The sequence below is a fragment of the Anomaloglossus baeobatrachus genome, chromosome 8 (assembly GCF_048569485.1).
Source record: "Anomaloglossus baeobatrachus isolate aAnoBae1 chromosome 8, aAnoBae1.hap1, whole genome shotgun sequence".
In the NCBI taxonomy this organism is placed as follows: domain Eukaryota; kingdom Metazoa; phylum Chordata; class Amphibia; order Anura; family Aromobatidae; genus Anomaloglossus; species Anomaloglossus baeobatrachus.
In genome coordinates this window covers 81,997,568-82,141,746 of record NC_134360.1, presented here as the reverse complement: position 1 = coordinate 82,141,746, position 144,179 = coordinate 81,997,568, and the positions used below count along the sequence as shown (strand labels likewise).

The window sequence follows — 144,179 nt, the reverse complement described above, 5'->3', positions numbered from 1 at the left end:
AGGTACTCAAAACCACATCCAAGAAGTTTATTAACCCTTCAGGTGCTTCACAGGAACTAAAGTACTGTGGAATGAAAAAAAATAAAAATTAACATTTTACCTAAAAATGTTGCTTTAGCACTAATTTTCTTACTTTTTCAAGAGGTAACACCAAAAATTGGACCTCACACTTTGTTACCCACTTTCTTATCAGCGCGCCGATACCCCACATGTGGTCAGAAACCTTTGTTTGGGCAAATGGGAGGGCTTGGAACGAAAGGAGCAATATTTGAATTTTGGAAAGCAAAGTTGGCTAAAACAGATTGCGGGCACCATGTTGCATTTACAGATCCCCTAAGGTACCTAAACAGCAGGAACCCCCCTCAAGTGACCCGATTTTTAGGGGGATGTATCTATATTGATGGATATGAATATCATTAAAATGAATTTGTTATGCACTTGCTCTAGGGATTCTTGTGGTGAATATGGAATGTATATAGTGGGTATTTATGTTGCGCCTTCTGTCCGAATACTGTACGATATCTAATCTAATCAAAAATTGCATTATCTATATTGTATCATGCGATATAAGTTATGTAATTGTCTTAATATTGTATGATGTCTAACTTAATCAAAGACTGTACTATCTATATATCATGTATTTTTGGTGAAGTAGGATGGTGTCTTTCGGTGGTGCCTAAATCAGCTATATCTGCACCACTGTTTTAGCGATAGTATCAGTGGTTGCAAGATCCATCTAAGGTTAAAATTAAAACTAAAGGCACCACGCATGCGCACCCACATTCTTCTGTATCAGGTCATGTGATTTTCATCTCCGATGACGCCTGGCGCTGCTTCTATGGAGACCGCGCGCATGCGCGGTGGCTTCTTCTTGTATGCCAGTGGGTCTGACGTGCAGGCTCCTGTGTGGCGCGTGCGAGGCGCGCGCGCGATACTGGGCATGCGCAGTCAGGAACCCAAAGTGTGCCAATGGAGATGGCCGGTGGGTGATTTGACCCTCATAAGCCTCCGTCGGGAGCGCGCGACAGGCGCGCGCCGTATCAGGCATGCGCACTGGGTGCTCTGATAGCACCCGCCCGATTTACCTCCAGGTGTATTGAATGATATATGGTATATATATACCACATGTGGTGCAGATCCATGGCGATCACTTGGACTGTGGTGGTCATCTGCACAGTATCAACTGCACCACGCTGATCCTGCTCCTGACGCCATGGACCTGCACACCTGATTTTCATATCATTCTGGGCAAGTACATTTTGCATATCTGTTCCTTATTCTATTTTTCTTTCATGCCATTGTGATAATGTTCTCAAACTATGCACTTTATATGTATCTCCATGTTGATATGGTGTATTTGCCTCATAGCCTCCTGATGAACCACACTTACTGTGTGGGGAAACGCGTCGAGGTGGAGTTACTGAGGTGGAATTTTATGAAGGCTGATGGTTTACTCCTATGATTTTTTTTTTTTTTTTTTTTTTTTTTTTTTTTTTTTTTTTTTTTTTACTGCACTATTCTAAGTCCTGTTGTGTATAAATACGTGACTCTTCAGATTTTGTGTTATACCATGCCTGATGAAGAGACCTGAGTAGTCTCGAAAGCTTGCAATTATTACCATCTTTTCAGTTAGCCATTAAAAGGTATCAACCACTGAGGACTCTGTTCTTTTAAACAATTTTTTTATCCTATGATAAGGACACCTGAAGAGCAATAGCATATCATTATCTGGACTGTATGGACTGTCATGAATCAAATCTTTGGCGAATAATTAATTACAGCCCACAAGTTAAGTCCTATGCTCAAAAGTGATAACTGTGAACCACTGCCACTTTTCTATTTGTATTTGTCACTGACATTTTATATGTATTTGACCCCAAGGTCATGGTCTTGATTTACACTGTGGTGTGGATTTTATTGTAATAAAATTGTTTAATATTGGGAATATTTTGTTTATCTTGTCAAACTACAATATTCCCGGGACTGTTTTGATCCAAATTCTGGATACCTCACATGTGATCTGAAACCTTCGTTTGGACAAATGGGAGGGCTTGGAACGAAAGGAGCAATATTTGAATTTTGGAAAGGAAATTTGGCTGAAAAACATTGCGGGCACCGTGTCGCATTTGGAGGACCCCTAAGGTACGTAAACAGCAAAAAAAACACCACAAGTGACCCCATATTGTAAACTAGACCTCTCAAGGAATTTATCTAGATGTTTGGTGAGTACCCTGAACCCCCAGGTGCTTCACAGAAGTTTATAACGTTGAGCCATGAAAATAAAAAAATACAATTTTACCACAAAATTGTTACTTCAACCAGGTAGCTTTTTTTTCACAAGGGTAACAGGAAAAAAATCCCCATGAAATTTATTGTGCAATTTCTCCTGAGTTTGGTGATATCTTATATGTGGTGGAAATCAACTGTTTGGGCACACGGCAGGGCTCGGAAGGGAAGGAGTGCCATTTGACTGCACAATTGGCTGGAATCAATAGCGGACGCCATGTTGCATTAGGAGAGCCCCTGAGGTGCCTAAACAGTGGAGGTCCCCCACAAGTGACCCCATTCTGGAAAATAGACCCCTCAAGGAATTTATCTAGATGTTTGGTGAGTACCCTGAACCCCCAGGTGCTTCACAGAAGTGTATAATGTTGAGCTGTGAAAATAAAAAAAATACATTTTTACCACAAAATTGTTACTTCAACCAGATAGCTTTTTTTTTTTAACAAGAGTAAAAGGAAAAAAATCAGCATAAAATTTATTGTGCAATTTCTCCTGAGTATGCTGATACCTTATGTGTGGTGGAAATCAACTGTTTGGGTGCACAGCAGGGCTCGGAAGGGAAAAAGTGCCATTTGACTGAACATTTGGCTGGAATAATTAGTGGACGCTATGTCGCATTTGGAAAGCCCCTAAGGTGCCTAAACAGTTGAGGTCACCCACAAGTGACCCCATTCTGGAAACAAGACACCTCAAGGCTTTTATCTAGGTGTATATTGAGCATTTTGAATCCACAAATACTTCACAGAATTTGATAAGCTTAGGTTGCCATATTGAAAATTTTCATTTTTTTCACAAAAATGTTTCTTTAGCATCACATTTCTCACTTTTTCAAGAGGCAACAACAAAATGTGGACCAAACAGGTTGTTATCCAATTTCTTGTGAGCGCAGGGATACCCCATATGTGGCCAAAAACCTCTGTTTGGATAAATGGGAGGGCTTGGAATGGAAGGAGCACCATTTGAATTTTGGAAAAGTTGAAATAAATTGCGCGCACCATGTCACATTAGCAGGGCCTCTTGGGTACCTATACATCAGAAACCCCCCACAAGTGACCCCATTTTGGAAACTGGACTCATCAAGGATTTTATTCAGGAGTATAGTAAGCATTTTGAATCCACAGGTACTTCACAAAAATGTTGCTGTAGCAACAATATTCTCACTGTTAGGCTATGTGGCCATGTTCCAGCGACACGGCGTCTAGTACACAGTGTCACCTTCCTGGAGAGATGTGAGTGTTGTCCACGGGAGAACGCAGCTGCCCATGCCCAGGATTTGGATTCAGGCTGCTGTGGACTTTAGTTCTATTCTACCTGCAGAGAACACTCATCTCCGCAGCATAAATTGACATGCTGAGGCTCGGGAAGCTGCACCACAGGTCGGTTTATGCTGCGGAGAAAAGAATCACAGTGGGCATGAGATTTCTAAAAATCCTTCCACTGTGCTTCTACTGCACAATGCAGCGCTATGGATGCAGGGAAAACACTGCGCCCAAAACGCTGCAAACCCTGATTGTGGGCACATAGCCTAAAATGCTACAATGGATGAATGGATAGATGCCAAACATATATAACGTCCCACCCCCTGCATATTCTAAGCTGGCGCCCTTTAGTGCCTTTCATGTGGCACTAAAGGATGCCTAGCCTTGTATTTAGCCCAAAAAAAAAATAATAATTAAAATAAATGACGTGTGGTCCCCCCTATTTTTGATAGCCAGCTAGGGTAAAGCAGACAGCTGTAGCCTGCAAACCACAGCTGACAGCTTCATCTTGTCTGGTGATCAATTTGGAGGGCTCCCCAAGCTGTTTTTTTTTTTAATTATTTATAAATAAATAATTTTTAAAAAAAAACAAACGTGGGGTCCCCCCAAATTAGATCACCAGCCAAGGTGAATCTGACAGCTGGGGTCTGGTATTCTCAGGGTGGGAAGAGCCATGGTTATTGGACTCTTCCCAGCCTAAAAATAGCAGGCCGCAGCCGCCCCAGAAGTGGCGCATCCATTAGATGTGCCAATCCTGGCGCTTTGCCCCAACTCATCCCGTTGCCCTGGTGCGGTGGCAAACAGGGTAATAAATGGGGTTGATACCAGATGTGTAATGTCACCTGACATCAAGCCCAGCAATTAGTGATGTCACGGCGTCTATCTGATACCAGACATAACTAATTGACAGTAATAAAAAAAAATTGACAATAAAAAAAAAATTATTTGAAAAAACACTCCCCAAAATATTCCCTCTTTCACCAATTTATTGAAAAGAAAAAAAAAATCGTGTCCCTGTAATCCATTTTGGATGTCCCACGATGATTCTGGACCTTCTAGATTATGGGGGGCACGTTCAGGGAGCGTATCCCCCATTTTCTAGGAGTGAAGACCCTCCATTTGAGGAGAGTGGGTGCAAAGAATTTGCACCCACCCTCCCCGGGTTACAGCTGCAGTGTGCCGAGCAGCAGCGGCCAGCGTCTCTGAACACAGGAAGCTGAGCTGTCAGCTGCTCTGCACGTGTGACCAGCGTCTGCTGTGAAGGAGGGGGGATCGCGGTGGATGAAGGCTGGAAAAGGTACGGGGGACACCGGGGGGATATAGGGGGGTGACCTGGCAGGACCTGGGGAGCAGTTTTCTGTCGTATGTGTCATAGCACATGCGACAGAAACCAGAGGAAAAGGGTAAATGCAGCCGGCGAGCTGCTGTGCGCACGGCCATCTTGGATTTTCGGGAGGGGGGGGTTGGGGGGGACACTTTGGCGACACCGGGGGACCGGAGGGGACCGGGGAGGAGATTTATCTCCCTTCTGACATGTTTGTTTATGCCAGATGGGAGATAAATCATTTTTTACCGGAGCTGTCATTTACTGTAAGGTGATCATCGGTATACGGTGTATACCGGTCATCACGTGAGCGGGGACCGGAAAAAACGGCCTGAATCATGATCTCCAGGGTCTCAGCTACCCCCGGCAGCTGAGACCCCGGAAATTTTCCGACTCTGGGGGGCGCTAGACCCTTTTTTCCGACCGCCGTTAAAAAGCGGTGGATCGGAAGAAGTACCCTAATTTGTCGCCGTTAAAAGGCGTATCGGCGGTCGTTAAGGGGTTAAAGAACTTTCACATGACCCAATATCTCTGATAAACTCTTCCCTTGAGGAAACACACACTGTATTCATCAGTTCCTGCTTGCCCTTTTCAACCAGCAAATGGTGATATTCACTTGCAGATATTTCAATCAAAATGTTAACAGAGTGTGTCTTTCATTCACCACCCACAGACCATTTGATAACACATCCGCCAAACTGAGAACAACGCCTTTCTCCCTGAGCTTTAGCTACAAGATACTATGGTCAGAAATTGGTAGTGGTGGGCAGGTCAGAATCCTCCCATGGACCTGGTAAGTGGCGGATACAACTCCGTTCACTACAAATACAAGATATCCTAGAGACTACTCTCAAAATTACCATCCTGTTATCTTACAATAACTGAAAAGTATGACCCTCAGGATATATGTGTCACCACAGCAACTGCTAAAGATGTCACCATCTGGAAATGATTTATGCTCCAAATGTGTTATCCAAGTGTTGTGCGATATACGTACAGGCTTACAATGGAGGAGAGAGGGAGATTTATCCCTCCCTCTCCTCCGCAGCGTCCACCCTCAGATTCGCAGCTGTGACCCGATCACCAGATCGGGTCACAGTCGCATGACACTCGGCTAATGCTCGCAGCAGAGCCTGAGCCAAGGGTTATTAGCATATTGCATCTGTTGCTCTCGCATCGGTTGTCATATGCTAATGTGACTCCAGCCTTAGGGTACCGTCACTAAACGACGTACCAGGGATTCGGACCACGATACGACCTGGTCAGGATCACTGGTACGTCGCTACAGGGTCGCTAGTGAGCTGTCAAACAGTCAGATCTTCCCAACGACGCAGCACCGATACGGCGGTCGCTGGGACCCTGTCACATAGCACGATTCAAATCTTGATCAGTAATATGGGCGTGCATCTACATTGCCTTTTCCGCGCCCCCTCTGCTCCGATTGGTGGTCATAACTGTGTTGTGACTGGGCGGCCTTGCCTTTAGAGAAGGCAACATAATAGCGCTTCCATCTTTCTCCATCCTTGTGTATCCTATAGTCCCGATGCAGAATGGACTGTATTACGATCTGCTGCTACACGCGGTCCAGGACAAGTGAATTCAGCCCTCTGAAATGTACTGCGATCTACAAGCCAGAACAGAGGATGGAAGCGGCCAATCCAAACGCAGTAGCGATCACCAATCGGAACAGAGAGGGCGCGGAAAACAGCGAAGATGCACGCCTACGTGAGTCGTGAACGAGGTCATTTTGGTAAGGTGTCAAACACACCGATGCGTGCTGCCCTGCGGGAGCCCGACAACCGAAAAATGAACCAGAACAGTGTGCAACAATCAGCGATTTCACAGCAGGGGCCAGGTCGCTGCTTAGTGTCACACACAGCGAGATCGCTGATGAGGTCACTAGTACGTCACAAAACCTGTGGCTCAGCAGCGATCTCACTAGTGATCTCGCTATGTGAGAAATACCCCTTAGGCAGAAGCTTCTCTGCGGAGGAGTGTGCCAAAATATATCAAGTTACCCATAAGTGTCACAAGAGAGGAATTACAAGGTTCTGTCTAGATGGTACAGGTGCCCCTTGGCCATTGGCGTCATGTTTCTGTGCCGCCCCATGCCAGCAGCCAGGCTGCTGCTCAGATCCGGATCCGTGGTGGCTTGAGGGGTCTCCGGGCACGGGGGTCGTGTGGCCACTCGATGAAGGGGGGACTATGTACAAGGGAGATTTGAAGTTCATGACGCCACCCACGGTGCGTGGTAAGAGGGTATCACCGCTGCTGTTGGGGACGCCCAGTGGCGGTGGTATGGCAGCCCTATACCAACCCCCCATGTGGGCGGCCCTATTCCCTTCAGGACCCCCAATGGTGTGTCTGCTGGGTACAGTGGAAAGTGTTCCTAGGGTTTAGATTGGCTTAGCTGTTGGCAACACCAAAGGACCAGGACCCGTAACCAAGGAGGGTGGATACTGTGCTGAAGGGCAGATTGCACAATACCCTGTAACGATCTGATAGGCCAGGGCGTCACATTCCCCCTTGATTAAACGTAGCTCATCCCCGAGCTATAGGACACCAGAGGTTTATTTTTGTTTTGCTCTTAACTGTAGAAAAGGGGAAAAGTAACATGTTAACACACTTTTATTAAACAGGTTCCATCCCTCACAGGGGAGGCAATGCACTTAATCGATACTAAAGTTTATTAAGAGTTCGTCGCCCAATGGTGGGACGCTACCGGTTTCTGTGGTAACGGAGGCTCAACCTACTCCGTTGCAGCCCCTTCCTGCAACATTCTAGTCTCAACGTCCCGGATTCCAATAACCCGCCACCCAAACAAACTGTTCTCCCTGGAAACCTAAGGTGGGTCCGTGACCGAGTTAAGGTCCCGGGTGTTTTATTTTAGATGACTCTGGTTGGCACAGGAGGTGCAACTATATACAAGACACAAGTTTGTGTTGGTCCTGTCCACCCGCCAGTGTCCGCCAGTCCTGTGACCGTGGTCCATTTTTTTACATTGTCAGCAATTTACTTGTAAATCAGGTAACTTTCACTCGTTTCATTAAAAACTGGTTGATTAAGCACTTATTCACTAACATTTTCTATATGAAAAATAATAAACTATGGAAAATAACAAACGAAAACACTGATACCTAACAATGCTATGGCATCGCAACTACTGGTACTGTAACATTTTTCTTAACACTAGTAATAGATTGTCGGGTCCCGTAGCCATGCTTCCTTGCGACTACCACTGACTACTACTGACGCCGACACATACCCTTCCTCAAACATTACATGCCTGGTTACCTCCAGGGCATATCAGCCCCGCTTTCCGCAATGCCGGGTACAGGTAACCATCTCCTTAGGCTGAATATTACGCTCCGGGTGGCCCCTCGGAAGGTGCGGCACCACATCTCGTCGAGACACATGCACACCCGCTGTGAGGCCTACTTCGCGGATGAACCCCCATCCTTGCTCGGGGTCAAACCGCTAGACAAGGCCACGGCTTTGTGGCCCTCTTACATGGGAAGCAGCGCTCCTTATCTGCTCCTTTTCTTCTCGATTATGGGCGTCAAGTTCCCTTCGGGTTTCAATTTCTGACTAATTGGTACTGTTGTTGCTCCCAGTAGGGGGCATCATCGTCCGGCTTCAGCTCCCTATCTGGAGCTTGCTTTACGTGGACTCTGGCGGCCCCAACAGCCGTCGGGATGCCGCGCGGTAACGGAACAGGTAGACATCTTGGTTCCCCTGCCATTGTTGCAGGGCCCGGGTGCTCCGCCTCTGAGGACGGACCCATTGATGCGGCCGGGTCTGGTCTGGCCGGTGTCTGGGTGACCGCTGCCGTGGCTGGAATGAGGGCCTTGTTGTGGATCTCTGCAGTCGGAGACTCTGATAAACAAACTGAAAGTTCCGCTGCCGGGGTTGGTGGGGGCAGCTCGGCCTCCACCGAGGACGGGGTAGTCGGTAGTGGAGCGCTCACCACGAGTGGGGACGGTCCGGATCCCTCAGCCTTTTTGGCCAGATTTGTGCAATCAATAGGGACTGGGTAACTGCTTACCCTCTCTTCACGTGGGATTTCAATCTCACGGGCTCGCACCGCCACCGCCAGGCTCCTCATCTCTTCCCTCCAGTGGTTCAGAATGAAGAGGAACTGCGTTCGCATCCTCCCAGCACAGCTGCTCTGTTTCTTACTCTATCCACGCCACGGTTCCAGGGACAGCATGCTCGGGAGACCAGTCTCGCTCCGCCATCTTGCCACTGCGTCTTCCAGTAATGTTGTCGCAGAGTCGTGGCGTCCCTGCTCCACTTCCGCTAGTAACACATTCTGGCCCGCCCCCTCGGCCTTTTCGCAGCACTCGCTCGCTGACCGTGGCCCTCTGGGAACTTCCGGTTCCGGCCTCACTAGGAAGACGAGGGGCGGGGCTTAGGCTTCGCGCGCTTTCTTGGAGAAGACGGTATTTTGGCGCGAAAAAATGGCGGAAAATGGCGGACTTGGCGGGAAACAATTTTGACTCACGGTCTTCGGTTTTCAAGGCGCACGTCACCCAGGTAAGTGGGTCCTGCTCGTATCCTGTTCGTGACGCCAGAAATCGAGGTGTGCTGCCCCGTACCAGCAGCCGGGCTGCTGCTCGGATCCGGATCCGCGGTGGCTTGAGGGGTCTCCAGACCCGGGGGTCGCACGGCCACTCGATGAAGGGGGTACTATGTACAAAGGGGATTTGAAGTTCATGACGCCACCCATGGTGCATCGTAAGTTAGGGTACCACCGCTGCTGTTGGGGACGCCAGGTGGTGGTATGGCAGCAAGGATGTTTAACCCCTCCATGGGTAGGGTTTTTTGCCCCTGGAGCCCGCTTGTGGTGAGGTAGGGGTGCCGTTGGGGTAGGAGAAGGGTTTTCTCAGTGTACTCACTCAGTCCAGAAATAATCACACCGATAGCTTGTAAACCAGAGTTCTGAGCACCGCTGCAGCTGGGAGGGAGCACGCTTGGGTCCGTGTCCTTGGTGTTGCAGTTAGTCTGTGATCCTTCTCCTTAGCACCAGTGTTTACCTCTTTGGACTCAGGGTTCACGCGTAGGATTTCTTTGGACTGTATTGGGAAAGTCCTATCCCATCGGTGCGCTAGTACCCCGATTTTGGAGTGGGTTGGGGATGACACTTGAAGTCTTCACCCCCATCGGGTAAATTACCAGGATGCATAAAGCTACTTCCTGGCCTAGGGTCCACGTACCCCGTCGTGCCCTGGCCCCTGCCCGGTGATAGCTCAAGGCCGCCGGCCGCCCTCCTCGGCAGTCCGTGCCCCCTGACACTATCCCCTGCGACCGGGGTTCCAGCTCCTACCAGGCCCAAACCAACATCTGCCACCAAGTACTCAGGAGCCCTGCTCTGTGACCTCTCCTCCCGAGAGTCACTTCCTTCCCCTTCCACTGCCACTTCAATTCTCCTTTTACTTTTTCACTCTCTCCTACCAACCCCCCATGTGGGCGGCCCTATTCCCTTCAGGCCCCCTAATGGTGTGTCTGGTGGGTACAGTGCAAAGTGTTCCTAGGGTTTTGATTGGCTTAGCTGTTGGCAACACCAAAGGACCAGGACCCGTAACCAAGGAGGGTGGATACTGTGCTGAAGGGCAGATTGCACAATACCCTATGATGACCTGATAGGCCAGGGCGTCACATTTCCTCTAGCCTCTGACGTATGCTGGAGATGCCTAAAGGAGAAGAGTACCTATCTGCACATGTGGTGATCATGTCCGCCAATAAAACTTTTTTGGGATGGAGCCATTAATCTTTTTTTCCTATAGCGTCGACAACGGAGCTGGCAATGCTATCCCTAGGGGAGTCCTCTGTCTTCAGGTACAAGAAGGTCTTACTTAGATATATACTGTCCGCAGCTAGGAGGCTGATCGTGAAGTACTGGAGACAGGAGAAGTCTCTGTCATGTGCTGAACTGGTGTTTGACTACAAGGGAAGGAAAAGTCCTGCACCGCCAGCCTTTAGGTTACCTTATGATTTTCACACACGTGCAGGGGAATGAGTTGCAGCGCTTGGTTGGCTCCGGAGGCAGCGTGCACGTCAGGAAAGAGAGTCAGTCTCAGTAGTTCATAAGAAGCAAGAAGGAAACCTGACTGCTACGGGTGGACCCGTAGAAGCCTGATTGGCAGGCGAAACGGCCGTCGTCCTCCTGGAGGGGCTCGCATCCAGGTCATCTCCCGCTGATTTTACCTGCACTGATGAAAAAATTCTTTGAATAAACTTTTCCGGCACAGCAGCTGTATGCAGTCAGGTTTCCTTCTTGCTTCTTATGAACTGGTGTTTGAAATTAACATATTTAGGATGGAAGATTTGATAGACCAGACTTCTGGTAGGTCTGACAAGGTATTTGATAAGTGGTCGTCGCACTGGATTATGGATTATGACTCATGAGTCGCTGAATTCATAGAGGTTGGATAACTTAACTCTCCTCTTGTCAGTAGAACTCTTTTTTTAGACGGTCTTGTGTTGTCTTAGATTGGGGTGGTCATCTAGATGAGACTCTACTTCTTTCCCTTTTTATTTCTCCCTGTACCTCTCTATTTACACTTTCCCTTCCGTTTTCCTTTTCTTCCCCTTCTCTTTTCTTTGCTTTTTCTATTTGTCTAATGTGTTTTTTTGTATAAAGCTCTGCAAATTTAGCACGGAACTGTTAATGTGGAAGTCGTCTAATATTTGGATATGGATATTCAGTGCGAATAATAGAGACATTTGTTAAAATTCTTATATAATAAAAGGGGAATATTGTTTCTCTCCTTGTTAATTGTTCATAGATGTCCATAAATGTTTCATGATTTGGAGATGGCTTTTTCAAATGAATAAAATTTGATTTACAAAAAAAAACCCCTCACCAAATACTCAATGCATACCTGCCAACTCTTGAAGAACAGAAAGAAGGACAAAGTATAAGCGCTGCGGCACATTTTGACCACGTCCCTACCCATACCCCAACCCACACTCATTTTGCAGTTACGGATGTTCAGCAGATGCCCCAGACTGTATATTCATACATACTGTAGTTGTATCAGCCAGAACGTTCTGATATTTACATAGGCTTCACTATATGACATGTTGTTTTTTGTGCCTAAAGCGGGCTTTACACGTTACGATATATCTAACGAGATGTCGGCGGGGTCACGTCGTAAGTGATTCACATCTGGCATCGTTAGTGATATCGTAGCGTGGACAGCTACGTGCGACGGTGAACGAGCTGAAATACTCAACTTCTTGTTCATCGTTGACACGTCGCTCATTTTCTAAAAATCGAACGTCCAGTTGTTCATTGTTCCCGAGGCAGCACACATCGCTCCGTGTGACACCCCGGGAACGATGAACTGCAGCTTACCTGCGTCCCGCCGGCAATGCGGAAGGAAGGAGGTGGGCGGGATGTGTACGTCCTGCTCATCTCTGCCCCTCCGCTTCTATTGGGCGGCCGCTGTGTGACATCACTGTGACGCCGAACGTCCCTCCCCCTTCAGGAAGTGGATGTTTGCCGCCCACAGCGAGGTCGTTTGGAAGGTAAGTACGTGTGATGGGGGGTTACTGCATTGTGTGACACAGGCAACAAATTGCCCGTGCCGCACAAACGATGGGGGCGGGTGCGATCGTCCGATTAATTGCAGCGTGTAAACCAGGCTTTAGGCCGTGTTCACACGTTGCATAAATCCTGTGTTTTTTGTTTTCTGCACCAAACAAACCAACAGCAATTTTTCTGATTATTGCATTTTTTGCTTCATTTTTTATGCCTTTTCCCCATTATTTCATGCATTTTTATGCAGATATGAATCTGCGTTTTTAAGAGCTTTTACACTGTGTGCAGAATTATTAGGCAAGTTGTATTTTAGAGGATTTTTTTTATTATTGATCAACAACTATGTTCTCAATCAACCCAAAAGACTCATAAATATCAAAGCTTAATATTTTTGGAAGTTGGAGTGGGTTTTTTTTAGATCTCGCTATCTTAGGAGGATATCTGTTTGTGCAGGAAACTATTACTGTGCAGAATTATTAGGCAACTTAATAAAAAACAAATATATTTCCATCTCACTTGTTTATTTTCACCAGGTAAACTAATATAACTGCACACAATTTAGAAATAAACATTTCTGATATGCAACAACAAAACCCTAAAAAATTATTGAGCAATATAGCCACCTTTCTTTATGATGACACTCAACAGCCTACCATCCATAGATTCTGTCAGTTACTTGATCTGTTTACGATCAACATTGCGTGCAGCAGCCACCACAGCCTCCAGACACTGTTCCGAGAGGTGTACTGTTTTCCCTCCCTGTAGATCTTGCTTTTTATGAGGGACCACATGTTCTCTATGGGGTTCAGATCAGGTGAACAAGGGGGCCATGTAATTATTTTTTAATCTTTTAGACCTTTACTGGCCAGCCACGCTGTGGAGTAGTTGGATGCATGTGATGGAGCATTTTCCTGCATGAAAATCATGTTTTTCTTGAACGATACCGACTTCTTCCTGCACAACTGCTTGAAGAAGTGGTTTTCCAGAAACTGGCAGTAGGTCTGGGAGTTGAGCTTCACTCTATCCTCAACCCCCAAAGGTCCCACAAGTTCATCTTTGATGATACCAGCCCATACCAGTACCTCACCTCTACCTTGCTGGCGTCTGAGTCTGAGTGGAGCTCTCTGCCCTTTACTCATCAGCCTCTGGCCCATCCATCTGGACCATCAAGAGTCACTCTCATTTCATCAATCCATAGAACCTTTGAAAAATCAATCTTAAGATATTTCTTGGCCCAATCTTGACGTTTTATCTTATGTTTCTTGTTCAAAGGTGGTGGTTTTTCAGCCTTCCTTACATTGGCCATGTCCCTGAGTATGGCACACCTTGTGCTTTTTGATACTCCAGTAACGTTGCAGCTCTGAAATAGGGCCAAACTGGTGGTAAATGTCATCTTGGCAGCTTCACACTTCATTTTCCTCAATTCATGGGCGGTTAGTTTGCGCCTTTTTTGCACAATACGCTTCTTGCCACCCTGTTGGCTATTTGCCATGAAACGCTTGATTGTTCGGTGATCACGCTTCAAAAGTTAGGCAATTTCAAGACATCTCACAATTTTGGACTTTTCAGAGCCCATCAAATCTCTCTTCTGACCCATTTTGCCAAAGGAAAGGAAGTTGCCTAATAATTAAGAACACCTTATATAGGGTGTTGATGTCATTACACCACACCCCTCTTCATTACAGAGATGCACATCACCTGATAAACTTAATTGGTAGTTGGCTCTCAAGCCTATACAGCTTGGAGTAGGACATCATGTATAAAAATTATCATGTGATCAAAATACTCATTTGCCTAATAATTCTGCACACAGTGTATAGTACTGAGAAGCTTTGATTCTGCACTTAAGAAAGTAACTGCTGTTTTTTCCATGCATTTTTTAAGCTCTACATAGAAACCTGTAGAGAAAAAAACACCTGCAGAGGTCAGCGACATCTTTTCATAAATCACACCCACTTTCCTTGTACAATTAAACACAGCAGAATTTATGTGGAAAAAAAGCAGCAGACAAACCCGGCATTTGCGCTACATGTGAACATGGATTAAATGTCCAAGCAGAGTGGATAAGACGTCATACCATCTACACCCTCGATGCGTCTAAAGACACCGCTGAACTGTGAGGTTTTGGTGTTCTTTTTTTGTGGAGCCTAAAGAAAAAAATTGCAATTGAAAAAAAAAAGTGCGAGCGCATTGGCACCGTCCTGTTTAAATTCACCGGCGTGCAGTTCCTGTTACACGTCACTGTCATATGACCTACGGGAGGCTTTACGTGGAACGCAAATACATTCCACATACAAGAACAGCCCATGTGCGATACAGTTAACATTGCGGCAACTTAAGAAAAGAGGCCGTGCAGTATTACAAGCCCTGCTCCCACAGGTCATATGACGTTAGTCACATGACGTGTAACAGGAACTGCTTGCCAGTGGATTTAAGGGAACCTGTCAGCAGATTTGGGGCCTATAAACTGCGGCCACCACCAGTGGGCTCTTATATACAGCATTCTAACATGCTGTATATAAGAGCCCAGGCCGCTGTGTAGAACGTAAAAATCATTTTATAATACTCACCTGAGGGGCGGTGCGGTGGAGTTGGGTCATATAGGCGTCGCTGGTGCCTCTTCCTCTTTGTCCTCCTTATGAAGCCTGTCTGTGTGACGCCCCTGCGGCATCAGACGCCACAGGGTACTGCATCTGACCCAAGATGCAGTATTTGTGGGGTACTCTGTCCCGGGCGTGCGGTGCGCAGGGAGGAACAGTCGTGGTCGCGGCTGATGCCCGGTTCCGTGACCCTGGGGGTCGGTCTGATTAAAAAAAGGGGTGAAAAATAAAAAGGAAATACAAATAAAATAAAAGAGTTCTCGACTACGCCACTTGCGGTGTGCGGCCAGGTTATGGGAGCTGCCGCTGCAGGGTCCTGCTGGGGCTGGTGGAGTAGTGCAGCTTAGGTGTTTTGGGCCCTCCGCAAGCAGGGCTAGGCCCCAGCAGTGGAAGATGAAGGGGGCAATGGTAGGGGACAGTCAGTGTACAGGTACAGAGGCGAAAAGGAAACAGTCCACACCAGTATTGCAGTTTCAACTTGCCTTTACTTGTGGCTGGTACCTGGACCCGCATGTGTCAGTTACAGGTGTTCCCGCTCCCCTTGTTCTCCGTGCCAGCTGTGACCTGGGTTGGCTGTACTCCTTGCATACATGTTGTGGATGGGCTCCCGTGGCCTAGAGCTGCTTGGGAGTTCCTTGTCTTCAGTCTTGGTCCTATTGCAGGCAGCCTGGACTATTTAAGGGGTTCAGTCCCCGGTTTGCTGCTGATGCTTCAGACTCTTTGGTTGGTGATAGACCCTGGAGATCTTCTCGCCTGACAGATTTAACAGTTGGCTATAAAGTGTCCCGCTGTCCTAGGGTCTGCACCCCGCCTTGTGCTGAGTCCTGTGAGCCTGTTCCAGACTTCCACAAGCGTCCCGTGATCCCTGGAGTCTTACACTTCCACAGGTAACCCACGGTTCATGGAGTCTTGGTTCCGTACTCTTTCTCCGTCTTCTCCTCTCCTCTTCTTTTCATACTTACTTATTCGTATGGTCGGACTACCATTAACTCAACCACCATCACGTTATCGCCGATATCTAGGTTACTAGACACGATGTAATCTGACAGATTTGATTTACATATAAATCTTCCCTATTGTATGTGCAACCAGTATATAACCAGTGCGTTTCCATTATTGTAAATCATGTTGTAACAATGTGACAATCATGTCTCTATCCTCTGTATTATGTCCTTGTCATATAACAATGTTGGATATTATGTTGCATTATATCATGTCTATTTGTATTTGATATTGATTATTATTTTTTGTTTTGTCATTGTGTTCAGATAAAGTCCAGTCTGACAAAGGCCTACAGCCGAAACGTCGACTTATTGGACGAACTACACATATTATATTTACAGAAAAAATATTTGATCAATAAAGATAAATTTGCATATCAACAGTCATTTTCTCTTTTTTTGGGAGTGGGTAGTGTGCCGGGGTTACCCTCTATTTTACTTGTGGCTGGTACCTGGACCCGCGTGTGTCGGTTACAGGTGCTCCCGCTCCCATTGTTCTCCGTGCCAGCTGTAACCTGGGTTGGCTGTCCTCCGTGCACATATGTTGTGGATGGGCTCCCGTGGCCTACAGCTGCTTGGGAGTTCCTTCTCTTCAGTCTTGGTCCTATTGCAGGCAGCCTGGCCTATTTAAGGAGTTCAGTCCCCGGTTTGCTGCTGATGCTTCAGACTCTTTGGTTGGTGATAGACCCTGGAGATCTTCTCGCCTGGCAGATTTAACAGTTGGCTATAAAGTGTCCCACTGTCCTAGGGTCTGCACCCCGCCTTGTGCGGAGTCCTGTGAGCCTTGGTTCCAGACTTCCACAAGCGTCCCGCGGTCCCTGGAGTCTTACACTTCCACAGGTAACCCACGGTTCATGGAGTCTTGGTTCCGTACTCCACAGTCCATGACTCCTATTACAGCACTCCTTTGTTACTTCAGGTCTTTCTGTACTTTCACTCTCAACTCCTTGTCTCTTCACAACTCCTCTACTCTTTCCTTCACTCTCCTTCACTTGACTACTCTACTCACTTCTCTTAACTGACTACTTCCTCTCACCAACTCTCCAACCAACCACTGGACCCTTCCCCTCACTGGGTCTCTCAGTACAGATTGGGTGGTGACTATATGTGACGCCCTGTCCTAGCCAGGTGGTCACAGACACAACACCATACACCCCCTTCCCTGGACAAGTACACCAGTCACACATTAAACCCTTGTTGCCACCCTCCAGGGTTGATGTTCACAACAGGTGGGGCGGAGCCAGGCGGTTGACCCCGCCCACCGAGGAGTTCACAGGCTTGGAGGCGGGAAAAACACGACCGTTGCAAAGCTGGCCGCTACCCAAACCCAGGCCTCAGCTGAGGCGGCGCAGGGTTGTTGCTGCAGGGCAGCGGCTCAGGCCACGACACAGCAGGGTTCCCAAAAGAAGGTGCCGATCGTGGTTGGCACGGGGGAACTCCAGCTGGGCCCAACCCGCGCGCCCGAGGGGCAGGTAGACGTCCCTTATTGGGAGCGGCAGCGGAGCCAGCTGGGTCGGGAAATCGAGGCCCGGGAGAAGAGGAGGGCCGAGATCCTGGCCCGCATGATTAAGGAGAAGGACAATCTGAGGTGTGCCACCTTTCTTTTGCGGGGCCCGAGGTATGAGGGCCAGGTCCAGCGCTTTGACCTCGACAAGGGGTATGGATTCCTGTATGAGCCCGGCTTAGAGAAGGAGGTGTTTGTGGCCCGCCGGGAAGTGTACCCCCATCTACCTTTGGGCCACCTGGACCATGACCTGATCCCCGGTAACTTGGTCACCTACACCTGCCACTGTGGAGAGAGGGGCTGGTTTGCCCTGAATGTACAAAAGAGGGCATGGCAAGTAGGCCCGCAGCGCTCCCGGACCCCTCCCCCATCGTACAGCCCAGATATGGAGCTGGAGGAGGAATACGAAGAGGGCGTTTTGAAATAGGCAGCGGATTCCCGTTGCTAAAGTACTGTCCCCGTTGGGACCCTACAGCAAGTCCCCATTGGGACCTACATTTGTTGATGGCAGCTAAAGGCTGTTGAAGCGCCCATCCCCGTTGGGACTGATGTTGTCCCTGTTGTCCCCACTCCCAATGAACAAGGCCGAGAACTTGCAGGCCACCCAAAAACTATTGGGCTTGTAAATATTCTGCCCCAATTGCCCTTCCCGCCACTGCCAGTCTCTGGAGAGGCTGGTTGGAGGAAGGACCCGCAGCAGAGCAGGCTGGGGTCCGGTCACTACCAGGACCGGTGACCATCCTCTGGGTCAGGGGTCCCCTTGGACATGGGGCCCCTGAGTGACTGCCGGGTGCGAGACACCGTACCCATTCCCGCTTGGGTAGCCTGGGCCAGGTTCCTGTTTCTGGACTGGGGAAAAGGGGTGCTGCCCATTTCTTAGAAGCAGCATCAAGGACTAGGTTGCTTTGGTGGGCAAGCGGAAGGACATGGACCCGTTCCCTGTTATTAATAAAAATGTTCCGTTTGTAACGGTTTAAGAATGTGCCTCCCGTAAGGGAAGAAATTAAAGAAATGCTTAATGTTTACATGTTTGTTCCCGTTGTTTTATATCTTTACAGAAAAATAAAACCGGTGATGGACGAGCAGCCCGCGGACGGTCTGCATTAAACCAAGGGGGAATGTGATGCCCTGGCCTAGCCAGGTGGTCACAGACACAACACCATACACCCCCTTCCCTGGACAGATCACACCAGTCACACATTAAACCCTTGTTGCCACCCTCCAGGGTTGATGTTCACACCAGGTGGGGCGGAGCCAGGCTGACCCCACCCACCGAGGAGTTCACAGGCTTGGAGGGGGGAAAAACATGACAGTTGAGTTCAGTTAGTCCAGTTGTGGGCAGTAGAGCGAGAGGAGTGGAACTGTTGATGTCTGGGTTGGAGCCCAGGCACTTCCAGCAAGGTAGGCAGACGGTGGTGGCCGTCTGCAGGAGTTGGTGAAGGTCAGCGGAACCGTAGGACAGGGGTCGGGCGGTGGCCCGCCGGTACTGAACCGGGGAGCCGATTGGAGCCAAGCACCAGGTAGGGTACTCAAACCCCGACTAGGCTCGAAGCCAACCTTTAGTCAAATTTACTGATTGCGGTCTGGACCTCAGGGGTTCATTCCCACCCAAGTCCCGATTGAAGGCAAAAGCCCAACCGTTCCAGATAAGCACCACCGCCAAGGGCCAGAGATCCACAGGGCCAGCGTCTGTGGGCAAACGGGCTCCTCCGGCACGTATACGTCGGGGAGCGGACTACCGCTGCTCAGGCATTGGAGTCAAGACACAAAACACAGGTGCAGGGAAACGACAGCCACCATCAACCCATCCAGGGAGAACACCGCAGCCGGTTGCGGGCCCCATCCATCCAGCCATTTGGTTTACTAGAGACTCTGTCCATCTGTGTCTGAGTGAGTACACCCGTGCCATCCGGCACCGCGCTGCACCGCAACCCTGCACCCTGCCGGGACCCATCCGGCGGAACCCTCACTCCTACCGGACCCCGGGACCAACAGCCCCTACCCACGGAGGGGTCAACACCTAGCTGCCCCCTGCCATCGCTCCCGGGAACCCCGTCACCAGCAGCGGTGGTGCCCACCATCACCACAACCCGTGGGTGGCGTCACGAACTCTATCTATCCCAAAACTCCAATTCCTCCCCTTTTCACTCGTGGGCGAGGAGCGCTGCTCGAGCCCCGGGTCCGGCCCGCTCGAGCCACCGAGGAAAAGGCACCGGATCCGAGCCCAATCTCCCCGAGCAGCCCCCGCGACGGGGAAGCTGGCCCCCGCCCCCGATATATCCAATCAGTGCCAATCCCTTTTACCTGTTACTAGGCAAGCTCCCAGTCTGGTGTTGGGAATGTGTATGTGGCCTGAAGGTGTTGGTGTACTGACTGGAACGGATATTCCAGAGTTTTGGTTTCCACATTCACATTTTGTGGCTCCTGGTACCTCAGGGGTGCTACATATTCATCTCGGATACGGTGGAAGTTGCCACCGGTAATCACCACCAAATTAACTCATCCAATACATAACACAGGAGCTCTTCCACTGGGACTGGGCTAGGGTAGGTGCTGGGGTGACCATCACGAGGTATGGGACCTCTTGTTCACTAGTTCAGGAACCCGGGAGGTGGGGCACCAACAGGGGTAGTTAGGAGCCATCTCACACAGCATGCAGTCAGTTCCGGGCGCAGCAAGTGCCAGGTCGCACTCAGGAGGAGATAAGAAAAGACACGGACGGTTCGGGACCCGTGGTCCGGAGCTGGAAGCTCGACCCGGGATCTTAGGAAAGAAGGGGCATCCTAGGGTTCGCGGGGAGTGCAGAAGGCACCCGTGACCCGTTCCATGGCCCAGGAGCTGGGGTTGAGTTTAACCATAGAAATGTGAAGCACAGAAGGAAACACCGGCCTCGACTTCCAAATTATACGGGATAGGCTGAAGCCCATCACAGCGTAGCCTGGTACTTCAATGGCGGTGTGCTTCCAGTGAGTAAAGAACTTGAACTGCACCCCCTCTCTGTCGTCCCGTTACTGACGGCGCTCTCAACATTGCGCCCCTTTGCCATAGGTAACTACCACCACCATCATCCTTCCTGGGGCCTAGCTCTACCTGTGGAGAGCTGCAACACCCGAACTGCATCACCACCCGTCCCGCAGCGGTGGTGAATAATTGGCCGCACACCACAGATGGCGTCACGAACAACTACTTCCATCATCCCTATCCCCATCTTTATTGACACCGCCGGGGTCACAGAACCGGGCAACGCCACAGCGGCGACCCAGGAAAAGAACGCCTCAGACACCGTGGGCGCATCAGAAACACTTAAAGCTAAGGTAGCGGATTTGGAGGACAGATCCCGTCACAACAATATTTGTCTTAGAGGAATCCTAGAGATGGTTAAACAAGAAACACTGGCGGAATTCCTGATGGACTATTTTGCCATACTTCTACCCGATGCGGCAACCTCTGACCTGGCACTGGACCGTGCGAACAGGCTACCAAAACCCAGAAATTATCCTGACTCCACACCCAGGAACGCCATAGTAAGGGTCCATTTCTTCCATATCAAGGAGAAAATTATGATGATGGCATGTAGCCCTCCTCCGTTATCGGAACATTTGAAAAATATCTCCTTGTTTTCGCATTTATCAGCCATCACTCTTGCCAAGCGCAGATTGTTTGCAGGAAGGACAAACATTTTTAGGGAAAATTTCATTCCCTACAAATGGGGATTTCCTGACAAACTATTGATAACCAAAAATGGCTCTAAGCATATGGACCAACATCCCTGAAGAAGCCCTTCTTCTCTGTCCCGACTGGAGTCTGGTCCCTGTTCCAAGCATCAGACCACAGAAAAGAGCGTCGCTGACCTATCTACAACATGAATGGCAAACACCTTCTGGAAGGAAACGCCACCATACCTGATGTGATGCAATGCTATACATTTCTCACTGCAATTTGCTTGCAAGGAAGAAGGGGTCTTAATTTACCGTACTTGATATGGATTACACCCACGTCTTATTAAAGAGACAACTCTGGCACGTGGGAAGTCTACCTGTTTTTTTTTTTTCTTTTTGTAGTCTTCCGGGTTCTCTTTGGTGCCTGACCCCTGATATGCCCGGGACATCTTGACTCCCTGGTCAACATTCAATTTTTTCTCTTCCTTTTTCATTTGTTTTGTCATTCTCTTTTCAGGAATTCTTTTTCCATTTTTTTATCTTATGTTTACACTGTGTAATGTAATACGTGCATGCATTCTGTCTCTGCTGTGAGACCCCTGGAAGGGGATTGTAAATCGATATAATGCATAAGCCATAAGAGTATTTAACTAGGGCTTGCAGCTCCCTTTCTATAGGTGTCAGATTAGCATCCCTCTTAGTATGTATAATGGTTTATAAAATCCTGTATTTTCCGGCGTATAAGACAACCCCAACTTTTCCAGTTAAAATGTAGAGTTTGGGATATACTCGCCGTATAAGACTACCCCTCTGTATGTGGTACCCAGTATACAACTGTGGCGCCCCTGAGGCTTCAGTCGCCACAGGGTACTGCATCTTTTTTAATATGTAGTACTCATCCCGGGTAAGGAGAGGTTAATCGCTGGGGACTCTCACATTCACAACCACACACAGTTAGGTGTGTTCCCACTGGGGGGAAGGCCTAGGGTAGGCAGGGGGGTTGGCCATCACGAAACATGGGACTTTCCCGATCACTGGAGCCGTCCACCTGGGGGACGGGAACCACTTGGGGAAAAGGGATGGAGCATCTTCACGCATAGTCAGTAAGCTTGGGGTGAGACGCACTTGGGGACCTCAGTCCATTCTCTTCTACCTCAATCTTCTCGGAGCGCCATAGGGCCCGTGGCTTGGAGCATCCAAGGTTCTCTACAGCTACACGGGACTCCAGGGTCTGCAGCGAGTGCAGGAAACAACAGCGACCCATTCCTTATTCCACCTAGGAGGGATCCCGACCAGAAAGGACTCACAATGGGACCACCGGCGGTGACCTTGAATTGCTCGTGATCGGCTGGGGCCCATCACAGCAGTAGCCAGTACTTCTGAAGTGGCATCCGGGTTACTTAGATAACTGTGAGTAAAACACCTGGAACCTGCAGAGACTGTGTACGCCTGTCAGTCCCGGTGCCGCCGCCCCGCGCTTCGGCGCCCGCTATTACTACTCCCCTCTTCATCCTCCCTGGGGAAACACCTTAGCTGCTACGCCTACTACTATGCGCCCCGGAGGACAGCAACAGCAGTGGCGGCTAATTCCCTGTCCGCATACCGCAGGTGGAGTCACGAAATCAACCTCCATCACCTTTATCCACCCATCTCCCTTAGTGTTCACCTCGGGGTCACAAAATTGGGCAGGGCCACCAGTGACATCCTCCTGATCCTCACCGGCCCGGTGACAAGTATTTTCCCTCAATCCCCTGGGGTGCTACATTTGGCGTCACAAACAGGATAACGTGCCCGCAATAACAATGGGTACTGTGTGCCTTGCAGAACTGTGTTAAACTGTGTCCCTGAAAAAGGACAGTCGCCATTACTCGCGCATGGCAGGAAACAAAGGGGCGTGCCATCGTGGGCGGGACCCAAAAAGAGCGTGAAAGCGTGGGTGGAGCCCAGAAAGAGTGCGAAAGAGAGCCCCACTACCGCAAACCAGCAGGACACCCTGTGCCTGCAAGAACATGTCCACTGAGGAGAATCGCATACCTCAGTGACTTCAAAGATAGACTGTAAAGCTTGTTTCTACTGCGGCTCCAGGTCCTAGAGCTGATTCAAGGCATGGCCACTTTGATCAAAGTGGTGTAATCCAAGCATGGGACTCAGCAACCTGCAATCATTGAGCTGGCTTCTAGTGCTGATGACCTCACCTGGCGGCGACGCGGCAGGAACCCACTCCCCCAGGTTCCTGATTGTTACAATGCTGATGGGCAGCCGATCTGACGGCACTACGACAAGGTTGTACACTTTGCCCGTGGATATCCTTTGAGTGCCCAGAGCCAGGGGGCTGGGACCAGCCCTTTGGCACCACCACCAGCAGCCAAGCAAGAATAATTGTTTTCATATGCAAATGTTGATATTTATTGCATTGATGACACTGCTGACTGGTAACTGTTTGATTGTTTGCAAGTTTTGAAATGTTCGATGCTGCCTTCCATAAAGGGAAAATTGTTAACCTGCCATTGCATACAAAAATTGCGGTGTACTAACTTTGTTTGTTTGCAGCCCGTGAGTGCTGCCACTTGCTGTGGGGGAATGTGGCACCCCTGAGGCTTCAGTCACCACAGGTTACTGCATCTATTTTAAGATATAGTACTCATCCTGGGTAAGGAGATGTTAATCGCCGGTGACTCTCACATTCACAACTACACACAGGTGTCTTCCCAATGGGGGAAGGCCTAGGGTAGGCCGGGGGGGTTGGCCACCATTACTACTCCCCTCATCATCCTCCTCAGGGCCCGCTCCACCTTGGGGAGCAGAAACACCTTAGCTGCTACTACCATACACCCCGGAGAACAGAGACAGCAGCGGCGGTTAATTCCCTGGCCACATACCGCAAGTGGCATCACTAAATCAACCTCCACCATCCTCCATTACCCTTATCCACACTCCCTCCGTGTACACATTGGGGTCACGAAACCGGGCAGGGCCACCCGTGACATCCCCCTGATCCTCACCAGCCCAGTGACGAGTATTTTCCCCCGACCCCCTGGGGTGCTACACAACAACCAGTCAATCACGGCAGGCAATCTACAGTACCTTACCGGCAATTGGCTGGTTGTTGTATACAAATTACCAGAGAGGAGGGCCATCAGTGGAGCAAGGGTCACATAAGGGGGGTACTATAGTATGACAATGCTGCAAGTGGTACAGAGGGGGGCCTAAATACTCACTGCGAGCACTGCTCTGTGCCAGGGCTGTGGACACGGCTCAGCTCTGTGCGGCGCAGCTCTGCTCTGTGCGGCGCGGCTCTGCTCTATGCGGCAGGCGGTGAGTCATGGCCATTCTGAAGATGTCTGCTGTGAGTACTTCTTCAAATAATGGCGGCCGCAGTCGGTGCATGCCCAGATGAGAGCTTCAGCCAAGAACTCCATTTGCACACACGCCGACTCTAAGCGCCATTATTTGCAGAAGCACTCATCGCCGACATCTTTAGAATGGCCGTGACTCATCGCCCACTGCACATGTGTTGCCCAGGGTTATGGTGTACTCGGTCCTGGGCAGTGTATATCTGGGGAATGTCACTTTGGTGGTCATTGCCTGGTTCCGCGCCCTGGATCCTTTTAGAAAAGGGGAATATTTACAGGGGATTAGAATAGTGTTCACACGTGACGCCACTTGCGGTGTTGTGGCTATATGGATGGAGCCACCGCTGCTCAATGTCCACTACTGGGGCTGGTGTTAATGGCAGCCTGGATGTTAGACCCTCCGCAAGCAGGGCCAGGCCCCAGAGGGTAGGTGAAGTGACGGGTGTCGGAAGAAGGTAGTCCACACATGGGGTTCAGTGTAACTGGTTCTTTACTCACTTCCTGGTGGTAACTGGTCACCAGAGGTCGGCTGGTTTCACATTCAGGTCCCCTTTGTCCCAGTGCCAGTGTAGTAATCTGATGCCTTCTTCCCCTGCACCTGTCTCTGGTTGGTGGGTCCCCGTGATGTAGAGCAACTGGGGGGCCCGTCTGGTGGTCTTCCACTGCAGTCCGTATGACGGTAGTGTGAACCCTGTGGGGTTGGAATCTCTGGTCCTGTCCCCGGTTCTCCCTTTGCTACTGAGTCTCAGATTTTTAAAGTCAGCGAGGTCCTTGATGGTCCCCTCGCTGTGCAGGTGTTATCAGGCCTGCCTGGAGCTTCTGCCTGACCTAGGGTCCTGTATCCCGTTGGTGCGTAGTTCCGGCAGTACGCCACCGTACTCCACCGGCAAATACCCTCCTGGGCACCAGGTTACTGTTAACTCCAAGTCAGTGCATCTCCTCACATCCACCTTCACGGTCTCTCTCCGACTCCCTACTCTGACTGACTGACTGTCCACTGTCTGCCCCTCCCACCTGGTCAACTAGTGGACTGGATTGGCTCCACCTCTCTAGGCGGCCATCCATTGGTCCGACCCTAGGTGTGTACCATTCTATGGGTGATTGTTGGGGGAAAAAACTGGGATTTTGTGAAGTGTTTGTGTGTGACCGGCACTAGTCTTCCAGGGCCCTAGGTGGTAGGCCCTGCATCCTGGTGAGGATGCAGAACCTTGTAGCTCCCTGATGGCTTCAGGGGCGCTACACCCAGAGTAGCCCCGCGCCGAGCAGAGCAGCCCCGCACAGAGCCACGGCGTACAGAGCAGAGCCACGGCGCACAGAGCAGCCCCGCACATAGTGAAACCCCGATGCACAGAGCAGAGTCCCGCTGCACCGCACAGATCAGAGTGAACTGCACAGAGCAGTGCACCGCATAGCATTGACCCTACCTTCTTTGACCCCTCTTCACCACCCCCCGGTAAGCTACATTAGGATTTTAAGATGCACCCCTCATATTCCTCCCAACATTTTTGGGAGGAAAAGTGCATCTTATAATCTGAAAAATACGATACCTAATTATACGCCCTATAAGACGACACCCGCCATATAAGACGAGCCCCAACTTTATGAGATTTTCAGGGGTTAAAAAGTTGTCTTGTACGCTCGAAAATATGGTATTACCTCTCAATGTAAAGGGAATGAATTCTCCCTTCAAGAGATCGCTACTGTGGAAGGAGGCTACCCAGGGAGGGTAAAACATAAAAAATTCCCACATGTAATTTTTGCTCCAGCAGTTAGAAAAAAAGGAGGTGTATCTATTGCAGTGCGTGACTCTGCAGCTTTGACGATCACGAAGCAATTGCTTTATGACAATGGTCATTCTGTCATTCTGCAATGCATGATCAGTAATGCACATTATGCCTTGGCTTCTGTATATGCACCTAACATACGCCAATATCAATTTTTAAAGAAATGTATCCGTGTTGCCAAACAGTACACAGCAGGAGCTCTGATCTGGAATTTTAACTTAGCACTTTGGCCTATCATGGATATCACCTCAAAAAAAGCTAAGCTAAACCCTAGTCCACTGGTCCGCACTCTCCACAGTGACAAAGTATATGACATGTAGACTGAGAAACATTTCTGATGGATTTTACGTTCTTCTCGCACCCTCACAAACTATATTCTAGGATTGACTATTTCTTAATAGGCAAATCCCTAATTCCCTGGGTAGATAACTCCCAGATTGCAAACATTACTTGGTCAGATCATGCACCCATCACATTATCCATTAAAGAAGGATTCTGCTCGTTTCCCGGCTTAATTCTTATATTCTGAACCACCCACGCTATAGTTCACACATTGCCACGTCTTTCGAGGAGTATTTTCTAGGGATATGACAAAGGGGAGATTTCTGATATGACTTTGTGGTGCACTCACAAGGCTACCATTAGAGGGCAATTTATTAAGCAAGCAGCTTATAATAAAAAAACAGAAATCTAGTCTATACCGAAATTCAAAACAAACTTTCAGTCCTGCATAGACTTAACAAATTACAATTCCTACCCGAGCGAGCACTGGAAATATCTCAACTCCAACAACAATTATGTGGCGCCCCTAAGGCTTCAGTCACCACAGGGTACTGCATCTCACCAGAGATGCAGTATTCATCCCAGGTACGGAGGAGGTCATTGCCGGTAAACCACCACAATTCCCTAAAACACACAGTAAGTTGCCCTCTTACCGGGACAGGGTTAGGGTAGGTGAGCCGCCCCCATGGAAGCAGCTGAGCAGCTCGGATCCGGGTTCGCTGTGGCTCGAGGGTCTCCGGACCCAGGGTCATGTGGCAATTCAAATGAAAGGGGGTATTTACAGGGGAGTTAATGTATAGTTCGTGATGCCACCCGTGGTGTACGGTAATTTGGGAGTACCGCCGCTGCCGTTGGGAGTACCCGGGGTGATGAAGTGGGTCAGCAAGGTGTCACAGCCCTCCACGGGTAGGGGGAATGCCCGGGACTCGGTGTGGGGTGCCGTGGGATGCAGGGGTCACTCTCGTACTCAGTTCATAAGCAGACATGGGAAACCAGGTAAACCAATTCTCTGGGTACTACTGACGATGAGGGGAGCTCGTCTGGGTCCCGTCGTCTATAGTGTTGCCTGGTGATCCGTGACCTGCCTCCTGGCACTAAGTTTAACTTCAACATGGTGGCCCAGTAGTATGGAACTTGCCAGGCCCTGCTCCCCACTATGACTAAGTGGCTAAGTGTGGGAGCTTGCTCTCAGGGCTCACGTTTGGGATTTTCTGGACCCATTTGGATAGGAAAGTCCCTCCTCGTTGCGCTAATGCCTTGATTCTGGAGTGGGTGGGAACAGATCATAAAGGCTCCGTTCTCCTCAGGTGAATTGTCGGGTTGCCTGAAGTTACTCCCCAACCTAGGGTCCGTGTACCCTGTCGTGCCTTCGGTCCCAGACCGGTGATAGTGCTAGGCTGCCGGCTATCCTCCTTGACAGGTCCAGGCACCTTGCCAAAATCCCCTGAGACCGGGGGTGCGACTCCTCTAGGCCCAGACCACCGGCTGCAACCTAGATAGCTTCTCCAGGAGCCACCGCTCCTGACGTCCTCTCTCACTCTCTCGCTCTCTCACTACACTCCTCACCTTCCCTCCTTGACCCCCAGGTGGGCAACTCTATTCCACTCAAGCCGTCCACTGGTGTGTCTGGTGGGTGTGGTGCAGGGTGTATCTAGGATTTGATTTGCTGTTGGAGGCAACACTATTAAGATAGGGACCCAGAACCAAGAGGGAGGTGGAATACCGCACGGAAGAGCAGTTTGTGCAGTACCCTGTGACAGACCTGATAGTCCAGGGGCGTTACATAGGGTCTATTGGATGGTCACCACAAGGTATGGGACCTCCCACCCACTAGTTCAGTATCCTGGGGGTCGGAGCTACACAACGGGGAGTAAGGCAACATACACACACAGATAGTCAGTCAGTTGCGGTTTAGCACAGACCAAGGAACAAGTGAGACGTGGGAGAACACGGTCGCTGAGGAGAGAGCTGTGCCATAGCTCCCTCAAGACAAAGCGCACAGAACAGGTTGGTGGGCACTGCACGTCCCGCCAGCAGAATCCGCTGGGCAGAGGATTTCAAGTTTTCTGGCCCACACAAAGCGCCCGGAGCACAGCAGCATATAGACCCAGGGGTCGTGGCAAAAGTACAGCACCAGTAACGGACTCGCGCTGCCTGCTATACGGGACAGGAACGGAGCCAATACAAGGACTCGGGTCCCAGTGTAGCTCCAATTCGCAGGGACCCACACAACACAGCGCAAGTAGGAAGGACTCACATCAAGAAACACTGGTTCTTACCTCCGAACTATCCGGGTTCGGCTGGAGCCCATGACAGCGGAGACCGGCAGTCCAAAGGTGGCGGCATTTCAGTGAGTAAAAAACTTAAACTGCAACCCCTATGTCTTCCAATCCTTCTCGCGCCCTGCGCTCCTTTAATAGAGTGGAGCACTACTGCTCCCAACATCCCTAGGGCCTGAGTTCTGCCTGTGGAGAGCTGTACCAACCCAGCGGCACTACCATCTGCCCCAGAGGACAGCTCCCGCAGCGGCGGCTCCTATGTTACCCGCAAACCACAGGTGGTGTCATGAATACAAACTTTGCTCCCTGTAAATAACCCTTCCAAAATGTATACAAATATGATCAGGCTCTCAAGAAACTTAAAATGACCCAATATTGGCAGGGTAATAAAGCAGGCGCTCTCTTAGGCAAATAAATGAAATCACAAATTTCGAGATCTCGTATTAATAATAATAATAATAATAATAATAAGTTTTATTTCTATAGCGCGAACATATTCCGCAGCGCATTACAATTAAGAGTGGACATGTACAGACAATGAGACAATACAAAATAACAACGTTAAGATACCAGGAGGAGTGAGGGTCCTGCTCGTAAGCTTACAGTCTATGAGGAAATAGGGGAGGCACATAAAGGTGAATGGGGGGGGGAAAGCTTGTTATATATGGTCCAGCCATCGATTTAATAGGGTATTCAAAAGCAGCTGCATGAACCTGTCGGTGAGAATTTATACAGGTACAGGGGACAAGAATTGGAAGTAAATTTTATGAAGGGCAGAAAGGGACTAGATTAGATCAGGGCGGTGAGGTGATAGGCTAGTCTAAAGAAATGCGTTTTTAGGGCCCGCTTAAAGGTGTGGATGTTGGGAATTAATCGGATTGTTCTTGGTAGTGTGTTCCAGAGCATAGGCGCAGCTCGTGAGAAATCTTGAAGACGGGAGTGGGAGGTTCGAATTGTTGAGGATGTCATGTCGTATTCCATATTTACTTTTACCGAATAACGTACGAGTTATTGATTAGCGACATATTGCTAATTAATTCACCCGTTATTACTCTGAACTGTATAATTTGGGAAATGATAACCAGATAATACAACCTAGTGGTGACAAAATTAACGCTTTTCTATCCACCCTCCCTCTGCCCCGGATTAGCTTGGAACAAGCCGAACTGCTATCTCAACCCATTACAGTGCAAGAAACAAGTCATGCTATTGACCAACTTAAATTGCATAAAGCCCCTGGCCCAGACGGTCTTACAATTGAGTATTACAAAAAATACACATTGAAGGTTCCTTCCCTGAAGAGATGCTCAAGGCTCTAATACTAACTCACCCTAAACCCGGGAAATCTCCGGACACACCGTCCAATTTTAGACCAATCTCCCTGTTGAATAATGAACTGAAACTGTACGCTAACGTCTTAGCAATTAGGCTTGTTAACATTCTCCCATCCATCATTAATAGAGACCAAGTAGGTTTCATTAAAACCCACCAAACATGCGACGGGACGCGCAGATTCATTAACATTATAGCAGAAGTAGAGCGCAGGTCGATGCCTTCTCTGCTCCCAGCTGTGGATGCAGAGAAGGCATTTGACCGCATCCATTGGGGGTATCCTGGGGAGGTCCTTCATAAATTCATAATAGAGGGGAGGGCGCTTACCTTTTATTATGGCACTTTACTCCTTTCCTTCAGCACATGTACAGTGCCTTGCGAAAGTATTCGGCCCCCTTGAATTTTTCAACCTTTTCCCCTTCAAACATAAAGATAAAAATGTAAAATTTTATGGTGAAGAATCAACAAGTGGGACACAATTGTGAAGGTGAACGATGTTTATTGCTTATTTTAAATTTTTGTAAAAAATAATACATTGAAAATTGGGGCATGCAATATTATTTGTCCCCTTTAAGTTAATACTTTGTAGCGCCACCTTTTGCTGCGATTACAGCTGCAGTCTCTTGGAGTATGTGTCTATCAGTTTTGCACATCAAGAGACTGAAATTCTTGCCAATTCTTCCTTTGCAAATAGCTGAAGCTCAGTGAGGTTGGATGGAGAGTGTTTGTGAACAGCAGTTTTCAGCTCTTTCCACAGATTCTCGATTGGATTCAGGTCTGGACTTTGACTTGGCCATTCTAACACCTAGATACGTTTATTTGTGAATCATTCCATTATAGATTTTGCTTTATGTTTGGGATCATTGTCTTGTTGGAAAACAAATCTCTGTCCCAGTATCAGGTCTTTTGCAGACTCCAACAGGTTTTCGTCAAGAACGGTCCTGTATTTGGCTCCTTCCATCATCCCATCAATTTTAAGCATCTTCCCTGTCCCTGCTGAAGAAAAGCAGGCCCAACCATGATGCTGCCACCACCATGTTTCACAGTGGGGATGGTGTGTTCAGGGTGATGAGCTGTGTTGCTTTTACGCCAAACATATTGTTTGGCATTGTGCCCAAAAGGTTCAATTTTTGCTTCATCTGACCAGAGCACCTTAATCCACATGTTTGGTGTGTCTCCCAGGTGACTTGTGGCAAACTTTAAACTACACATTTTATGGATATCTTTGAGAAATGGCTTTCTTCTTGCCACTAGTCCATAAAGGCCAGATTTGTGCAGTGTATGACTGATTGTTGTCCTATGGACAGATTCTCCCACCTCAGCAGTAGATCTCTGCAGTTCATCCAGAGTGATCATGGGCCTCTTGGCTGCATCTCTGATCAGTCTTCTCCTTGTTTGAGATAATTTTTTTAAGGGATAACCAGGTCTTGGTAGATTTTCAATGGTATGATACCCCTTCCATTTCAATATGATCGCTTACACAGTGCTCTTTGGGATGTTTAAAGTTTTGGAAATGTTTGTGTATCCAAATCCGGCTGTAAACTTCTTCACAACAGTATCACAGACCTGCCTGTTGTGTTCCTTGGTCTTCATGATGCTCTCTGTGCTTTAAACAGAACACTGAGACTATCACAGAGCAGGTGCATTTATAAGGAGACTTCATTACACACAGATGGATAATATTTATCATCATCAGTCATTTAGGACAACATTGGATCATTCAGAGATCCTCAATGAACTTCTGGAGTGAGTTTGCTGCACTGAAAGTAGAGGGGACGAATAATATTGCACGCCCCAATTTTCAGTTTTTGTTTTTTTTACAAAAATGTAAAATAAGCAATAAATATTGTTCACCTTCACAATTGTGTCCCACTTGTTGATTCTTCACCATAAAATTTAATTTTGTTATCTTTATATTTCAAGCCTGAAATGTGGGAAAAGGTTGAAAAATTCAAGGGGGCCGAATACTTTCGCAAGGCACTGTATATTTGGCAATTGTTTTATCAGAGCTTTTCCCATCACTAATGGTACAAGGCAGGGCTGCCCACTCTCCCCATTGATTTTTACTGTTGTTATAGAGCCCTTTGCCCAGGCAATTTGTATGTCAGCTGGGATCTCTGGGATTTGGGTGGGTAATATGGAACACTGTATTGGCCTTTTTGCTGACCATGTGATATCATGTGTCTCCAACCCAATGGAATCATTGAAAAAAAATTTAAACTTATGAATGACTTTGGTGAAGTTAGTTATTATAAGGTCAATACTTCCAAATCAATAATTTTGAATATTGGAGTCTCGGCCGAGTCCTGGGGGTTCCTGCAAAAACAATTTCCATTTATGTGGGCTGATGGGGCTATCCCATATTTGGGTATATCGCTGATATATCCTATTAATGATCTGGAAAGGACCAATTTCCAAAGCTTAACCAAATCCATTCCTCAGGATATTAAAAATGTTGCTGCATTTCCCATATCATGGTTTGGCCATATTTCTATAACCAAAATGATTCTCCTACGTAAGATATTGTATTACTTTTGAAATCTACCCATATTATTATTTCCACATACACTAAAAGTCCTTCAATCCCTACTGATGAAATTTATTTGGAAAGCACAGAGGGCAAGGGTATCATCTAAAATATTGTCTCTTCCAATTAACCAGGGAGGCTTGTGACCCGCCCCGCCAGGGCCTGGGGGCACTCGGAACCGGGCCGGCTCTGTTTCTGCTTGGAGGATGTCACAGCGACAGGGCCCGGCTCTGTGACCCCGATGGTGTCGTTAATTAACATGGGGAAATATTATTTACAAGGGGAGATGAGTTTGTGACGCCATCCGTGGTATACGGCAAGATATGTGCCACCGCTGCTATTCAGTTTTCCCTGTGGTCGGTGGTGACGCAGCTTAGTTGGTTTAGCTCGCCACGGGTAGACCTGGGCCCCAGGGCTGTCAATGGGCGATAGGATGTAATGGCGGGGTGCAGGGCCAGAGGCGCAGGCAATAACTGGGCAACACAGGAATGCAGTCACAAGGTCTTTACTCACAGTTAAGAGTTCCAGGTTATCACGGCCAGTCAAGTACTGCCCTTGGAGTGCTGAGTCCTGCTGTGATGGGCTCCAGCCGATCCCGGATAGTTTGGATGCACAAGCCGGTATACCCTTCTGTATTCCTTCCCTGGTCATCTTCCTGCCCTAGCTTGTCCCGCCTTCCCCGTGCCTCCCACACAGAACCCCAAGCCAGTATCTGCGGATCCCAAGCATTCACATTTACTACCACGCGTCATTACTGGACCAGTTGAGAGGTTTGTGGATGAATGATAAGTCTAAATTATGGGTTGAAATGGAATCCCAAATGATGGAGTATCCCAGCATGTCTCATTTATTATGGTATCTGAGACTGTCAAATAAAACACAAGTTCATAAATTCTAGTCCCTTCCTGGGAAATCAGAGCAGATGAGAATTTAATGTATGCGCTGCTCGTTTTGAGTTCATTTATTCACTGCACTGAGGGGAGGAGCCGGGACAAGAGCAGTGAATAGCGGGACTGTGGGAGGGAGCCCTCAAATCGGGACGGTCCCGCTGAATCCTGAATCCGGGACGTTTTTGGGGAGGTATATAATGTGTGCACATGGCCTAAAAGAAATGTGGTAATCTACTGAAGGCAAGACTGGGTGTGATATTCATTTACTGGCTGCACAGGGCAGTATATACACTGCTGTTCCCCAGAACCACGGGGGTTGATGCCCACCCTTTATTACATGGACAGGGCAAGCTCCAAAGCTTTATTATAAAGATGGATTATAGACTTTTTTTTTTTTGTTGCACTTGAAAAATAACATTGGAATCCATGCCCCTGTCATTCTCCATATTATCCGCCAGAGGGCGCGCGAGTACCACTAATGGCTTGGTCACATGATGCTATCAGCTGGCTCGTCACTTCTGGTCCAAGATGGCCGCGCTAAGAAGGAACCTGATGCAAAATGTAAGAGGGTTTGTGAAGGGTCGTACAGGAAGGCAGAGGAAGAAAGTGGAGGGCAGCGCTGAGGTGTGAGCACGGGCCGAGGGCAGCTGCAGTGCTCGGGCGGTATGCACGCTGCCTGTCTGGGGAGCACACCGCTTGTGCTGGGGTCTCTGCAGGCTGGAGGGATGCTGCCACTGCACTGTGTGTGGAGCGGACATTGCGGAGTGGCTGGAACCGCAGCAACAGGAAAGAGCGGGAACATGTGTATTCCAGGCCGGAAGTGTCGCCAGTGTCAGTGTGGCTGTGGCCGGGTGACACTGGGAATGTTATTCTGAGAGTTGTGGGTTTTTTTTTTTTTTATGAGTGCAAAACAAACTCCTGTCCAGTGTGCTATAGTGATGGATTTTACCATCTCGTCATTCCAGTTGTTGGCTTCCCTTAAGGCCCCGTCACACTAAGCAACATCGCTGGTAACGAACAACTTTTGTGACGTTGCTAGCGATGTTGCTGTGTGTGACATCCAGCAACAACCTGGCCCCTGCTGTGAGGTCGTTGGTTGTTGCTGAATGTCCTGGGCCATTTTTTAGTTGTTGCTGTCCTGCTGTGAAGCACAGATCGCTGTGTGTGACAGCGAGACAGCAACAACTAAATGTGCAGGCAGCAGGAGCCGGCTTGTGCGGAGGCTGGTAACCACTGTAAACATCGGGTAACCAAGAAGCCCTGTCCTTGGTTACCCGATATTTACCTTTGTTACCAGCCTCCGCCGCTCTCACTGCCTGTGCTGCCGGCTCCTGCTCTGTGCACATGTAGCTGCAGGACACATCGGGTTAATTAACCCGATGTGTGCTGTAGCCAGGAGAGCAGGGAGCCAGCGCTAAGCATTGTGCGCTGCTCCCTGCTCTGTGCACATGTAGCTGCAGCACACATCGGGTAATTAACCCGATGTGTGCTGTACTAGGAGAGCAGGGAGCCAGCGCTCAGTGTGCGCTGCTCCCTGCTCTCTGCACGTGTGGCTGGTCACTGGTTGCTGGTGAGCTCACCAGCAACTCGTGTAGCCACGCTCCAGCGATCCCTGCCAGGTCAGGTTGCTGGTGGGATCGCTGGAGCGTCGCAGTGTGACATCTCACCAGCAACCTCCTAGCAACTTACCAGCGATCCCTATCGTTGTTGGGATCGCTGGTAAGTTGCTTAGTGTGACTGGACCTTTACTGTGGCTGTCTGGTCTCCATTGGTTCAGAGCTCCATTATCAGTGATGTTCAGCATCAGAATAATGGAAGTTCTGAAGGGAACCGGTCCGTCCCATGACGAGCACCGCAGCCCTGGACGGACCCCCCTGACTTCTATGGGGTCTGGCTGCTTTCCCTTAGGATGGCCTGATAGTACCAGAAAAACTATAGCTGCATGGTGGGTTTTCTTCTGGTGGAAATAATGGAGGGTCCGATGCCAGTGTGACACTGCCTCACTCAGGTCCACGTCAGTGCCCTCCCTGCTCGGCCTCGCTCAGGTCCACGTCAGTGCCCTCCCTGCTCGGCCTCGCTCAGGTCCACGTCAGTGCCCTCCCTGCTCGGCCTCGCTCAGGTCCACGTCAGTGCCCTCCCTGCTCGGCCTCGCTCGGGTCCACGTCAGTGCCCTCCCTGCTTGGCCTCGCTCAGGTCCACGTCAGTGCCCTCCCTGCTTGGCCTCGCACGGGTCCACGTCAGTGCCCTCCCTGCTTGGCCTCGCACGGGTCCACGTCAGTGCCCTCCCTGCTCGGCCTCGCTCGGGTCCACATCAGTGCCCTCCCTGCTTGGCCTCGCTCGGGTCCACATCAGTGCCCTCCCTGCTTGGCCTCGCTCGGGTCCACATCAGTGCCCTCCCTGCTCGGCCTCGCTCGGGTCCACGTCAGTGCCCTCCCTGCTCGGCCTCGCTCGGGTCCACGTCAGTGCCCTCCCTGCTCGGCCTCGCACGGGTCCACGTCAGTGCCCTCCCTGCTTGGCCTCGCACGGGTCCACGTCAGTGCCCTCCCTGCTCGGCCTCGCTCGGGTACACATTATTGCTCGGCCTCGCTCGGGTACACATTATTGCTCGGCCTCGCTCGGGTACACATTATTGCTCGGCCTCGCTCGGGTACACGTTATTGCTCGGCCTCGCTCGGGTACACGTTATTGCTCGGCCTCGCTCGGGTACACGTTATTGCTCGGCCTCGCTCGGGTACACATTATTGCTCGGCCTCACTCGGGTACACGTTATTGCTCGGCCTCGCTTGGGTACACGTTATTGCTCGGCCTCGCTTGGGTACACGTTATTGCTCGGCCTCGCTTGGGTACACGTTATTGCTCGGCCTCGCTTGGGTACACGTTATTGCTCGGCCTCACTCGAGTACACAAAACAAGAATGCCACGGAGACACAATCACATGTTTCTCAACGCTGGCAGGAAACTAGCCAAGTCTTTCACCGGGAAGGAACAACCACGGGAAGGGCAGTCTCCAGTCAAGGAAATTGCCTATACCAAAACATGGTATCCATCCACAGACAGCTGTTTCGGGGTATTTGCCCCTCATCAGTGTGAAGTAGGAAACTGGCTAGTGGGAGCAATGCCTAATAGAAGACTACATACATAGGTAAGGATGGTTGACCTCGGGGAGATCAACATCCAACACCACGGAGACACCATCACGTGTTTCTCAACGCAGTGACACTAGAACAAGGCCCCCTGGGAAAATATGCAAAACAAGAATGCCGCGGAGACACCATCACGTTTCTCAACGCTGGCAGGAAACTAGCCAGGTCTTCCCGGTGAAATGCCTGGCTAGTTTCCTGCCAGCGTTGAGAAACATGTGATGGTGTCTCCGCGGCATTCTTGTTTTCATATTTTCCCAGGGGGCCTTGTTCTAGTGTCACTGCGTTGAGAAACACGTGATGGTGTCTCCGCGGTGTTGGATGTTGATCTCCCCGAGGTCAACCATCCTTACCTATGTTGTCACTCGAGTACACGTCAGTGCCCTCCCTGCTCGGCCTCACTCAGGTACACGTCATTGCTCTTCTTGCTCATCCTTCTGCCTGAGACCCCCAAAGTATCCATCCACTCCAGTGAAGCAAAGCAAGTTTAGAATGAAATTTTTTTCGCTTCCCTTCTGAGTATTATAAAAAGCCCCCGATAAATTGCTGAACAGAGAGGTGCTATCGAGCCAGCTTTAAAGGGGTTGTCCAGGCATAAACTATTGATATCTTGTTGTTAGAATAATCAGTGGGGGTCTGACACCTGTCCCCTCACCTGACCAACCATTATTATCTCCGGGGTGTCCAGGGGTAAGCATGACACTGAGCTGGATCGCTCTGATCTTACAAGAATGTTTTGCGTTTTTTTTGCAGGAGCAGTTGAGTTGGACGGACGACCTTCCCCTCTGCCATTTATCTGGTGTAGGATCCGCCACCAACAAGGCCTATAACTCAGAAGGCGTCCCAAAGGAGGAGCACCCCTGCGAGGACAACTGGGTGAAGTTCAGGTGGGTTTTGTCAGTAACCCCAGACTGCAGGCTCTAAATATAGTTGTATTGGCAAGATAAGGAATTTTCCAACCAGGACAAGCCCACTGGATTCATCTGTGGTTGCTGGTGGCACAGCTGTGACCTCACGGGTGCCGATTAATAAATGGTCATATTGAGCCATCTTGGAAGTAGCTCTCTGTTCTGAATAAGGGCTCATTTATTCGATGATGTAACGGCCATATTTTCTTGTCTATACTTCAGATCCAGGTACTGTTACAAGCGTCAGTTTTGTTATATTTGGGTCCCCAAACTCTGGGTCATGATAGCACTTGTGGCTGTTACATTGATTGGAAAATGTGGGTCTTATACATTAATGAGAAATACCCCTAAGGATATGCGAGCACAACGTCTTTTTCAGGCAGAATACTCCTTAAAAACCTGTCAGAAAATGCTCAAAAGAATGAACATAAGTATTTCTATGTAAAAACCACTAGTTGGGCATATGTTTGGCTTTTGAACGCCTTTTAACCTTTTCGGGTTCCTAAAAGGAGGGACCTGTCCTTGCTTCTGACATTTTAAAGGGAACCTGTCACCAGATTTTTCACTATGAAACCAAAAGTGCAGCTCCTGGCTGCATTCTATGAAGGTGTGCCTTGTGCCCGGACTCCCCTTGCGGACCTCGAATATAATGTTATAAAACCTGACTGTTAGGTATGCTAATGACCTGTGGGGCTCAGATGGGCATACTCATTTTCTTCTCCTGTCCCTTTTTGTGGCCTTCTTCACCATCCTCCTTTCATGATTGACGTGATGACGCCACCATCATCATGTACACTACTCTGCCAAATCTCACATTTGTGCAGTCATTCCCCCAGCTTGCGCAGTTCGCCCTCGCAAGAGCCGGTGAGGTGTCTGCGCGAGATTATGGTCGCGTACGAGGATGACGCAGGGGACGTCATGCACATTGCCGACCATAGTCTCGCGCCTGCACCGCACCGGCTCACGCGAGGGCGAACTGCGCAAGCTGGGGTAATGACTGCACAGACGCAAGATTTGGCCGAGTAGTGTCCATGATGATGGTGGCGTCATCACGTCAATCATGAAAGGAGGATGGTGAAGAAGGCCACAAGGAGGGAAAAGAGACGAAAATGAGCACGCCCATCTGAGCCCCACAGGTCATTAGCATACCTAACAGTCAGGTTTTATAAAGTTATATTCGGTGTCTGCAAGGGGAGTGCGGGCACAAGGTGCAGCTTCATAGAATGCAGCCCAGGAGCTGCAGAAGGGGACACTTTTGGTTTCATAGTGAAAAATCTGGTGACAAGTTCCCTTTAAGCTCAGAAGATGCTCTGCAATTTACAAGTCAAAGGGAAAGCTTTAAAAGATGCCTGGATGTCTTTGATCATTATGCAGTTAGTTGTGCATGGATGTGCAGTCTGCCTGGGAGCAATTTACAAACTTGTCCTAGAATCTCAAAAGTTCACATATCTTCAAGGCAGCAAAAGCATCTAGACTACAACTGGCAAAATAATGGTATTGCCACACACAGAGGATACGGTCACACAGCTTGTTTATTCTGTAGGAGATACACAAATTACTGATGGTGAGCACAAAAGTTTTTTTCTGTAATGGAACAGCATGTCTTTGGGAGCTGTACTTCAAAAAACAAAAAAAATGGGTGGAGGGTGGGTCACATGACCATATTTGATTTCCGTACTTGTCATATGCAACAAGAGTCTGATCTGCTTGTTTCGGTGTTTTATGACAGCCCACTCAGGCTGGACATAGAGGGGAATCTGAATCCTGACAGTGTGCATGTTGTGCACTGTTAGGTTTCAGCAGTCTGCAGTCACATAGAGTGGCTTGGAGAAATTTGGCAGTAAAACCCCTTTAGTGAATTAATTTTATCCCCATCAACTAGAGTAAAGAATTATGAAATCACTGAATAATCACAAGTAAGTTAAGCTGGTTCTGACTTAGATCAGTATTGCAAGATGGAGAAAAATAGTGTGGAAAAAATCCAGCATCCACTTGTAGAAATGAAAACATAGCTGTAATGAAGCCAATTAACAATAGAGGTACAAAATCATGTTTCCAGCATATCTGGACCAGATGGCCGTCTACACGTTTCGAGCAATAAACATGCTCCTTATCATGATGATTGAAGGAGACATTTCTCTTTAGTTTCTTGTTCCCCTTGATTTTCGGCCCTGTGGACGGTCTCAGTCAGCGACGGCCTGAGTGCACATATCACATATTGAGCCATTGTCCTCTGCTCTCATAATCACCATTTAATCCCCCGTCTATTACACGCTACCTCCAAGCTGACATGTCCAACATGGCGGGTTCCCTTTACAGGGATACATTTACATGCTCACCGGGCAGATTGATCGTGCTGTGGCTTTCTTTTATGTCTACATTTGCTGTCTCATTTTACAGAGGAGAGAATAATATATATCTCTACGGAGTGTTCGATGGCTATGACGGCACCAGAGCCACTAATTTTGTGGGCCAGAGGTTGGCAGCTGAGCTTCTCTTGGGGCAGTTGCACGCCGATGTCACGGACGGAGAGGTGCAGAGAGTGTTGTTGCAGGTTAGTGGCTCAGTCTATTGATCCGGACAGAGGATGTATTTAGGGGCTCACTCGCACAACCCCATAGCGGCTATACGTTCTCACCTGTGTTAGCCCCACCGTAGGTCTCATCACCTGAACTAAAGGCATCAGGGATATAAATCATGATGATAGTTTGGGTCCCAAAACCTGCAATGGGGCCAGCACTTGTGGCTTTATTTCTGAGGAGAAGATACAGCAGCTTTACAGAATGTTTTTTTTAAATCAGGTTCATTTTTATTTAACAGCAAAATTATACAACACATAAAATAATTCCCTCCATAGAAATATCACAGGGAAAAAACCTTTAGTCAATAAGAAAAACCACACAAATAACATAATAAACAATGCACCCGTAGTCCACGTCTCATTTCAATATGGGTCTCAAAGTGCATATTATTTCCCAATATATTCTCCATAGTATAGCTTACCCAGCATCATTAGGACATTATATATATATATATATATATATATATATATATATATATATATATATATATATATATATATATATATATATATATATATATATATATATACACATACACATATACATACACGCACGCACACACCTATACATGCACACACCTATACATGCACACACATTCCAGCAGTACGCCTATCACCCTATTTGAGGAAATTTGTTAACCGGTCAGAAGGAGAAGGACCTGGTCGCTCGCACTGTCCTGCAGTAACGCCGAGGAGGGAAGGCCTGGGGTATCCAACCATGCCCCCCAGATCTTATAGAACTTTTTCAATGCATTTCTTTTAAGGTATACTCCTCTCTCCAGTCGAAGTATAGCGTTTACTCTTTCCCTAAAATCCCCGATGACCGGAGGCGCTGGGTCCAACCAGTGGTGGTAGGCCAACAGTTTCCTAGCCTGGTACAAGAGACGTGTAATACCGACCATTACCGGCGAACTCAAGTCCACCGCCCCCTTCCAGTAGACCCAGGATACATATAATAGGTCTTGGCTGTAGATGGATATTGAAAACTTGTCTAACCAATTCTAGTACTGCCCTCCAGTAATCTTCAATGTTCCCACAGGACCACATCATATGCATCAGATTAGCACCCTCCTGTCCGCACCTAGGACACAGATCATCCATCCTAACTCCCATCTTATGCAATAGACTAGGTGTCCTATATACTCTATGAAACAGGAATAGCTGTGACAGTCGATGGCCTTCAGATACAGCAAGGCTTGGAGTCTGAGACAGGACCTCACCCCACTGTTCCTCTGTCATAGGGCCTAGGTCCCTCTCCCACTTTTCTCTAGCCTGCAAAGGGAATAGCTTTACAGAATGTGAACAAAGCAATCAGGGTGTAACATGTGTCTGATGGGGCATTTACACTAGCCAATAACTGATCACAAGTCTTCCTAGGAATGCTTATTTTCAATAACTGTTCTGTCTAAAATGGGCTGCCAATCAACCAACAAATGGCCAATAACGGTCTTTTGCGGGGTGAACTGATTTTTAAACTCTGCTACGTACATATAAGCAGAGACAGACGCACATACATTGCCACACCTTGCACTCTCACACACACAAACATACACTATAGAATTACCGCACTTTACGCACACACATACAATACACACACACATTACCACAGCTTGCACGCACACACACACACACACACACACACACATTACCACACCTTGCGCGCACACACACAATACACACACACACAATACATACACATGCATACACACATTACCACACCTTGCGCGCGCGCACACACACAAAAACACACACACAATACACACACATGCACACACACATTACCACACCTTGCGCGCGCACACACACAAAAACACACACACACATACACATGCATACACACATTACCACACCTTGCGCGCGCACACACACAAAAACACACACACAATACATACACATGCATACACACATTACCACACCTTGCACTCTCACACACACAAACATACACTATAGAATTACCGCACTTTACGCGCACACATACAATACACACACACATTACCACACCTTGCGCGCACACACACAATACACACACAATACATACACATGCACACACACATTACCACACCTTGCGTGCGCACACACACAAAAACACACACACACACACATACACATGCATACACACATTACCACACCTTGCGTGCAAACACACATGCACACACACACTATATGTTGCCACATCTTGCAGTTCCTGATTAAGGTCTGAATGGAGGCTAAACCAAATGAGCAGCTGACGAACCTTCAACCTAGTTAACTCTAGGACCTTTCAGGTTATGTGATCAGTCACATGACCTGAAAGGTCCTTGAGTTAAATGGTTAGAAGGTCCTTCAGCTGCCCAGCTCCTGCGGCTTTTTCTTCTGCTTTGCGCTGATCACATAGATTTGTGCAGAGCAAAAGGAGAGGGCAGCTACTTGTGATTCGGGAGAACACGGTGTCTGCCTTCTCCCCCATCACTGGCAGCTGCCTCCAGACTATAAGAGTTTTTCTTGTTAAAATGTGCTTCTTATAGTCTTAAAAATACGGTAACTCCCTTGTCCTGTACTCTTTCCGGTGTCTTAATTTGTTTTCATTTACGCACTGGTTGGTCTCTCAGCACTTTGTAACCTGCTGTCTACTCCAGTGTTTCATAGAGTGCGCTGTGGGTCACAATTCAATACAAGTTTATGAGAGCCTCTTTCTGGTTCTCATAGACTTTCATTGGGCACTTGAGATTTAGCTTCTCACTTTCGGACAATTGGAAGCTATAGGCACAAGATGGCGCCACGCGACCAGAGCAGCACTGAAAAAGAATGAAGAAGCTGAAGAGAAAGTATAAGGACAGCGGCAGGGGACTCTGTCACTAAAAAAGATCTCTGGAGTCGCGCTTTAAGCTTGCTTAAAAATCCTTGTTCTCCACAGCACATTGTCCTATGTAACCAGAACTTGTGCTACCAAGACCCATGATAATCTGTACACATCTCAGATGAATGTCACCTGTTCTTAGAAGGGCTATTGCCCTGTCTAAGCAGACTTTTAAGTGACTGCCAATTATCTTTTCTGTAGCCACTTTGCGGTCAATTGAGACGCTGGTCGATCAGTGTAAACACACCGTAAGGTATGAAGCTTTAAACCCATGATGGTGGAATAATATATGTAATCAATAATGATGCGGTAAATAAGCTAGATGGAAACGTTTTGGTATTTACACCTCCCTTTTAAAGGGGTTCTCCCATCTCCAAGATCCTATCCCAATATGTAGTAGGTGTAATAATAATATTAGCAAATACCTCTAATTATAAATATATTATAGTTATCCTGATTAGCTATGCTCTTGCCTCATGTGCAGGGCATTTCAGGACCTTAGGTATCCATGGTTATGACCACGTGCAACTAACTATGACTATATGTGTGCTTGTAACCATGGATACCTAAGGTCCTGCAATGCCCTGCACATGAGGTAAGCGAGATAGCTAATCAAGAGAACTATACTACATTTCTAATTGTAGGTACTTGCTAATGTTATTATTATTACACCCAATACATATTGGGATAGGATCTTGGAGATGGGAGTACCCCTTTAAGGATAGATACATGCAGTACAATGTAGTGATTGGGGTCTTTCGAGGTCATACTCTAAAATTCTTCATTGGTTAGAGAGATCCTAGTTTAATAAGTGGCAGGCTCGGATCAGCTTGATTGACAGATCTCTCACTATGCAGAAATTAAGAAGAGACCTGTCATCCAACTGGGGAGGGGGAGGCCTAGGAAGGCGGCCAAGCAGGCATTTTTCCAGACCCAGCACTTAATAGGACTATGATTTTAATGTAATGGTTCCTTTCACTTAATCATGCCCATCATTACACTGACAAGTTCCCTTTGAGGAAAAATAAAATGTAAGGTTCCCATTAACTTACAGTTCTAGCTGTCTGAGGGAATGTAATCTGTCTTCTTAAGAAGCGTTATTACAGAAGCTATATAAACTGAATAATCCAACATGAACCTTCACATCCTCTGCCATACCCTTCACTGTATTAGCAGTATGCCGGGATTATTACCATCCTACCTTAAGAGTGATGATTAATTGGCTCTTTACCGATCTTGACTTTCATCTTCCCTAATTTTGTGTCATTTAGGCATTTGATGTGGTTGAAAGAAGTTTTCTTGAGTCTATAGATGATTCCTTAGCAGAAAAAGCCAGCCTCCTGTCTCAGCTGCCAGAGGTAAGTCTCAGTGTGACCAGTGCATGAAGCTGGGACGTTTAGCATTTTGATTTAGGCCCCATTCACACGCCAGTTTTTTGCCATCAGTCACAATCCGTCGAATTTAAAAAAAAAAAAAAAAAAAAAACGGATCCGGCGACTGATGCAGGAGCCGTTTTTTTTTTCTCATTGACTGTATTAGCAACAGATGACCTCACGTTTTAGCCGTCCGACAAATCCGTCAAATTGTTTCTCCATCGAACGGAGACAACAGACAAAGTAACGTTTTTTGTCTGTCGAAAAAACGGGACAGCGACGGATCCGTCACCGTTTGTCGTTTTTTGGAATGGAAGCCTATGGGCGCAGGATCCGTTACCGTCCGTTATTCGGTAGAATGGAAGCCTATGGGCGCAGGATCCATCACTGTCCTTTGTTCGGTAGAATGGAAGTCTATGGACGCAGGATTCGTCGTAATCTGTCAAATGACGGAATCCGGCAACAGATTCCGTTTTTTTTAACTGAGCATGCTCAGATGGGGTGTTGGCCTGAAAAACTGATGCGATAAATCCGTTGCATCAGTTTTTCCACAATTTGCTACCAATCCTTCGAGCCAACGGATTGTGACTGATGGCAAAAAAACGATGTGTGAAAGGGGCCTTACCTGTTGCCATAGCTGAAAACTGTTTATCGTTGGTGATGCCGGGTGTTGGACCCCCACCAATCTGATAACAATGACTTATGTTTAAAGATGACTTTTCAGTATCGGAAGCCTAGAAAATACCTTAACATAGGTAATCAATATCAAATCAGTGGGGGGTCACCTACAACTGGCAACAGCCGAATATATACGGCGAGTGGAGGCGACCAGCACCGATGACTACACTGTGTAGTAGTGGATAGTGTTCTCAGGATAAGTCATCAACATCCCAAGCCTGTAAAAAAAAGTTTATTATTATTATTTATTAATACTAATAATAATAATTAATATTCATTTATATAGCGCTATTAATTCAACAGCGCTTTACATACAATAGCAACACTGTCCTCATTGGAGCGCACAATCTAGGTTCCCGATCAGTATGTTTTTGGAGTGTGGGAGGAAACCGGAGAACCCAGAGGAAACCCACGCAAACACAGGGAGAACATACAAACTCCTTGTAAATGTTGTCCTTGGTGGGATTTGAACCCAGGACCCCAGTGCTACAAGACTGCAGTGCTAACCACTGAGCCATCGTGCTGGGGTCATCTTGTCTGATCACATTGGGCATTTTATGCAAAGTACTAAATCAAGCATTGTTCTAAAATTAAAGTCTAATGAACCAGAAAAGATTATCAATTGTCTGTAAGAACACATGTAAGGGACTGTACCGTCTACACAGACAGATCGGTGACACTAAACGACAATTATCCCCTTTTTGACATGTCCAATTTCCATTTTTTCGTTTTGTTTTTTCCTTCCCTTCTTCCCAGATTTATTACTTTTTTCATATATCTTACCTTCTTTTTCTTTTTCGCTCTATTGGGAGACCCAGACAATTGGGTCTATAGGCTATGCCTCCGGAGGCCGCACAAAGTACTACACTTAAAAGTGTTAGGCCCCTCCCCTTCTGCCTATACACCCCCCGTGCTCCCACGGGCTCCTCAGTTTTTTTGCTTTGTGCGAAGGAGGTCAGACACACACAGCACAGCTCCACAGATTAGTCAGCAGCAGCTGCTGACTATGTCGGATGGAAGAAAAGTGGGCCCATATAGGGCCCCCAGCATGCTCCCTTCTCACCCCACTCTTGTCGGCGGTGTTGTTAAGGTTGAGGTATCCATTGCGGGTACGGAGGCTGGAGCCCACATGCTGCTTTCCTTCCCCATCCCCCTCTGGGCTCTGGGTGAAGTGGGATCTTACCGGTCTCCAGGCACTGAGACCGTGCTCCATCCACAACTCCTGTGGAGCCTGATGGATAGGAGCCGAGTATCGTTCAGGGACATGGCCCTGCATCTTGGAGGTACTCTGTATCCCTGTGGGGACCGCGCACGGCATCACCTCAGCTTTGCTGGGTGTGCTAGTGCACCGGGGACCGCGGCGCTGATCGGGTCTATATGTGCCATTACACACTCAGCGTCGCTGAGTGTGTTTATATGTAAGGGCTACCGCACTAACCGCCGCTGCCATGGGACACTGCGGCGCGGCTGGGACTTGTAGTTCGCCGGGGACTTTCACGCCGGCCGCGCTTTTACGGCGGCCGCGTTTATTACTAGAGTCCCCGGCTTCCTTGCGGCCTAGTTTACTTTTCTCCCGCCCTCAGCCCTGACAGGCAGGGGGAAGGGCGGGACGCTGCACGGAGCGAGCAGCTCTGAGGGCTGGAGTATGATTTACATACTCCACCCCCCTCACTGTGCACGGTGTGAGCACCAGTTCGCGCTCTTTCTCGGCCACGCCCACAGCTCCCTCATCTCGTCAGGACGCCGCAGCCATTCCTGTCAGCTCCACCGACGCTGCAGAAGAGGGACAAGTCCTGGGAGACCCAGACACGGTCTCTGGTGGCCTCACAACCGCTTTAGGCGGCTGGTAAGCAGCACCTGTTGGTGCTAGCCCCATGGTGCTGTAGTGTATTGGTACATTATTTGTGTATCATATATACTTTACACTGTATGAGCACAGTGCATTCTGGCTATATACCCTTTTGTGTAACTCAAGGAAAACTATAGCATGGCGCCCACAAAAGGCAGGGGTGCCAAAACACAGGCTTATTATGCTGCCTGCGCCGCTTGTAAGACCCCACTACCGGCAGGTTCCACTGACCCTCATTGTGTGCAGTGTTCGACCCCTGTGCCACTTCTTCAGCCGGAGCCTATGCTAAGAGGGGCCCAGGGGGAGACACCTGCTAACACTGTTCAGGTGACGGGGACTGAGTTTGCTAAACTCTCTGAGACTATGGCTAAGATACTAGAAGCCTTGCAGTCCAGGCCGGTATCTCAGCAACGGGACCCTGTTGAATCGTTGTTCCCGGGCCCCCCTCAGTTGGACCAACAATGTCCTCCCGGGGTATCTCCTACATCCCAGTCTGAGGGTTCTGACTTAGACCCCAGCCCCAGATTGACTAAGCGGGCTCGCTTAGAATTTCCCTCGACATCATATTGTTTAGGGTCTCAGCGGGGGGAATCTTTGGTTGATGATGCGGAGACAGCTGATCAGGATTCTGATCCTGAGAGCGCTCTCAATCTTAATACTCCAGACGGGGACGCCATAGTGAACGATCTTATTGCGTCCATCCATCAGTTGCTGGATATTTCTCCCTCAGCCCCTCCGGCGGAGGAGTCAGCTTCTCAGCAGGAGAAATTTCGTTTCAGGTTTCCCAAGCGGACAGAGAGTATGTTTCTAGACCACTCTGATTTCAGAGAGGCAATCCAGAATCACCATGCTTGTCCAGATAAGCGTTTTCTAAGCGCCTTAAGGATACACGTTATCCTTTCCCCCCGGACGTGGTTAAAGGTTGGACTCAATGTCCCAAAGTGGATCCTCCAATCTCCAGACTGGCGGCTAGATCCATACTTGCAGTGGAAGATGGGGCCTCGCTCAAAGATGCCACTGACAGGCAGATGGAGCTCTGGTTGAAATCCATCTATGAAGCTATCGGAGCTTCTTTTGCCCCAGCATTCGCAGCCGTATGGGCGCTGCAAGCTATCTCAGCAGGTCAAGCGCAAATTGAAGCAGCCACTTGCACGGCCGCGCCACAAGTGGCATCCATTACCACCCAGACCTCGGCAATTGCGTCTTACGCTGTTAATGCTGTCCTGGACTCTGTGAGCCGTACGGCGGTGGCGACCGCCAATTCGGTGGTACTCCGCAGGGCCTTGTGGCTACGGAAATGGAAGGCAGATTCTGCTTCCAAAAAGCGCTTAACCAGTTTGCCAATTTTTGGCGACAGGCTGTTTGGCGAGCGTCTGGATGAAATCATCAAACAATCCAAGGGAAAGGATACATCCTTACCCCAGCCCAAACCGAACATACCCCAACAGAGGAGAGGGCAGGCGAGGTTTCGGTCCTTTCGGGGCGCGGGCAGGTCCCAATTCTCCTCGTCCAAAAGGTCTCAGAAAGAACAAAGGAACTCTGATGCATGGCGGTCTAAGTCACGTCCTAAAAAGAACATTGGAGGCACCGCTAACAAGGCGGCTTCCTCATGACTTTCGACCTCCTCTAGTAGCATCCTCGGTCGGTGGCAGGCTCTCCCGCTTTTGCGACGCCTGGCTGCCACAAATAAAAGACCGCTGGGTGAGAGACATTCTGTCTCACGGTTACAAGATAGAGTTCATCTCTCGTCCCCCGACTCGATTCTTCAGGTCTTCTCCGCCTCCCGAGAGAGCCGAGGCTCTTCTGCAGGCGCTGGGCACTCTGAAGGCAGAAGGAGTGGTGGTCCCTGTTCCTCTTCATCAACAGGGCCACGTTTTTTACTCCAACTTGTTTGTGGTCCCAAAGAAGGACGGGTCTTTCCGTCCTGTCCTAGACCTGAAACTTCTCAACAAACACGTAAAGACCAGGCGGTTCCGGATGGAATCCCTTCGCTCCGTCATCGCCTCAATGTCCCAAGGAGATTTCCTTGCATCGATCGATATCAAAGATGCTTATCTCCACGTTCCGATTGCCCCAGAGCACCAGCGCTTCTTGCGCTTCGCCATAGGAAACGAACACCTGCAGTTCGTGGCACTGCCATTCGGCCTGGCAACAGCCCCACGGGTTTTCACCAAGGTTATGGCTACTGTAGTAGCGGTCCTCCATTCTCAGGGTCACTCGGTGATCCCGTACTTGGACGATCTGTTGATCAAGGCACCCTCTCAAGAGGCATGCCAACACAGCCTCGACGCTACCCTGGAGACTCTCCAGAGTTTCGGGTGGATCATCAATTTTCCAAAGTCAAATCTGACACCGGCCCAATCGCTCACATACCTTGGCATGGAGTTTCATACCCTCTCAGCGATAGTGAAGCTTCCGCTGATCAAGCAGCGGTCACTACAGACAGGGGTACAATCTCTCCTTCAAGGCCAGTCACACCCCTTGAGGCGCCTCATGCACTTCCTGGGGAAGATGGTGGCAGCAATGGAAGCAGTCCCTTTCGCGCAGTTTCACCTGCGTCCTCTTCAATGGGACATCCTACGCAAATGGGACAGGAAGCCGACGTCCCTCGACAGGACCGTCTCCCTCTCTCAGGCGACCAAAGCTTCCCTTCGGTGGTGGCTTCTTCCCACTTCATTATCGAAGGGGAAATCCTTCCTACCCCCATCCTGGGAGGTGGTCACGACGGACGCGAGTCTGTCAGGGTGGGGAGCGGTTTTTCTCCACCACAGGGCTCAGGGTACGTGGACCCAGCAAGAGTCCTCGCTTCAGATCAATGTTCTGGAAATTCGGGCAGTGTATCTTGCCCTGAAAGCGTTCCAGCAGTGGCTGGAAGGCAAGCAGATCCGAATTCAGTCGGACAATTCCACAGCGGTGGCATACATCAACCACCAAGGCGGCACACGCAGTCGACAAGCCTTCCAGGAAGTCCGGCGGATTTTGATGTGGGTGGAAGCCACGGCCTCCACCATATCCGCAGTTCACATCCCAGGCGTGGAAAACTGGGAAGCAGATTATCTCAGTTGCCAGGGCATGGACGCAGGGGAATGGTCCCTTCACCCGGACGTGTTTCAGGAGATCTGTTGCCGCTGGGGGGTGCCGGACGTCGACCTCATGGCGTCCCGGCACAACAACAAGGTACCAACGTTCATGGCACGGTCTCAAGATCCCAGAGCTCTGGCGGCAGACGCCTTAGTTCAGGATTGGTCGCAGTTTCAGCTCCCTTATGTGTTTCCTCCGCTGGCACTGTTGCCCAGAGTGTTACGCAAGATCAGGGCCGACTGCCGCCGCGCCATCCTCGTCGCTCCAGACTGGCCGAGGAGGTCGTGGTACCCGGATCTGTGGCATCTCACGGTCGGCCAACCGTGGGCACTACCAGACCGACCAGACTTGCTGTCTCAAGGGCCGTTTTTCCATCTGAATTCTGCGGCCCTCAACCTGACTGTGTGGCCATTGAGTCCTGGATCCTAGCGTCTTCAGGGTTATCTCAAAAAGTCATTGCCACTATGAGACAGGCTAGGAAACCAACGTCCGCCAAGATTTATCACAGGACGTGGAAAATTTTCCTGTCGTGGTGCTCTGCTCAGGGTTTTTCTCCCTGGCCATTTGCATTACCTACTTTTCTGTCCTTCCTTCAATCTGGACTGGAAAAGGGTTTGTCGCTTGGCTCCCTTAAGGGACAAGTTTCTGCGCTCTCTGTGTTTTTCCAGAAGCGCCTAGCTAGACTTCCACAGGTACGCACGTTCCTGCAGGGAGTTTGTCACATCGTTCCACCTTACAAGCGGCCGTTAGAACCCTGGGATCTAAACAGGGTGCTGATGGTTCTTCAGAAACCACCATTCGAGCCAATGAGAGATATCTCTCTCTCACGACTTTCGCAGAAAGTGGTTTTTCTAGTAGCAGTCACTTCTCTTCGGAGAGTGTCTGAGCTAGCAGCGTTGTCGTGCAAAGCCCCTTTTCTGGTTTTTCACCAGGACAAGGTGGTTCTACGTCCGGTTCCGGAATTTCTCCCTAAGGTGGTATCCCCCTTTCATCTCAATCAGGATATTTCCTTACCCTCTTTTTATCCTCATCCAGTTCACCAATGTGAAAAGGATTTGCACTTGTTAGATCTGGTGAGAGCACTCAGACTCTACATTTCTCGTACGGTGCCCCTGCGCCGCTCGGATGCACTCTTTGTCCTTGTCGCTGGCCAGCGTAAAGGGTCACAGGCTTCCAAATCAACCCTGGCTCGGTGGATCAAGGAGCCAATTATCAAAGCTTACCGTTCGGCTGGGCTTCCGGTTCCCTCAGGGCTGAAGGCCCATTCTACCAGAGCCGTGGGAGCGTCCTGGGCTTTGAGGCACCAGGCTACGGCTCAACAGGTGTGTCAGGCGGCTACCTGGTCGAGCCTGCACACTTTCACGAAGCACTATCAGGTGCATACCTATGCTGCGGCGGATGCCAGCCTAGGTAGACGAGTCCTTCAGGCGGCGGTTGCCCACCTGTAGGAAAGGGCCGTTTTACGGCTCTCTTACGAGGTATTATTTTACCCACCCAGGGACTGCTTTTGGACGTCCCAATTGTCTGGGTCTCCCAATAGAGCGAAAAAGAAGAAGGGAATTTTGTTTACTTACCGTAAATTCCTTTTCTTCTAGCTCTAATTGGGAGACCCAGCACCCGCCCCTGTTTTTTTTGTGTACACATGTTGTTCATGTTGAATGGTTTCAGTTCTCCGAGTTTTCCTTCGGATTGAAGTTACTTTAAACCAGTTTATAATTATTTTTCCTCCTTCTTGCTTTTGCACCAAAACTGAGGAGCCCGTGGGAGCACGGGGGGTGTATAGGCAGAAGGGGAGGGGCCTAACACTTTTAAGTGTAGTACTTTGTGCGGCCTCCGGAGGCATAGCCTATACACCCAATTGTCTGGGTCTCCCAATTAGAGCTAGAAGAAAAGGAATTTACGGTAAGTAAACAAAATTCCCTTCTTTTGTGGGACAAGTTGTACTTTTGAATGACACTAAGTTATTTCATTGGTGAAAAAAATCAAAGTTTGTAAAAAATAAATGCTTTTGAAAAAAAAAAAAAAATTAGCGTTGTGTTTCCATTTTCTGAGACCCATGACGTTTTCACTTTTTGGTCAATGAACCTTTATTTTTTGCAGGGTGAGGTGACACTATTTTTGCATAGATATGACATTTTGATCTCTTGTTACAGCCTTTTTTTGTGGTATTGCAGGTGTCCCAAAAAAACCCGTAATGTTTGTGTCTTGAATTTTTTTCGTTTACGTTGTTTACTAACCTGGTTAATTATTTTATATCTTGACAGATTGGATTTTTCTAAACACTGTGATACTACATACGTGTGGTGTTTTTTTATTATCTTTATTTTTAATGGAGAAAAAGATGGGTGATTATTTTTTCATGTTAAAAAACTGTTTCAAAACCTTTTTCGCTGTATTTTTTTTTTAGACCCCCGTGAGGAAATTCAGTCTGCGATTTGTCTGATCACTTGTACTATATCTACTATATACATATGCATACACATGCATGCACTATACATATATATGTATCTACTATATACTAACAGTGCTATAGCATTGCTGTATATAGTAAGAATCAGTGTCTCCTTTGCAGCCCGGCCACAGGCTGTGTTTCAAGGGAGCTCCATAATGACAAGCACGGAGGTCTTCAGCAGACCCTCCTCTATCATACCAACCATTGGGGGACTCACAATCACATTACTGGTGTGCTAATGGGTGCATAGAATAATGCACCCCAAGATTATCATGAAATGAGCTTTTCAAAGAATGCTCACTCACGATTATCTTTCACTGTAAATGCAGCTTAATGGGAACCTGTCAGGTTGAATATGCATCCAGAACCATGAGCAGTTCTGGGTGTATATTTCTAATCCCTGCCTAACCTTCCCTGTATACACTAGCATAGATAAAGAGATCTTTAGAAAAAGTATTTCTAAAGATCCTTTATCATATACTAATGAGTGCAGGGACTAGTCGCAGGGGCGTTGCTTCCCCCGACTAGTCAGCTCTCTTAGCATGTTAGCACGCCCACAGGGGCATGCTATTCAATGCCCATTGCCCGTTGGCATCAGTGGTGATGCGCATTCCTGTGTCCGTTGTCGCCACTTCAGACGCCGAGTTTAGGGTCAGCGTGCATTATCAGAATTCCTGTCACTTCCGGTCATGCGCACTAGACCTTTCTGAAGTCTGGATGTGTACACCCGGCTTCATAATGGGCATGACTGGAAGTGCAGGGACTTCTGATCATGCGCACTGACCCTAAACCCGGCGTCTGTAGTGGTGACAACAGACACAGGTATGCGCGTCACCACTGTTGACACTGAGCATTGAATGACTTTTTAGCACGCCCCTGTGGGTGTGCAAACATGCTAAGAGGGCGGACTAGTCGGGGGAAAATCACGCTCTTGCTGCTAGTCCCTGACCTCATTAGCATATCATAAAGGATCTTTAGAAATACTTTTTCTAAAGATCTCTCTTTATCTCTGTTACTAGATACAGGGACAGTTAGGCAGGGATTAGCAATATGCACCCACAACTGCTCGTGGGTCTGGGTGCATATTACACCTGACAGGTTCCCTTTAAAGAGTAACCGTCATTTTAATTTTTATTTAATAAAATCGATAATAAACGTGAACAGCTTGTAATAAATCTTATCAAAGAAATCTGCTTCTTTCTCTGCCAGGACGGATGTATCATTCTCAGTTTCTGGGTAAAATCTGTATTCAGTGTAGACAGATTGTTACATTACTGACATAGGAAAATATAGTTGGTGCTAAACAACGGTTGAAGTATTTTCCAACTGGCTTGAAGGACATCTGCATGTTACTTATATCTCCGCATAGAAGTTATTCATTTTGGTGTAAAGGAAAATGCCTTCTAAGAAAATGCTTGCAGCTTATTCATTTTGTCCACTCTTCCTTATTTGCCCCCCGTTTTCTCATAGGGTGCAGTACTGCAGCAGCTTCCTAGCCAGTACCAGAAAATTGTAGACCGACTTAGCAGCCTAGAAAAGGAGATTTATGGAGGCGCAATGGTTATCGTGGTGTTAATCGTGAACAACAAGCTTTACGTGGCGAATGTTGGTATGTAACACAAACTCTAGTATCAAAGTATAATGATGACGAGGCGGGCACATGTAAGTGCAGAGCCTGCGCCCAATGTAAATGAAGGTGTAAGTGATAGGACTCCATGGCAGGGATTCTCTATGGCAGAGGTCGCCTGGGGCACAATCCGGGTCTTCTCTGCAGATACATGTAAACCGGGCTGTGATCTAAGGCTATGTGCGCACGTGTGCGTAATTCATGCAGTTACGCTGCGCTTTGTACCCAGGACTACTCGTGTTTCTGAGTGCATTTTGCACCTGACAGGTTCCCTTTAAGGGCATAAAAATTCAAAGTGAAAATTTTCTCCAAATTTCCAATATATTTACTAATAAACGCAAAAAATATCGTCCTAAATTTATCACTAACATTCTGTACAATATGTCACGAAATAAAGAATCTCCGAAACACCGGGATCCGTTGAAGCATTGCAGAGTTATCCCACTATCATAAAGTGACACTGGTCAGAATAGAAAAATTAGCCTCGTCAGGAAGGTGAAAAAAGGCTGGGCGGGGATGAAGGGGTTAAGAATGGGTGGACAACCCTTTGCAGAGTTATCTCCCCCCTCCAAAAAACGTTATCCCTTCTCCATTGGATAGGGAATAACTTGCTGATCGTTGGGTTTTGACAATTGGGACGCTTGTTATCCCAAGATCGTTGCCTTGGAGCCCTGAGAACAGAGCTTGGCAGCTTGGCTCTTTTTCGAATGTAGAAGGACATGCTCGGCCTCTGCTTATAGTCTGTGGTGCTGCCTGAAGTACAGCACTCTGCTTTTACCTGCCATCCCATAAACAATGAATGGAGGGGTGACCAATCACGCACAACTTTTCTCCATTCAAAATAGAGCTACAGAGCCCCGTTGTTTGGATCATTGTGGCCCCAGCAGTTGAAATTCAAGCTGATCAGTAAGGGGTGCTTCACACACAGCGAGATCGCTGCTGAGTCACGGTTTTTGTGATGCAGCGTTGACCTCATTAGCGATCTCGCTGTGTGTGACACTGAGCAGCGATCTGGCCCCTGCTGTGAGATCGCTGCTCGTTACACACAGCCCTGGTTGGTTTTTTTATTGTTGCTCTCCCGCTGTGACGCACAGATCGCTGTGTGTGACAGCGAGAGAGCGACGAAATGAAGCGAGCAGAGAGCAGGTGCCGGCATCTGGCAGCTGCGGTAAGCTGTAACCAGGGTAAACCGGGTAACCAAGGTGGTTACCCGATATTTACCTTCGTTACCAGCCTCCGCCGGCTCCCTGCTCTCTGCACATGTAGCTGCAGAACACATCGGGTTAATTAACCCTATGTGTACTGTAGCTAGGAGAGCAAGGAGCCAGTGCTAAGCAGTGTGTGCGGCTCCCTGCTCTCTGCACATGTAGCGATGTTATGATCGCTGCTGCGTCGCTGTGTTTGACAGCTAAGCAGCGATCATAACAGCGACCTACAAGGTCGCTGTTACGTCACAGAAAATGGTGACGTAACAGCGACGTCGCTGTCGCTATCTGTGAACCCAGCTTAAGTTATTCCTTATCCTGTAAAGATGGGTGGTCTTTGTTTTTGGGGGGAATAATCTTTTAGGTAAATGTACCCCAAATTTTGGTATAATACACTTTGTTAAAGCCGTGGTAAGACTCAGCGAGGGTTGAAGGGTTGAGTTCTTGTGACTTTTTTTATTTTTTGCCCTCCACTTTGTAAAAGAAGTTACATGTAGCAAAGCTAAGGCAAAAAAAAAATGTATCGTTCCATGAAAACCAACCAATTGTTTGCTTACATCTCTCATCGGAGCGTACACCGGAATCATAGGGTCACATAGCAACTTTTAAAATGGGCCTGCTCCACAGGTAACATGTTAGTATAGCACGGTTTAACCTGGTGGTGTTGTATCACAGGGGCTTTAAAAATACAATTATTCAAGCCAAAAAAAAAACATATGTTCATTAAAATCGTGCTGAAAACTGACATTAATAGATTTAGCACTGAGAACCAAATCTGCACATAGAACAGGATAAAGCTGCGATCAGTCACCACTAGGGAGAGCTAAGTGCATGTGGATGTATATAGCGGGGATGGAAATTTAGTAGTAAGAATCTCTGTAGCGACCTTGCGGCGGTAGCAGAGAATCATGACTGTTGTGCGTGCGACTCTCTTCCGTATGCTTAGTCACCAACTTGTATTTAAGAAGTAAAGTAATTTCTAGTTCTTCAGTTAAGTGATTTTATAGCTAAAAATGCAACCTTTTCTGTATCTCTGACAAACCCAATGAAAGAGATTCAGTCATCCTGTATCAGTATGGACACATGACCGCTGCAGCCAATCAGTGGTTGTGCTTTTACTGGTCTGCCGCCCTAGGAAAAAAAAGGATGAGTTTGATGGATAACATCATGTCAATCCGTAAATCAAGAGGAGCTGCGGATGCCGTCCAGTAGAGGCGGCTCTCAAAGGACCCATTCAGTGGCCACAGATTACTGACGTGGCGGCTGGACCTGGGCTAGCAAATGAATTTGCGCCAACCCTAACTAGTGAATTCCTAACCTCCCCCCTCAAAAAAATAAAAAAATGCTACAATTTGTCTTTGTTTTGATTGCCACATTTCCCAACATTTCTGAACACGATCAAACTACATATTTGTATTATTTTTTTATTTTACATTATCTATTTTTAATGGGGGGGAAGATGATTTGAACTTTTGCTTTCTTTTTTTTATTTTTTGGGGGGGGGGGTGTTTAAACTTTTTGTTCTCCATTGTCAGCGTTTGTTAGTCCCATGAGGGGATTATAACCTGCAATCTTCTGATCGCTTATGTTATATACAGCAATGCCATAGCACTGCTGTATATAGTAGAAATCACAGTCTCCTTTAAAGCCACAGGCAGGTTTTAAGGGAGCTTCATAATCACAGGCATAGGAGTCTTCAGTTATCAAAGCAACCCATTAGCACCCTGCAATCACTTCATGGGCTTACTGATCGCCGCATATATAATTGCGCACCCCCATGCTGGCACAAGTTAAATGCCGCTGTCAGAATTTGACAGTGGCATTTAACAGGTTAATTGTTAGAGAGGTCCTGGCTGTAATACACAGCCATTCCTTGCAAAGTATGGAGCGAGCTCACCCATTTAGCCCCCTCCATACAACTGCTTCCTACTTGCACTGTACATGTTGTGAAGGGGTTAATGTTGGAAAATGAAAGTGATTCAAATTTTTATATTTTTTTTTCATATTTTAAAAACTTTACTTTTTAGTCCTTTTTTAAAGGGAATCTGTTATCAGAGAGTAGCATAATGTAGAGACAGACCCTGATTCCAGCGATGTGACTGCTTTCTCTGCTACAGATCTAGCAGTTCTCTAAATTGATCGCTTTAAAACCCCGCCCAGACTCCTGATTGGTAGTTATCTTCCCCTGTACATTGTACACAGAAAGCTGTCAGGGGTGGGGTTATGCAGAGCTCTGTAATATGGAGGACCACATGGCAGCAGGTTTACTAGTCCTCTAGTGATAACCTCCTGCTCAAAAAATTAGATTTTATAACAGTTGTAGCAAGCAGCCCAGTGAGTTATATACCACAGGAATCAGGATATCTAGCCCTACATTATGCTGCTTAAAGATTAAATAGCAATACCTTTTTAAAGGAATCCTATCATGTAAAAAAAAATTGCTATTAACCTAAGAAAATGAAGTTAATAGAGAACTGAAACTATGGGGGCCCTGCTGTCAGGACGAAATTAACTTTATTCCTCCCGGCAGCTCCTGGCTTTCAGTCGTAGACGTGGGGCTTCATTCATCACACAGGAAGCTGCCACTGTAACCACACCTTGACACAGACTGACAGCCAGCTCTGTATTGATGCAATGCTGAGCCGGCTGTCAGTCAGTGTTGGGGCGCGCTAACAACCTCCAGTCGCTGTATACTGAGTAGTGACAGAAACCGTGTCTCTGACTGAAAGCCAGAGGAATAAAATTAATTTCCTCCAGACAGCCAGGCTCTTAGTTCGGCGGTCGGACAACTTCAGAACAGTATTAACCTGCAGATTAACCCCATATCTACATGTTAAAAGCATTTTATTTACCTAACATGTTCCTTTTATAGGACTTGTACCTGCTAGATACTGCACTGCAGTTATATTGTGGTAAAAAAAAGCAAATGTTGTTCTCCTATGAAACATTCCAATACGACTGGGCTTTACAGGAGGACAAAAATGGCAGCTGTGTGGGCAATGGTTTCATGGAGGAATGATACCTGCACCACTAATTATGCTATTTAAATGCCATTGTCAATGACAGTCACTTTTAGGTTTCACGCACATCTTCATATATTCTTAGCCAGAAACGTTGGTGAGTGTCATGCGAGTGTGCACATTTATTTATTATATATATATATATATTAGATGTATAGATTGCCTAGTATTCGTATGACACACGTATGCAATTCGTATGTAATGCATACTGTATGTAAACTTAAAAGCTGTTTGATAAAAAATAAAGCATCATGTATAAAGATATGATAGTGAGAGATGTGCAATCTAATAAATAAGTTAAATAAACAACATGGTTTAACTCCCATTTTTAGTAACCAGCAAAGGTAATGCAGAAAGCTGGGGGCTGGTATTATCAGGCTGGGAAGGTCCACGGTTATTTGGCACATCCCAGCCTAAAAATTCCAGCTTGCAGCCACCCCAGAAGTGGTACATCCATCAGATGCTCCAATTCTGTCTCTTCCCGGTTTACCTTTGTGCATTGGCAGTTGGGGTTGTGAAATCTTATATCTGCAGCATATCTATCTGTCTATATCTTTATATTAGTTTATTATTTTTTTTTTCGTGTTTGGGGTTATTAAATTGGAGGAGGAAGAGAGGATTTTTTTGGGGGGGATTTTATTTCAAATAAAGTGTTTTTTCAATGTTTGAGTTTTTCTTTTGACTTACAGTATTAGTAATTGGTGTGTCTCATAGACCCCTCCCATTACTAATCTAGTCTTCCTGGCTGCTGTGAGTTGTCATTAATCGCTTATATTACCCCATTTGCCACCGCACCAGGCAATTAGGTTGAGCAGATTGGGATTGCCCCATCTAATGGATGCAACAATTCTGAGCGACTGCAGGCTGCTATTTTTAGGCTGGGGTGGGCCCTGATAACCATGGGTCTCCTCAGTCTGGGAATACCAGCCCCCAGCTCTAGCTTTATCATGGCTGGGTATCAAAATTGGAGAGGATCTGTATGCTGGTTTGTGTTTTTTTTTTTTTTTTTTTTTAATTTTTTTTTATTTGTGGTTCCTCTTATTTGGATATACAGCCAAGTTAAACGCACGGCTAGGGGCTGCAGCCTGTAGGTGTATGCTTTATCTGTAATAATACTCTAAATGACAAGATGCAAATAGTATCAAACCAATTTCAGAATATGAATAGGACCAAATTATCACACAACTCTGGTATTTCTCTGACGCCTCATTGGGGGACACAGGACCATAGGTGTTATGCTGCCTATCCATAGGAGGACACTAAGTAGATGCAAAAGCATAGCTCCTCCTCTGCAGTATACACCCCCTGGCCGGGCCAGGCAGCCTCAGTTTTAGCTTAGTTTCTGTAGGAGGCACTTCCTTTCAAGGTTTATTTTTTGAGGGCGACTGTTTCCTTTTGGGACCGATCTCCCACTACCATCAACGGGCGGGAACGTGGAGTGTCGCCTCCACGTACCCCCTCCTGCGACGCTGGACCCTGGGCTGGACGACGGGTTCCACACACACCGATTTTCCAAAGCCCAGGGTAGAGGCCTGTGCCCCTATAGCCCAATTCCTCAGCCCCTCTTTGCAGGCTCTGAGTTGAATATGGCACCGGTGTGACCGGACACAGCAAGCTGACTCTGCTATTTTCATTGCCTGGACTGAAGCGCTGTTTAAGGTGAGATCCCCCCTGACTGGTTTCCCAGACAAAGGGAGAAAAGACGGTGCAGGGAAGGCTCCCAGGACTGCAAACTGTCAGAAGCTTGAATTTACAGTATTTATGAGAAAGTCCCTTGCTGATTGCAAGGAGGAGAGCCCCAAGGATCCTTAACACACAGTGTTAACTTTTCTCTAGCTTGCTGGCTGGAGGAGGGGGGGGAAGTCCCTCGCTGTTTGTAGAAAGTCCTGCACAGATAATTTCCCGGTGGCAGGGGGAGGGCACAGAGCTCAGGAACTCACGCTGTTTATTTGCTCTGTTTATTTGCTCTAGCAGAAAAGCCGGCAGAGATAACCATTAGCGACAAACTGTGTGCTGACTGGAGGGAGAGGGAGGAAAACTGTCAGAGGCTCCCTTCCCGCCGTTTTTAACTACCCACAGCAGGGGGGGGGCACACTGACTTTTTCTTCGCGCTCTTTTAGCGCTAAGCCCCGCCCCCCCCAGGAAAGCGTGGGAAGATCTCCACAGAGCTTACTCCTTCCTGAGGACAAGGCCATCGGCTGATTCTGGTGAGGTGCTTGCTTCACTTGTAGCCCTGCTGAGCATTGCTCCCCCTCCTGGCATACTCCTATTAGGAACATGCAGAATTCTAAGGGCACTAAGAGTGCTAAGGCCCACATAGTCTATTATTTAGCCTGCACTGCCTGCCACGCTGAGCTACCACGTAAACACACCTCTTCTCTCTGTGAGTCCTGTGAGTCCTGTGCCCCTATAGCCCCCCAAGATCCCCCTGCCACCACCGCCGCAACAGTCAGCCCAGAGCCTAGGGCTCCCAGCCCATCGGAATGGGCACAGTTTCTGTCCCAATCCATGGAAAAACTGTCACAGAACCTGGTGCTGGCTATGCAATGTCGTCCTCTACACCCTTCTGGGTCCCTGGACGGAACGCAGCCTGAGGATACCCCTATGGAGGATCCTTCTGAGATAATCCAGGCACATGCTTCACCGGTTGCAGGGATCAGGAAAAGAGCACACGGCCGGGTGTCTCCAGCGGGCTCTCCCTCGGGAGCACACAGGGCAGGCTCTCCCACACGCTCCACGGCTTCTGAAGAGCTGCAGGAGGGAGAATGCTGTTTGTACCAGGAGGATTCCTTGGTTTCATCCTCCCCAGATGATCAAACTGCAATAGACTCCCTTATAGTAGCAATCAACCAAACTCTGCATGTGGAGGATCCCCCATCCACTACCACTGACCATGCGGTCTCCTTTTAAGAGGGCACGAAACCCCAAAAGGTTTTCGCTGATCACCTAGAGTTTCAGGATATCCTCACAAAGCAAAGGGAGAAGCCTGACAGGCGCTTCGGTAACCGAAAACTCATGGACTCCCGGTACCCTTTTGCCTCACCTGCCCCTAAGGGCTGGGCCGATCCGCCCTCGGTCGCCCCCCCCCACACCCCCCGGTCTCCCGCCTTACCACAAAGACGCTCCTATCTTTACCCGATGGTTCCTCCATCAAGGACCCGACAGACAGACAGGTGGAGCACCTCGCCCGCTCTGCTTTTGAAGCTGCGGGTTCCTCCCTCTCGCCCTCCTTTGCCTCTGTGTGGGTCGCAAAGGCGATCTCGGTCTGGGCAGAATCCCTTAACACTTCGCTTGAGGAATCCCAGTTCACTCATACCTTCACAGAGGTAACAGTACAAATTGCCGCTGCGGCGGCGTACCTCATGCAGGCCTCCATGGACGCTGCTACCTGCACAGCGTTTGCCGCCTCAAATACCATAGACATCCGTAGAGCTCTCTGGCTCCGACAACGGCGAGCGGACTCTGCCTCCAAGAAGTCTCTCACGGGCCTCTCCTTTTTCCAGACCGATTGTTTGGCGAACGTCTGGACAAGCTCATTTCTGACGCCACGGGAGGAAAGAGTACCTCCCTCCCCCAGCTGAAGTCCAGGACGTCCTTCACCAGACGTCCACAGTCCTCGTTCCGCTCCTTTTGGAACTCATTTGGTTGGTCGACATCCCGTGCTGTCCCCGCCACCAGCCGCGGACTACGCAGGTACCGACCTTCTCAGCTCTCCCCGAAACCCACTTCGTCATGGCAGCCTAGACCGAAACAGTCCAGGACTAGGGAGACTGGGCCACAACGTTTTCCCCCCTCATGACTCCTTCGGCACCCCGGAAGACAAACTCATTGTAGGAGGTAGACTGCGGCTTTTTCAACACATCTGGGCTGCCGCCTCAGACGATAAATGGGTGCGAGACCTTGTGTCTTCCGGTTACCACATAGAATTTCGCACTCAACCCCCAAGTCGGTTCCTTCTCTCAAACCCCCCAAAGACTCAAACGACGCAAAGTTTTTTTTCTCAGCAATCCACTCGCACCAAACAGCAGGAGTCATAATACCTGTCCCAGACGACGAGAAGTTCGGGGGTTTTTTATTCCAACCTCTTTGTGGTCCCCAAAAAGGATGGGTCAGTTCGACCCATCCTGGACCTCAAACACCTAAACAAACGTGCACGTGCGGAGTTTCAGAATGGAGTCCCTAAGGTCCATTATTGCATCCATGGTCGAAGGGGAATTCCTCGCATCCATAGACATCAAGGACGCGTACCTGCACATACCAATCGCCCCAGATCACCAAAAGTTCCTCCACTTCGCAATTCAGGACTCCCACTTTCAATTCGTAGCTCTACCCTTCGGCCTTGCCACCGCACCAAGGGTCTTCACCAAAGTCATGGCGGCCGCCATGAGCATCCTTCACGCCAGGGGAGTAGTCGTTCTCCCTTACTTGGACGACCTCCTCATCAAGGCCCCCTCCTTCCGCGACTGCGCAACCAGCGTATAGATCACTGTGGACACCCTATCCCGCTTAGGGTGGCTAGTGAATCTGGACAAATCATCCCCAATCCCATCACGATCCATCACCTTCCTGGGCATGTCCCTGGACACGCGTCGGGGCTTAATCCTTCTCCCTCAGGACAAGGCGATCGCTCTTCAACGAGCGGTACGCTGCCTTCTACGTCCTCCGTCTCGCTCCATTCGATTCAGCATGAAAGTGCTCGGCAGGATGGTGGTCGGTTATGGAAGCAGTACCCTTTGCTCAACTGCACCTCCGCCCACTGCAGCTAGCCCTTCTAGCGGCCTGGGACAAGAGCCCCTTCTCCCTGGACAGACATCTTCACCTGACGCCTTCAGTCAGGTACACACTCCGCTGGTGGCTTCGGTCTTCATCCCTATCGAAGGGGAGATCTTTTCTCCCAGTGAACTGGCTGGTCCTGACCACGGACGCCAGCCTCCTAGGCTGGGGAGCAGTGTACCGGCACCACACTGCTTAAGGACGTTGGACACCCCAGGAGTCTTTCCTACCCATAAACATCCTGGAACTCTGCGTGATCTTCCTCGCGCTCAGAGCGTTCTGCCCTCTGCTATCGGGTCGTCAGATTCGAGTCCAATCGGACAATGCGACAGCTGTAGCCTATATCAATCGGCAGGGGGGCACCCGCAGCAAAGCGGCTTATCTCGAGGCCCACAAGATCCTCAGCTGGGCCGAATCGACTGGATCAGTGATATCAGCGGTACACATACCGGGGGTAGAGAACTTGGCAGCAGACTTTCTAAGTCGCCAAGGTCTGGCCGCCGGAGAATGGTCTCTCCACCCCAAAGTGTTTCTACACATCTGCACTCGCTGGGGCACACCAGATGTGGACCTAATGGCCTCAAGGTTGAATGCAAAGGTACCCGCGTTCATAGCCAGGTCACGCGACCCGCAGTCCATCGGCGCGGATGCTCTAGTCTGCTCCTGGCACCACTTCCGCCTGCCTTACATATTTCCACCTCTACCCCTGCTGCCGTGGGTAATCAGGAAGATCAAGTCAGAGGGAGTCCCGGTGATACTGATAGCACCGGACTGGCCCAGTCGTGCCTGGTACGCCGAATTAGTACTAATGCTCGGAGACGCACCGTGGCGCCTTCCAGACATCCCAGACTTGCTGACCCAAGGGCCCATTTCCCATCAGAACTCCAGAGCCCTGAAGCTGACGGCATGGCCATTGAGATCTGGGTATTAACAAGAGCGGGATTCTCCCCCGCGGTTATTTCCACCATGATCAGCACCCGAAAGCCTGCTTCATCCCGCATTTACCACCGTATGTGAAAAATCTTCCTTTCATGGTGCAGGGAAACTAACGTCCAGCCTATGCCTCTGACCATCCCCAGAATTCTCGACTTTCTACAGTCTGGCTTGCAAGCGGGGTTGGCTTTCAGTTCCCTTAAAGGGCAGGTCTCAGCGCTCTCAATCTTCTACCAATGCCGCCTGGCTCAAAAACCGCAAGTCAAGACCTTCCTCCAGGGCGTTTCCCATCTAGTTCCCCCGTACAAACAGTCGCTAGACCCATGGGACCTCAACCTCATTCTGAACGGTCTCCAGAGGTCTCCCTTTGAACCCCTTAAGGAATCCTCCCTTGCTCTTCTGTCCTGGAAGGTAACATTCCTGGTGGCAATTACGTCCATCAGACGGGTTTCAGAGCTAGCAGCACTCTCTTGCCGTGAGCCTTTTCTGATCTTTCACCAGGACAAGGTGGTTCTACGCCCCCTTCCGGATTTCCTTCCAAAGTTTCTTAACCCGTTTCATTTGAACGAGGACATTGTTCTGCCTTCCTTTTGTCCACACCCAGTTCATAGGGTGGAAAGGTCTCTGCATTCGTTAGACCTCGTCAGAGCTCTCAGATATTACATATCCAGGACAGCCCCCTTAGGAAAACGGACTCTTTGTTCGTCATTCCTGAGGGGCCTAAGAAGGGACAGGCAGCTTCAAAGGCGACTCTGGCTCGCTGGATTCGCTCTGCGATCCAGGAAGTCTACCGCTTGCAACTCAAGCCCATTCTACGTGAGCAGTTGGCGCTTCGTGGGCCATTCGGCATCAGGCTTCAGTGGAACAGGTGTGTAAGGCTGCGACCTTGGTCTAGCCTACATACGTTTTCAAAGCATTACAGAGTCCATAGCCAGGTTTCAACTAAGGCAAATCTGGGTAGGAAAATTCTGCAAACGACAGTAGAGCACCTCTCTCAGTAGGCGCTCCAGGCTGTCTGGGACTGGTTCCTAGTCCTTGGGTTGTGTTGTCTTCTTTTATGTTTCCCACCCATGGACTGCTTTAGGACGTCCCATGGTCCTGTGTCCCCCAATGAGGCGTCAGAGAAAAACGGATTTTTGTGTACTCTCCGTAAAATCGTTTTCTATTAGTCATCATTGGGGGACCCAGCACCCACCCTGTTGCCTTGTTGGGCCTTGATTCTCTCAGTACCTTATTTGGTTATGACTCTTCTTTTCTCATGTTCCTCTGTTGAGAAGTTTTTACTGTTTTTTTTCTCCTACTGCTTGTGTACTAAAACTGAGGTTGCCTGGCCCGGGCAGGGGGTGTATACTGCAGAGGAGGAGCTATGCTTTTGCATCTACTTAGTGTCATCCTATGGATAGGCAGCATAACACCCATGGTCCTGTGTCCCCCAATGATGGCTAAGAGAAAACGATTTTACGGTGAGTACACAAAAATCTGTTTTTTACTTGTTAATAAAAGTGCACATAAAATGGGTGAGAAACTGCAAAAAAAAGCCTGTGAAAGAATCAACATCCTGAAGATTTGAAACTGCTTCAAAGCTGCAAGGAAATTATGTGCTGGCAAAAATCTTCATTTTGCTGGTACTGTAAGATGCTTAGTTTTGTTTTTTTGTGTCAAAAACGCAATGTGTGAATTATTATAATTATTATTAGTTTTACCTTTTTTTCTTCAGCGCTCTATTGGGAGACCCAGACGATTGGGGTATAGCTACTGCCCTCCGGAGGCCACACAAAGCACTACACTAAAAAGTGCAAGGCCCCTCCCCTTCTGGCTATACCCCCCCGTGGTGTCACGGGTTCTCCAGTTTTCAAGCTTTGTGCGAAGGAGGTCAGACATCCACGCATAGCTCCACAGATTTTAGTCAGCAGTAGCTGCTGACTATTTCGGATGGAAGAAAAGAGGGCCCATATAGGGCCCCCAGCATGCTCCCTTCTCACCCGGTGATGGTGTTGTAAGGTTGAGGTACCTATTGCTGGTACGGCGGCTGGAGCCCACATGCTGTTTTCCTTCCCCATCCCCCTGAGGGGCTCTGGGTGAAGTGGGATCCTGCCGGCCTCAAACCTCTGACGCCGGGCTCCATCCACAGACCCATTTGAACCTGCTGGATACGGAGCTGGAGTACCGTTCAGGGACATGGCCCTGCACCATTACAGGTACTCTGTGTCCCCGTACACACAGGCACAGCACACTCCAGACTTGCTGGGTGTGCTAGTGCGCCGGGGACAGTAATGGGTTACAGTCACTGCAGCCTTGCTGAGTGACTTTGTGTTTTGGGAACTACCGCGCCGGACGCTCCGGGAGCGGCGGCGCGGCTGGGACTTGTAGTTCGCCGGGGACTGGGCGCCGACCGCGCTTTTACGGCGGCGGCGCTTATAAATCCAGTCCCCGGCTTCTGCGGCCTAGTGCCGCTTCGTTCCCGCCCCCTCCCTGTCACTCAGGGAAGGGGACAGACGCTGAGCAATCAGCAGCGCCGAGGGCTGGAGCCTTATTTACATGCTCCAGCCCTCTCACTGCACACTGTCGGACGCCGGATTCCCGCTCTGCCTTGGGGGCACGCCCACGGCCCGCCCCTCCTCACATGAGCTGGGGAAGAAGCCGGCAGCCATTACTGCAGTCCGAGCTCGGACTTTCAGCAACCAGGCAGGACGGTGGCGATCATACACCCGCTTATAGGCGGGCGGTAAGCGGCACACATAGTGCTGACCACATATAACTGCAGTGTGTACATGTGTTGTTTTTAACTGCATAGGTCGCTATATGCCCGCTTGGGGAGCGACACATCAGCAGCAGGAAAGCAGGTGTGCTAAGGCACAGGCTTTCTAGGCTGCTTGTATTGCACGACTGAGGTGTTCATTTGTGTTTATGCTTATGTGCTATACATTGCACTGTACAGTCGCTAGTCTTAGCTATATTCTCCTGGAATGGCTAGACTACAGCAGCAGAAAACCAAGGGTGCTGGGGCACAGGTTTTTTTCTATGCTGCTTGTATTGCATGGGCTGCAGTGTGCATTTGTACTTGTGCTTGTATGCTATACATTGCACTGTATGGTCACTCTTCTGGGCCATATTCCCCTAGAGGACTAGTCTACAGCAGCAGAAGAGCTGGGGTGCCAGGGCACAGGCTTCTATGCTGCTTGTATTGCATGTGCGGCAGTGTTCATTTGTACTTGTGCTTGTATGCTATACATTGCACTGTAGGGTCACTCTTGGCTATATTCCCCTAGATGACTAGTATACAGCAGCAGAAGAGCAGGGGTGCCAGGGCACAGGCTTCTATGCTGCTTGTATTGCTTGTGCTGCAGTGGTCATTTGTACTTTATGCCTGTATGCTATACATTGCACTGTACGGTCACCAATCTTGGCTATACTTCTAGATAGCTAGTCGGCAGCGGCAAAAAAGCAACACAGATTTTCAGTGCTGTTTTTACTACATGGGATGCTGTTCATGACACCGTCCCATTGTGTGCATGCTCCCCTGTAGCACGTCGTCTGCGGGGGTCTCTAGCACTTCGTCTGCCGGGGTCTCTACTAGTTGTGGCCAAAGAAACCACCTGTCAACCCTGTCCATGGACAGGGACGGAGTAGTCATAATATAGAGACTTGCAGTCCAGACAGGCCATGGGCAATCTACTTGACCAAAAGGCAGCTCTTCAGGGCTTTGATACTGACATCGCTATCGATCCGGATACACCGGGTGGTAACGCCATACGGAATGTCCTATACCGTCCATCAATGGAAGGTTGGATCTTTCTCCCTCAGCTCCCCCAGTGGAGATAGGAGACGAACAGGAGAAGTCCCTTTTCAGTATCTCACACAGATATTGAGTATTTTTCTGGCCACGCTGACTTCAGAGAAGCAGTCCAGGAACACCACGCTTACCAGATAAGCGTCTTCTCCAAACGTTTTTAGGATACACGTTATCCCTTTTCCCCTGACGTGGTCAGCGCTGGACCCAGGGTCCAAAGGTGGATTCTCCAATCTCCAGGCTTGCATCTAGAGCCATAGTTGCACTGGAGATGGGGCTTCACTTAAAGATGCCAGTCACAGACAGATGGACTCTGGTTGAAATCTGTCTAGGAAGCTATCGGCGTGTCGGTTGCTCCGGCATCCACAGCCGTATAGGCAACCTAACCTTTTCAGCTGTTCTTGCGCAGCTGGCCTTGAGCACAGGGACATCTGTACCGCAGAGGCGTCCGTAACCCCGCAATGTCTGCACTGCGACTTACCCTGTTAATACTGTCCTAAAAGTACAGTCGAGGTTTCGGTCCTTCCCAAGCTCCGGCAGGTCCCAATTGTCCTCGTGCAAAAGGGCTACAAAACCTCAGACGGGCTCAGATTCCGGCCGGGCTCAATCACGCCCAAGGAAGGCAGTCGGAGGAACCGCTACCAAGGCGGTCTCCTCAGGACTCTCAGCTCTCTCTCTCTCTCTCTCCGCATCCGCGGTTGATGGCAGACTCCTCCGCCTTTGGCGACATTTAGCTGCCACAGGTCACAGACCGGTGGGTGACGGACATTGTGCTCACGTGCACAGGACAGTGTTCTGTTCTCGTCCTCCGACTCCATTTCCCTGCTGCAGGCGGTGGATGCTCTAAGAGCAGAAGGAGTGGTGATCCCTGTCCCCCCTCAGGAACGAGGGCGAGGGTTTGTACTCCAATCTCTTTGTGGCTCCAAAAAAGGACGGTTCCTTCCGTCCCGTTCTGGTCCTGACACTGCTCAACGAGCATGCGAACGCCAGGCGGTTCCGGATGGGATCCCTCCGATCCGTCATTACCTCAATGTCTCGAGGAGACTTCCTTGCCTCAACAGACATCAAAGATGCCTATCTCCACGTGCCAATTGCTACGGAGCACCAACGTTTTCTACGTTTTGTGATAGGAGACGAACATCTTCAGTTCGTAGCTCTGCCATTCAGTCTGGCGACAGCCCCACGGGTGTTCACCAAGGTCATGGCAGCAGTGGTAGCAGTCTTGCACTTTCAGGGACACCCGGTGATCCCGTACTTGGACGATCTACTCGTCAAAGCACCCTCCCTCGAGGCATGCCAACGCAGCCTGAATGTTACGCGGGAGACTCTCCAGACTTTCGGGTGGATCATCAATTTGGCAAGGTCAAATCTGTCTCCGACTCAATCACTAACGTATCTCGGCATGGAGTTTCATACTCTATCAGCAAGAGTGAAGCTTCCGCTGAACAAGCAGCGTTCACTGCTGACAGAGGTGCAGTCTCTCCTTCAAGGCCAGTCGCACCCCTTAAGGCGCCTCATGCACTTCCTAAGGAAGATGGTGGCAGCCATCGAGGCAGTTCTCTTTGCGCAGTTTCATCTGCGCCAACGGCAATGGGACATTCTCCGCCAATGGGACGGGCAGTCAACCTCCCTGGACAGGGAAGTCTCCCTTTCCCAGACGGCCGAGGACTCTCTGCTATAGTGGCTTATTCCCACCTCATTGTCATAGCCCCCATCCTGGGCAGTGGTCACGACAGATACGAGTCTGTCAGGGTGGGGAGCAGTTTGTCTCCGCCACATGGCTCAGGGGACGTGGACTCAGCAGGAGTCCACCCCTCAGATCGATGTTCTGGAAATCGGGGCAGGGTATCTTACCCCATTAGCCTTCCAGAAGTGGCTAGACAGAGAGCAGATCCGAATCCAGTCGGACATCTCCACAGCGGTGGCATACATCAACCACCAAGAAGGGACGCGCAGTCAGCAAGCCTTCCAGGAAGTCAGGCGAATCCTCATGTGGGTGGAGGACACAGCATCCACCATATCCGCAGTTCACATCCCGGGCGTAGAATTCTGGGAAGCAGACTTCCTCAGTCGCCAGGGTATGGACGCGGGGGAATGGTCCCTTCACTCGGACGTGTTTCAGGAAATCTGTTGCCGCTGGGGGGTGCCGGACGTCGACCTAATGGCGTCTCGGCACACCAACAAGGTCCCGGCATTTATGGCACGATCGCGCGATCACAGAGCTCTGGCGGCAGACGCCTTAGTGCAAGATTGGTCGCAGTTCCGGCTCACATATGTGTTTCCACCTCTGGCACTCTTGCCCAGAGTACTGCGCAAAAAATCAGATCCGATTGCAGCCGCGTCATACTCGTCGCACCAGACTGGCCGAGGAGATCGTGGTACCCGGATCTGTGGCATCTCACGGTCGGCCGACCGTGGTCACTACCAGACCGACCAGACTTACTGTCCCAAGGGCCGTTTTCTCCATCGGAATTCTGCGGCCCTGAACCTGACTGGGTGGCCTTTGTGTCCTGGATCCTAGCGTCTTCAGGATTATCCCAAGGGGTCGTTGCCACCATGAGACAGGCTAGGAAGCCCACGTCTGCTAAGATCTACCGCAGAACGTGGAAGATTTTCTTAATCTGGTGCTCTACTCAGGGAGTGTCTCCCTGGCCATTTGCATTGCCTACTTTTCTTTCCTTCCTACAATAGGAGTTAGAAAAGGGCTTGTCGCTCGACTCCCTCAAAGGGCAAGTCTCAGCACTATCCGTGTTTTTTTCAGAAGCGTCTAGCACGTCTTTCTAAGGTGTGCACGTTCCCGCAGGGGGTTTGTCATATCGTACCCCCGTACAAGCGGCCGTTAGATCCATGGGATCTGAACAGGGTTCTAGTTGCTCTCCAGAAGCCGCCTTTCGAGCCTCTGAAGGAAGTTCCTTTTTCTCGCCTGTCACAGAAGGTGGCGTTTCTCGTTGCGTTCACATCGCTTCGGCGAGTGTCTGAGCTGGCAGCTCTGTCATCCAAGGCTCCCTTCCTGGTGTTTCACCAGGACAAGGTAGTGCTGCGCCCCATTCCGGAGTTTCTCCCTAAGGTCGTATCCTCGTTTCATCTTAATCAGGATATCTCCTTACCGTACTTTTGCACTCATCCGGTTCACCGGTATGAGAATGATTTACGTTTGCTAGATCTGGTGAGAGCACTCAGAATCTACATTTCCCGCACGGCGCCCATACGCCGTTCCGATGCACGTTTTTTGTCCTTGTCGCTGGTACGCGCAAGAGGTTGCAGGCTTCTAAAGCCACCCTGGCTCGATGGATCACAGAACCAATTCTGGAAGCCTACCGTTCTGCAGGGCTTCCGGTTCTTTCAGGGCTGAAAGCCCATTCAACCAGAGCCGTGGGTGCGTCCTGGGCACTACGACACCAGGCTTCGGCTCAACAGGTGTGCCAGGCAGCTACCTGGTTGAGTCTGCACTTTTTTTCACCAAACATTCTCAGGTGCATACCTATGCTTCGGCGGATGCCAGCTTAGGTAGAAGAGTCCTGCAGGCGGCAGTGATTTCCCCGTAGGGGAGGGCTGTCTTGCAGCTCTAACATGAGGTATTTATTTACCCACCCAGGGACAGCTTTTGGACGTCCCAATCGTCTGGGTCTCCCAATAGAGCGCTGAAGAAGAAGGGAATTTTGTTACTTACCGTAAATTCCTTTTCTTCTAGCTCTTATTGGGAGACCCAGCACCCGCCCTGTTGTCCTTCGGGATTTTTTTGTTGTTTGCGGGTACACATGTTGTTCATGTTGAACGGTTTTTCAGTTCTCCGATGTTACTCGGAGTTAATTTGTTTAAACCAGTTATTGGCTTTCCTCCTTCTTGCTTTGGCACTAAAACTGGAGAACCCGTGACACCACGGGGGGGTATAGCCAGAAGGGGAGGGGCCTTGCACTTTTTAGTGTAGTGCTTTGTGTGGCCTCCGGAGGGCAGTAGCTATACCCCAATCGTCTGGGTCTCCCAATAAGAGCTAGAAGAAAAGGAATTTACGGTAAGTAACAAAATTCCCTTCTTTGGGCTACAGTTTGAAATTTTAGAGAATGGCTGTTCCGGTATCCCTTGTTCATTTTGCATCCAACTGCCAAGATTTTATAGGGATGATCCAATCTTAACTGGGTATATTTAAGTAGTTTTTGTAAGGCCACGTGCCATACCAGGAGTGGGTAAAACATACAGAAGTGGTGTCCGTGATTCTATTATACTTTTCCTCTGATTGTTCCATTCCTGGCTTACAAATACTGAGATAAAATACTCATCAAATAATCAACGTAGGCAATTGGCCTAAAAGTAACCAAATGTTCTTGCCATTTAATTATGCCTCTGTTCTTCTTGTATTTCTTCCTTTATCTGATATTTGGTTACTGTGTTGTCAAGGAGACCGGCCACCACTGTAGTATTAGAAAAGTGGCTGAACATAGAAGTGTTTATGTTTTTAATTAAGCCACCAAGGATTTCGGGAATGCACATTGTTAACCATGCACATTAGCTCTTAATCCCTGCCAACTCCCCAGCACCTGTGAGATGTATTGAATAACTCCTGTTCTATGCATTAACCCAGGCACAGTTTTACAAAATTGGATTCGCCCACCCCACTCTTGCCCACCTGCAAATTGCAAGCATGCATGTAATAGCCAGTGGTGCTTACAATGGCGCTGGCCTGAACTACCTTACTCAGGCAGCACGTAGCTGACATTATACAAATCTGGACTTTTTATTGTAATATCTGATGTCTCACTATTAAATGTTCATTTTGACCTGTATTAAGAGGCAAATGTCATAGCAAGTTAATTTTATATAAAGGCCAAAAAATAAAGGTTATTGAAAGTGACTAAATCTTCATGTGTTTATCTTGCAGGAACTAACAGAGCGCTGCTATGTAAATCCACAGTGGACGGATTGCAGGTCACACAGCTTAATGCTGATCACACGACCGAGAATGAGGATGAGATATTCCGATTATCCCAGCTTGGTTAGTATAACAGCTATGATTTGTTTCATTACTTGTTAGTTTAAAGATTTTTTTTTTCTTCTTTTTAATACTTAAAGGGAATTTGTCAGCAGGTTTTTGCTTCCTTAACTGACAGCAACATAATGTAGGCATCGAGATTCTGAATCCAGCGGTGTATCACTTAGATTACTGGGTGCAGCCGTTCTCACACAATTAAAGAATTGAGTTTTAAGCATCTATCTGAGCCCAGGGAGCTGTCACCGCCCACACCAGGCTATATAGAGACAATAGAGATTGTGCATTGACTATAAGGTGTCAATCACAGCACTGCATGGGCATTTCTAGTCCTGCAATTTTAATCACAGGGTAATAAACCCTTTACTTTAAGTAAACAATAGCACACATAGATGAGAGGCATTGTTTCTTTTTGTTTTTTTAACCTCCTACATCATTCTGCCCTCATCTTGCATAGCAAAAACCTGCTGATAGATTACCTTTAAATGCCTGTAACTGACTAGAAATAATTTCTTCGGCGCTCCATTGGGAGACCCAGACGATTGGGTGTATAGCTACTGCCTCCGGAGGCCACACAAAGTATTACACTAAAAAGTGTAAGGCCCCTCCCCTTCTGCCTATACACCCCCCGTGGGATCACGGGCTGCTCAGTTTTCAAGCTTTGTGCGAAGGAGGTCAGACATCCACGCATAGCTCCACTGTTTTAGTCAGCAGCAGCTGCTGACTATGTCGGATGGAAGAAAAGAGGGCCCATACTAGGGCCCCCAGCATGCTCCCTTCTCACCCCACTCTTGTCGGCGGTGTTTGTTAAGGTTGAGGTACCCATTGCGGGTACGGAGGCTGGAGCCCACATGCTGCTTTCCTTCCCCATCCCCCTGAGGGCTCTGGTGAAGTGGGATCTTACCGGCCTCCAGGCTCTGAGGCCGGGCTCCATCCACAGACCCGGAGATCCTGCTGGAATGGAGCGGAGTATCGTCAGGGACAGGCCCTGCAACGTTAAGGTACTCTGTGTCCCCGTACAGTCTATGCACAGACACACTCCAGCGTTGCTGGGTGTGTTAGTGCGCCGGGGACAGTAGCGCTGCACGCTTGGGCTTTACTCACTGCAGCTTAGCTGAGTGAGTTTATGTGTCGGGAACTACCGCGCCAGCCGCTGCTGGAGCTGCGGCGCGGCTGAGACTTGTGGTGCGCCGGGGACTTTCGCGCTGCCGTGCTTTTACGACGGCAGCGCTTATAAATCTAGTCCCCGGCTTTTGCGGCCTAGTTACGTTTCGTTCCCGCCCCCAACCCTGCCAGTCAGGGAAGGGGCGAGACGCTGTACAATGATCAGCGCCGAGGGCTGGAGTCTTATTTACATACTCCAGCCCTCTCACTGGGCACAGGGGGACGCCAGTTTCCCGCTCTTGTCTGGGGCACGCCCACGGCCCGCCCCTCTTCACAGGACGCCGGCAGCCATTCCTGCAGGCAATCTAAGCTGGAGAACGGACACAGGCTCTGGGAGACCCAGCAAAGGGATTCTGGCGACCACTTACCCGCTTATGCGGGCGGTAAGCAGCACCTTGGTGCTGACCCCACTATTGCCACAGTGTTTTTTTGTGTACTTTATCCTTGTACTTATATTTGCAAGACCATACACAGACACACGCCAGCATTGCTGGGCGTGTTAGTGCGCCGAGGACAACAGCGCTGCGCGCTTGGACTATACTCACTGCAGCTTAGCTGAGTGAGTTTATCTGTGGGAAACTGCCGCGCTGGAGGCTGCGGCGCGGCTGAGACTTGTGGCTGTACGGTCGCTTCTTGGCGATATACCCCTAGATAGCTCTGAGGAGACAACAGCATGTCGTCAGCATAGAGCAAGGGGGCCAAGGCACAGGCTTTCTATGCTGTCTGTACCGCACGTGAGGCTGTTTTACCGGCAGGTTCCACTAACCCCTAATGGGTAGAGTCTCTGCTAGTGGTGGCCCAGAGAGGGCCACCTGTGAAACTGTCCAGAGGACAGAGTTTGCAGTTTTTTTGCTGATAAAATGTCTTGGACTATGAACAAAATTCTAGCAACTTTGCAGTCCAGGGCGGTGACTCAGACCATGGGCATTGTTGAATCAAGGCTCCCCGGTCTCCCTCAGTTGGAACTAATCCGTGCTCCAAGGGGGTCCCATACATCCCAGACTGAAGGCTCTGACACGGACGACAGTCCCAGACAGCCTAAGCGAGCTCGCTGGGAGAGACCCTCGACTTCACACACTGGTCAGGGTCTCAGCGAGAGGATTCTCTGTATGATGAGGTAGCTGATCAGGTTTCTGATCCTGAGACCGCTTTCATTCTGGATGCTCCTAATGGGACGCCATGGTGAATGATCTCATAGCGCCCATCAATACACTGGTGGATATTTCTCCCTCAGCCCCTCCAGTGGAGGAGGCAGCTTCAGCAGGAGAAATTCCATTTCAGGTATCCCGTAAATTCAGTACTTTTTGGGCCTCTCTGACTCAGAGGAGCAGTCCAGAAACACTACGCTTATCCAGACAAGCTTTTCTCCGCCGCGCCATCCTCCATAGTTGCAGTGGAAGATGGGACTTCACTTAAAGATGCCATTGACAGACAGATGGACCTCTGGTTGAAATCTGTCTGTGAAGCTATCGGCGTGTCGTTTGCTCCGGCATTCGCAGCCGTATGGGCACTCCAAGCTATTTCAGCTGGTCTTGCGCAGATAGACACTGTCACACGTACATCTGTGCCGCAGGTGGCGTCCTTAACCTCGCATGCATTGCGACTTACGCTATTCATGCTGTCCTGGACTCTACGAGCCGTACGCCAACTCCGTGGTTTTGCGCAGACCCTTGGGGTTAAGGGAATGGAAGGCAGCTCCTGCTTCCAAAAAGGGCTTAACCAGTTTGCCATTATCTGGTGACAGACTGTTGGCTGAGCGATTGGATGAAATCATTAAACAGGCCAAGGGTAAGGATTCTTCCTTACACCAGCCCAGATCAAACAAAACCCAAGGAAGGACAGTCGACGTTTCGGTCCTTTCCAGGCTCGGGCTGGTCCCAATTTTCCTAGTCCAAAAGGACTCAAAAGGCTCAGAGGGGCTCAGACTCCTGGCGGGCTCAATCACGCCCAAAGAAGGCAGCCGGAGGAACCGCTACCAAGGCGGTTTCCTCATGACTTTCAGCCCTCTCTCTCCGCATCCGCGGTCGGTGGCAGACTCTCCCGCTTTGGCGGCATTTAGCTGCCACAGGTCAAAGACCGGTGGGTGAGAGACATTTTGTCTCACGTGTACAGGATAGAGTTTTGTTCTCGTCCTCCGGCTCGATTCTTCAGAACTTCCCCACCTCTCGACCGAGCCGATGCTCTTCTGCAGGCAGAAGGAGTGATAATCCCTGTTCCTCTTCAGGAACAAGGTCACGGTTTTTACTCCAATCTGGTTGTGGTGCCAAAAAAGGACGGCTCTTCCGTTCCGTTCTAGACCTAAAACTGCTCAAAAAGCAGTGTAAACAAGGCGGTTCCGGATGGAATCCCTCCGCTCCGTCATTGCCTCAAGGTCTCAAGGAGATTTCCTAGCATCAAGAGACATCAGGATGCTTATCTCCACGTGCCGATTGCTCCAGAGCACCAGCGTTTGCTGCGATTCGTTATAGAAGACGAGCATCTTCAGTTCGTAGACCTGCCCTTAGGTCTGGCGACAGCCCCACGGGTTTTCACCAAGGTCATGGCAGCAGTGGTAGCAGTCCTGCACTCTCAGGGTCACTCTGTGATCCCTTACTTGGACGATCTACTTGTCAAGGCACCCTCTCAAGAGGCATGCCAACGCAGCCTGAACGTTGCGCTGGAGACTCTCCAGAGTTTCGGGTGGATCATCAACTTTTCAAAGTTAAATCTGACACCGACCCAATCACTGACATATCTTGGCATAGAGTTTTATACTCTCTCAGCGATAGTGAAGCTTCCGCTGGACAAACAGCGTTCACTACAGACGGGGGTGCAGTCTCTCCTTCAAGGCCAGTCACACCCCTTAAGACGCCTCATGCACTTCCTAGCGAAGATGGTAGCAGCAATGGAGGCAGTCCCTTTCGCGTAGTTTCATCTGCGTCCACTTCAATGGGACATTCTCCGCCAAAGCAATGGGAAGTCGACGTCCCTAGACAGGAACGTCTCCCTTTCTCAGACGGTCAAGGACTCTCTTCAGTGGTGACTTCTTCCCACCTCATTGTCAAAAGGAAGGTCCTTCCTACCCCCATCCTGGACGGTGGTCACGACAGACGTGAGTCTGTCAGGGTGGAGAATAGTCTTTCTCCACCACAGGGCTCAGGGTACGTGGACTCAGCAGGAGTCCACCCTTCAGATCAATGTTCTGGAGATCTAAGCAGTGTATCTTGCCCTGCAAGCCTTCCAGCAGTGGCTGGAATGCAAACAGATCCGAGTTCAGTCGGACAACTCCACAGCGGTAGCATACATCAACCACCAAGGCAGAATACGCAGTCGGCAAGCCTCCCAAGAAGTCCGGCGGACTCTGATGTGGGTGGAAGACAGAGCATCCACCATATCCGCAGTTCACATCCCGGGCGTAGAAAACTGGGAAGCAGACTTCCTCAGTCGCCAGGGTATGGACGCAGGGGAATGGTCTCTGCACCCGGACGTGTTTCAGGAAATCTGGGGCCTTCGGGGGAGGCCGGACGTCGACCTAATGGCGTCTAGGCACAACACCAAGGTCACGAGTTTCATGGTGTGGTCTTACGATCAACGAGCTCTGGCGGCAGGCGCCTTAGTTCAGGATGGGTCGCAGTTCCAGCTACCCTATGTGTTTCCCCCTCTGGCACTGTTGCCCAGAGTGCTACGCAAGATCAGCTCCGATTGCCGCCGCGCCATCCTCGTCGCCCCAGACTGGCAGAGGAGGTCGTGGTACCCGGATCTGTGGCATCTCACGGTCGGCCAGCCGTGGGCACTACCAGACCGGCCAAACTTACTGTCCCAAGGGCCGTTTTCCATCTGAATCCTACGGCCCTGAACCTGACTGGGTGGCCATTGAGTCCTGGATCCTAGCGTCTTCAGGATTATCTCATGACGTCATTGCCACCATGTGACGGGCTAGGAAGCCGACGTCTGCCAAGATCTACCACTGGACGTGGAAGATATTCTTACCTTAGGGCTCTGCTCAGGGAGTGTCTCCCTGGCCATTTGCATTGCCTACTTTTCTTTCCTTCCTGCAATCTGGTTGGGAAACAGGTTTGTTGCTCGGCTCCCTTAAAGGACAAGTTCCAGCGCTGTCTGTATTCTTTCAGAAGCGCCTAGCACGACTTCCTCAGGTACGCACGTTCCTGCAGGGGGTTTGTCACATTGTCCCTCCGTACTGAGGCCGTTAGACCCATGGGATCTGAACAGGGTACTAATTGCTCTCCAGAAGCCGCCCTTCGAGCCTCTGAGGGATGTTTCACTTTCTCGACTTTCACAGAAAGTGGCCTTTCTGGTAGCGGTCACGTCTCTTCGGAGAGTGTCCGAGCTAGCAGCGCGGTCATCCAAAGCTCCCTTCCTGGTGTTTCACCAAGACAAGGTAGTGTTGCGCCCGATTCCGGAGTTTCTCCCTAAGGTGGTATCCCCTTTTCATCACAATCAGGATATCTCCTTACCTTCCTTTTGTCCTTATCCATTTCATCGATATGAAATGGATTTGCATTGTTGGATCTGGTGAAGAGCACTCAGAATCTACATTTCCCGCACGGCGCCCCTGCGCCGATCGGATGCACTCTTTGTCCTTGTCACTGGTCAGCGCAAGGGGTCGCAGGCTGCCAAATCCACCCTGGCTCGATGGATCAAGGAACCAATCCTTGAAGCCTACCGTTCTGCTGGGCTTCCGGTTCCATCAGGGCTGAAGGCCCATTCTACCAGAGCCGTGGGTGCGTCCTGGGCATTACGGCACCAGGCTACGGCTCAGCAGGTGTGCCAGGCGGCTACCTGGGCGAGTCTGCACACCTTCACCAAGCGTTATCAGGTGCATGCCTACGCTTAGGCGGATGCCAGCCTAAGTAGAAGAGTCCTGCAGGCGGCGGTTGCCTCCATGTAGGGAAGGGCGGTTTTCCAAACTTGAGGTATTAATTTACCCACCCAGGGACTGCTTTTGGACGTCCCAATCGTCTGGGTCTCCCAATTAGGAGCGACAAAGAAGAAGGGAATTTTGTTTACTTACCGTAAATTCCTTTTCTTCTAGCTCCAATTGGGAGACCCAGCACCCGCCCCTGTTTCCTTCGGGATTTTTGGTTTGTTCGGGTACACATGTTGTTCATGTTGAATGGTTTCAGTTCTCCGATGTTCCTTCGGATTGAATTTGTTTAACCAGTTATTGGCTTTCCTCCTTCTTGCTTTTGCACTAAAACTGAGCAGCCCGTGATCCCACGGGGGGTGTATAGGCAGAAGGGGAGGGGCCTTACACTTTTTAGTGTAATACTTTGTGTGGCCTCCGGAGGCAGTAGCTATACACCCAATCGTCTGGGTCTCCCAATTGGAGCTAGAAGAAAAGGAATTTACGGTAAGTAACAAAATTCCCTTCTTTTGCAATTGGGTTTCATTAAACCTTTTTCACCACTTACCTTACATGACCTTTGTATTTTACCGTTCATTGCTGGCTTCAAAATTAATTACTGAAAATCCATCTAGTAATGACAGTATGACGGTATGATGGGGAGTCTGTAACTTTTATCTGTCTTTTGTTATTTTATTTGTTTGTGTTTTTTTTTTTTTTTGTTTTTTTTTAGAACTACCCTTAGCTAATTTATGACCACAGACTACATCAACATTAAATGTACAGAGAAACAAATGTAAAAGGGGCCACCGATGAAATGGCGCTCTCCCCGCTGGTGCACGTTAAATCTCGCTTTCAGAGATTGACAGCTGGATTTAACTGGTTAACAGCCACGGGCAGATCTGCAATCAGAGAGAGCGATGGGAGAGGCTGGAGGCACAGACAGACTTGGGGGATGCTGGGGGAGGCTGGAGGCGCTGACAGACCTGAGGGAGGCCGCCGGGCACAGAGAGAGAGAGAGAGCTGCCGCCGGGCACACAGAGAGAGCTGCCGCCGGGCACACAGAGAGAGAGATCTGCCGCCGGGCACACAGAGAGAGAGAGCTGCCGCCGGGCACACAGAGAGAGAGAGAGCTGCCGCCGGGCACACAGAGAGAGCTGCCGCCGGGCACACAGAGAGAGCTGCCGCCGGGCACACAGAGAGAGCTGCCGCCGGGCACACAGAGAGAGCTGCCGCCGGGCACACAGAGAGAGCTGCCGCCGGGCACACAGAGAGAGCTGCCGCCGGGCACACAGAGAGAGCTGCCGCCGGGCACACAGAGAGAGCTGCCGCCGGGCACACAGAGAGAGCTGCCGCCGGGCACACAGAGAGAGCTGCCGCCGCCGGGAACACAGAGAGAGCTGCCGCCGCCGGGCACACAGAGAGAGAGAGAGAGCTGCCGCCGTCGGGCACACAGAGAGAGAGAGAGAGCTGCCGCCGCCGGGCACACAGAGAGAGAGAGAGAGAGAGAGCTGCCGCCGCCGGGCACACAGAGAGAGAGAGAGAGAGAGCTGCCGCCGCCGGGCACACAGAGAGAGAGAGAGAGAGAGCTGCCGCCGCCGGGCACACAGAGAGAGAGAGAGAGAGAGAGAGAGCTGCCGCCGCCGGGCACACAGAGAGAGCTGCCGCCGCCGGGCACACAGAGAGAGAGAGAGAGCTGCCGCCGCCGGGCACACAGAGAGAGAGAGAGAGCTGCCGCCGCCGGGCACACAGAGAGAGAGAGAGAGCTGCCGCCGCCGGGCACACAGAGAGAGAGAGAGAGAGCTGCCGCCGCCGGGCACACAGAGAGAGAGAGCTGCCGCCGCCGGGCACACAGAGAGAGCTGCCGCCGCCGGGCACACAGAGAGAGAGAGAGCTGCCGCCGCCGGGCACACAGAGAGAGAGAGAGCTGCCGCCGCCGGGCACACAGAGAGAGAGAGAGAGCTGCCGCCGCTGGGCACACAGAGAGAGAGAGAGCTGCCGCCGCCGGGCACACAGAGAGAGAGAGAGCTGCCGCCGCCGGGCACACAGAGAGAGAGCGAGCTGCCGCCGCCGGGCACACAGAGAGAGAGAGAGCTGCCGCCGCCGGGCACACAGAGAGAGAGAGCTGCCGCCGCCGGGCACAGAGAAAGAGAGAGCTGCCACCGGGCACAGTAGGACCTGGGGGATGATGGTGGCAGTCACTCCTCTTCTGTTGGATTGTAGTGCATCTCTCGCCCGTACGTTCTCACGTAGGCAGCGTAATCGCAGCATTCAGTATTGAATACGCCGTGTGGGGTCTTAAAGGGTCTGCAGCCGGCAAGATGCGGCTGCTGCCCCAGCACTGCGGTCCCTGGAAATCAGCCCAGAGGCGCAGAAAAAGTAATTGCGGGCCGCATACGGCCCGCGGACCTGAGGTTCCCCACCCCTGTTTTTAACCAATTTTAACCAATAGATCTTGGAGTAATAATAATTTCCACAATTGGATGTGTTTTAGGCTATGTTCACACACTGCGTTTTTTACCTGCGTTTTTGGTCCGTTTTTTCTGCAGAAATGTCTTGAGAAATTCTTGTAACCTTTCTGCAGACATTCCCCAGCAAAACCTATGGGGAAAAAAAATTAGCTGTGCGCACACTGTTTTTTTTCTTAAGAAAATTCTTTCAGTAGATTTTCTTAAGAAAAAGAATGAGCATGTCACTTCTTTTCTGCAGCTAACTGCGTTATTTCACTCCATTGACTGTAATGTAATCATGAAATAGCGCAGGAATAACGCAGGTAGCAAGTGATGTGCGTTATTCCTGCGTTATTCCTGCGTTATTCCTGCGTTATTCCTGCGTTATTCCTGCGTTATTCCTGCGTTATTCCTGCGTTATTCCTGCGTTATTCCTGCGTTATTCCTGCGTTATTCCTGCGTTATTCCTGCGTTATTCCTGCGTTATTCCCGCGTTATTCCCGCGTTATTCCCGCGTTATTCCCGCGTTATTCCCGCGTTATTCCCGCGTTATTTCGCGTTTTCGGGATATAGTATACATCCCTGCCCTGCGTTTTGCAGGGAAGTGATGTCACTAGGACAGGAAGAGGAAGAAGAAGAGAAAAAAAAAAAGCGTGTGCTCAGCTGTATTTTTACCTTCCAGCCGAGGTAAACACACAGCGGCTGCCCGGTATTCACAGGCTGGGGAGGGAGAGGGACAGGGTTAATGCCCCCTCCCCCTCCCGCAGCCGAGAATATCAGCCGCAGCTGCCCCGGGACTGTCACATCCATTATGCGACAGTCCCAGCGTGTTACCGGCTCTTCCAGATGCTGTGATGCTGGGGCAATCCAGGTAATATAAAGTTAACGGCAACTAATAGTTGCCGCTAAGTCCAAGATTAGTGATGGCAGTGTCTATGACACGTCGTCACTAATCTGAAAGTGAAAGTAAAGAAACACACACCGAAAAATCCTTTATTTTGAATAAAAGACAAAAAGCCCCTCTTTCTCCAGTGTATTAACCCCTCCCAAACACAGCTCCGACATCATCCACACCGATGTCCCACGGCGCTTCCAGCCCTGCTCCAGCTGTGTCTGACAGTTCTCCACGGGTCAGTGAGCGAGTGCTAAATGCGGCTACTGAGCAGAGGTGACTCCAGGACATTTCTCACGGTCGCTGATGTGAACACATTACCGGCAGCGAGAACTGCAGTATGTGTGGGAGGAAACATCATAAATAAAGCTGGAATATCTATCCCTCTCTGTATCCCTCTCTGTATCCCTCTCTGTATCCCTCTCTGTATCCCTCTCTGTATCCCTCTCTGTATCCCTCTCTGTATCCCTCTCTCATCTATTTTTTATTTTTTTTTTTCATTTTCAATGTGCTTTATTGCTGTAAAGGCATTAAAAAACGTAGGGACCAACATGAAAAAAACACACCGCAAACGCATCAAAAACGCACCTGCGTTATTGGTGCGTTTTTTAACTCAGGTGCGCTAATCCTTCACTCAAGAAATTTCTTAAGAAAAATCATTTTTCTAGTGTGAACATAGCCTTAGAACCAATGTTCCTGAGCTGAGATAATCATATATATATGTGCCCCTACTATGTACTGTGTAATGGCAGTGTCTTCTACCAATGTTTTTAATCCCCGGATTCTGGTCCCCATAGACTTAAATGGAGATTGCAATCCAACCCAGAACCAGATTTCAAAACCCAGATAACAGGGACCCGCCAGTCCCGGATATGTGCGAGTCCACCCGTCACTAATGGTAATGATGTTGGATCAAGGACCTGGCTTTCTTGTACAGGTTTCTTTAAGTGTGGAAGCAACAAGAGTACAATGTGTCCATTTGTTTCTAAAGCGAATACTGTCACATATGAAAACAAGAAGCCATTCATTATGAACTCCTTTATGAATTGGGACACCACTTGTGTGGTATATATTACTAAATGTGAAATATGTGATTTGGCTTCCATCGGATTCACAATTAGAAAGTTGAAATATATTATGGCGGAACATATCGCTGACATTAAAAAGAAGAAAATAATACCTCGGGTGCAGCCAAACACTTTTCTTTGCAACATAGTGGTGGTCTTAAATGTATGGGCTTTCTTAGGATTAACAAACTCAGGTGTGGAAGTAATTGGAGAAAAGCACTGTTAAAAGCAGAGGCACTATGGATAATACATTTCAATACCAGGATTCCTTTTGGGCTAAATTTCCGTAATGACTTGTTAATTTGAGGGTTTTTTTCAGTGTTATTGTTCAGACTCTGATGTAATCAATTAATTATGCTAATATGAAATGTATGCTGTCATGAAATGGAAGTGGATTGTTGTTTTTAAATTTTTTCAATGTATAGGCTGATTATGTTACGAGTAAGACAAGTTGGTCGAAACACGTTAACATAGAATACCTTTCCAGACCAATGGAAGAATTAAAATTATGTATAAATAAATTAGAAATTTTATAGCATTACTGGACTTTTTTCTAAATTTTCTCTGCTTAAGGCCGGTGTCACACTTGCGAGTATCTCGTGCGGGTTTTGCGTTGCATCATCCGGCTCGGACTCCCTCTCCTCACAGAAGCGGGTCGGTTACATGCATCTCTATGCAGCTGAGACGCTCCTGTCCAGAGAGAGTGAGTCCGTGCCGGGTGATGTAATGCGAAAATCCCACGAGATACACACAAGTGTGACACCGGTCTAAGGCTATGTGCACACTAGAAAAGTGATTTTTCTTGAGAAAATTTCTTGAGAAACTTCTGGGAGTTGAAGATTACCGCACCTGCGGTAAAAAAACGCACCAAAACCGCGTGAAAAACGCATGCGTTTTTGCCGCGGTTTTTCCGCAGGTTGGTCCCTGCGGTTTTTTTATGCTGTAACTGCAATAAATAATATAGATAATTGATAGATAATCAATCGATAGATAGACAGATATAATGGATAGAGGGAAAGATGGATAGATGAGAAAGACCTACATAATGTCCCACCTCCCTGCTTATTCTAAGCTGGCACCCTTTAGTGACTTTCATGTGGCACTAAAGGGTGCTTAGCCTTGTATTTAGCCAAAAAATAAATAAATAAAAAAAAAAAACGTGAGGGCCCCCCTATCTTTTGTAGCCAGCTAGGGTAAAGCAGATGGCTGCAGCCTCCAGACCACAGCTGGCAGCTTCACCTTGGCTGGTAATTCAAAACAGAGGGCACCCCACGCTGTTATTTTACATTTAAATAAATAATTTAAAACAAAAAACGTGGGGTCCCCCCCAAATTGGATCACCAGCCAAGGTAAAGCGGACATCTGTGGTCTGGTATTCTCAGACTAGGGAGGTCCACTGTTATTGGACACTCCCCAGCCTAAAAATAGCAGGCCACAGCTGCCCCAGAAGTGGCGCATCCATTAGATGTGCCAATTCTGGTGCTTTGCCCCAACTCATCCCGTTGCCCTGGTGCGGTGGCAAACTGGGTAATATATGGGGTTGATGCCAGATGTGTAATTTCACCTGACATCAAGCCCTGGGGTTGGTGATGTCATGGCGTCTATCAGATACCTGACATCACTAACCCAGTCAGTAAGAAATAAAAAATAGACGACAAAAAAAGTTTTATTTGAAAAAACACTCCCCAAAACATTCCCTCTTTCACCAATTTATTGAAAAGAACAATCAATTCCAGGTCCGGCGTAATCCAATAAGGGGGTCCCACGATGATCCATACCATAGTCACTGTCCCAGTCAATGAAGAACAGAATGTTTCCATTGGCTGGGAGAGCAGTGCACTGACCTGAGCTTACATCAATAGGTCAGCCCAGGTCACTGCAGGGGTGATGAGCGCTGCTGTCAGGAGGATAGATGAGATCATTACCTGCTGTGACGATCTCCTGCTCTGCTGATGTCAGCGCTGTCGCTGCCTTCTATGCCCGCCGTGTTCTAAGCAGTATCACGAGAGCCTGTGATGTCACCGCTAGTGACAGTCTCGGGCCGCCCGCGAGACGGGCATAGAAGGCAGTGACAGCGCTGACGTCGGCAGAGCAGGAGATCGTCACAGCAGGTAATGATCTCATCTAACCTCCTGACAGCAGCGCTCTGCATCCCCGCGGCTGCCAGCACTGCAGTGTGAGAAGCTGCTGATACTGCGGGCAGACACTGACACTGCAGGGCGGAAAGACACACAGCAGTGCGGGCAGCCCGCGGGGCTGGAGCGGGACACAGACTGCACGGGCACCCGCCGGAGGACACACGGAAGTGTTTCCGTGCGGTGTCCATGGAGTGTGACGTGTGTGTGTGTGTGTGTGTGTGTGTGTGTGTGTGTGTTTACTCTGCTCCGCTTCCTTTTCCTGTCATAATGACATCACTTCCCTGCAAAACGCAAGCAGTGATGAATATTACCGCAGGTAAACCGCGGCTATACCGAGGGTATATCGCACATAATTTGCTACCTGCAGTATTTTGCGATTACATTACAGTGAATGGAGTGAAATACCGGGGGTTTTCCGCAGGTACCTGCGGAAAAGAAGTGACATGCACATTTTCTCAAGAAATTTTCTCAAGAAATTTTGCAGAAAGAATTTTCTTGAGAAAAAAACGCAGCGTGCGCACAGCTATTTTTTTCCCCATAGGTTTTGCTGGGAAATGTCTGCAGAAAGATCACAAGCATTTCTCAAGAAATTTCTGCAGCAAAATCAGAATATCACTGTGCTGAGTGACATAGGGTAAATGCCATGGCTATCAGTATGGATAAATGCCATGACATCCATGTGTAATTGAAAACCATTACATAAAAAAAACCTAGTGCCCAATTAAAGTTGTTTTCTGTTCGGGATTTATTAATAAACATATTCATAGGATGGGTCATCAATATTTGGTTGGGTTTGACAACCGTCATCCCCACATATCAGCTGAAATAAGCTCCAGTAACCGCCAGATGTATACATATTAGACGGAGCTGCAAACCACAGCTCAGTTCACTGTGTAGTGGTCTCTGCTGGTTACTGCAGAACAGCTCCTGTCCTCCAGACCTCCTTACACCTGTTTGATGCAGGTGCCCAATGTCAAACCCACACCAATCTGGTATCAATGACCTGTACCAAGGATAGGTAATATATCCTGACCGGACAGCCCCCTGAAGTTTTTTTCCAGTTATGCCACATATTGGAATGCACAGTCTATTGCACTTTCCTGTACAGTTATTAAATAGCATACAGACACATTCTACCTAGATGGGGATCAAAGGAGCACACTTCTGTCCTCCATATGTTAAATGGGAACATAAAAGTATACATTTTGCTTTTCTCAGCATATACTTTCAGCCAAATGCAAATATGTTTGATGACAATGTAACCTTTCTAATCGCATATGTCTTACATAACATTGTACATTGCTGGGTGAGGTGGAATAAGACAAGTTGAAACATACATTCTATACCTGCCACCAATGAATAATCCATCGCTGAGAAAATAATCTTTCCATTGATGTGTAAATGAGCCTGAAAGTGCCTCATCTCTCCTCATTAGTCCCATCCTAGCATGACCTTACCTGGCATGAATGACCTGTTTAGCTTAGGTAATCTAAGGCTATGTTCGCACGTACATGCTGAATATTCTGCAGCGATTTGACAGCAAATGTGCGCTTCAAATCGCTGCAGAAACACTGCATAATGGATGCAGTATTTCAGCAAAATAAATGCTGAATTCATGCGCTCAGAATGCTGGCTCTCCCATAGACAGAGTGGGAGCAGCATCCAGAACGCACAAATTAATTGACATGTTGCTTTTTTTAACGCATGGATTTGTGTCAAAATTTTGCAATCCAAATCGCTGCGTTCACAAAAGCATCGTGCGCACGTATCATGCACAATCTACTTAGATTGTGCAGAGTATGCAGGACGCATGCATTTACGCTGCAGTGCAATACGCAGCGTAAACGCATGCAATTACGCAACGTGCGCACACAGCCTAAATTTGGAAGTGAAGTCTTGCACAAGCACTATGCTTTTCTGGTGTATACTCTGCACATGATTCTGTGTATGTGGGTGGCTTGAAACAAACAGTAGATGTGCAACATTTTGCTGCCATGTGCAGTGAGGAAGCAAAGCTTAACGGATGTCTGTGCAGCCCATAGAGGAAATGCTATATGGCAAATAATGTAGAGGATTGATGCAATAGTTTGAAGTTGCCCCACCTCCGGTGCACGTGCAGCTTAATTTACATAAAGATTAAAAGTTGATTTTCTCAGCAATGGAATCATAGAATGGGGGAGTTGGAAGGATCTCCTGGATCATTGTATCCAGCCCCCTGCTCAAAGCAAGATTTACTAAATCATCCCACACAGATGTCTTTTTTTTTTTTTTTGAAGACTTTCATTGCAAGGAACTCCACCTTTTGTGGGAGCCTGTTCAACTTGTGTTGACCCCCCCCCCCCACTCACTGTCAAAAACTTTTTTTCTAATATCTAATTTGTGTTACTTCTAGTCTTGTGTAAATGAGAATAGAACCTATCCCTCTACAGTGTGGCAGCCCTTGAGATATTTGTAGACTGTCATTAAATCTCCTCTAAGTCTTCTTTTTTGCAAGCTTAGGCCTTGTGCGCACTAGGCGTTTTTGCCGCGTTTTTAGCGGCGTTTTTTACCGCGTTTTTGTGCTGAAAACGCAGTGACATTGCTTCCCCAGCAATGTGTATGGGTTTTCATAAGTGCTGTCCTCACACAGCGTTTTTTTGTAGCTGCGTTTTTGTGGTGACAACAAAAATGCAGCATGTCAATTATTTCTGCGTTTTTCACTGCGTTTTTCACCCATTGAGTTCAATGAGATGTTCAACAACGCAATGAAAAACGCATATAGCCGCGTTTCTATGACTAAAAACGCAGCTATAAACGCAATGGGTGGGCAGTATAGTGACGTGTACAGGAAGAGGATTCCTTCTGTTGGTAAACACAGAAGCATGAATCCTCCCGGTACCGTCACCGCTGCGTCCACCTCCCGTCCTGTGCATGTCAGCTCCGTGCGGCGCCATGTCTGGGCGGGAGGTGGAGGCAGCGGCGAAAACAAAAGTGAACAGTAGAAAAAAAAAAAATGTCATATATACTCACCTGTCTGCAGGGTCCCGGTGCCATGCCCGCTCCTGTCCCGGTACCGCCGCTCTGCCTGTGTGCAGTCTCCCCGGGGCAGGACCTTGCTTGCAGGACCTGGCGGTGGATCACCTGATGCAGTCACCTGACGCATCAGCTGATCGTAGTCTCGCCGGCTTTTTCGCGGCCGGCTATCAGCTGATCCTGCCGTCAGGGGACTTCATCAGCTGATTACTGGCAGCTCCTGCAGCGATCGGGCAGGATCAGACTCCTGTCCAATCAATCGCTGCAGGAGCTGCCGGTAATCAGCACAGCACATAAGTGAGTATTATTTTTTTTTTCTACCGATGCATCAGCTGATTGTATAATCTGCTTTTATACAATCAGCTGATGTGTCATGTCATTCACGTAGTTTAACCTGACACATCATCTGATCGCTTTGCCTTCCAGCAAACTGATCAGATGATATTGGATCCTGATTGGACGGCGCGGGACCCTGACCCAGGATTACTGCGGAGGGGGGTTTATTTCAATAAAGATGGAGTCACTAATTGTGTTGTGTTTTATTTCTAATAAAAATATTTTTCTGTGTGTTTTTGTTTTTTTTTTTTTTTTATCATTACTAGAAATTCATGGTGGCCATGTCTAATATTGGCGTGACACCATGAATTTCGGGCTTAGGGCCAGCTGATAATATACAGCTAGCCCTAACTCCATTATTACCTAGCTAGCCACCCGTCACCAGGGCAGCTGGAAGAGTTGGATACAGCGCCAGAAGATGGCGCTTCTATGAAAGCGCCATTTTCTGGGGTGGCTGCGGACTGCAATTCGCAGTGGGGGTGCCCAGAAATCTTGGGCACCCTGCACTGTGGATTCCAATCCCCAGCTGCCTAGTTGTACCCGGCTGGACTCAAAAATTAGCCGAAGCTCACGTCATTTTTTTTTTTTTTTTTTTTAATTATTTCATGAAATTCATGAAATAATTAAAAAAAAAAGGGCTTCTCTATATTTTTGGTTCCCAGCCGGGTAAAAATAGGCAGCTGGGGGTTGGGGGCAGCCCGTACCTGCCTGCTGTACCCGGCTAGCATACAAAAATATGGCGAAGCCCATGTCATTTTTTTTTTCTTTTTGGGCAAAAAACTGCATACAGTCCTGGATGGAGGATGCTGAGGCTTGTAGTTCTGCAGCTGCTGTCTGCTCTCCTGCATACAATGAACATTTTGAAGAAGGAAATGACATCAGACCTTTTTTTTTTTTTTTCATCAACAATCTTTAATGGCATTGTGCACTGATTAAAAACGCAGTGAGCAAAAACGCAGCAAAAAACGCACCAAATCGCGGCAAAAACGCATGCGTTTTTGCCGCGTTTTTTAGCCGCGGGTGCGTTTTTTGAGACAAAAACGCACATAAAAACGCAGCGTGAAAAAAACGCCTAGTGCGCACATACCCTAAACCTTCCCAAATCCTGTAACCATTCCTCATAGGTCATGGTTTGCAGACCAGTCACCATTTTGGTCACTCTTCTCTGAACTTTCTTCAGTTTATTATCTTTGTTAACATGTGGTACCTAGAAATGGACACAGTATTCTAGATGAGGTCTGACCAAAGAGGAGTAGAGGGGGATAATTTCTTCACGTGATCTAGACTGTATGCTTTTGTTAATACATCCCAGAATTGTGTTTGCCTTTTTTGCTGCTGCATCACTCTGTTGACTCATGTGCAGTCTGTGAACTGTTAGTATACCAAAGTCTTTCACACGTGCTGTTGCTGACTTCTAATCTTCCCATTCCGTATATCTTTTTTTATTTTTTCTTGCCCAGATGTAGGACTTTGCCTTTTTCCCTGTTAAGTCATTCTGCAAGTTGTTGCCCATTGATCCAGTTTTAGATCTTTTTGAATCCGCTCTCTCTTTTCTAGTATTACCTATCCCTCTGAGCTTTCTGTTAGCAACAGATTTAATCAGTTTACCCTCAATTCGTTCATCCAAATCATTGATAAAGATGTTGAACAACACAGGACCCAGGACAGAGCCCTGTGGTACCCCACTTGAGGTATTTTTCCAACTGGTTGTGCAGCCATTGATGACCACTCTTTGGGTCCAATCACTAAACCAGTTATGAATCCACCTAACAGCTGCCTTGTCCATTCCCCCTTTGGTCATTTTTTTCAATAAGAATGGGATGAGATACTTTGTCTAATCCTTGCTGAAGTAAAGATATACTATATCTACTATGATTCCCTGATTCACCCAATCAGTGATTCTGTCATAGAAGGAAATTTAGTCTGACATGACTTATTAGTTACAAACCCATGCTGGCTCTGGTTAATAACTTCATTCTCATCCAGGTACTTGCATATATGTTGTTAAAAGGGAACCTGTCATGTATTTTTTTTTTCCCAATATTAAACTGCTCCCAATGTGTTTTTAAATGATGCAACATGGTTTTCTAAAAATAAAAAAATAATAAAAAAATCCAAACACATATTTATCTTTAGAAAAAAAGATTTTGTATGCTTAGATGAATGAAGTCCACATCTCAGGTTTGAGAAGGGGCGGTGCTTTTGCTTGGAGTCACTCAAGTTCAGTCACAATCTTTTTTTTTTTTTTTTTTTTTTTTTTCTTTTATAGGCTTAGTCACACCCCCCGCATTGTAATTGATTGCCATTATCACAGATGCTTCAGAGCCAGTTCTTGAATGCTGATCTCCGCCCATTATGGTCACATGGTCACAGCGCTCCCAAGAAGACATGTAACACCCCGGAGCTGTGACAATGTGACCATAATGGGTGGAGATCAGCATTGGAGAAGTGGTGGGTAAGGACTTGTGCTGATGGCAATCAATTACAATGTGGGGTGTGTGACTCGGTTCAAAAAAGATTGGGGCTGAACTTGAGTGACAGTGACTGAACCAAGCAAAAGCGCCACCCCTATGACTGAAACCTAAGGTACGAACTGCATTCACCAAAGCATATAAAGGCTTTTTGGTTTTTTTTCTTTCTTATAAATACATTCAATTTTTTTTTTCATTTTTCTTGTAGAAAACTGTTACTGATGCACTTTGCATAATTTAAGACATTGGGGGCAGTTTAATATACAGTGCCTACAAGTAGTATTCAACACCCTGCAGATTTAGCAGGTTTGATAAGATGCAAATAAGTTAGAGCCTGCAAACTTCAAACAAGAGCAGGATTTATTAACAGATGCATAAATCTTACAAACCAACAAGTTATGTTGCTCAGTTAAATTTTAATACATTTTCAACATAAAAGTGTGGGTCAATTATTATTCAACCCCTAGGTTTAATATTTTGTGGAATAACCATTGTTTGCAATTACAGCTAATAATCGTCTTTTATAAGACCTGATCAGGCCGGCACAGGTCTCTGGAGTTATCTTGGCCCACTCCTCCATGCAGATCTTCTCCAAGTTATCTAGGTTCTTTGGGTGTCTCATGTGGACTTTAATCTTGAGCTCCTTCCACAAGTTTTCAATTGGGTTAAGGTCAGGAGACTGACTAGGCCACTGCAACACCTTGAATTTTTCCCTCTTGAACCAGGCCTTGGTTTTCTTGGCTGTGTGCTTTGGGTCGTTGTCTTGTTGGAAGATGAAATGACGACCCATCTTAAGATCCTTGATGGAGGAGCGGAGGTTCTTGGCCAAAATCTCCAGGTAGGCCCTGCTATCCATCTTCCCATGGATGCGGACCAGATGGCCAGGCCCCTTGGCTGAGAAACAGCCCCACAGCATGATGCTGCCACCACCATGCTTGACTGTAGGGATGGTATTCTTGGGGTCGTATGCAGTGCCATGCAGTCTCCAAACGTCACGTGTGTGGTTGGCACCAAAGATCTCGATCTTGGTCTCATCAGACCAGAGAACCTTGAACCAGTCTGTCTCAGAGTCCTCCAAGTGATCATGAGCAAACTGTAGACGAGCCTTGACATGACGCTTTGAAAGTAAAGGTACCTTACGGGCTCGTCTGGAACGGAGACCATTGCGGTGGAGTACGTTACTTATGGTATTGACTGAAACCAATGTCCCCACTGCCATGAGATCTTCCCGGAGCTCCTTCCTTGTTGTCCTTGGGTTAGCCTTGACTCTTCGGACAAGCCTGGCCTTGGCACGGGTGGAAACTTTCAAAGGCTGTCCAGGCCGTGGAAGGCTAACAGTAGTTCCATAAGCCTTCCACTTCCGGATGATGCTCCCAACAGTGGAGACAGGTAGGCCTAACTCCTTGGAAAGGGTGTTGTACCCCTTGCCAGCCTTGTGACCCTCCACGATCTTGTCTCTGATGGCCTTGGAGTGCTTCTTTGTCTTTCCCATGTTGACCAAGTACGAGTGCTGTTCACAAGTTTGGGGAGGGTCTTAATTAGTCAGAAAAGGCTGGAAAAAGATAATTAATTCAAACATGTGAAGCTCATTGTTCTTTGTGCCTGAAATACTTCTTAATACTTTAGGGGAACCAAACAGAATTCTGGTGGTTTGAGGGGTTGAATAATAAATGACCCTCTGAATAAACTTTTCACAATTTAAAAAAAAATAAATAAATAAATAACATTCTTTTTTGCTGCAGTGCATTTCACACTTCCAGGCTGATCTACAGTCCAAATGTCACAATGCCAAGTTAATTCCGAATGTGTAAACCTGCTAAATCTGCAGGGGGTTGAATACTACTTGTAGGCACTGTATATATATATATATATATATAAAAAAAATGACATGATACGTTCCCTTTTAATAATTTTTTCAAAGATCTTTTCTGGTATAAAAAAGAGGCTCACAGGCCTATAGCTCCCTGGGTCCACCACCTTCCCCCTTTTGAAGATTGGGACAACATTTTCTCTTCTCCAGTCTTCTGGGACTTATCCTGTGCTCCAAGAATTTTCAAAGATTATAAAGAGTGGTTCAGAAATTTCCTCTATCTCTTTCAATACCCAGGGGAGTAATCAGGGTCGGCTCCAGTTTTTTGTGGGTACCGGGCGAAAGAGTCTGTGGGCCCCATATATTTACATATACATTTACATATTTTTTTGACAACAAATTCACAAAATACATATAAACAGACATAAATCTATACACAGTCATATACACTGACATACATTGATACACATCATACATGCACCCACACAGACACACTAGAGATATTTAATATGGGGAAGCCGGCAGGAGCCTCACTCACCTTTCCTGCTTGTCTCCGTCCAGCTCCTCCAGGTCACGTGGTTGTGCAGGGCGATCTGCGTGATGGTTTGGGACAAATACATTACAGGGGGCATAGACAGCACTGTATGGGGCATACATGTTACTGGGGTCACTACGGGGTAAACGCATTACTGGGGGTGCATAGACATAACTGGGGATACATGGACGTTACTGGGGGGTATACAAGTTACTGGGGCCGCCGAGGGTCATACACATTGCTGGGGCCGCCGAGGGGCATAGACAGTGCTGGGGCCGCCGAGGGGCATAGACAGTGCTGGGGCCGCCGAGGGGCATAGACAGTGCTGGGGCCGCCGAGGGGCATAGACAGTGCTGGGGCCGCCGAGGGGCATAGACAGTGCTGGGGCCGCCGAGGGATGCTGAGGGCACAGGAAGGCGCTGGGATCCCGGCGGCAGCTGCTCCTCTTCATCTGTGGGACAGAAGTGCATAGCGCGCTGGCTCCGCCCACAAATGAACCCCGGCTTGCAATGTAAGTGCACACGTGCTCAGCTAGTTTAAAGTGCTGGCAGACAGCAAAGTGAGGCTTCCTGCTGGAACACTGTCTGTGGTACCTGGAAATCTACCCGGGGGCCGCCAGAAAGCTAGTGACAATCTGCTCCTGCCCACCGCAGGTGGGCCCCTCAGCTGCTCAGGTCTCCGGCATTTGCCCTGGTGTGCTGGGTGCTGATGCTGGCCCTGGGTGTAATAAATCTGGACCTGGAGGCTTGAATTCATTAATTTTAGTTAAGTATTCCCTCACTCTCTCTCTGTTTATAGATGGCCTGATTCTTCTATGCCTTCAATAGTATAGTAAAGAACTTGATGTTACATTTGCTTTCTTAGAGAACACGGATGCAAAATAGTTTAAATGTTCGGTCTTCTCAACACCATTTTTTACCACTTCACCATTTTCATCCTGTAAAAATCCTATAGCATACCCCCCAAATCCTTTTATTACTTTGACTTCTCTTGCAAGCCTTAAGGTCCAGTCGCACTAAGCAACTTACCAGCGATCCCAACAACGATAGGGATCGCTGGTAAGTTGCTAGGAGGTTGCTGGTGAGATGTCACACTGCGACGCTCCAGCGATCCCACCAGCAACCTGACCTGGCAGGGATCACTGGAGCGTCGCTACACGAGTTGCTGGTGAGCTCACCAGCAACCAGTGACCAGCCCCCAGCGCCGCGTGGAAGATGCTGCGCTTGGTAACTAAGGTAAATATCGGGTAACCAACCCGATATTTACCTTGGTTACCAGCGCACGGAGCTACACGTGCAGGGAGCAGCGCACACTGCTTAGCGCTGGCTCCCTGCTCTCCTAGTTACAGCACACATCGGGTTAATTACTCGATGTGTGCTGCAGCTACATGTGCACAGAGCAGGAGCCGGCACTGACAGTGAGAGCGGCGGAGGCTGGTAACAAAGGTAAATATCGGGTAACCAAGGACAGGGCTTCTTGGTTACCCGATGTTTACCGTGGTTACCAGCCTCCGCAGAAGCCGGCTCCTGCTGCCTGCACATTTAGTTGTTGCTGTCTCGCTGTCACACACAGCGATCTGTGCTTCACAGCGGGACAGCAACAACTAAAAAATGGCCCAGGACATTCAGCAACAACCAACGACCTCACAGCAGGGGCCAGGTTGTTGCTGGATGTCACACACAGCGACATCACTAGCAACATCACAAAAGTTGTTCGTTAGCAGCGATGTTGCTAGCGATGTTGCTTAGTGTGACGGGGCCTTTAATTAAATATCTGCTTTAGCTAATCTGATGCGTGCCCTGCTGGGTCTGCAGACTGTATTATATTCTTCTTTACATATGCCTCCTTCTTTCTATTTGATAAAGATTTCTTTCTTCCTTTTTAGCAGGTGTTTCAGTTCTGTGTTCATCCATCCTGGTCTTCTTAAATGCTTCCTATTCTTCCCTCTTTTAGGGATTGATAACAATACTACTTTGAGATTCTCATGTTTCAAAATTTCCCATCCTTCCTGGACATTTATTTCCTTTAGGACATCCAGCCATTGGATCCTTCCTATCCTCTTTCTGAGTCCCTTAAAATCTGCCTTTCTGAAATCCAACCCTGAAGCCTGAGTCTTCACAGGTCTTCCTCCTCTAGTTATCCAGAATTCTATGATGGCATGCTCGCTGCCTCCCAGGGTCCCAGCCACCCTTACCTCCTCAACCATTTCTCCCTGTTTATAAGGATTAGATCCAAGGTAGCAAATCCCATTGTTTTCTCTTCTACCTTTTGGAAGATAAAGTTGTCATCAAGAGAGGATAAGAGTTTGCTGGACCTGTTATTTATTCCAGAGAGAGACTCCCAACAAATGTCTGGATGATTGAAATATCCCATGATCACTACATCGTATTTTTCTGAGAACTTGGTAATCTGATGCATAAAGAGTTTATCCATATCTTCAGCTTGCCCAGGAGGTCTGTAGTAAACCTCTACAACAGTGTCCTTTCTGTTTTTCTTTCTTTGTATTTTTACCTAAACAGTTTCCACAGAACTCCCCGTCTATGAAGCTTCAATCTCTGTGGCGTTACACGCTTTTCTAAAGGCCCCGTCACACACAGAGATAAATCTTTCGCAGATCTGTGGTTGCTGTGAAATCATGGACATATTGTTCCATTTATACACAGCCACAAACCTGGCACTGATTGTCCACAATTTCACTGCAACCACAGATCTGCCGCAGATTTATCTCTGTGTGTGACAGGGCCTTACATACAGTGCAACACCTTCTCCCTGTTTATTTAGTCTTTCTTGCAAATTAGTTGTATCCTTCTAGCCTTGTATTCCAATCATGTGTATTGTCCCACCAATTTTTAGTGATGCCAATGACCTCATATTTCTTTTCTTTCTTTCTTTCTTTCTTTCTCTGTGTGTTTGTATAGAAACATTTTAGTTTGTGGTCGGTTTCTCTTTCTCCAATATTTTTATTGTGATTTTTATTTTTTTTTTGTTTGTTTTTTTCCTATCCACTGCTAATAGCAAAGTTCTCAATACTACCTCCCCGAAAATAAGACACTGTCTTATATATATTTTTTTTTTTGTCCCGGAAAATGTGCTAGGACTTATTTTCGGGGTAGGGCTTATTCTTGGGGAAATACGGTTGGGAGAAGTTTGCCCCTCAAAAAAATGCAGATCTCCCTTCCCAGGAGAATCATACTTAACAGACCCTGGGAGTCTGCATTGCCCCCAGGTCCTCCTGCGATCTTCAGCGTGCGCTCCAAGCAGGTATGCTGCACACCGTCCTCCCCTGCTTCTGGCTGACACACTCGCACACATCAGATCACACACACACTAACTCTCTCTCACTCTCACACACTTTCACTCTCACACACACACACACACACACACACACACACACACACACACACACACCACATCCAGCAATACTGATTGCTTCAGGCCGGCAGAGACTGCTGGGACCCAGTGCAGTGGAACGCATAGAGGACATGCAGGTGGAACACATCGATTCATTCCACCGCTGGGTCCTCCATGCATTCCACACTCAGGTCCTAGCACTGCTACCCAGTTCCATATGCCAGCCAAAAGCAGTCTGTATCGCTGGATGTGGTGAGTGTGTGTGTGTTTGTGTGCGTACGATCCGATGTGTTTGTGTGCGTACGGTCCCATGTGTGTGTGCGTGCTATCCGATGTGTGTGCGTGTGATCGAATGTGTGTGTGTGTGTGTGTTTGTGCGATCCGATATATATGTGTGTGTGTGTGTGTGTGTGTGTGTGTGTGCGTGCGATCCAATCTGTGTTTGTGTGTGTGCGTGCGTGCGATCCCATGTGTGTGGGTGTGCATTCCACTACAGGTCCTCCTGTTTGCATCTGGTGAGTATGACGATTTGGTCTTCTGCCTTCCTTCTTCTGTCTTTTGGGGTTCTCTTCTTTCTATAATGAAGTGTCCTGCAGTATCTTTAACTTTTATAGCGGGATGGACACTTCATTATTGAACCACGACTAGGGCTTATTTTCGGGGGTAAGGCTTATATTTGAGCCTTACTCCAAAAATGCTGGAAACTTCTGCTAGGGCTTATTTCTTTGTCGCTCCTAATTGGGAGACCCAGACAATTGGGGTGTATAGCTATGCCTCCGGAGGCCACACAAAGTATTACACTAAAAGTGTAAAGCCCCTCCCCTTCAGCCTATACACCCCCCGTACTGCTACGGGCTCATCAGTTTTTATGCTTTGTGCGAAGGAGGTCAGACATCCACGCATAGCTCCACAGCTTAGTCAGCAGCAGCTGCTGACTATGTCGGATGGAAGAAAAGAGGGCCCATAACAGGGCCCCCAGCATGCTCCCTTCTCACCCCACTTTTGTCGGCGGTGTTGTTAAGGTTGAGGTATCCATTGCGGGTACGCAGGCTGGAGCCCACATGCTGCTTTCCTTCCCCATCCCTCAATTAGGGCTCTGGGTGAAGTGGGATCCCGTCGGTCTCCAGGCACAGGAGACCGTGCTCCATCCACAGCTCCTGAGGACCCTGCTGGATAGGAGCCGAGTATCGTTCAGGGACATGGCCCTGCTACTTGGAGGTACTCTGTGTCCCCGTGGGGACTGCGCACAGCAACACTCCAGCATTGCTGGGTGTGCTAGTGCACCGGGGACATCAGCGCTGGCTGCATGTGTGCCATTATACACTCAGCGTCGCTGAGTGTATTTGTGTAGGGGGACTGCCGCGCTGACCGCCGCTGCCATGGTTATGCCTGCGGCGCGGCTGGGACTGTTAGTGCGCCGGGGACTTCCGCGCCGACCGCGCTTATACGGCGGCCGCGCTTCTGCGGCCTAGTCTCATTCTTTTCCCGCCCCCAGCCCTGCCAGTCAGGGGAAGGGCGGGACGCTGTACAGGTCGGCAGCACTGAGGGCTGGAGCATGCTTTGCATACTCCACCCCCCTCACTCTGCACAGTGGGGCACCAGTTCCCGCACTTTTCTGGGTCACGCCCACGGCTCCCTCCTCTCCCCAGGACGCTGGCAGCCATTCCTCTACAGCTCTGCTAACGCTGGAGAGGAGAGACAAGCTCAAAGAGACCCAGGCAGGAATTCTGGTGCCCACACAACCGCTTTGCGCAGGCGGTAAGCAGCACCTGTGGTGCTGGCCCCACTAGTGCAGAAGTGTATTTATAGTTTATATGATTATAGTCTATACTTTACACTGTAGGGTGCACTGTTGATTTGTGGCTATATACCCTCCTGTATTGCTCAGAGGAGACAACAGCATGTCGTCCACAAATAGCAAGGGTGCCATGGCACAGACTTACTATGCTGCCTGTGCAGCATGTACGGCTATACTGCCGGCAGGTTCCACTGACCCTCATTGTGTGCAATGCTCGGCCCCTGTGGCACTTTCTCAGCCGGAGCCTCTGCTAAGGGCGGCCCAGGGAGAACCACCTGTTAACACTGTCCAGGTGACAGGGACGGAGTTTGCAGTTTTTACTGAAAGACTTTCTGAGACTATGGCTAAGATATTAGAAGCCTTGCAGTCCAGGCCGGCATCTCAAGCCAGGGGCACTGTGTTATCATTGTCCCCTGGTTCCCCTCAGTTGGAACAGCAATGTCTTCCCGGGGTGTCTCATGGATCCCAGGGTGAGGTCTCTGACACGGACCGCAGCCCCAGACCGACTAAGCGAGCTCGCTATGAAATTCCCTCGACATCATCACAATGTTCAGGGTCTCAGCGAGAGGACTCTCTGTATGATGAAGCGGAGGTAGCTGATCAGGATTCTGATCCTGAAGCCGCTCTCAACCTTGATACTCCTGATGGGGACGCCATAGTGAATGATCTTATTGCGTCCATCAACGAAATGTTGGATATTTCTCCCTCAGCTCCTCCAGTGGAGGAGTCAGCCTCTCAGCAGGAGAAATTCCATTTCAGGTTTCCCAAGCGTACAAAGAGTATGTTTCTGGACCACTCTGACTTCAGAGAGGCAGTCCAGAAACACCGAACTTATCCAGATAAGCGTTTTTCCAAGCGCCTTAAGGATACACGTTACCCTTTTCCCCCTGACGTGGTCAAGGGCTGGACTCAGTGTCCCAAGGTGGATCCTCCAATCTCCAGACTGGCGGCTAGATCCATAGTTGCAGTGGAAGATGGAGCTTCACTCAAGGATGCCACTGACAGACAGATGGAGCTCTGGTTGAAATCCATCTATGAAGCTATCGGCGCGTCTTTTGCTCCAGCATTCGCAGCCGTATGGGCACTCCAAGCTATCTCAGCTGGTCAGGCGCAAATTGACGCACTCACGTACGTCTGCGCCGCAGGTGGCGTCCATAACCTCTCAAACGTCGGCATTTGCGTCCTACGCTATTAATGCTGTCCTGGACTCTGCGACCCGTACGGCGGTTGCAGCCGCCAATTCGGTGGTAATACGCAGGGCCTTGTGGCTGCGGGAATGGAAGGCAGATTCGGCTTCCAAAAAGTGCTTAACTGGATTGCCATTTTCTGGCGACCGTTTGTTTGCTGAGAGATTGGATGAAATCATCAAACAATCCAAGGGAAAGGAAACATCCTTACCCCAAGCCAAACCAAAAACACTCCAACAGAGGAGGGGACAGTCGAGGTTTCGGTCCTTTCGGGGTGCGGGCAGGTCACAATTCTCCTCGTCCAAAAGGCCTCAGAAGGATCAGAGGAACGCCGACGCATGGCGGTCTAAATCACGCCCTAAAAAGACCGCCGGAGGTGCCGCTACCAAGGCGGCTTCCTCATGACTTACGGCCTCCTCACACCGCATCCTCGGTCGGTGGCAGGCTCTCCCGCTTTTGCGACATCTGGCTGCCACAAGTAAAAGACCGTTGGGTGAGAGACATTTTGTCTCACGGTTACAGGATAGAGTTCAGCTCTCGTCCTCCGACTCGATTCTTCAGAACATCTACGCCTCCCGAGCGAGCCGAGGCTCTTCTGCAGGCGGTGGGCATTCTGAAGGCAGAAGGAGTGGTGGTCCCGGTTCCTCTTCAGCAACAGGGTCACGGTTTCTACTCCAACCTGTTTGTGGTTCCAAAGAAGGACGGGTCCTTCCGTCCTGTTTTGGACCTAAAACTGCTCAACAAACACGTAAGGACCAGGCGGTTCCGGATGGAATCCCTCCGCTCCGTCATCGCCTCAATGTCCCAAGGAGATTTCCTAGCATCGATCGATATCAAGGATGCTTATCTCCACGTACCAATTGCTCCAGAGCATCAGCGCTTCTTGCGCTTCGCCATAGGAGACGAACACCTTCAGTTCGCGGCACTGCCGTTCGGCCTGGCGACAGCCCCAAGGGTTGTCACCAAGGTCATGGCTACAGTAGTTGCGGTCCTCCACTCTCAGGGTCACTCAGTGATACCTTACTTAGACGATCTGCTGGTCAAGGCACCCTCTCAAGAGGCATGCCAACACAGCCTCAACGTTACTCTGGAGATTCTCCAGAGTTTCGGGTGGATCATCAATTTTCCAAAGTCAAATCTGACACCGGTCCAATCACTGACATATCTTGGCATGGAGTTTCATACTCTTCCAGCGATAGTGAAGCTTCCGCTGGACAAACAGCGTTCACTACACACAGGGGTACAATCTCTCCTTCAAGGTCGGTCACACCCCTTGACGCACCTCATGCACTTCCTGGGGAAGATGGTGGCAGCAATGGAAGCAGTCCCTTTCGCGCAGTTTCACCTGCGTCCTCTTCAATGGGACATCCTACGCAAGTGGGACAGGAGGCCGACGTCCCTAGACAGGAACGTCTCCCTCTCTCAAGCAACCAAAGCTTCCCTTCGGTGGTGGCTTCTTCCCACCTCATTATCGAAAGGGAAATCCTTCCTACCCCCATCCTGGGCGGTGGTCACGACGGACGCGAGCCTGTCAGGGTGGGGAGCAGTTTTTCTCCACCACAGGGCTCAAGGTACGTGGACTCAGCAAGAGTCCTCACTTCAGATCAATGTTCTGGAGATCAGGGCAGTGTATCTTGCCCTAAAAGCGTTCCAGCAGTGGCTGGAAGGCAAGCAGATCCGAATTCAGTCGGACAACTCCACAGCGGTGGCTTACATCAACCACCAAGGTGGGACACGCAGTCGGCAAGCCTTCCAGGAAGTCCGGAGGATTCTGCTGTGGGTGGAAGCCACAGCATCCACCATATCCGCAGTTCACATCCCGGGCGTAGAAAACTGGGAAGCAGACTTTCTCAGTCGCCAGGGCATGGACGCAGGGGAATGGTCCCTTCACCCGGACGTGTTTCAGGAGATCTGTTGCCGCTGGGGGATGCCGGACGTCGACCTAATGGCGTCACGGCACAACAACAAGGTCCCAACATTCATGGCTCGATCTCAAGATCACAGAGCTCTGGCGGCAGACGCCTTAGTTCAGGATTGGTCGCAGTTTCAGCTTCCTTATGTGTTTCTTCCTCTAGCTCTGTTGCCCAGAGTGTTACGCAAGATAAGGGCCGACTGCCGCCGCGCCATCCTCGTCGCTCCAGACTGGCCGAGGAGGTCGTGGTACCCGGATCTGTGGCATCTCACGGTCGGCCAACCGTGGGCACTGCCAGACCGACCAGATTTGCTGTCTCCAAGGGCCGTTTTTCCATCTGAATTCTGCGGCCCTCAACCTGACTGTGTGGCCATTGAGTCCTGGATCCTAGCGTCTTCAGGATTATCTCAAGAGGTCATTGCCACTATGAGACAGGCTAGGAAACCAACGTCCGCCAAGATCTACCACAGGACGTGGAAAATATTCCTGTCGTGGTGCTCTGCTCAGGCGTTTTCTCCCTGGCCATTTGCCTTGCCCACTTTTCATCTCAATCAGGACATCTCCTTACCCTCGTTTTGTCCTCATCCAGTTCACCAATGTGAAAAGGATTTGCACTTGTTAGATCTGGTGAGAGCACTCAGACTCTACATTTCTCGTACGGCGCCCCTGCGCCGCTCCGATGCTCTTTGTCCTTGTCGCTGGCCAGCGTAAAGGGACACAAGCTTCCAAATCAACCCTGGCTCGGTGGATCAAGGAACCAATTCTCGAAGCTTACCGTTCCTCGGGGCTTCCCGTTCCCTCAGGACTGAAGGCCCATTCTACCAGGGCCGTGGGAGCGTCCTGGGCCTTGCGACACCAGGCTACGGCTCAGCAGATGTGTCAGGCAACTACCTGGTCGAGCCTGCACACTTTCACGAAACACTATCAGATGCATACCTATGCTTCGGCAGATGCCAGCCTAGGTAGGCGAGTCCTTCAGGCGGCAGTTGCCCACCTGTAGGACGGAGCCGTTACGGCTCTATTATGAGGTATTATTTACCCACCCAGGGACTGCTTTTGGACGTCCCAATTGTCTGGGTCTCCCAATTAGGAGCGACAAAGAAGAAGGGAATTTTGTTTACTTACCGTAAATTCCTTTTCTTCTAGCTCCAATTGGGAGACCCAGCACCCGCCCCTGTTTTTTGTATACACATGTTGTTCATGTTAAATGGTTTCAGTTCTCCGATATTCCTTCGGATTGAATTTACTTTAAACCAGTTTATAATTTTTTCCTCCTTCTGGCTTTTGCACCAAAACTGATGAGCCCGTAGCAGTACGGGGGGTGTATAGGCTGAAGGGGAGGGGCTTTACACTTTTAGTGTAATACTTTGTGTGGCCTCCGGAGGCATAGCTATACACCCCAATTGTCTGGGTCTCCCAATTGGAGCTAGAAGAAAAGGAATTTACGGTAAGTAAACAAAATTCCCTTCTTTTGGTGTAGGACTTATTTTCAGGGAAACATGGCATTTTTTTCTGTATGGCTTTCCCTGGCCTATTGGTTCCTTTCCCACTTTGTTCTAGTTTAAAGCTCTGCTGATGAGTGCAGCAAGACGACTTCCAAAAAGTGTTTTTCCAGCCTTGGTAAGATGCTATCCAGGAAGATGTGTTTGAACTTGACTATTTCCATTCTTCCCAGCAGTGGAATTGGCTTGATGACCCTAAAAATCTTTACAGGTATCTTTTAAACTAGATTAGAAAAATGTGTGTAGTTGTGCAAATACTTTACATTGGTTTGCAGCAATTTCTTGATTATTTTCATGTTTACATGAAAGTTAAAGGGGTTGTGACAGGATTAGGATAGGTCATCAATATGCCTGGCACCCCTGCTGATCAGCTGTTCCTGGTGTCTGCAGTGGTCAGATGTACTCAGCTACATTCATCTTCTGCTGGTAACAGCTGATCGCTGGCTGTGCCGAACCGCCCCCGATCAGATATTGACTATCCTAAGGAGAGGCCATCAATAAAAATGTCCTAGACGACCACCTTTAAATTGCTGCTTGTTCTTATTTTGGAGCCTGTGCGCCTTATCCACACAATATCTAATCCTATAAACTATATAAAAATTAACCTCTTATCGACTTTTAGGCATTTGGTTATGGATTCATGTGATCAAAATGGTGTATCTATCGGCGTTCTGCAGGCGTTCATGTGACCTGCTGTCTTTGCTTTAACGGGAACCTGTCACAAGATTTTCCCCTATAAACTGCGGCCATCACCAGTGAGCTCTTATATACAACATTCTAGAATACTGTATATAAGAGCCCAGATCACTCTGTATAACATAAAAATCAGCTTTTATTATACTTGCTTACTGGGCGGTCCGATCTGATAGGAGTTACTAGTCTCGGTCCGGCGCCTCCTTTCTTCTTGCGATCGCCGTCGTTCTTCCCAGCTCCATATGGATGACGCAGCCTACATCATCCACACAGAGGCCTCCATTGCGCATGTGCACTTTTTTCTGCCTTGCTGAGGTCAGATCAAAGTATTGTAGTATGCATGTGGTCTGTGACCTTTCCCGGCGCCTGCACATTACAGTACTTTGCGCGGCCCTCAGCAGGGTAGATAGAAGTGCGTGTGCGCAGGAGCGTAATGGAGACCTTTGTGTGGATGACGTCGGACGTGTCATCTACACTGAGCTTGGAAGGAGGACGATGATGACAAGATGAGAGGAGGCGATTGACTGAGCCCAGCGTCCCACTCGGACCGGACCACCTCCTCCCCAGGTGAGTATAATTAAAGCTGTTTGTTATACAGATCAGATTGGGCACTTCTATATAGTATTCTAGAATTCTGTGTACACTGGAGATCAAAATTAGAGAACAATGTATGATCACTTGCTTTTTTCAGAAATAATGTAATCTACATTGATCAACATTTAAATGGGTACACGATAAAAAAGCTTACTGGTGGTGACTGCAGCATTTAGTGAAAAGACCTGGTGATAGGTTCCCTTTAAATGTATATCCTTTGTGTGTTTCCAACATGTAGAGTCCTGACGAGGAGAGAATAGGAAGCAGAACAACGTACGTCACAGGAGCTCACAAAGCTGCCTGCAACGTATATTGGTTTGAAGTGTAATATTACAAATCTGTTCTAGGAGAATGTAAACCTTGTGCTGTAAATGCCACTTGTACATTTCGATTGGTTTTATATCCAATTGACGGCAGACACTTTTCTTGAGAAATGTTGTGAGGTAAATCCGGAGATATGACGATAAATCATGACATTCAAGTCATGTCAGGAAGCCCTCTCCTGGTGTCACTACCCCCTTCCCTTCACACAACTGGTTTAGCAACAAATCCATGGCCATGTCCTGTGATATGGAAATTAGGTGGCTTTAGGACAATGGACACAGGATGACTCCCTGCCGTCACCCTGTAGTAGGAGCTGCTAGCTAGTTAGCAAGGCTATGGAAATAGCCAGACAGAACGACTCCAGTAAAAAATGGTTCATATCTCGCAAGCCATATTTCCGATAAATATGGCAACCATAAAAATGGTGTCTCCGCATGTGGACGATGCCGGCACCCCCTTTTTATGGGAACAGGACATTGGGAAATGCCCCAGGCGTGATATCAGCCAATGGGGAACTGGCAGACAGGTCATGAGTCCCCTCGTTCTGTAGCTAAATTCATAACTGTCACAATGAGAGCATTGGCGTCTGCCTACGACGCTCCCAGGCAAAGTTATAGCCAAAATCCCCTTTGCTGGATAATTCTGATCCATGCAGGGGGAGTGGCAGTGCTTCCCTGTGAGGTCACTAAGGTAGGAGGGGACCTGGATCTGCCCAGGTTGATAACCCTACTTCGGCCATTTTCCAGCGTTCTTCTGCTCGGGGGCCTGGTTGGGACAGACCTGTGAGAGAGTTCCTGGAAACCTGGTCTACAGCGCCCCCCTGTGGCCAGACGCACAAGGTAACTGATTGAATTCCATACCTGTTTGTAAACCATGCTTTATCTGTAACTGTACTCTGACATAACTGTATATTCTGTAGATTCCCTATTGTATATATTGTAGTTTCTAGTGTGCTTTAGGCGATTAAATTATATAATTAATCCTGGGCTGCTCTGTTATCTCGATCTTGAATCCCACGTCTGTGTGTTCGGCTAATAGTTACCGTGAAGCGGTTGGTGGCAGCGAGTTGTGCCAAGGATTATTGTGGGGAGGCCAGTGAGATTCGGGAAGATATTATATATTCCGCCCGCGGAGGTCGGGGGAATATATACCCTACTCTCACCGGGGACCCTTCAATAATCGGCATAAGTAGTATAGCGGCCTCCTTGCTTATCGTCGGGCAATTCCATAATTGGCCTGACTATAAGAGGGGCGCTAGAGAGCGCATCACGTGCTCTGTCTGTCGGTCGGGAGGTATAAAGGAGGGGTGACCCCCACTTGTTACCCCCCGATTGTGACGTACTGGTAGCCAGCGCGGGGGATTTCTGAGTGACCCCCCGGTGGTTTGTGACATATTGGTGGCATAGCGGTGGGATCGAGATAATAGTGTGTGTGAGTGTGAGACCCATACTCCCAGACACTAAAGACTGCCTGCAGCAGCTGTGGCTGCTGGGGTCTTCAGACTAGCTCAACACTAGAGTGTCAGAGTGCAGATACTGTAAGGTGTGTGGAGGCATCAGGTGTCAGTTCTGTGTCAGTGACCAAAAGTCTGCAAGAATGGCTGAGAGCACCAGGAGCAAAGCCAAAGGAATGGCCGATGCTCAGGCCAGAGACGATGAGGAGGTTGTCCACGAGTCCTCCAGGAGCTCGACGCCAGAAAACAGCTCTGCAGAGGACATTGCACAACCGGGCACTGCTGGACAAGATGAGGAGCAGCTCGCCCAAGGGTCCTCAACGAGCCAGACGCCAGCCCTCCGCTCTGCAATGGACAGTGAAGCACCAGGCTCCGCAGCGGGCCGCAGATCACCACGTGCCATTCCACCGAGCCTGGGAGGCTCGGATAGCCTTCTTCAAATGGCTATGGCCCTACGCCAGGCTGGAGACCGGGAGGGCTACAAGGAACTCATGGCCGAGCGTGAGCGGCAAGCAGCGCGTGAAGAGCGCCAGGCAGAGCGTAACTACCAGCTGCAGCTAGCTCAGCTCCGGCCCTCATCAGCCACCCGTGACCTTCCAGACACCAAACTTCCAAAGGTCCGTGTTGAGGACTTCCCAGTGCTGGAGAAGGATGGAGACTTGGACTCTTTCTTGACTGCTTTTGAACGGACTTGCTTGCAGCATCATCTGAACAAGGACCAGTGGGCCAAATACCTGACCCCCCGTTTAAGGGGTAAGGCCCTGGATATCCTTGGGGACTTGCCTGCTGAGGCGGATCAGGGCTACGACACCATCAAGCGGGCCCTGATCCAACAGTACAACCTCACCCCGGAGTCCTACCGCAAGAAGTTCCGGACGCTGCAGAAGGGACCAAAGGACTCCTGGGCTGACCACCGGCGGGCACTTGCCCGAGCTGCCGACCACTGGACCCAAGGCCTGCAGCTTTCCACCGGACCGGAGATCCTGGACTTGTTCATCACGGAGCAACTCTTGTGGAACTGCCCTGAGGATCTCCGCCAGTTCATCCGAGACCAGAAGCCAAAGGGGTCCACGGCTACAGCTGCCCTTGCCGAGGACTACACCAACAACCGGGCCCCTGAGGCCAGGAGAGCGGCCACCAGCAGCACCTGGAGAGGGGGTAAGATGAATTCTGCGACTGCCCCACCTGCCCCTAGACTGCAGGGGGTGTCCCCCTCAACTCCCCTCTCCAGGCCCGTGGCGGAACCAAGACGGTGCCACCAGTGCAACCTACCTGGACACTTCAAGGCCATGTGCCCTCAGCGTCCCAAGGCCCCGGCTCCGTCCCCGTCCCAAGGGCCGCCCAAGGTGTATTGTGTGGGTGGGGGTGGTGGTAGGTCCCTGGACAGCTTCCAACCTGTCACCGTCGGCCGGTCTGTGACCATAGGACTGCGAGACAGCGCCTCGGAGGTGACTCTGGTGCGGCCTGAGATGGTGTCCCCCCAAGACTTGATCCCTGGAAAAACCCTCGCTGTCTCCGGGATTGGAGGCATTGACCCGGCGCTGCCTGTTGCTAACATTTATGTGGACTGGGGCGCAGGGCGAGGGGTGAGGGAGGTGGGGGTAACTGATCGGATCCCTGCAAACGTGCTACTTGGGACAGATTTGGGGCAGATAACCTCCCAGTTTGGGCCCCAACCAAGGGCTGAACCTTCAGCCCGTACTGACATGACTCCTAACAATGTTAATGTGTTATCTATGAATGATGTAAGGGAGGAGGGAGTGAACTCTGATATTTCTGCTTGCACAGACACCATAGACACACACACAGCTGCAGCTGTGACAGGGGAGGGGGTCAGAGAAAGGTGTGACAATGCCTCTACAAGTAACCAGCCTGTGAGCTGGGATCTGTTGCCCTCTGCAGGGATAAGCAGAGAGCAGGGTGCTGCAGGGGGAGGACCAGTGTGTGGGGTGGGGGCTACCACAGCAAATGTGGGGTCCCCAGAGATTTCACCGCGGGGTTCTGTTGCTGCAGGGGGGGAACAGGCAGGTGAGATTGGGGCCGGTCCAGGAGCGGAAGTGCTCCCAGGTAAGATCTCGGTGCAGGGTTCCCCCACAACCGGGGTGTCAGGAAGCCAGGTAGGTCTGCCTGAACCGGCGACTTGGTCAGGAACGGAGGAGGAGCAGGCACGACCCACGGTCGCAGCGGCTGTGGCCGCTGTCACCCGCAGTGGGAGTGCTGGAAGCCAAGGGGCCTCCCGGAGGTCCGATAGCTCTTCCCCTTCTGACCAAGTGGCAGCCGAGTCAGGTGGAGGCCAGGACACAGGTCCCGGGGTACTGACTGAAGATGTGACAGTCTCGTTGATTCTGGCCACATCTAGTCAGGGGTTTCAGGCAGCGTTAGAAGCTGACGACAGCCTGAAAGCTCTTAAGGAGCAGGCGGCACAGCCTCCCTCGGACTCGGACCCGGAGCGAGTGGTCTGGGACCAAGGACGGCTGTACCGGGCCACGGTCCAGCAGGGTTCACCGGAGGCGTGGCCCAGGGACCGACAGTTAGTGGTACCCTATCCGTTCCGGACGGAGTTGTTGCGGATCGCACATGAGATTCCGATGGCCGGACACCTAGGGATCGCTAAGACCAAGGCCAGGTTAAACCAGCATTTCTACTGGCCAAAAATGGGGGCCGATGTGGCTGCCTACTGCCGTTCGTGTGAAACCTGTCAGAGAGTGGGGAAGGCGGGGCCACGCCCCAAAGCCCCACTAGTATCTCTGCCAATCATCGATGAGCCTTTCAGGAGGGTGGCTGTGGATCTGGTCGGCCCGCTGGCCATCCCCAGCAGCTCCGGGAAACGCTTCATACTGACGGTAGTGGACTATGCCACCCGGTACCCAGAAGCAGTGGCCTTGTCGTCCATTCGGGCTGACAAGGTGGCCACCGCATTGCTGGAGATTTTCTCCCGAGTGGGTTTTCCCCAGGAAATGCTCACTGACCGGGGGACCCAATTCATGTCCCAGCTGATGGAGGCCCTCTGTAAGCAAGTCCAGGTGCGACATCTGGTGGCCAGCCCGTACCATCCACAGACTAATGGCCTGTGCGAGCGGTTCAATGGCACCTTAAAGCAGATGCTTAAGATGTTGGTCGACTCCCATGGGCGTGACTGGGAGCGGTATCTCCCACACCTGTTATTTGCTTACCGGGAGGTTCCACAGGCCTCAACAGGATTCTCACCGTTTGAGCTCCTGTACGGGCGACGTGTGCGGGGCCCCCTGGCTCTGGTGAAAGAGGCTTGGGAAGGGGATTTGGCCACCCCTGGAGTGTCGGTTATCGAGTATGTCATGCGCTTTCGGGACAAAATGCAGGCCTTGACGCAACTGGTACACGACAATATGGCTCAAGCCCAGGCCGATCAGAAGCGTTGGTACGACCAGAACGCTTGTGAGAGGACCTACCAAGTGGGTCAAAAGGTGTGGGTACTGGTCCCCGTACCACAGGACAAGCTTCAGGCAGCCTGGGAAGGCCCATACCTCGTGTACCAGCAGCTCAACCCTGTGACGTACCTGGTCACCCTGGACCCTGCCCGTGGAAGGCGGAAGCCCTTCCATGTGAACATGATGAAGGCACATCATGAGCGGGAGGCATGTGCGCTCCCCGTGTGCAACCTGCCCGAGGAGGGAGAAGCGGAAACCCTCTTGGATATGCTAGCCCAGGTTAGGGCAGGCGGATCCATTGAGGATGTGGAGGTTGGCCACCAGCTCTTGGAGGACCAACGGTCCCAGCTGTGGGCCACCTTACACCCCTTCCGGGGGTTGTTTACCAACCAGCCCGGAAGGACTGACTTGGCTGTCCATCACGTGGACACTGGGGATCATCCCCCGATCCGGCGTTCAGCATATCGGGTCTCCCTGGAGGTGCAGCAACACATGCGCCAGGAGATTGACGAGATGCTGGAGCTGGGGGTGATCCAGGCATCCAACAGCGCTTGGGCCTCGCCTGTAGTCCTCGTCCCTAAGAAGGACCGAACCACTCGGTTCTGCGTGGACTACAGGGGGCTCAATGCTGTCACGGTCGCCGATGCGTACCCAATGCCACGCATCGATGACCTGCTCGATCAGTTGGCCGGGGCTCAGTACCTGACCATCATGGACCTGAGCCGGGGATATTGGCAGATCCCCCTGACTCGCAAGGCCAGGGAACGCTCTGCCTTTATTACCCCATTTGGACTGTACGAGTCCACGGTGATGCCATTCGGGATGAGGAATGCCCCTGCCACTTTCCAGCGGATGGTCAACACCCTGCTCAAGGGACTTGAAGGGTACGCGGCCGCGTACCTAGATGACATTGCCGTCTTCAGTCCCACCTGGGAGGACCACCTAGAGCATCTAGCACAGGTGCTCAGGCGGATCCACCGGGCAGGTTTGACCATCAAGCCGGGAAAGTGTCAGCTGGCCATGAGCGAGGTCCAGTACCTCGGTCACCGGGTAGGTGGGAGAACCCTGAAGCCCGAGCCTGAGAAGGTGGAAGCCATCGCATCCTGGCCCACCCCCAGGACCAAGAAGCAGGTGATGTCCTTCTTGGGGACCGCTGGGTACTATAGGAGGTTTGTTCCATGCTATAGTAGCCTGGCAAAGCCCTTGACGGACCTCACCAAGAAGAAGCTGCCCTCTGCAGTCGATTGGACAATGGACTGCGAGACAGCCTTCCGGGCCCTAAAGGACGCCCTGTCCAGCCCGCCCGTGCTACAGGCAGCCGACTTCACGCGGCCGTTTGTAGTACAGACCGACGCCAGTGACTTCGGCCTCGGTGCGGTGCTCAGCCAGGTGGACTCTGCGAGCCAAGAGCACCCAGTCTTGTACCTGAGCAGGAAGCTGTTACCAAGGGAAGTTGCCTATTCCACGATGGAGAAGGAGTGCCTGGCCATAGTGTGGGCCCTGCAGCGTCTGCAACCCTATCTATACGGGCGCCACTTCATCGTGGAGACGGACCACAATCCCCTCAGCTGGTTGCACACCGTCTCTGGGACGAATGGGCGATTGTTGCGATGGAGCCTTGCGCTCCAGCAATACAACTTCACCATTCGCCACAAAAGGGGCCGTGACCACGGTAACGCAGACGGGCTGTCCCGACAAGGAGAGGTCGCGGACGGGCGCACGGGGGAACACCGGAGTGTGCTGCCCCCTAGCGCCCTCAAAAGGGGGGAGGTGTGAGGTAAATCCGGAGATATGACGATAAATCATGACATTCAAGTCATGTCAGGAAGCCCTCTCCTGGTGTCACTACCCCCTTCCCTTCACACAACTGGTTTAGCAACAAATCCATGGCCATGTCCTGTGATATGGAAATTAGGTGGCTTTAGGACAATGGACACAGGATGACTCCCTGCCATCACCCTGTAGTAGGAGCTGCTAGCTAGTTAGCAAGGCTATGGAAATAGCCAGACAGAACGACTCCAGTAAAAAATGGTTCATATCTCGCAAGCCATATTTCCGATAAATATGGCAACCATAAAAATGGTGTCTCCGCATGTGGACGATGCCGGCACCCCCTTTTTATGGGAACAGGACATTGGGAAATGCCCCAGGCGTGATATCAGCCAATGGGGAACTGGCAGACAGGTCATGAGTCCCCTCGTTCTGTAGCTAAATTCATAACTGTCACAATGAGAGCATTGGCGTCTGCCTACGACGCTCCCAGGCAAAGTTATAGCCAAAATCCCCTTTGCTGGATAATTCTGATCCATGCAGGGGGAGTGGCAGTGCTTCCCTGTGAGGTCACTAAGGTAGGAGGGGACCTGGATCTGCCCAGGTTGATAACCCTACTTCGGCCATTTTCCAGCGTTCTTCTGCTCGGGGGCCTGGTTGGGACAGACCTGTGAGAGAGTTCCTGGAAACCTGGTCTACAGCGCCCCCCTGTGGCCAGACGCACAAGGTAACTGATTGAATTCCATACCTGTTTGTAAACCATGCTTTATCTGTAACTGTACTCTGACATAACTGTATATTCTGTAGATTCCCTATTGTATATATTGTAGTTTCTAGTGTGCTTTAGGCGATTAAATTATATAATTAATCCTGGGCTGCTCTGTTATCTCGATCTTGAATCCCACGTCTGTGTGTTCGGCTAATAGTTACCGTGAAGCGGTTGGTGGCAGCGAGTTGTGCCAAGGATTATTGTGGGGAGGCCAGTGAGATTCGGGAAGATATTATATATTCCGCCCGCGGAGGTCGGGGGAATATATACCCTACTCTCACCGGGGACCCTTCAATAATCGGCATAAGTAGTATAGCGGCCTCCTTGCTTATCGTCGGGCAATTCCATAATTGGCCTGACTATAAGAGGGGCGCTAGAGAGCGCATCACGTGCTCTGTCTGTCGGTCGGGAGGTATAAAGGAGGGGTGACCCCCACTTGTTACCCCCCGATTGTGACGTACTGGTAGCCAGCGCGGGGGATTTCTGAGTGACCCCCCGGTGGTTTGTGACAAATGTATTCACTGATCTGGATCTGATTTTCATCAACCTCGGTGAATGTGTGGTCAGGAGTAAGACCCATCTGCGGGTATGATGCCAAAGGCAGTAGGCTGTAATCCAGACAAGGTTCAAAGTGTTCCTCCTCTCACCCATATTTTCAGTTTCACCACAGCTACTTTTAACTTGCAGGAAATGCCAAGTAAAATACTGTGCATATAGTTATATATGACCACCTCCGCAAGAGGGGAATATTTTGGGAGATCATGTATTTGATGTCTTCCGTAAAGGGGCACTTAGAGGCATCGTTTAACTCTGTAGCAGTAGGAAAGTTAGAATACAACTCTGTTATGGGCCATTCCTGATTGGCATTTTGTAACCAGTCTTGAAACCCGTTGTAGTGACAAATGAATTCCTCTTAATCAATTTGCCTCTTCCTTTTGGGCTTCCATGGACCAGAGTGAGGAATCTACCCCATGTATGGGCTGCAGTAGATTTCTGCTATAATTTATTCCACTTTCTGGTGTAAATTATAACCATTTTTTTTTTTGGGGTCATGATTGGTCCGTCCCCTTCCTCTTCTCCCTGTCCACTTTTTGTGCACCCACTATAGTTTATTCTCTTGTACTACCTATGACTATTAGTCATTTTTCTGAGATCCAGGGTCTGAAAACTCTGCTCATTTCTTTTAATATCTGGGAGGTTCTATTTATAATATACAGTGGTAACGAAAAGTATTCAGACCCCTTTTAAATTTTTCACTTTGTTGCTTTGCAGCCATTTGGTAGATTCAAAAAAAGTTCATTTTTTTTTCTCATTAATTACAATGTACAATATACACTCTGCAAAAATTTCTACAGTTCTGTTTTTTTTCTGTCAAGATGGGGTGCAAATTTATTAAACAAGAAAAACTGAATTATCACATGGTTATACGTATTCAGACCCTTTGCTCAGTATTGAGTAGAAGCACCCTTTTGAGCTAGTACAGCCATGAGTCTTCTTGGGGAATAATGCAACAAGTTTTTAACACCTGGATTTGGGGATCCTCTGCCATTCGTCCTTACAGATCCTCTGCAGTTCCGTCAGGTTGGATGGTGAATGTTGGTGGTCAGCCATTTTCAGGTCTCTCCAGAGATGCTCAATTGGGTTTAGGTCAGGGCTCTGGCTGGGCCAGTCAGGAATGTTCACAGAGTTGTTCTGAAGCCGCTCCTTGGTTATTTTAGCTGTGTGCTTAGGGTCATTGTCTTGTTGGGAGGTGAACCTTCGGCCAAGTCTGAGGTCCAGAGCACTCTGGAAGAGGTTTTCTTCCAGGATATCTCTGTACTTGGCCACATTCATCTTTCCTTCAATAGCAACCAGTCGTCCTGTCCCTGCAGCTGAAAAACACCCCATAGCATGATGCTGCCACCACCATGTTTCACTGTTGGGATTGTATTGGGCAGGTGATGAGCAGTGCCTGGTTTTCTCCACACATTCCGCTTAGAATTATCACCATAAAGTTCTATCTTCATGTCATCAGACAAGAGAATCTTATTTCTCATAGTCTGGGAGTCCTTCATATGTTTTTTTGCAAACTCTATTAGTGCTTTTATATGTCTTGCACTGAGGAGAGGCTTCCGTTGGGCCACTCTGCCATAAAGACCCGACTGGTGGAGGGCTGCAGTGATAGTTGACTTTGTGGAACTTTCTCCCATCTCCCTACTGCATCTCTGGAGCTCAGCCACAGTGATCTTGGGGTTCTTCTTTGGCCCATTTCACGCATCCGGCATTTCGCTGGATTGCCAGATGCGGCACACTGCAGTACAGTGCAATACTGTACAATGGCATTGCGGCAACCTCCGGTCACATGCTCCAGTTACATGACAGCATGTGACCGGAGCTTGCCGCAATGCCATTGTACTGTATTGCACTGTACTGGAGTGTGCCGAATCCGGCGAAATGCCGGATGTGTGAAACGGGCTTTAATCTTTCACCAAGGCTCTTCTCCCACGATTGCTCAGTTTGGCTGGACGGCCAGGCCACAATTCTGTCTCTGAGCTCCTTGGGCAGTTCATTTTGACCTCATGATTCTCATTTGGTCTGACATGCACTGTGAGCCATGAGGTCTTATATAGGCAGGAGACCAAGGGCCAATATAGTGGGACAGTGCCGATGTGGAAGGGGAGTCTATGGGATTTAAAATACAATATTTAAAAACAGCTTGTCCATGTGATGGCAGCCCCTTCAATGTCATATATAAATTGCTCTGTATGACTTTTGCTATAATCCCGCAAACAAAGGAAAGAATTGCAGCACAAAGAGTTGTCGCCTCGGACCTGTACACAAGTTGTGTATTTTTCTTTTTTTTTTTTTTTTTAACAGATGTAGTTGTGTAATCCTGTACTGTGTATTGGTGTGGTTTGTTTTTCACCATTTTATTTCATAGTGTGAAGGAGGAAACGCTATTAAGGCTGTGTTCACACGTTGCGTTTTTGCCACAATTTGTTTTTCTTTTAACAGCGTTTTTTTTTCTGAGTTTTATGCAAATTAAAAGTTGCTTTCACAGTACCAGCAGAAACTGAGATTTCAGAAATCTACTGTACACGATTGCTTCCCCCCCCCCGACTGAAAGGGAAAACTGCTGTGCTTTTGAAAGCATGTCCATTCTTTCAGCGTTTTTAAACATTGAAGGCAATTAGAACATGCCGAAACGCAACTGCAGTGTGTTTTGCTGCTTTTGTAGTGAATACAACTAAAGTTATTAAACATGCAATGTAGACAAATGACAAACCAAAAACGCAGCCAAACCAGCTTTTTTGGAAGCTTTTTTTTACTGCCAAGAGCACATTTGGCTGCAGAAAAAGTACAATGTGTGAACATGGCCTTATTCGGGTTCACCGTCCTGATCCATATTACTCACTTCCTGGAACACTGGTTCTTTGATGGTTTCCAGCCTCTGAACGTACGAGATTGCTGAGACGTAGACACCTGGTGTATTGTACCAATGTGATTTCTTAAGAACAGACGCATAGTGCGGATAAACATGATACGGCCGTGGCCTATGAGTGAGTTCACGGTCAACAATGATTGAACAGTGAAACAATCCGCACCGAATAATGAAACCTCAGTCCGTGTCATTGTCTGTCATCGAGCTCATTAGTGACAGCTTCAACATAAGAGTACAAAGTAAATAGAAAATTCCTAACGCTTCATTCTTTTCAAAGGCGAAACATAGTTAATAATTGTCTATGGCTTATTCTCCTGCTTATATTTCTATTTGTCACCTGCTTCCATAACCGATCTCTAGGGCTTATATTAACCACTTCAGCACCTCATGGTCATTAATGGACAGACTAATTTTATTATTACTTACAGTTGAAACCAGAAGTTTACATATACACTATCTAAAAAGACACATCTGCATGTTTTTCTCACTATCTGACATGAAATCAGAATAAACCTTTCCTATTTTAGGTCAATTAGGAACCAAAATTTATACTTGCCAAATGCCAGACTGAGAGCGAGAATGTTTTAAGGCATTTTTATTACTTTCTGCAAATTCAAAAGTTTACATACATTAGACTAGTACCATTTGCCCTTACACTGAGTGACTTTGGTGAAACATGCATATCCTTCCACAAGCTTCTCACAATAGTTATTAGGAATTTGGGCCTATTCCTCCTGACAACTGGTGTAACTGAGCCATGTTTGTCAGTCGCCTTGCTTGCACCGGCCTGTTCAGTTTTGCCAATAAATTTTCAACAGGATTCAGATCAGGGCTTTGGGATGGCCGCTCCAAAACATTGACTTTGTTATCCTTAAGCCACCTTATAACCAGTTTAGCAGTATGCTTCGGGTCATTGTCCTCTAAGAAGACCCATTTCTGCCCAAGCTTTAAGTTCCTGGCTGATGTCTTGAGATGTTCCTTCAGTATTGCCACATAATCTTCTTTCGTTTATGATGTCCTCTATTTTGTGAAGTGAACTAGTCCCTCCTGCAACAAAAACGCCACAACATGATGCTGTCACCCCTTGTGTTGCACAGTTGGGATGGTGTTCTTAGGCTTCAAAGCTTCTCCCTTTTTCCTCCAAACATAATGATGGTCATTATGGACAAACAGTTCAATTTTAGTTTTGTCTGACCACAGGACATGTCTCCAAAAATGAAGGTCTTTCTTCCTGTGTGCATTTGCAAACAATAATCTGGCTTTTTTATGTTTCTTTTGGAGTAATGGCTTCTTCCTGGCAGAGTGGCATTTCAGCCCATGTTGATACAATACTCATTTCACTGTGGATAATGACACAATCTTGCCAGCTTCCACCAGCATCTTCACAAGGTCTTTTGCTTTTGTCCTTGGGTTCATATCCTCATGTCTGACCAAAGCACGTTCATCCCTGGTACGCAGAACCCTTCTCCTTCCTGAGCAGTATGATGGCTGGACATTCCCATCTTGTTTGTACTAGGTATAATTGTTTGTACAGATGAACGAGGCACCTTCAGGTATCTGGAAATTGCACCCAAGGATGAACCAGACTTACGGAAGTCCACAATTCTCTTCTTGAGATCTTGGCTGATTTCTTTTGACTTTCTCATGACGCTACACAAAGAAGCAGTGTGTTTCAGGTTTGCGTTAAAATACATCCATTGGTGTGTCTCTAATTAACACAGATATTGCCCATAAACCGATCAGAAGCCTCCAAAGACATGACATAATCATATGGGCTGTACAATATTGTTTAAAGGCATAGTATTCTTTGTGTATGTAAAGTTTTGACTTTGTAAAAAGTAATAAATATGCCTTAAAACCTCTCTCTCTCTCATTATTCTGGTATTTGGCAAATATTAATAATTTTGGTTCCTAATTGACGTAAAACGGGAAAGGTTTATTCTGATTTCATGTCAAATAGTGAGAAAAATATGCAGATGTGTGTTTTTAGATAGTATATGTAAACTTCTGGTTTGAACTGTACATCCTTACTGGATTTTTTTTCTTTGCAGACTTGTCGGAATCATTGTGCATGGCTTTATTTTGTTATATCTTTTTATATTGTTTTTTGTTTAAAGGGGAGTGTATACAAAACACATTTGCATTTTTTCGGTTTTAATTTTTAGTGCATCCCTTCCAGTATTTTCCCCTTGACAAATGGCTGTCACACTTTTAGGTGGTCGGGCAGAGCTGAGACCCAGCCGCTCTGGTATATACTTGTTGTCCATTCATCGTGTATTGATCGCAGTGATCTGTATGAGATACTGCAGCCTCGGTGGTCTTCTCTGTGGGGAGTTTGGCTGTGCTTATGTCGATACTTCCCAATTGCAGCAGAATAAAACAATGTAAATAGATTACGATGCAAAATAACTAGGTATAGTCCTTTCTGTTGGATCTAATAATATAGTGATTTTTTTTTCTTTAAGCAGAATTCCATGTATACACAAATATGCAGCTGTACCCTGAGACGCTAAGGATGCAAACATTGAATATAGGAATATGGACATGCATTACTGTGAAGGAACAATATTTAAAAATTCAGACCTGTCATAAAAGGCCAGTTTTACACAGAACTATAGTAAATCATAAAGTCCCAAAAATATACAGTATAATACATTCACATGCTTTCCAAGTTTTCAAGATGGGGTAGCCAGGGAGAGGCTGTGTGCCCTTTTTGACATCCCTAACTTGTAGTAAATGCTACTGTTAACAAGGTTTAGCTATTTTATTATTTTTTTTAACACCTTTGTCTATTTCACATACCTAGTATTCTGGTCTTTAAAAATATTTAATTTATTAATGGGAATCTCTCGGTTTTTGCCATTTAATCTGAGGAAACCATAATATAGGGTGAGAGAGCTTGATTCCATTAATGTGTCACTGTTTGCTGTAGTTTCAATACAATCTGTGTTTTATCAGTAGGAGATTATCACTTGGAAGACTAGGTCTCACTTGCAGGCCAAGCCAGCTAATGTATGTAGCTCCGCCCACACCACTAATTGGCAGCTTGCTGGCATTTTATATTGTACAGGAAGCTGCCAGTCAGGGGTGTGGGTCTGAAACAGAGAAAATAGCAGTTCTATCAAAATTACACTAAGCAGTGCAGTAGGTGACACAAAACTGGAATTGAGGTCTCTACCCCTACATTATACTCCTCTCAGATTTCATACCAAAAACGTGCTGAAGGATTCCCTTTAACCTTTTCACAACCTTTGACGTACTCCTAAATCACGGTTGGCAAGCGGTACACCTATGTGTACATCATAGGTTGGGAACATTCGCTGGATCTAGGCAATGGTGGCATCACCAGCCTCAACACTGATTGGAGCGGTCATACGATGCCACGCAATCGCACCAATCAGTGAGCAGAGACGTGGTCTGACCTCCCAGTGAGCTCATTCCGACTTGGAGATAGGTCACTGTCGTTCTGCTGTGGATCTTCCGAGCCTTGTGGTTCCACAGACTATTTAGCCTGTGACACCACTTCCTTCTGCTGTTGCTGCTGACTGAAGACCAGACCTTTCTGTCCTGTCCCTGACCTGTTCCTATCCCCTGCTTTTTCCAGTCGGATCCCCTTCCTGTATTATTCCTCTCCCTCCTATTTTTCCTTCAGTGATAACGACCCAACGTTGATGCCCCAGGACAGCAAATGAGCCAGCACCCTCCATTAGTGCTCCCCCGATTCACCGTTAATGATCCGCTTTGGACATCACCCCACAAGATTTGTGGCCTAATCGGGACTTCCAATTTGACACTGCCGGCCTCACAGAAATCAACTTTTTCAAAGTCATTTTCATTGAGAATTTAGTAAATCTCATCTTGGCCGAGACAAATTTATACGCCCAACAATTTTTGGCCCAAAACACCACTTAATCATATGCTAACTGGACTCCCATAGACACAGTAGAAATTATAGAAGTTTGGGGGCCTTGTGCTTTACATGGGATGGTGAAGAAACCAGAAGTTCGGCAATGTTGGAGTGCTGATGTTTTATATAGCACTCCAGTTTTCTGCATAGCTATGTCCCATAAACACTTTGAGGCATTCATAAATTTGTTCATTTTAATGATAATTCACAATGTCTTTCCCGAGATGACCACAACTTTGACAGATTTTTCAAAATTCGGCTGGTCATTGATCAGCAACAAATTTGCTGAGGTGTACATTCCCCAAATGTAAACATCTGGGTGGATGAGTCCGTAATACAGTTCAAGGGGAGGCTTAAATTTCGTCAATACCTGCCCGGTAAGAGGGCCAGGTACAGAATTTAAATTATACAAGCTGTGCAAGAGTACCTCAGGGTACACCCACAGATTTAGGGTTTATGAAGGGAAGGACACCTGGGTTGAAGTGCAGGCCAGACCGGCACATTTTTTTCTATTTTAGGAGATAGTGATCAAGGCACTAATATTTGGAAGGAAGGAAGATGTGGGTCCCAGTACTTCTGGAACTGAAGGTGCCCGTATAGTACCAGAGGAACATTTCCCAGGTTAGGTCATTCAAACTTCAAGGATAAGAAGGCAAAAAAGATGCATAATATGGATAAGAAAGTGTAACATTTAGCAATGCGACACCTGGCCCGTGTATTAAAGAATGTTTTAAAGTCTATCACTCATGCATGGAATAACTAATTTTAGTTCTAACAACAGGAAGATGAAAAATCGACCGCAAACAGCTGCTATGCCAAACAATTTCTTTTTTATTCAAGCGTTCTTTTCATCGGTGCAGATAAAAATGCGGGAGGTGACTAGGATGCGAGTCCCTCCAAAGGACGACGGCCGTTTCGTCTGTGAGCCAGACTTCTACGGGTCCACGTCGGGGAATGGCCGCACGCACCTTATAAAGGGGAGTGCATCCAGGCCACATCACCGCACATTAAAAACAGAGGAATGCACACATGATAGTGATTAACATAAGTGCAGACAACACATCCCATTTAAAACATGGTCATACAATCAATGTGACACACATTTCAAAAACAAACATGAAAACAGGGGAAAAAAAAAGGAAAAAATTCAGGAAAAAATTCACCTGAAAGGTACAGAGGCATTTATCAATGTCATATCAATACATAACTCATTATGTTCATGTTATTCTTTTTAATGACATAACCACTCATTTATCAAAAGATCCAAAATGAATCCATCACTCGAAAATAATTTGCAAAAAATCAGTTTTATGCAAGCCAGTATTATAAGAATACAGCTAGGTCGTTACGGTCATTCAAACCCAGGTTTCCCTGCGCTCCAAATTTTATTATCATACTTGCTTCTTTACGTAGCAATAACTTATGGAGATCGCCCCCTTGTGGAGGCAGGGAAACCTGGACTAGTCCTGCAAAGCGCAAGATGTTGGGATTACCTTCATGTGCTGTGCGAATATGTTCTATTAGCCTAGGAGAACCTTTACCTGTGGAGATCGATTTATAGTGCTCCCTAAAGCGTATGTACATGCACCTTATTGTCTTCCCTATATAAAATCTTCCACAGGGGCATACAATCACATAAACCACATACTTCGTCTTGCAGGAAATAAACTGCCTGACCTGGTGAGAAAAAGAGCCAATTTGAAGAGATGTACCAGTGAGATGTAAGGCGCAAAACTTGCAGTGACCGCAGCGAAAATTCCCAACAGGCGAACATTTCTCGAGCCATGTGGACTGACAGGTCACCCTGTTTTTCACCAGCAGATCTCTCAAATTATTACACCGTCTATAAGAGACTAGGGGTCCTGCATCTGTCATACTCTTTAGATCCGGGTCGTTGGCAAGGATATGCCAATTCTTTTTTATGGCTTTTTTTATTACTCCATCTAAGGGGCCAAACCTAAAACTGAACATAAACCTATTTACGGCATTGTTCGTTTTTCTCACCTTTTTTGCCTTTGCCTGACTATGTGACAATTTTCCAATACCAAAAGATTGGCTGACCCATAGATTTTCAGAACTCTCAGAACACGCCTTCTCATACGCAGAATCAATTAGTGTACTAGGGTAACCCCGTGCCAATAACCTTGATCTTAAATCCCCAGCTTGTTCTTCAAAAATCTCTTTTACATTATTGATCCTTCTTAGTCTCAAAAACTGAGAGTAGGGTAAAGCTACTTTAGTATGAGTGGGGTGGGCACTCTGAAAGTGCAGTAACGAGTTAGAGGCAGTTGGTTTCCTATACATCTTTGTCAATATTAACCCTTCTTTCACTTCTACCTCTATATCCAAAAATGTTATAACGTTGCCTCCAAAACATGATGTAAACGACATATTCATGGTGTTTGTACTATTGAGGTAGGTGACAAAACCTGTGAACTCCTCCTCTGTACCATCCCACACCATGAATATGTCGTCCACATATCTGAGGAACAACTTCACGTGCTTGAGAAATGGGTTTGTGCTAACGAAAACGTATACGCTCTCAAAAAAACCCAAAAAAATATTAGCCATGGCGCACGATACGGGGGTACCCATTGCAGTACCCCCGCACTGAACGTACCATTTATCCAGGAACATGAATGCGTTTTTTGAAAGCACAAAATTCAAAGCTTCACCTACAAAATCACAATACAACTGCGTTTTCCCACTGCGAGCCACTGTCTCCCTCACTGCCTGTACACCTAGGTTCTGGGGTATCCGTGTATACAAGCTTTCCACATCGATGGACACAAGATTAAACCCCTCCTGCCAATCAAAACCTCTCAACAAAGATATAAAATCGTTACTATCCTTCACATAGGAAGGGATTCTTTCCATCAGAGGCCTCAATAACCAATCAAGATAGTGGGACAACGGCTCAGTTAACGAACCGATGCCAGCCACTATCGGGCGGCCAGGGGGGTTGACACTATCTTTGTGTATCTTAGGTATAGCATACCAATGGGGTTTTGTGGGAAATTCTGGAATTAATTTTTCGACCTGAGTGCTAGTGAGAAAACCCAGTGTTACATATCTCCCCAATAAGCGTGTTAATTGCTTCTTATACTCAGTAATGGGGTTAGATTGTAAGGGAGTATATGTATCACGATCCTGCAGATGCCTTAAGCATTCTTTAATATAAGCGGTGCGCGTTAACAACACAATATTACCGCCTTTATCCGCTTGGCGGAATACTGTGTCATTCCACGTGCGCATTATTTTTACCGCTGCCGCTTCTCCCTCATTAAGATTATTATCCATTTTGGGATATAGCAATGCCTCAACATCCTTGACAACTGCTTCCTGAAACACATCAATTAAATTCCCATGGGCCACCGGGGGGAAAAAATTAGATTTCACCCCCTTAGTGAATCTACCACATTCATTAGTGTCACCACCTGGGTCAAAAGGCTTTTCGCCCTCGGGGTCATTCAGACTCAACAGCAAACCAGCGGCCTGGGTTACAGTGGAGTCAAAAGCCCCCGTAATATCCCAATCGCACCCCTCAGTTGTGCAAGGTTGGTGACCCTCAGGGACTATAGTCGAAGTGGTCGACGTCTGGTGAAAAAACTTATGCAAGTGCATTTTCCTTGTGGCTTTATATAAATCAATTCTGAATTCAGAAAAATCAAACTCTTCTGGCACGCAAAAATTTAAACCTCTAGATAGGACGGCTGCCATATCATCGGTCAACACATGTTCAGACAGGTTAACAACATTATTGGCAGAAGGAGAGAGAGAGGGTGACAAATATTCTAATTCTTCCATGAGACAAATTTTCTCTTGTGACCTCTTCCCCTTGTGCCTCTTCCTGCCCCCCCTACGGATGCGTTTCCTAAAGGGGCAGGATTTGGCCCAACTTGAGGGGTCACCGTTCTAGAGGGGCCTGGAACCACATCCTCAGAGCCACTGGACTCCGATTCAGTGGTCCAGTACCCTCTTTCCTGGTTACCCAATTTTTTGTTTTTTTATATAAGGTTTTCTTTTATAATTTTTAGTGCGATCTTTTGTCCAACAGAAAATTTGTCCCATTTCGTAATCTTTTTTATCTCTCATGAACTTTTCTCTTTTTTTAATTTTAATCTCTGTCTGAGTGTCAATCAATTTTTTGTCCAAATTCTGTATGAATGTTAACCATACACCCTCAGTGACACGTGAACGAGTGTCTTTTTTCAAAACGTCCAGCTGTATGTTCAGAGCTGAATATTCCTCCTCATTTTTCTTCAAGACCAGCTGTAGCAGCCTCATGGAACAATCATGCTGAATGCTCTCCCATTCTTTAGTAAAGTTTTTATCATCTTGAAAATGGGACAATGTTTTTATCACTCGGAGGCCCCTAGGGACCCTGCCGCAATCAACATAAGACTGTAACGACTTTATAGTCCAAAATAGACGCACCTCTCTGTCAGAGAGGGAATATATCTTATTTTCGAGTGTTTTAATGCCAAGTACCTCAGTGTCCTTTTTTAGATTGCATTCCTCGAAAAAGGAAGCCGCATCGATCCTCCCCGCCTGTACACCTGGAACGTCCACAGAACTTGCGCTTTCATTGTCCATCAGTTCCATAGTGGCCACCGCAAATGTGATAAAACACACAGTCTCTTGCGAACTTTGGTACTGAGCCCGGCAACAGCGTGCAAAAAAGACTCCAGAAAAGAATCCAAATATACTGTAGCAACAAGTGAACAAGTCCTGCACCGCCTGCCCTCAGATTACCTCCAAGTTCAGTGGCTCACGTGCTGATGACTGCCATGTAGCGCTGGTTTGCAGGCGCAGCGTGCTGGTCGGTATTGAGCAGCTAGGAGATCCAACAACAGGAAGATGAAAAATCGACCGCAAACAGCTGCTATGCCAAACAATTTCTTTTTTATTCAAGCGTTCTTTTCATCGGTGCAGATAAAAATGTGGGAGGTGACTAGGATGCGAGTCCCTCCAAAGGACGACGGCCGTTTCGTCTGTGAGCCAGACTTCTACGGGTCCACGTCGGGGAATGGCTGCACGCACCTTATAAAGGGGAGTGCATCCAGGCCACATCACCGCACATTAAAAACAGAGGAATGCACACATGATAGTGATTAACATAAGTGCAGACAACACATCCCATTTAAAACATGGTCATACAATCAATGTGACACACATTTCAAAAACAAACATGAAAACAGGGGAAAAAAAAGGAAAAAATTCAGGAAAAAATTCACCTGAAAGGTACAGAGGCATTTATCAATGTCATATCAATACATAACTCATTATGTTCATGTTATTCTTTTTAATGACATAACCACTCATTTATCAAAAGATCCAAAATGAATCCATCACTCGAAAATAATTTGCAAAAAATCAGTTTTATGCAAGCCAGTATTATAAGAATACAGCTAGGTCGTTACGGTCATTTAAACCCAGGTTTCCCTGCGCTCCAAATTTTATTATCATACTTGCTTCTTTACGTAGCAATAACTTATGGAGATCGCCCCCTTGTGGAGGCAGGGAAACCTGGACTAGTCCTGCAAAGCGCAAGATGTTGGGATTACCTTCATGTGCTGTGCGAATGTGTTCTATTAGCCTAGGAGAACCTTTACCTGTGGAGATCGATTTATAGTGCTCCCTAAAGCGTATGTACATGCACCTTATTGTCTTCCCTATATAAAATCTTCCACAGGGGCATACAATCACATAAACCACATACTTCGTCTTGCAGGAAATAAACTGCCTGACCTGGTGAGAAAAAGAGCCAATTTGAAGAGATGTACCAGTGAGATGTAAGGCGCAAAACTTGCAGTGACCGCAGCGAAAATTCCCAACAGGCGAACATTTCTCGAGCCATGTGGACTGACAGGTCACCCTGTTTTTCACCAGCAGATCTCTCAAATTATTACACCGTCTATAAGAGACTAGGGGTCCTGCATCTGTCATACTCTTTAGATCCGGGTCGTTGGCAAGGATATGCCAATTCTTTTTTATGGCTTTTTTTATTACTCCATCTAAGGGGCCAAACCTAAAACTGAACATAAACCTATTTACGGCATTGTTCGTTTTTCTCACCTTTTTTGCCTTTGCCTGACTATGTGACAATTTTCCAATACCAAAAGATTGGCTGACCCATAGATTTTCAGAACTCTCAGAACACGCCTTCTCATACGCAGAATCAATTAGTGTACTAGGGTAACCCCGTGCCAATAACCTTGATCTTAAATCCCCAGCTTGTTCTTCAAAAATCTCTTTTACATTATTGATCCTTCTTAGTCTCAAAAACTGAGAGTAGGGTAAAGCTACTTTAGTATGAGTGGGGTGGGCACTCTGAAAGTGCAGTAACGAGTTAGAGGCAGTTGGTTTCCTATACATCTTTGTCAATATTAACCCTTCTTTCACTTCTACCTCTATATCTGCACCGATGAAAAGAACGCTTGAATAAAAAAGAAATTGTTTGGCATAGCAGCTGTTTGCGGTCGATTTTTCATCTTCCTGTTGTTGGATCTCCTAGCTGCTCAATACCGACCAGCACGCTGCGCCTGCAAACCAGCGCTACATGGCAGTCATCAGCACGTGAGCCACTGAACTTGGAGGTAATCTGAGGGCAGGCGGTGCAGGACTTGTTCACTTGTTGCTACAGTAATTTTAGTTCTAACTTACTGTAATTTATTGCACAACTGGATGTATTCTACATAATTCACATAAGCCAACCTGCTGAATTCTACATAACTCACATATGCCAACCTCATGTAGTCTATATAACTTACATAGGCCAACATCATGTACGCTTCACAACTCACATGCTACCACATTGTAAAATTCACATACCAGGAATACACTGGATCAATTCCAATATAGGGTCTCTTGTGGGGAGTTTCTACTGTTTTGACACTTCAAAGGCTCAGCAAATGCGACATGGCGCTTGCCATTATTTCAATCAAAGTTTGCGCTCCAAAACGTCACTCCTTTTGTAGCTTGGCAGTGCGCCCAAACAGTAGTTTGCCACCATGTATGGAGAATCCACATACTCAGGAGAAATTGCACAACAAATTGTAAGGTCATTTTCTCCTGTTACCCTTGTGAAAGTTAAAACAAAATTAGGGCTAAGGCAATATTTTTGTGGGGAAAATGTGATTTATTTAGTTTATTTTCACAGCTCTGCTTTATAAATTCTGTGAAGCACATGGGGGTTAAAGGTGCTCAACAATATTCCCCCATTATTTAGGTTTTTTTTGTTTTCGGAAGTTTTTTTGCTAATATTGGATCACATTTTTAATTCTGAGCACCTAAATTGGCAATCTGTGCATAGCTTACCCTACATTTTTCAAGGTGCTCACCCCACATCTAGATAAATTCTGTGAGGGGTCAAGTTTCCAAAATGTAGGCGGTTTCCACTGTTTAGTCACATCAGAGGTTCTGTAAACATGACATGGTGTCTTCCATACGATTTTGTGTTCCACAAGTCAAGCGGTTATCTTACAACCCCTGCCTTGTGCCCAAACAGTAGTTTGTCACAACATATGGGGTATCTGTGTACTCGGGAGAAATTGTAGAACACATTTGAGGGGCCGTTGTCTCTTGTTACTTTTGTGAAAATGCAAAATTTGGGGCTAAAGGAACATATTTTTATGGGAAAAAGTAAAATTGTAAATTTTTTGTTTACATCGCTTTAGTTCCTGTGATGCCCCTTAATGGTTAATAAACTTCTTGGATGTGGTTTTGAGCAGTGGGAGGGGCGTAATTTTTAGAACGGTGTCACTTTTGGGTATTTTCTGTCATATAAGCCCCTGAAAGTCACTTCAAATGTGATGTGATGTCCGTAAAAAAAAAAAAAAAAATAGCGTTGTAAAATAAGAAATTGCTGATAATCTTTTAACTCTTCTTACTTCCTACCCAAATTTATTTATTTTTTTTTAAATTGTGCTGATATAAAGTAGATTTGTGGAAAATGTTATTTATCAATTACTTTGTGTAAGGGCATAAAAATGAATACTTTGAAAATTGCACAATTTTGACAATGTTCCAATATTTTTGCTAATAAACGCAAAAAAGATCATCCTAAATTTACCACTGTTTATAAAGTATCAGATGTTATGAAAAAAAAATCTCAGTATCACCGGGATCCATTGAAGTGTTCCAGAGTTAAAACCTCATAAAGTGACGCCCTTCAGAATTGTAATATTTGGCCTGGTAAGGAAGGTGAAAGCATGCTTGGGGGGTGAAGGGGTTAAACTGATGTGAGAATGGATCCCACCAGGGAGAGTTACAAGTTAATTTACCTTTGTCATTTGTCCTCTTAGGGTTGGATACAGCCAAAATAAAGCAAGCTGGTGTTATTGGAGGCCAAACGAGCACTCGCAGAATCGGAGATTACAAAGTCAAGTATAACTATAATGACATGGACTTGTTAAGGTGATGTTCTTTATCTTGTATGAATATCAAATAGTGTTGTATGGCATTATTGTGTTTTGTCGGTTTTTGTTCTTCCACGTTACGTAGTATTTGCAGAAGTGTAGTCTCAAAGTGCTCATTTTATGGACTATTTCTGTAAGGACTGTAAGGCTGTGTGCACACGTTGAGTATTTAGAGAGTTTGTTACCTCAATATTTGTAGCCAAAACCAGGAGTGGGATGATCAGCGTAAAAGGATAATAGAAACATGAGCACCACTTCTGTATTTTTTACCCACTCTTGGTTTTGGCTACAAATACTGGGGTACAAAACTCACCAAATACTCAACATGTGAACATGGCATTGAAATGATTATCCCATCTAGACAATCCCTTGTCCTTCCAACATGGAGCATAGGTCTGTGACTTAGCACCACTCCTGGTTTTTATTCAGGAAAAGGCTAAGCTAAAGTTTTACAATTATTGTTGTACTATATTTAGGTGAGGACTTGCTTTACATTCAGGTGAGGACTTGCTTTACATTTAGGTGAGGACTTGCTTTCAAGTTGTAGGTAGGTATCTTGATGCATAAATCATATCTAACTCTTCTAAAAAAAAAAAAAAAAAAAAGACACCAACTCAAAAGTGGCCACTGTCATAGCTTAACATTAGAATTCACGTCAGGTACAGGGGCCTACAGAAACGGTCATGTAGCTGAACGGGTGGGTAGAAGCCTGTCCCTCCCTCCTGTACCACTAGTCTCCCGTGCAGCTCGATCCTCGGTGGCTTTTAGGCTGTTTTTCTCAAACGCCACAGAATTTCGGAGTTAGGCACTTTGCTGCATGCTTGGCCGATCATGGGATCCACGAGGATTATCTGACAGGTTCACTTTTAATAAATTGTAAGAGAGGTTACTATTTTTACCATGAGTATTTCCATATTGAATACCTTCCCTATCATTTATAAAGCATTTCAAAGTCTGTTCTTGTTTGTCTTATATGCCATAATCCAGCTCTCACACTCCAGCCATCATCCCGTGCCTTAATTACAGGCATAGGCATTTAAACTCTAAGCCAATCACTATGTGAGAGACCATGCACTGTACTACTAGCATCAATGCGGGGGTGAGAACCATGACGCCAGTTGTACCACACGGCACTGCTGAGGCCATTGATTGGCTGCATGCTAACTTCATGCCAAAATGTTTGTTTTTCACATTGCTAGCTTTTTGTTTATGTATTTTATTTTCTCAAATTTGGTGTGTGAAATATTATATTTCATTAAAGCAACAGAAAACATTCAGTGTGACTAATTCTCAAATATCAAAGTAATCTGGGAGGGGATAAATCCTTTTTATCAAACTCATGAATATTCAGAGGAGAGCAAGAGAATCGGCACTCACCACCTGCAGTTTCAGTAAAATGCACTTTATTCGGTCACAGGATTACAGATTGAGACATCGGTGATATAAGAAACAGTGGTTTCGCGTGAGGACAGGCATTTTCCTGGTCACACCAACGTGAGCCTGAAGAAGCCTGTACTCACGCGAAACAACTGTTTGTTTTTTCATTGATGTCTCTGCAATCCTGTGACTGAAAGAAAGTGCATTTCAGTGAAATTGTCAGTGGGGATTGCTGCTTTTCTTACTCTCATCTTTTACAGTACTCCTCTGAATTTTCATGATCTTTTGCAGGTATCACCCTCAGCACCCTAAGATATGACTAGAATAAGCTGCATCTAGTGTGATTCCATTTCTTTCCTTGTACTGGGTGTAGTGGTAGTGCCAGCATTTTCCCTTTGCTTTTTATTGAAGTCTACATGGAAATCTGCCCTTTTATAATAGACAACTGCATTGAAGATACTTCTGACCTGGACACTGCTGTATTGTCCCTGATTCACTGTAGATGGATTGAAGTGCAATTTACAGCTAAACACTGAAACTACCGGATCTGTGTTGGGTTGTTTATCTCTAATTTTATCTAAAGTGTTTGTTTACTTCACTTCATTGCTTCAATCACTTGTTGTGCTTTTGTCCTCAGTGCAGCAAAGTCCAAGCCGATTACAGCGGAGCCAGAAATCCATGGCTGCCAGCCGCTGGACGGCGTCACCGGCTTCCTGGTGCTGATGTCAGAAGGGCTGTACAAAGCTCTGGACGCTGCTCATGGGCCTGGACAAGCCAATCAGGTGTCGTAGATATTTTTACTTTCTACCTGTTTTTTTCCTAAATATAATAGTATTTTTTTACTTTATGACCACTATTCTCTCATTTCTATCTAAAGGAGATAGCAGCAATGATTGCCACAGAGTTTGCTAAGCAAGTGTCTCTGGATGACGTGGCTCAGGCAGTGGTGGAAAGGGTCAAGCGGATTCATCACAGCACGTTTGTCAGTGGCGGAGAGCGTGCCAAATTCTGTACCAAATATGAGGACATGACCCTGCTCGTCCGTAACCTGGGCTACCCTTTGGAAGAGATTAATCAGACCACTCTTACACCCACACAGGGTTTGTGACCTTTTCTTTTCACACTTTTGCTTTTTACTGATCTGTTTTCTGCCTCTACAGCTCAGAAAAATACTTCTATATTTTAGGTGGTCGCCTATACCCCGTGTCAGTGCCATATTCCAACGCCCAGAACACTAGTAAAACCAGTGTCACTCTGTCTCTGGTTATGCCTTCACAAGGAACAATGGTGAATGGTACTCACAGCAGTTCAACAACGCTGGATGGAACAACCCCGACACTGTAAGTATCACTCCGATTTGACTAGTTTCTCAGTTCTTTCTTATAACAGTTGTGTGACCTGTGCTGAAATGTTTCAAAGCTCTGTAAATGACTTAGCGTAACCAAAGTAATATAATGGCCCGGACTCTCTTCGTGGCGCAATGCACGTAGACGAGCCCATGCAGTCATACCGCAGCAGGGTGTATATACTGCTGTTTTATATCCAGGCCCATTGTCTTTACAGGCTGCACAATTGTTGTTCCATTTTTCACGCAACATGATACTGCTAATGCAAATAAGACAGCGGTGAAACCCTGGCCGTGGTTTCAGGAGCTAAAAGAGGAGTTTATAGCTATTTATCGCTTCCGGGAACATTTTGCTCAGGTCAAAAAAATATTGTTTTGCAACTATAAGAGAATTTAATCTTCAGGAAATCCCTTGAAAAAAATGAGAGAGAGGAAAATGGATACTCTCCGTCAGAGGTTCATTACTGCAGTGTATGAGCTGCTTGCAATGTACTGCTGGTCCAGAAGTATTTGGATATTGTCAGAATTTTTACAGTTATACCCCTGTGCACCACGCTGGGCTGGAAACACAAGCATTGCGTTTTGATTGAAATGTAGACTTCAAAGACCATCAATCACCAGTGGCTATATATTAAGAAAAACACAGTGGGTGCCTCAGATTGGTAATTTTTATAAATTAAACTCATAAGCAAAAGTGGCCAGAAAAGTCCCTAAAGGCCCCGACTTTCCAAAAGATCAGATATACTAAATGCGATTCCCACAACCCTCTGTGACGCTCTTTGCACTAACCCAATGCTGCTGCAGACTTTTCAGGAGATCAGATATACAGAATGCGATCCCACAACCCTCTGTGAGACTCTTTGCACTAACCCAATGCTGCTGCAGACTTTTCAGGAGATCAGATATACAGAATGCGATTCCCACAACCCTCTGTGACACTCTTTGCACTAACCCAATGCTGCTGCAGACTTTCCAGGAGATCAGATATACAGAATACGATCCCACAACCCTCTGTGACGCTCTTTGCACTAACCCAATGCTGCTGCAGACTTTCCAGGAGATCAGATATACAGAATACGATCCCACAACCCTCTGTGACGCTCTTTGCACTAACCCAATGCTGCTGCAGACTTTTCAGGAGATCAGATATATAGAATGTGATCCCACAACCCTCTGTGACGCTCTTTGCACTAACCCAATGCTGCTGCAGACTTTCCAGGAGATCAGATATACAGAATACGATCCCACAACCCTCTGTGACGCTCTTTGCACTAACCCAATGCTGCTGCAGACTTTTCAGGAGATCAGATATATAGAATGTGATCCCACAACCCTCTGTGACGCTCTTTGCACTAACCCAATGCTGCTGCAGACTTTCCAGGAGATCAGATATACAGAATACGATCCCACAACCCTCTGTGACGCTCTTTGCACTAACCCAATGCTGCTGCAGACTTTCCTAAGGTGATACTCAATGGTAACATCACTAGAACGGTTTTCGTTCAGTAGCTCCTTGTCCGCTTTGGGACCTTTGTGATAAAAGCACAGTACAAATGTTTGCTGTTTTTGGTGTAACAAAGCACACGGCAGTGACTGGATACTGCTGAGAGCAAAATATCACAATAACAGGCTTTTGGGTTTTTATTTATTTATTTTTTTAAAAAATCACTAGTCTCAGAAAATTAGAATATTATATAAGACCAACAGAAAAATGTTACACTCAGAAATGTTGGCCTAGTAAAAGTCTGCGAAAAAAGCGAACCCTCATATGGGTATGTCAATGCAAAAAGTTATGTGCTGCAGTAAGGGGCTAATATCGAAATTCTAGCACCAAATTATGATATTCTCCCAGGATGAACTGGTTACATTTGTTCTGCTTAATCTGAGTCTTTGTATCAAGGATCTTTCTGGAACCTTCTTACTTGGTAAGTTCCTCCAGCCGCTCTAATATCCTTTCTGTTTATTTCTGTTTTTCTCCAGACAGTCGCCTAGTGCAACGCTCCAGTCCACCAACACGCACACGCAGAGCAGCAGCTCCAGCTCGGACGGAGGCCTCTTTCGCACTCGCCCCTCACCATCTCTTCAGCCAGACGAGGATGGTCGGGTGGAGCCCTACGTGGATTTCACTGAATTTTACCGACTCTGGAGCATGGAACATAATGATGCCACAGCATTAGTTACTGCTCAGTGACCCAGATATTAAACTGTGGCCATCTAGTTTCATTATCAACACTGACTGTTTTCCATCATATATTAGAATCTCAACAAATTGGTCTCTAAAGAAAAAAATAACAAAACATGGGGGTGCGGGTATCTGCTCCGACACGTGTTTGACTTCAGCATTTGGAAGAGCCTCTCTAATGTGCTGTGGGAGGACTGGAGGTCCTAAATAAGATGGTCCTGAATCGCTGACTGTGGAGCCCAATGTGTTTTGTACATTTGTTTCTACTGTCTTCCCTGAATCCAGAGCCCCGCAGCAGTGCCTCCTCCCTACATATCTGTCCGTAGACACCTGCACATCTTCAGAGTTCCTGATCACCCACATCATGTATCACTACTAAATTAAAAAACACCAGTATGTAGCTATATAAAGCAGGACTTTTATTTTAGACGCTGGATTTCTTTTCCAGTAATGATTCATTCCAAGGAAATCAGATGAGATCTGTTCGTTTTCTTTGGTTAGATTATTCTAAGGTTGCAGGTCAATATAAAATATAAATTAACGCAGTAGTAAATGTTTTTTTTTCAGCATTATGAATTCTGGCTGCGAAGTATGAAATATTTAAGAGTAGAAATGTCAGATATTACTTCATACAGGGATGGTATTACTTGGAAGACGTCAACTAAACCCAGTTGCAGTAAGGCTTTTCTTTACCAAGCACAAATGACTTCCATTTCCATGGCCCTTGCTCTGTATGTAAATACTGACCAGAGCAATGTGGCTGGTTAACACTGAGCCCCCTATGGCTTATGCCAGTCTTTCTATCGAATCATTTGTCTTACATCTGGCACAAATTTATATAGAGCGGGCACTGCACTCAATGAGGAATTAGCGTGCTGGCCAACGTATAACAAGCAGCAGCCAAAAAGAACGTACAGATACAGCCGCACATCCAATAACAAAATACATAAAGCTTTATTTACATAGAAATCCACAGACTAGGACATAAACATCCAAAAATTACATTAAAATGAAAAACTTTATTTATCTAGACATCTAAAAACAATGAAAATCGTCCAAAGACAATGATACCAGGTCCTAGCCCTAGTCCTAACAGGGGTAGAAGACCACCCTACATGGATAGTAAATGGTAAAAGATGGGTGGCTCATCCTTGAGAATACTTTACTCCAACCCAGCCATGTGATAAGCCCATATGCAGTGTCCATAGAAGAAAGAATAAATAACAAGGTCATGTCCAAGCTTGCAAAAATAAGTCATGTGGCCGTCACTACCCATGTGGCACCAGGCTTGGACACGACCTTCTTTATTATTCCTCTATGGGCACTGTTCTTTATTGCTGCTGTGGTAACTGTATTGTGATCTGCCTACTATTGGCGTATATTGCGTACATAATGCATTATTGAATATATAGTTGCATTTTGAGATAAATTACTAATATTGGAGCCAACTGCATAACACAAGACTGCATATAGACTTGTCACCTGGACGGATGGAGACTTCTAGTCTGGGCCACCCATCTTTTTGTCATTTACTTTGTCATTTATGGCTAAACACATAAGGCAAGTGTCAGCCAGGTGTGTATATGTATTCCACGCAACGCAAATGTACAGCCCCATATATGCCTATGAGGCTGTAAGTTTGAATCGCAGTTCAGCCTGACTGCGAGTCTCCGGACCCAAACGTTCATCCTCATATATGTCTTTGAGGCTGCTAGGAGACCCGTGATCAGTCCAAGCGTTGCAGTCTATATATAGACTGTAAAATGCGGCCATCTGAACCCAGCCTAAAGGAAACTTGTTAGATGATAAAGTCCTGTGATTACAGCAGCCTCTGCGCTTTTAGTGCTGGCTTTACATCATGTTTTCCCACACATCTGTTGCTCCATCGGTGCTGAAGTCCTGAAAAATGAGTTTCAGGCTCATCTACTGATGGGTCCATTAATTTTAATGAGCAAATAGTCATCTTGTGTTCTGATCTCATTTTTTTTTTTTGCAATGCCAGCCTCTTTGAAGCAGGCACAGAAACGTTGTTAACCACATTTTTGTTCCCGCCTCAAAAAGGCAAATACTGCCAAAATGAAGTCAGAGTACAAAGTGACTCAGTCTGCTATAGTAGAGCCAATTACCCCATCAGCAAATAAACCTGAACCCCGGTTTTCAGAAAGAGCCACTGACGTGGCAAAAACCTGTTATCGACTCGGCCTTAAGTAAGCCGTCTCTGCAACTTATTAGTAAAATGGGAAGGTGGTGTTCTGCAGCACAAACCAGCAATCGGGAGGGAAAGGCTCACAACGGTACTGCACATGTGAATCTAGGAGCACTGTGAAGCTTTCAATTTCACTTGATATGCTTTAATATTGCTAAGAAACTGGACAGTTGAAAAATTATGTATAACTTCCAGATTTTAAAATAAATCCTTCAATGTGCTCCTACATAATTGGCAGCAAAAGCTAGATGACAATTAGTGGAAAGCTATGTGGATTTATTACATTTGTATATATGTGCATACTATAAAACATGATGTCCTTTTTTCGTGTTTCCTTTGTTCATATTTGTATTGTAAACACAGAATAAACATAACCGCTATTTTTAATATAGTTTTCTGTGACCTGGCTTGTTCTTTTGGCTCGTACACAGCGGGATCATTTTATTATTTATCTATTTATTTTTTTATAAAATAACCTTGTTTTGATATTTATTTCTTTTCTGAACGATCACAGTTGGGTTTGGTGGGCCATTTAAGATTCCCGTATAGTGGTTGTTGAGATATACTGGAGATTCAGCAGAGATGTTATGGACAGTACTCTTCACTAACATCATTGTCTCTAGGGGAGAACCAGTTTGTATTGCTGATTCAGATGGCTGTTCATGGTACATCCAGGTACATGCATATAACAGGCTTGGAACCTGGATAGCAACCGTTTTATATACCCAGTCCACACATTTCATTATTGTCTTTGTAGGCTTCATGCGATTCCTACCAAAATGTGTGCCACTAGGTATGTAAAACTAATACTATCTTTGTACCAAAATATATCTCACAATGTCCCAAATTAAAATGTGTGTAAAACCTCAATAGACTTATAGACAACAAAAAGCTTGTGACAGATGACTTATAACCTCAGATCAGTAAGGATAAATTGTCATTTTATGTTAAAGATGACCAAATGCAGAACAATATTTTTTATATACAGTACAGACAAAGTTTGGACACACCTTGTCATCTCTAGAACAACTGTTAAGAGGAGACTTTGTGCAGCAGGCCTTCATGGTAAAATAGCTGCTAGGAAACCACTGCTAAGGACAGACAACAAGCAGAAGAGACTTGTTTGGGCTAAAGAACACAAGGAATGGACATTAGACAAGTGAAAATCTGTGCTTTTGTCTGATGAGTCCAAATTTGAGATCTTTGGATCCAACCACCGTGTCTTTGTAGAAAAGGTGAATGAATGGACGCTACATGGCTGGTTCCCACCGTGAAGCATGGAGGAAGAGATGTGATGGTGTGGGGGTACTTTGCTGGTGACACTGTTGGGGATTTATTAAAAATTGAAGGCATACTGAACCAGCATGGCTACCACAGCATCTTGCAGCGGCATGCTATTCCATCCGGTTTGCATTTATTTGAACCATCATTTATTTTTCAACAGGACAATGACCCCAAACACACCTCCAGGCTGTGTAAGGGCTATTTGACTAAGAAGGAGAGTGATGGGGTGCTACGCCAGATGACCTGGCCTCCACAGTCACCAGTCCTTAACCCAATCAAGATGGTTTGGGGGTGAGCTGGACCGCAGAGTGAAGGCTAAAAGGCCAACAAGTGCTAAGCATCTCTGGAAGCTCCTTCAAGACTGTTGGAAAACCATTTCCGGTGACTACCTCTAGAAGCTCATCAAGACAATGCCAAGAGTGTGCAAAGCAGTAATGAAAGCAAAAGGTGGCTACTTTGAAGAACCTAGAAAATAAGAAATATTTTTTGCAGTCCTTTTGTCTACTCCTGTACCTGTATCACCATTTCATATATTAGATATAATTTTTTGTGTTTTTTTTTAATCCATTTCAATGAAATTATTTTAGGCCTTATACATTTTTGTCTACTTTTTAATGAATTAAGTGTATACTAGAGGGTATGTGGTGTTCACTCAAGACATTAGCCAGGAACTTAAAGCTTGGGTGGAAATGGGTCTTCCAAATGGACAATGACCTGAAGCATCCTGCCAAACTGGTTACAAAGTGGCATAAGGATAACAGTCAATGTTTTGGAGTGGCCATCACAAAAGCCTGACCCAATTGAAAATTTATGGGCAACGCTGAAAAGGCCAGTGTGCGCAAGACTACCTACAAATATGGCTCAGTTACACCAGTTTTGTCAGGAGGAATGAGCCTAAATTCCTAACAAATATTGAGAAGCTTGTGGAAGGAGATCCAAAACAATTGAGCCAAGTCATACAGTTTAAGGGCAATGGAACCAAATACTAAGGAAATGTATAAATGCCTTAAATCATTCTCTCTCTCTCTCATTATTCTGGCATTTGGCAAATATAAATAATTGTGGTTCCTAATTGACCTAAAACAGGAAAGGTTTATTCTGATTTAATGTCATACAGTGAGAAAAACATGCAGATGTCTTTCTAGATAGTGTATGTAAACTTCTGGTTTCATTCTCCAGGATCCCCGAACTCCAAGTGGTTTAGCATACACATTTCTTTCATTCTGTCGGGATTAGCAGTTTAGTTTCTTCCATGTTTCTAATGTTTGCTTTCTGCTTAACAGCCTTATAGCAATGAGCTCTGTGCTTCTCTGACCTTTCTTTTCTTGCAAGTCTCTTTGAGAATCTTCCATCTAAGGAACAAAAACTTCTAAAATATCTATAAGCCACTGCTTTAAAAGAAAGCAATTTGTAGGTTTACATTTCAACAGTTAAGTAAGTTTCTCTAACCCTGGAGTCCCATCTTCAAGTATTACTGTTTGCTCATTGTGTCAGTGGAGCAAATTAATTATTTGGCTTTCTTGGTCACTTGTAAAACCATTCTTTACTCAGCGTAAGTCTTTGTGAAAGATCTACAGAAAAGATTGCCTTCGGCAATCAATTTTGAGATCTGTGCATGAGGTCCATTCCTTAGGATTTTCTTCCTACATTCCCATATGTTGTGCTGCTGCATGTGATTATTAGATTGTAAATGTTTTTTTTTTTTTTAATATAGACTATTTCTCTATGATATTCTCAGGCTGTCTGCTAAGAAATGGTTAAAAAAACACAAGTGGGGCAGAATTAGTGGCACCTTGTATAGCACTCAAGTGTCATTTAAGATTGTCAGGAGTCCTATCAGTTAGTTAAAAGGAGAAATTTCCCATATGTTATGCTGCTCCAAGGAAAAGAAACCAAAAAAATGAGCCAGAGCATGAGTAGGTATATATGCAACTTATAAGCGCATGTTCACACTAGCCATAAGATAAAGAAATATGGACGTATACCCTGCTGTAACTAAATAAAAAGCATAGTGCATATAAATAAACATAGGGTACGTAGTAAACACTATTTTTGATAGTGTAAAGCCATCCCACCGCGACAAGGTGTCCAAATTAACAGCAAAATTTGTGAAAAGATTTTTATCTTTATCACACTACTAGCCATGAGCGAATATACTTGGCACTATTCGTTACTCGCATGAATATTAAGATATTCGCGATACCCGTTACTCGTCAAGTATTGTGGTCCTCGCCTCGTGAATTTTGAGGACCAGGCTGCAGCCCCCAGCTGTGTGTATTATCTTGGCTGTGTATAAAAATACGAGGGACCCCATGCATTTAAAAAAAAATAAAGAAAGAAAACAAAACAAAAAACACCGTGAAATCCCCCCCAAATTTGATACCCAGCCAAGATAAAGCGGACAGCTGGGGGCTGGTATGCTCAGGCTGGGAAGGCCCATGGTTATTGGACTCTCCCCAGCCTAAAAATAGCAGACTGCAGCTACCCCAGAGTTATACCATCATTTAGATGCATCAATTCTGGCACTTTACTCGGCTCATCCTGATTGCCCTAGTACAGTGACAATCGAGGTAATATCAGGGGTTAATGATAGCTGAGATTTGTCAAAAAAATCACAGCTGTAATCAAGTCCAAGGTTAGTAATGGGAAGGGGTCTTTGAGAACTAACAGAGTTAAATAGATGGGTAGAGTGCTCAAAAAGGGACTAACATGTAATCTCAACCCTATTTTAAAATGTGCAATTTTTATTAATATTCATTAAAATGTACCCACAAACAGACACACAAACATAAATGAGAATGGATCACGATATCCTTGTAAATAACCAAGGAATTTTATATACACACTCACTTTAGGAAAGGGAGGGGAAACTAATATAGCCCCATAAGGGTAGTGTATCCCTACCTAACAACGGAGGGTATGACACCATAAGTTACCGGGCGCCCCCATTCCACATCGGCTCTCCCTCTCCCTGACCCTGATATAGGGATGGGATGGAAAGCCCTATAGTGGTGCTTGCACAGTACAATATATATGAGTTCCCAAATGGTAATACTCCTCCCTGTATTGTTTTCCTTAGATCAAGAAGGTGTCAATTTACTGATCTATAACCAGGAATTCCTATTCATGATTCTAGCACTGTACAAGATGTATAGACTTCTATTCCTAATACATTATCTTTATGCAAGGTAGTGATCCATAAGGGTTATTTACAACCACATATGTTACAGGGTGGTATACCCCAAAAGTATATTACAGTCCCCTAGAGTCATATCACAAGGGGCTCAGATAATCTCCCCATTATACCCCAGGAGCTGAACGAAAAATGGGATACAGACACCCCTGCAAATTACTGCAAAATAGAAAAGGTTGCTCCAATCATATTCTATATAATATAGTATAACAGGGAGAAAAGATGAATTACTTCCCTGAGAAGCAGGAATCCAGGCCTGCCAGGCCTCAACGCGTTTCTCCTCTCCCTTTAGAGGGTCATCAGGAGGCTAAGGGGAGACGGCAGCGGGTCCTGTTCAATAACAATCCATGGCTGTAAGACAAGGTGTCCAAATTAACAGCAAAATTTGTGAAAAGATTTTTATCTTTATCACACTACTAGCCATGAGCGAATATACTTGGCACTATTCGTTACTCGCACGAATATTAAGATATTCGCGATACCCGTTACTCGTCAAGTATTGTGGTCCTCGCCTCGTGAATTTTGAGGACCAGGCTGCAGCCCCCAGCTGTGTGTATTATCTTGGCTGTGTATAAAAATACGAGGGACCCCATGCATTTAAAAAAAAATAAAGAAAGAAAACAAAACAAAAAACACCGTGAAATCCCCCCCAAATTTGATACCCAGCCAAGATAAAGCGGACAGCTGGGGGCTGGTATGCTCAGGCTGGGAAGGCCCATGGTTATTGGACTCTCCCCAGCCTAAAAATAGCAGACTGCAGCTACCCCAGAGTTATACCATCATTTAGATGCATCAATTCTGGCACTTTACTCGGCTCATCCTGATTGCCCTAGTACAGTGACAATCGAGGTAATATCAGGGGTTAATGATAGCTGAGATTTGTCAAAAAAATCACAGCTGTAATCAAGTCCAAGGTTAGTAATGGGAAGGGGTCTTTGAGACCCCCCATTATAAACCCGGTATGTCAAAAGAAATAAACACAAAACACAGAAAAATCCTTTATTTAAAAGAAAAAAAAAACTTTTTCCAATTTTATTAAACTCCAAAACACACCTGCAATGTCCAACGTAATCAATACGGCGTCCCACGATGATTCCGGCACTGCTACACCTGAGGTCGCGGTGCGCGGTCACATTACAAAACAGGATCGTGCACTCTGGCGTCAGGGAGATATTGACAGAGCCACAGTTATCAGCGATTATGTTACGGATTGCACCTGTAGTACCCCAGCTTTGGCCTCAGGAGAACTGACCTGGAGTGAACTCATTGAACTCTGACCTCACCTCAGGGTGAAGTCATTGAAGTCAATGCCGGATTATTCGATGTGCACATGTTCAGTATTTGGTTTAAGACAGTTCTACACCAAGTCTGTACCTCCTGGCAAGAAAACGCACCAATACCACATCAAAATGCACGCGGTTTCAGTGTGGATTTTTTTGGCCAGGAGATGCAGATTTAAATGTCTGCAACCAAACAGAGAACATGTGCACATAGTCAAATCCGGAAATCCAACATTGACTTCAATTACTTTCCCTGAGGTGAGATCAGTAAGTTCAATGAGTCCACCTCAAGTCAGTTCACCTGAGGTCAGAGCTGAGGTACCATGGGAACCCCAGCTTTGACATCAGGTGAACTCACTGATATCACCACTCAGAGCTGTGGCTCAGTCAGTGTGTCACTGATGTTGCAGTGAGCAGTCATTTTTTCTAATGTACCATGCACTGAGACCTCAGATGTAGCAGTGCTTGGATTATAGTGGGACCTTGTGTCTGTGGATTGTCAGACCTGCAGGGGTGTTTTGGAGGTTAATAAATTGGAGAAAGAGGGTGTGTTTTGTTTTTTTTTTTTAAATAAAGGATTTAACAAACCCTGTAAGTCAAAATAAATAAACCCAAAACATAGAGAAAAGTGGTGGGGTGTATCATAGAACCCTACCCATTATTAACCTTGGGCTTGATGACAGCTATGATTTTTTGACAATTCACAGCTGTCTTAAGCCCCTTATATTACCCTGATTGACACCTCACCTGGGCAATCGGTGATTAGCCGGGTAAAGTGCCAGAATTGTCACTTCTAATGGATGCAACAATTATGGGGAAGCTGCGAATTGCTATTTTTAGGCTGGGAAGGTCCCAATAATCATGGGCCTGAGAATACCAGCCCCCAGCTGTCTGCTTTATCTTGACTGGATATCAAAATTGTGGGGGACGAATGGCGTTTTTTAAAAATAATTTAAAAAAAAATTTGCATGGAGTCCCTCGTAATTTGATACACAGCAAAGATAATGCACACAGCTGGGGGCTTCAGACTACAGCTGTCTGTTTTATCTGCACTGGATATCAAAATATGGGAGACTCTGCACCACTTTTTCCAATTATTTATTTTTACACTCCACTGTCGGATCCAGAGAGCTAGTGTAAGGGCAACGAACCACAGACACTGGCACAGAGGGTGGGTGGGGGAAGCAGGACTGAAACCAATCAGACATTTTTATAGAGGATGGGAGGAAGTAGTACATATTTATGAATGTTAATGATTGTGCCAGGAAGCACTGTGACAGGCGCGGGGAACTGTAAGAATAATTCTCCTGCTTTAACTCTTGTAATACTCTGGCAACATTATTCCCAGAAACCAAATGTGAGTCAGAAATGCATCCAGGCATCTTCCCCATGCTTTTCCTTTCAGTTTAAGCACTTTTCTATCCATTTCATTATTACCATTATTTTTACAGCCCTCCCTGTCTCATTGACTTGCATTAGGTTTGTTATACGTACGAATAAACAAATAATAGAAATCATTCGTCATGAAGACTTCGAACCCAAATATTTGAATATTTACTTTTCTTTATCGTTCCTATGGGAGACCCAGACCATGGGTGTATAGCTACTGCCCCCGGAGGACACACAAAGTTACTACACTCAAAACGTGTAGCTCCTCCCTCCTAGCATATACACCCCCTGCTAGCCAGTCCTAGCCAGTTTCAATGCTTTGTGTTTCAGGAGGATCACACACACGCATGCATCTCTGATTTTGATTTTTGATTTTTCCTTCTGGATCAAAGATTTGGAAGAAAAGCGGGTCCAGCTGGACTCCCGGCATGTCCCTTCTCACCCCACTGTGTCGGCGGTGCTGTTAAGGTTGATTTTCCAAGGCTGGAGCCTTCTCATGCCGCGCTCCTTCACCATCCCATGCTGGGGCTCTGGCTTGAAGTGGGAGCCAACACGGTTCTCACTGCTTTGCAGGAGACCGGTCTCCATCCGCAGCCCTTTTGCAGGATCCTGCTGGACGGAGCTATCACCCCCCAGGAACCTGGCAACCTGCGTCTCACAAGCTAAGTATATGAGACGTTATTACCACAGAAAGTGGTCTTTCCAGGGGTCCTTTATGTTTATTATTGGGGGAGTGTGTTTTATGTTTGGTGTTAACGTTTCCGTCCGGTTCTCCAGTTTTCACTGGAGAACCGCGCCGATGCTGCCTGCACGCCGGCCACATGTTTTACTCTAGTCCCCGGCTTCGCCTGAGGCCTAGTTTCGGTTTCCACTGTCTCTGCATGTCAGTCAGGCAGAGGGACAGTGTGGCTCCGCCCAGCGGCTGTGCAGCACAAGGGAAGGGACACTCCTCACTGAGGAAGGATTCCCTCCCCTGGCTACCTCATTTGCCGCTCTCAGAGTAGGCCCCGCCCCCTCTCCTCGCTCCGGTCGCCATTTTCTCAGCGTTCTCTGTGCCTGCATAGGCACAGAGATTCCACATTGTGACAAGTGGGGGCCTGGGCTGAGGGATAGAGGGCACAGACATGTCTGTTTAAACGATCTGCAGCCACAACCTCTGGTTTGTGCAGCTGCTTATTTTATCCGTTTATATTGCTGGGGGCCATTCTAGACAGAGCCCCCACCTCTGCAGCATGTCTCACAGAGCGAGGCTGCAGGCTGTTTTTATTATCCACTGCAGGTAGTCTCGTACGGCTGTACCGAGCTCATAACCACTGTGGCCCCTCAGCTTGGAGGCTCATTAATGGTCCCTCCAGCTGCTCCGGCTTCGGTGGCTGACCCCTGGGGGAATCCTATTTCCAGGGGTCGGCTGTCCCGGCATCTGCTGAGCATGCAGCCCCCTTCTCAGGGCGTTTTCTGCTACAGCTCGCTGAGCAAAGCTCACAAGGGACTCTCCTTCTGGGCTCAGACCCCGTCCTCCTGACAGGGAGACGCAGGGTCCCCTGTCCTCCCCGTCCCGCAGCTCCGATTACGAGCTGACTCACTGGACGAGGAGGATGTCTCTACCAGGGGCTCGGACGCTACTTTATGTACATTGATCCGTCCGTAGGTGACGCAGATGCGAATGATTGGATTGCGTCCATTATACTTGAACTGGACCTCCATCCACCTTTATCAGGGGAGTATTCCCCGCTGGCAGAAAGGCATCAGTATACCTTTAACAGGACAAGGAGTGTGTTCCTTAACCACTCCAGTTTTCAGCCCGCTGCGTCCAAGCCCACAGCCTGTCCTGCAGACCCCACAGC

The 144,179-nt window shown here is 47.7% G+C and overlaps 1 protein-coding gene across 1 annotated transcript; it reads left to right on the top strand.

Moving 5' to 3' along the window:
* The first annotated feature begins 34,119 nt into the window (after positions 1-34,119).
* On the top strand, positions 34,120-135,580 carry TAB1 (TGF-beta activated kinase 1 (MAP3K7) binding protein 1). Its single transcript, XM_075321849.1, has 11 exons — positions 34,120-34,184; positions 37,517-37,650; positions 40,072-40,225; positions 44,360-44,446; positions 53,992-54,130; positions 72,746-72,859; positions 127,966-128,077; positions 130,094-130,238; positions 130,334-130,556; positions 130,643-130,796; positions 132,782-135,580. Exons 1-11 carry the CDS (start codon positions 34,152-34,154, stop codon positions 132,990-132,992), a joined length of 1,506 nt encoding a protein of 501 aa, XP_075177964.1. The 5' UTR covers positions 34,120-34,151; the 3' UTR covers positions 132,993-135,580.
* Positions 135,581-144,179: the final 8,599 nt, after the last annotated feature.

Bases quoted from the DNA above. Each gene is read 5' to 3' on its own strand.
- TAB1 (XM_075321849.1), top strand. From the start codon at position 34,152: ATGGCCGCGCTAAGAAGGAACCTGATGCAAAAT. The intron at 128,078-130,093 runs GTGATGTTCTTT...TTTTGTCCTCAG, and splicing joins AATGACATGGACTTGTTAAG to TGCAGCAAAGTCCAAGCCGA. The intron at 130,557-130,642 runs GTTTGTGACCTT...TCTATATTTTAG, and splicing joins CACTCTTACACCCACACAGG to GTGGTCGCCTATACCCCGTG.